The following is a 133,773-nucleotide window of genomic DNA, read 5'->3' as shown; positions in this document are numbered from 1 at the left end:
TTGGGCTTTTAATGAATCATTTACTCATGGAGGATTTATTGGACATCAGCTGATAGTAGGACCCAGTGATGGGCCTTGTTATTGTGGGAATTCACAGTTTAATAGGAGGGCTGGGCTGGTGGGAAAAGTGGAATGTGTGCAGAGACCCTTAAACTCTCGGGCCTCGCTTCCTGGAAGGAGCATTATTCATTCAGCAGATATACTCAGAGCCTACTGTGATGAGACCTCTGGGAGCTTCACATTTTTAACTCTGTCCCAAGTTTATGATACTTGTGATGCCGGAGGTGGCACAGGATACCATAAAAACCCCCAAGGAGGGACTTCCCTGGCAATACAGGTTATAACTCCGTGCTTCTAGTGCAGGGGGTACAGGTTCAACCCCTGGTTGGGGGCAGATCCCACGTGCTGAAAGGTGCAGAAACTTTTGTGTGCAGAGTTGTAAGCTGAACTCAGGCACTAACAAATGAGTTGAAGAAGAAATGGAGATGGTGGGGATTATATTTGGAAAATTACTACTGAGGCTTGCATGGGGGCGGTCAGAAGGACTCTGAACCCCCATTGTGTGAAGGGTCCTGGGTTGGGTTGAACCCACACCAATAGAGGGAGATAGGAGGCACATAGAGGGAAGTTCAGAAGTTAAAATCCCTGCACTTGATCAGTGGTTTTGTTGATGACAGCAGCCCCTACAGTGAATCACATCTGCCTTGCCAGCCTTCTCAGCTTGATGAGTTTATCTCAAGTCCATGATATTTGCTATGGTGGAGGTGGCACAGAATACTATAAGAAACCCAAGGAGGGACTTCCCTGGTGGTCCAATGGTTATAAGTGCAGGGGGCACAGGTTCAACCCCTGGTCAGGGCAGATCCCACATGTTGAGAGATGCAGCAAAAAAAAAAAAAAAAGAAGAAGAAGAAGAACCCCAAGGAGGAGGGAGTGACCACCACCTTGTGGATATAGATATGTTATTTAAAGAGACTTCACAAAAGGAAATGCCAGGTGGGAGTTTGTTAGACAAAAAGAGAAAACTTTCTTGCCAGAAAGAATAGCAGCATCAAAGACTTAGGATAGAAAAACATTTCTGGAGAATTACAAGTAATGATTCTATCTAACCTTGATCAAGCACTAGGGACTTTGTGGTCATTACTACTTTTAGCCCATTTCACAGGTGAGAAGACCGTCTCAGAGAGACAAAGTTAAGTGGAGGAGCTCAGATTCAAGCCAAGGGCAGTGTGGTTCCAGAGCCTGTGCTCTTAAACTTTGCTGTATCCCTGTGTGTACACATAGATGGAAGAAAGATGCTGCACAGAGAGGAAATGCACAGGCAAAGGCCAAGAGGCCCCCAAAGATACATTATGTTCTTGGAAAGGGTGTGACTAGCCCTCTGGGTAAGGAGGGTGGCATCAGAGGCCACACTGAGGAGGGCTGTCTCTCTCTTGCAGATGACTGGCCGCCATGGGATGCAATTCAGCTACAGAGTCATGGGCCCACTGAAGACTGAGGTTTAAACATTGAATCCAGACTTGCTAGTTGGTAGAGACTGGTGAGTGATGACATGGGCAAGGGAACTCCTGAAACATCCCCCCTCCCCTTGAGTTCCTGGTGTCTCATTAGGCCCCCCTCTTTTCTCCAGGCGCTGCCTTCCGCACAATGGCAGAGATGGTGGCTGAAGTGGCTGAGGTAGCTGAGATGCCTACACAAATGTCGCCAAGGGTAGTGGAGATGTCAGCACCGATATTAGGGGAGAAGATGGAGATGTCAACGGAGCTGACTGAGATGACACCTGGGGAGGCCCTTGCCTCCTCCCTCTTCTTCCAGTTCATGTGCTCTGAATGTGGCAACCTCTACAACACACTAGAAGACGTCCTCTCACACCAGGAGCAGCATGTGCCCACTGTCACAGAGGAGGAGGCACTGACCACCCAAGACACTGGCCTGGAGCCAGAGCTGGTGCCAGGCATTGAGGAAGGGCCTTTCCAGTGCTGCGAGTGCAGCCAGCTCATCCTCTCCCCCAGGGAGCTCCTTGCTCACCAAGACGCCCACCTGCGGGAGTCTGCAAGCCAGATCCAGTATCAATGTGGAGACTGCCAGGAGCTGTTTCCCTCACCTGAGCTGTGGGTGGCTCACCGCAAGGCCCAGCACCTTTCTACTGCAGCAGCTAAACCTCTGGTGACACCGCCTCTGCCTCCCGTCACACCACCACCTCCACCCCCTGCTCCACCGGAAGTCAAGATGGAGCCCTACGAATGCCCCGAGTGTTCTACCCTCTGTACCACCCCCGAGGAGTTCTTGGAGCATCAAGGCACCCACTTTGACTCTCTAGAGAAAGAAGAGCACAATGGGCTAGAGGAGGAGGAGGAAGATGATGAAGATGACAATGAAGAGACAGAGGAAGAGGAGGCAGCAGCCGAGGTTGGTGACAATGCAAAGGGAGGTGACAAGTCTGCAGCTGGCCAGGCCCAGGGCAGTGGGGATGGTCCCCCACACTGTACCTCAGCAGGGACACGCCGGCGACATCGGCAGGCATCCCACAGCCCGGCCTCAGCAGCTCACCCCTTCTACTGCAGCCAGTGCCAGCGCAGCTTCAGCTCTGCAAACCGGCTTCTGGCTCATGGGCGGGCGCACGTGGGTGGTACCCATGAGTGTACGACCTGCTCCAAGGTCTTCAAGAAAGCAGCCTCCTTGGAGCAGCACCTGCGACTGCACCGCGGTGAAGCCCGCTACCTCTGCGTGGACTGCGGCCGTGGCTTCGGCACCGAGCTCACTTTGGTGGCCCATCGGCGGGCCCATACTGCCAACCCACTGCATCGCTGCCGCTGTGGCAAAACATTCAGCAACATGACCAAGTTTCTCTACCATCGGCGCACGCACGCCGGCAAGAGTGGGGCACCCCCCTCCGCAGCACCACCCACGGTAGCATCTGCGGTGGCCTCCCTGGCTCCAGCCGAGCCCACACCTCCCCCCCCGGCCCCTCCCACCCCGCCCGCCCAGCTGCCCTGCCCGCAGTGCCCCAAGTCCTTTGCCTCAGCCTCCCGGCTCTCCCGGCACCGGCGCGCCGTGCACGGGCCCCCTGAGCGGCGGCACCGTTGTGGCGTCTGTGGCAAGGGCTTTAAGAAGCTGGTCCACGTGCGCAACCATCTCCGGACGCACACAGGCGAGAGGCCCTTCCAGTGCCATGCCTGTGGCAAGACTTTTGCTTCTCTGGCCAACCTCAGTCGCCACCAGCTGACCCACACAGGCGTGCGTCCCTACCAGTGCCTGGATTGTGGCAAGCGCTTCACACAGAGCTCCAACCTGCAGCAGCACAGGAGACTGCACCTGCGGCCGGTGGCGTTTGCCCGCGCACCTCGCCTTCCCATCACTGGACTCTACAACAAGAGCCCCTACTATTGTGGGACCTGTGGCCGCTGGTTCCGCGCCATGGCGGGCCTGCGACTGCATCAGCGGGTCCACGCCCAGGCACGGACCCTGACACTGCAGCCTCCCCGGTCGCCCCCTCCTGCCCCGCCCCCACCCCCCGAGCCTCAGCAGACTATCATGTGCACCGAGCTCGGGGAGACCATTGCCATCATCGAGACATCCCAGCCACTGGCCCTTGCAGACACACTGCAGTTGTGCCAGGCGGCCCTGGGGGCTTCTGAAGCGAGCGGGCTGTTGCAGTTGGACACAGCCTTCATGTGACAGTTAAAGAGCAACAATAAAAAAAATTTGGTTGCAAAACAAGTGTGGGCACCTCTGGGGAGAAGGGGACCACCCCCTGACAAGCCACTTTGGCGCCCACTGGGTGCCAGGATTCACCCTGGCCTCTTCCCTACTGACTCCTCAGAACGGCCCCACCAGGTGTCACTTTTCTCTGCCTGAGGGGACACTGAAGCTCTTGAGACACCAATGTGTCCCAAGTCACCCCACTGCGTTGCAAAGTGGGGTTCTCCAAGACTCTGCTCCGCGTCACCCTGGTGCCTAGCAACATCAGGTAACCTTTCCTGAGCCCTGAACATGTGCCAGGTCTCTGCTGGGCACCATCACATACCTCTTCAGGTCCTCTGCTTGTTCTCCACCACCTGCCCCTACCCTCGCCTTCCCTGGACTCCCGGCTCCTTGCATTTGGCTCTGCCTGGTGGAAGAAGGTACTTGACTTTTCTGGGCTTCTTTCATCTCACTTCCAGCTGAAAGATGGGTATTCAGCTGCAGATGGGTGATAACTGGGGACCCAGGCATGAGTCAGACAGGGGCTGTGCCCCAAGAGCCACGCAGAGGGATTGGAGGAACACACCCAAGTACAGATGGCCTTGTTCTCTGAGTGTCTTGTTGATTTATTCAGCCTGCGTGTCCTAAGGCCACCCTCCGTGTGCTGGGGCCCAAAGAGTCAGGCCTCTGTGGTGCCTGAGGCGGGGCAGGCACACCTCAGCCCCAGGGTCCTCGGCGGCAGTGGGGAGGTGTAGGGACAGTAGGAGCCCAGAGCAGGAAACAAACTTCATGGTAGATCAGGGGTCAGAGACTTGTAGAGAAGGTAATCCTTGAAAAGATAAACATCTGCTAGTAGAAGAGGAAGGAAATATTACAGGCGGACAACACCACAAGGGCATTGAATTCTTGGTACAGTCGGAGGTGGTCCAGTTATTGACAACAGTGACAGCAGACATTTGGCTACCCAGCCATGGCAGGCACTACAGTTGGCACTGTGCATGTATTGTGATCCCAGCAGGCCTGTGAGGCCATCTCAATATTATCCCAAGAAAACAGGGACAGACTCATCCAAGGTCTCATAGCTGGGCAGAGGTGTCAGCCGGGATTTGAATCCAGGTGGTCCTTTTGGCTCACATCTGTAACCAGTGCTGTTGAGTGACTGTGACCTGAAACCAGTGCAGGGGGCGGCAGTTCAGAGGAGTCATTGTAACTGGAGGAAAAATAACAGCTTAAGGGGCCTCGAGAGATAAAAAGGTCTTGGGAGCAGGAAGGAATCCCCAGCGTTTTCAGAGGTTATGTGGGGCTGACAGTCCTTCGCTCTCCAAATGAAAGCAGATCACTTATGGCAGGCCTATGGGGCAGGCTCCTCTCAGGCCGCTACAGACCGAGGTGCTCGGACAGGTGCAGTAGGACAGGCTGTGGCTGAGGTGTCTGGGAGGGAGGCCGGGCAAAGGAGGGGTGATGAGGTGGGGGTCCGGGCAAGTCTAGACCTGGGAAGGCCTTGAAAGCCAGCCTCAGAAGTTAGGGAAGTGCAAGGGATGGGATGGGGTAAGGGTTCTTGGTGGGGTTAGGGCTCTTTGGCATCCATCAGGGTGGGGCAAGGAGGAAGCTGAAGATGGGCGGGGAAGGAGAGGATGGGACCAGACCTGGACAGAGGCCATCGAGGTGGGCAGAGGGTGTAGGGACACCCTTGGGAACCTCATGGCCCACTGGTGTGAGCACCAGGCAGGGGTCCCCAGGAACCCAAGGTCAGCCCCTTGTCCAGACCCCTCCTTCCCTCATCCAGTCCACCTGCTCTCTGTGTTCATCCTACGAACAAGGTGACAGCTGATGGTGCTGAGCAGGGAGGGGCAGGGTTTGCTCTGGGCCGTCAGTATACAGATGCCCCTGGGGCTCACCTCACGAGATAGCAGAGCCCAGATACCACAGGAACAGTCCCTGAACACCCTCGGGGGTGTGTTCAGAACTCTCCCGTTTCACAAACGGAGTCCAGTACTGGACAGTTCAGTTGGCTCCTCTCCAGGCCCCCTTTTACTTCTAGAGCCTCCTGCCTTCGCTACCATTGGCACCATGTGGAGGAGATGCCATTTCACTCTGCCACAGCCCCAACATCTGGCCCCAGCATGTTCACAAAGCAAGGAGAAAAGTCAGGCCCTCTGCAACAACCTCCCCAGAGTTGTCACTTCCCACCATCCCTAGAGGCGGGCACAGGAGGGCCCTGTTTAAGACAGCTTGGGGCCCTCTGCTAGGGTTTGGAAACGGTCCCTCTGCCCTCATCCATGCCCACCGAGTCTGTATCAAGGTTGTTTTGGCCCAAGTGACCCCCCACATCATCTTGTGTCCCCCTTAAGCGGCATGTAGCTCAGGCTATGATATAGGGAGCCCTTTATTCAAACTTTGACTTTGCCACTTACATCCTGTAGCCCTGACCTGCCTGGTGGCCAGCTCTCTCACCAGTCACCTGGGAATGACGGTGCTTCCCTCCCTGAGTGGAAGCAGATGATATGTGCTGCGGTGGATGAGCCAGACGCAGCTCACCACGTGCACAGAGCTGAGGCACAGGAGGCCTGGGCCAGCCTGGATTCACTCCACCCTGCTACCCTGCCTGAGACCACAGCCCACTCTGTCCAACGGCCGCCCCCCAAGCTCCTCCCTCACCTCTGTGAAAACAGGTGTCTAGACAGGAAGCAGGTTTTCATGCCAATAATTTATTGAACGGAGGTCTGTACACAGGCAAACCTTACTGTGAAAACTAAGACATCAGGAGCCCCCCCACTGCCCCTGCCCTCCAGGGTGGGGAGAGGAGGGAGGAGGCCTTAGGGGCAGAGGGCAGGGGCAGGGACACGGCTGTAGGAGGGGAAGGGGCCAGGCTGGACGGTGCGAATCGACATTTTCTTTAAGAAAAAAATTATAACAATCTATTTACACCCGGGGGCCAGGGGAGGGAAGAGGAGGAGAGGGGCTGGTCAGTTCTATTTACAAGGGACGCAGTAGGGGAGGGGGTTGGAGGAGGTGGAGACCTGGGGGGAGGGGGAGGGGCTGAGGGGGTGGAAGGTCCTCATGCCCCCCATCCCCTGTCCTTCCTTCTCTTCCCTCCCCACAACCAGTTAAAATCCTCTTAAAAAGCCCACCGCAGGGGTGAGGCTGGTGAGGGAGGGACTGGAGGGGGGGGGTGGGGACTCATTTACCTCTGCCCTCTAGTCTAGGGGCCCAGTCAGGGCAGGAGCTTGGTGGGCTATGGCCCCCCCTTCCCAGCCCCACACAGAGCTCCCAGATGGAAGGGTAGTTGGTGGTGCCCTCAGGAAGAGTTAGTGAGGGCGGCTGTGGTATCGGTCGACTGCCAGTCCGAGCTGGTCTGAGCCTCACTTAAAGCTGAGGGGGGGAAGGAGCAGATGGTTAACCTGGGCCTGTTGGCCCCCCACCCCCACCCCGCCACCCCAAGGCAGGAAGCTGGTGTGAGATGCTACGTTAGAAACCGAAACCTGTCACTTTAGGTCGAGGATTTCAAACTCAGACGCCAAAGGGCCAGGTTGGTCACTAAGTGACTCACAAGGGAGCGAAGCCCCCCTAGCACGAGGGGACAGCCGGACCTCAGCTCCAGCTGGCAGGACCGCCCTGAGCAGAGGCAGGCCCACTGCTGCCCAGTCTGATTTGCTTCCCCAAGAGAAACAGGGAATCTGGATTTAAACATAAAATAGCCCTCATTTTTAAATGGGAGGAACAAATTTAACTGTTTGTTTGTGCAGGCCAAATGTATGTCTTTGGTTTTCCAGTTTGCATCTAAACACAAAATACAGGCAATAATGCCTTACAAAGGTGGCCGTTCACGCGGGAAACATGCTTTCTGCCAACAATTTCTGCATGCTTGCAGTAAACTCAGGGGCTGTGAGAACAACTCCCTCCACCCCCCATACACTGAGAAATGCACTTCACTGCACAGGAGATGGCCCCCAACTTACCTTGTGAGGATGGGGTAAGGGAGGCAGTGCCCGCCGGGGACCTCAAGTGAGGAGGGATGAGGATGGCGTTGAGAGATGGTTGGATGGTGAGTTCTAGAGACAGGAATGGACATGTCTAGTCAGGGGAGAGGGCACCTGGAGACCCAGTCCTGGTTAGAAAGGGGCACCAGATAGGGACAGGTGTAGCCACTGAACCCTTTAAATAAAAAACTGGAAGGAGCATAACACGGGAGATTGCAGAGTGCAGAAGAGGTGGGTTGGGGTCTCCCTGCATCAAGGAGGGGTGTATTTCCTGAGCCCCAGGACTGCCTTGCAGCCCACCCTCAGCTCTCTACTCCTGTCTTCCACACCAAGCTCTTCGCTGTCTCTGGCTGCCCCCCCAGCACCCCAGATCCCAGGCTGAGTTCTCACCGCCAGGACTGAAATTGAAGAGGGGGGGAAGCGGGCGGTTGTTGGGGAGCTGGGTTCCAGGACATCGCAGTTCATCGAAGAAGCTGTGGGCGCAGGCTTCCAGCGGGGAGAGCCTCGAGGACGGGGTGTACTCCAGCAGGCTAGAGCAGAGCGCGATGGCCTCGGGCGGTGTTCGGGATTTGAACACCTGGGGGGTGGGGAGGGGGTAGAGGTGACAATGGGTGAGGCCCTGAGCCTCCTGCTTGCCTCCCACAACCCTACTTGCCAGATGGGGAAACTGAGGCACAGCCTCTTGAGGGGAGGTGAGTTTGTATCGGATGAGCAACCTGCTCGGGCCCCATGACTGTTTGGGCCCTGCTTGCTGTGAGCCGTTTCCCCATCAGAAAGTAGGCCTCTGGGATTTACTGGGAGTCCTCAGCTTTAAACTTTGCCATGTGGTCAAAGTTAACTGACCGAGCCATGACTGTAGCCAGGTCCCAGACCAGTTGGCCTCCAGTGGGGACCTCAGCCACGCTGCCTGAACCCCTAGCCCTGCCCCACCTTTGTCCAGGGGTGAGCTTTAATCTGGGGGAACTTGAACTCCGTGTAGTTGGGGTTCATCTCGCGAATCTGTTCCCGGCTTGGTGTTCCCAGCACCTGTAGGGAAAGGGAGGGGTCTGAGCCAAGGTCCTTGGCCCTGAGCCCAGTCCCTGCCCACCTTGGCCCTGCCCTCACCTTGATGATCTCCACCAGCTGGTCCACCCCACTGTCCCCAGGGAAGATGGGCTGGCCCAGGAGGAGCTCAGCCAGTACGCAGCCAGCCGACCACACATCTGAGGAGGAACAGGGGAGGGTCAGAGCTACCATGCCCATCCCCGGGCAGGCATTTCTGTCCTTCATGATCACCCTGAGAAATGCCAAGAGCCCCATTTTCTTGGCTCAGCGAGAAAGGGCCTTGCACAAGGTCACACAGCATAGGAACACAGTAGCCTGACTCTGAACCTCCAAGTCTGCCTGACTGCGCTGTACTCTCCAATCTAGAGGCTTCCATCGCCTCTCCACTCTGATCCCAGTAAGCCTTTTCTCTGCAGCCTCAGAGGACACATCAACAAGCCCAGAACAGACACCTGTGTTCTCCGGGCATCAAGAAGGGAGAGCATTAAATGAGTTGCCTTACTCACTTCTGGCCTCTTTTCTGCTCTTGGAAATAGCTGTGGCCTGGTTAGTCACCCCTGCCAGTCCTGTACCTTGGCCCCCACAGCACAAGTTCACACCTAGGGACCATGAAGTTTCCTCGCAAAGCTGAACTTTCTCTTCCAAACGCTTTCACACCCTCCTCATGCCTGGAAGTTGGCACTCTCACCCCAGCAACAGGGAAGGACATCGGGGCCCTGAGAACCGGCCACACCCTCCCGATTCCCCCGAGGTCACTGCCAGCCCTCCTGCTGACTGCGGAGAAAGGACTTCCCGGGAGGTTTCAGGGCTGTATGGACTCTGGAGTCAGGTCCGCTTTCAAAGCCCAGCCCTGCCCTGTCCCACCTGACTGTGGGCAGGTGACCTCACCACTCTAAGCTTTAGACTGTAAAACACACCTATGACAGCATCACCTTCCTGAATTTGTGAGGACCAGTTAAAGGAACAGATGTTAAGCTTTTATCACTGGGCCTGGCAGACACACAGAAAGACCTGAAAAACTGCCATGACTGCTACTCCCACCCCCGACCCTCCCTCAAGTCTGACCAATGGATGAGGTGTAGTCGGTGGCTCCGAAGATCAGCTCTGGGGCCCGGTAGTAGCGAGAACAGATGTAGGAGACATTGGGCTCCCCGCGGACCAACTGTTTTGCACTGTGGGAAGATATGGGCAGGAGTCAACACAGGCCAAGGGTCGGGACCCCTCCTCGCCCCTTCAGCCACCCAGCCCACCCCAGGTGAGGCCCACCTGCCAAAATCACAGAGCTTGAGGACAGCAGTGTCAGGGTCCACCAGCAGGTTCTGGGGCTTGATGTCGCGGTGACACACACCCTGGGAGTGGATGTAGGCCAAGCTCCGGAAGAGCTGGTACATGTACACCTGGGGTGGGTAGGGGACAGCAGAACTCCAGCCCAGTTCTCCCCGCAGAGCACACCCCTGCTCCACCATCTCGGCCTGCAGAGCCCTTCTAGGCCCACTCTCCCTGTCTTGAAAACACTTCTGCTGCCCCTTGGTTCTCAAGCTTTGGTGAGCACCAGAATCACATGGAGGCCGTGTTAAAACAAGGACTGCGGGGCCCACTCCCAGAGGTTCTGATTCGGTAGATCAGGATGAGGCTCTGCAACCAGCCCCCTAGTGCTGGTGCCGGTCCACACTTTGGAAACCACTGCTTCAAACACACACTTCAGCAGAAGCCTGATGGACAAGACAGATACATCAGGAAGGCCTTGTTTTAAAGCAGGCTGGGGAGCCTCACCAAGAAAACCACTGGCTGTAGGAAGGGTTCAGTCTCCACTCAGCAGTCAAAACCACCCTCAGGCCAGCCCCTTTCCACCTGGATTTTTCTGCTATTCTCTTTCCTACTGACTAGGATGTTAAGTGCCAAAGAGCAGGGATCTCTGTGTTTCCGTCACTGCTGCAGCCCCAGGGCTTCGTCCAGTGCCAGCATGTGTAACTGCTCAGGCCTGCCTCCTGGGCACCGCCTCCTCGGTTCCCAGTGCCTGTGGCCAGAGATGCCCACTTCTTGCCCTGTGCCCAGTCTCCTCCCAGAAGCCTTCCTCGATCCTTCTCACTCCCAAAGCAGGCGGGGCCAGGGGCCTCTTGTTTGCAGAAGCCCTGTGCTTCTTCCGGTTCGGCCATTGTTGGTAGTTTTATAGTTCTCTGTGATGATGCCTGTCTACCCTGCTAAACTGAGAGCTCTTCAGGAGCAGTCTGGGTCTCAGTCAGTGGGGCCTCTAGAGCTGCTCAGTGCTGGGTCCAGGACACAGTTCACAAACCAGACCACCACCACCCACCCCCACAGAAGGTAAGGTCCCACAGCACCAACCTAGGCCTGGGATACGTAAAGCCAGCGGGAGGAAAAACTGGGCCCATGCAACCTCTGCAAACGTGAACCCACCCTCCTCCCGCCATGTAGCTGGCTGCTCCGGTCCCGTTCTCCACAGCATCCCTAAGGCCGCCCGCCCACCTACCCACTCACTCACATACATCCTTAGGGACAGTAACACACGGGGCTCAGCACCAGGCCACGAATGAAGACGCCGGAGTCCCTGGTTCCATGGATACTAAGTTTCCTCCAACCCTGCCTCCTCCCGCCCCCCTCTGCCAGGGCTCCACAGGCCAGGACTCTGACCTCATGTGCCTCTGCATTCTAAGTCTCTACCTCGATTCTGAGCTGACCGCACCAACACTAATGGTGCCGGTGGGCTCCTGGTGTAGATCTGAGCCGGTAATGTGCAGCCTCCCCAGCCCTGGTCAGCCTACCTCCCTGATTGAATCAGGCCTCGGGCCGGGCTGCCCTGCCTTTAGGGAGCTCCATCTCTGGGGATGTAGGGACAAGGGCAAGGCACGTGAGGCCTCTAGAGACCAACATAAACTTGGAAATGACGGGAGAGTCTGTCTGGAGCCCCTGACTTGGTCAGCCAGGACCCCTGCAGCCCACCAGCCTGCCTACCTTGACATAGATGATAGGGATGCTCAACTTGGCCTTGGTAAAATGGCGGGCCACCCGGTACACTGTCTCGGGCACGTATTCCAGCACCAGGTTTAGGTAAAGCTCGTCTTTCTGCAGAGAGCAAAGGAGAGGTGTGAGGCGGCGTGAGAAATGAGCAAGGAAGAGGGGGAGGAAGGTCTGTGGGGAATAACGCGGGAAGGATGAGCAGCCATGAGAAAGGCAGGCAGACAGGTGGAGCCCAAGCGGAGGAGGAATCCCCACACCCAGGTCTCACCTTCTCCCCACTGGAGTAGAAAAAGTATCTCAGTCTCACGATATTGCAGTGATCCAGCTTACGCATAATCTGCAGCTCTCGGTTCTTGGGGGGGCAAGGGAAGAGAGCCTCAGAAGACAAGCCACTCTCCCTGCCTCCCCGCCCGAGCACCCCTCACCACAGCTCTACTCCCCCATTCCTGCCGGCAGGGTCAAGTAGCCACTCCGTGAGTTCCAGCTCCAAGGCCCCATATGAAGCAGCCCCTAATTCCTCAGCCCAACTCCCCTCACTCACAACTAACTCAGACCACTTACATGTGCTTCCTGCAGTCTGCTTCTTAAAAATGTTTGATTTTTCGCTCAGATTTACAAAACAAATGGCTTCACATGTAAATCTAAGTTTTTCAGCTTCTCCTGAAAATCACATGATGTGGCCACATGAGGCCCACCTCCCTGCCTGGCACCAGCAACACTAGACAGGGAGAGGTCATCCAGGTGCCCCTAGGCCCCAGGCCGCTCCACTGCTTTCACGGGAGGCATCTGAGCACTTGGATCCTGAGTCCGGGACTCCAGGCTTCTCATCCTTACCTTCCCAGTAGAGATCCAGCCTCAACCTCTTCCCAGAAGACCTGTCTTAGCACTCTTCCCTCTCCTCTGTTCCCCCTGGGGCCTCAGAGGCCCCTATCCTCAGATTCTTCTCACTTCGGTACTCACCTATAATCAAATTCTGACCAGCGCCCTGGAGGAAGACCTGCCCCTGAGAGTCCTCACTGCCTGAGACCTAAACTCTGACCTGGTTTCTTCAGCCCAGGCTCAGTTTCTCCTACACCCCGACTCCATAGGATCCAAAGGGCCTCTACCAGCTCACAGGTGAATGAGGAAAGAGGACCCCTTCCTCAGGGGTGACCGGGCCCCACACCCAGGCATCTGCAGCACAGGCAGGGTTTCTCCCAGTACGTGCCAGACCCTGGGGGCAGAATCGGATCTTCGCAGACAGAATCATCAGCCCCACCAGCTTCCTTTCTCTTCTGGATAGCAGAGTAACTCAGTGGTTAAGGTGAAGCGCTTGGGAATCAGATTCTAGCCTTGACCTTGTGCAATTCTCTTATCTGAGTCTAGTTTCCAGTTTCTGCTTACTTAGAATGGGAGTAACAACAGTACCTACCCTCAGAGAATCTTTGCATAAGTTAAACTCACCTACAAAGCACTTACAAAGAACAAGAGCCCAATAAAAGTCAGCTCTGGTTTCTCTTGGAATCCACATCCCCACACAGCTCACTCTCTTCTCCTCTGGCCCATGCTTGGTCCCTCTGTACAAACCCAAGGCCAGCACTCTTGCTGGGGTGCCCCCACCAGTCATGTGCAGTCAAACCTCCTGATCCCCGTTCCCCGCAAGCTACCTTGAACCTCTTGTCCTGGAGAACTTTCTTGATGGCCACCAATTCCCTGGTGTCTGCCAGCCGTGCCTGGTACACGACCCCAAACGAGCCACTGCCAATCACTTTGATGTCTGTGTAAGCCACCTCCTGGGAGCGCTCCGGGCCTTGGCCTAGAGTGGCTACCACTGTGGTCACCTTCCCACTGTCACCTGGGGAGCAAAGGGAACACACAGTCTACTGACCTTTTCCCTCGGGCCACCACCCCATCCTGGGGCTGGGAGAGGGCGGGGAGTGTCTACAGGAAGCTCATGGGGTGGGGGATGGTCTTTGTCCCTCCCCCATCTTCAAAGGTGGCTCCTAGATCCCTCCTTTTCCCCTCTTCCCTCAGGGAACCCCAAATCCTGACTCCTCCCATAGAGGAGAATACTGACACATAAAACCTCCTGCTGTACCAGGGTTGGTAACCCCTAATTTCCATTTCTGGTGAGCAGCCAATTACTGGTCCCTCCTGATGTGAGGAGGCACCACCGTTCCCAGATGTTCACTCCATCCATGACGAGAGTTAACTGCCTTCTGCTCCCTCCTCACTAGGGAGAGCCTGACCTAACCTCTTCCACTTGAGAGCAGGAACCCTGAGGTAATTCTATGTTAGGAAAGCCCTAACCTTTCCCACAACTCGGGGGACAGTGATCTCTAAGTCCTCCCTAAGTGCAGCTGGTAACTTCACCACTGGTTTCTGGTGACAGAAAAGAATGACTCCTCTCGTAGGGAGTGCCAGCACCCTAACTCTCACTTTTAGGAGACAATTAGCTCTTACCCAAATACTCTGGGGCTAGAAAAAGGCATTGGCCTGACCTCACCTGTGAGGTTCGAAGCCCCAGACCCCATCCTGTATGTAACTTGATAGTGAGAATGGTGAACCTGATCTCTATCATCAAGGGTTTATCCTGGCCTCAGTCCTTTAAAGGAAATTCTCAAAACATTCTGTGAATGGCAGCAAAAGTTGGTGGTATTCTTGGAGGACAGGGATCCCTCTTCTCGGGGTAACTGGTGAAAGGTCCCCCAAAGAAAAGAAGTCAGTGATGAATCAGATCCATTCAGAGGGCCAGTGAGGGAGAGGATCCTATATAGCTATTTATCCAGCCAATGACATCATACATCAGAATAATGAAATGGGTATAACTTCACATCCTTATTCTAGGGGACGGACTGGTAACCTCCCCTGCCCCCATTCCATTTTCTGTGAAAGGAAACCCTTCAAGAAAGACATCTTTTCTTGAATATTAGTGACTATGAACTTGGTCTGAAAGGTATGCTAACTTCCAATCTGCCCTCAAGAAGCAGCAATCATTAATTTCCACCATTGGAGATACAATTCTACATATTATGGACAGATAGTGTTTTAAAAGGGAAGATGACTGGGTATAAGATTTGGAAAGCCCTGGCCCTGTTCTTTGGGGCCACAGCAAACCCAAATCCCTGCTTCTAAGTGATACTCACTCCAAATCCCCATGCTCTAAAAGGGAGCAAATTCAGATCCCTTCTCTGGGTGGTGGTGATCTTATTCGTGTTCTCTTGAGAAACAATAACCCTTGAGCCCCATTTGCAAGCGACAATGACCCCTGATCCGTTCTCGAATGGATGGCAACATCAGATTCCTGTTTTTAAGGCTCACGGACCCAAGACTTCGAGACTGGAAGAGCAGAAACCTGTGACCCTGTCTTTTGGAGGATTACTAATTCTAATTCTAAACTCCAAGTGATGGTAACCCCCCCAAATCCCTCTCTCCGGGAGGGGTTAGATCTCAGATCCCAGTTTGGGAAGGCACAGTGACCTCGAGCTCTTCCCTGAGCATAAAGAAGAACCTGATCGACGTCTGAGTGGCTTCAGGGATCCGATCTCCACCCGCCACGGGCGCCGCTAGTACTCACGGCCCAGCTTCACTCCGGGCGGCGGGAAGCTGGTGCCCGCGCCGGGGCCGCCGCTGCCTCCTCCGCCGCTGCCGCTGGGGCCACCCCCGGAGCCCGAGGCCCCCACGCCCCCGCCCATGGCTCCGACTGACGTCTTCCCGCCGCCGCTGCCTCCTGGGCCAGAGGCCGAACCCCCCGGGCCGCCGCCGCCGCCGCCGCCGCCGCCGCCTGGCTCCGCGAACGAGCTGGTCCGCGCCCGGCCCGAGCCCCCAGGGCCGCCCCCCGAAGGCGCGCCACCGCTCATGGCGCCGAGCGCAGGCCCAGGCCGCGGGGCTCGGGCTGCCCGGGCTGCCCCCGCCGCTGCCGCCGCCGCCGCCTCCCCCGGGCTCCGGCCTCTTCCAGGCCGCGCCGCTCGGGCTCCGGCTCCGGCCCAGCGCCCGCCGCGGGGCACGCTGGGAGATGCAGTCCGCCGGCCCTCCGCGACGCCGTCGCCGCTCTAGGCCCTCACAGAGAGCCGCGTGGCACTTCGGGAAATGGAGTCCACAGACCTCAGAGAGGGTCTGCACCCGCTGCACCTCGGGAAACAGAATCCCGGGCAATAAGTTGGACAACTGTGCCCACAGCGGACTCTGAAGCACTTTCTGAAGTAGAGTCAGAGTCGCACACACTCCATTGCGGCAACCGCGTGCCCCTAGGTGTGCCTCAGAAATGTAGTCTCAGGCAACTCCATCAGGGAGCTGTATAGGCCCGATGCACTCCGGGAAACGGAGTCCAATCGTTCACTTAGTTTATTGGTTGTATGCCGACTGGCGCCAAGTGCACCCTGGGAAATTGAGTCGGAGCCGGTGGATCCGCCGCTATCTGGCTGTGAGGCAAGCCGGGAAATGTAGTCGTCGCCACGCCCTCACCGCATTGCAGGTATAAAGCTACTTCCAAAGCACGCCGGGAAATGGAGTCCCATGTGATTCCTAAGCCCCAAGTGGATATTGCAGTTCCGGAGATAGGCTAGGAAATGGAAAGGCAGAGTATTCCTCCACCCTCGTTCGCTAGGCCGCAATCCCTGCTGGGAAATGTAGTCAACACCGAGGCTTCAGAGTAGTTGCTACACCGAGTCTTGTGTCTTCTGGGAAATGGAGTTCAAGGCGGCCTTACCATTGACTGAGGGGGCGGAGTCTACCATAATCCTGAAGCATGCTGGGGAATACTCCAGACCGGATCCCGACACTTTGTGAGAAGATAGCTGAGGCTTGCCGGAAAGAGCGAAAGGGGAAAGACAGTCGCCTAAGAGAAACTGCAGAAAGTTTCAACGCCTCCTCTCCTGACGCCAGGTCCCAAGAAAGAGCCGAAGTCGATCAGGGACTACTGGAAAATGGAGTGCAAACACTCCCAAGTTTCCACAAATCCGGAAGGAAAACCCTCCCCGCCAACGATTTAGGAAACAAAGTTTCCGGTGGATTTTCAAGACAATACAGTCTTCGGATGTTGTCTAGCTTTTCCTAACAATGTAGGTTGCACCAGGAGGCTGAACTGAAAGTGGAAAGAAATGAAAACACAATTTATCTTGAACATCCCATTAAGCTTTTTGAATCCTCAGCCTTCCTAAATTACAGGATCCTGGAAAGCCCAAAAGAAGGAAGCCAACTGCTAGGAGTAGCCTCGCGTTTTGTGCTCGCATTATTTTGCCCCCACTTATCCATTAATACCCGGAAGGACGGTAGTCCAAAGCGCGCTGGGAAAGGGAGTTCGTTTGAGAGTGTGTGTGTGTACAGAGCTCGTGTAAGTGTGTGCTGGGAAATAAGAGTTCATGTGAATGTGTGTCTATGTGTTCCGGAAGTATTTGTAACTGAAATGAAGTCACCCTCCTCCTCTCCTGCCTCGTGGAATGACGGGAAATGGAGTTCTAGGCTTCACTTTAATCAGATCCTGTGATCACTCTAATTGCCTTGCCCTTTGAAAAAAGTGTCGTCCACGCTGTAGCTGAGTGCAATTCCCAGCGGACACAAACTCCTGGGGCAGGACGGATAGTAACTCTGAAGCCTTTCGTACTACATTAACCAGAAGGCAAAGCACAGTCACACTTCCACTCTCTTAATGAACGTGGCTACATCACGCACGGTCTAGAGCGGGTGCTTCTGGAAGTTGTAGTAGTTCCTCAGTCAAACAATTCCTGCTGCCCTCTGACGGCGGCTCGGAGTCCAAAAGCAAAAATCTGACTCAAACCCCAAGTCCTGGGGAATCCTAACCTGGACCAAGAAGGCTTACAAGGGCAGGAGTACAGGGCGGAATAGCGGCGGTTACTTAACCGCCAGAACCCGTGGGACGTGCGGAGTGGACCGCGCGTGGGCAACCGCCAGAGGATATTGGGGTCCGTGGGAGTCTGAGGGAGTCAGTCTGAAGGAATCTTATCCGAATGTCTGTACGAGATGAGAGCATTTGCTGAGGGGTGCTAGAGCGGGTTGTAAGTGGCTACGAGGGGCCTCTAGGTGTCTAGAGGTGCTCAGAGGAGTGAAGAGGTAAAATGATCTTCCTGGAGAGAAGTGAAGTCAGAAAGGACTTGAGGTGTCTGTAAAAGGTCTATGGGAGACTGTGAGAAACTGGTGGTGACTGAGGGTATTTCTGAGGGACCTGAAGAAGTGAGGGATGGTTGAGAAGCCTAAGAAAGGAATTTCTGGGGACTGAGGGAGTGCTGGGGATTATAGGTAAGGAGAGGGTCTCTGATGTTATGAATTAATTGATGGAAGTGTCTTGAGATCTATAAAGAGCTCTTACTTGGTATCAGAGATCCTGGAGGATGTGGAAGGGAGCAGGGGTATGACCTTGCAGAAACTGAATAGGTTTAGATGGGCCACTTTAAAGATGAGAGTAGCTGCTGGAGTTTTCAAGACCAGAGGCCACCTGTGACATCCCACTCAGCCAGAATTCAGGGGGAAGAAACCTGGTTGGGCTGTGGTCTGACCTGGAGAGGGTTTCTGGGGCTGAGCGCCTTTGACTCCATGTTAGATCCGGTTTAGATATGCTTTGAAGGCACTGGAATCAGGTGCTGAGACTACTAGTCAGGGTCCTCCCTCCCACCTCAGTGATGACATCCCCCTTTCTCCATCACACCACCACCAACTTAGCTGCATCTTTGTTGCCAGGAGACATGCCTCATCCCTACTTCCAGAAATAGCCCAGTGGCCCCCACCCCAAGGGAGTGACTTACATCACCCAGGAGAGGGAGCAGTTGTCTGCGGGCCTCCACAGGAGCCTCACAGTACCCCAGCCCTGGATCCTTTCTTCATTACCAACGGTCATCATCAGGGACCACCCACCTGGGGCTGACTTGAAATGAGGATGAAATGAGAGTGGGTAGGAGTTTCCAGTTCCTTCCCCGAGTTGCACAGGGTGGGGTTTCATGGTGAAGCCATGCAAGCCCAGAGCCCTCAATTCTTTTAGCAGCTGTGTGGCCTCTAGAAAACGCCTTTCCCTCTCTGGGCCTCAGGCACCTCACCTGCACTGGATGGGTTGTGCTGTCTAAAAGAACCTCCAGGAAAAAAAACAAAAAAACAAAAAACTAAAAGAACCTCCAGCTTGGATACCTCCTCCTGATTCTTTCATCTCTGATTCAAGCTCTCCAACTTGGGCTTCTGGCTTTACGACCTCTCCTGTCAGATCTTAGGAACTTGAGATCCTGGTCTAGATCCAACCATCCTGGCTTTAGGAGAATTGAGTTGTTGAAAGAATATGTATTTCAGAGACAGACTTCATTAAAGTCCCAGTTGGGCTTAAGGCCTTGGGCAAGTCATTAAAGTGAGCCGCTTGCTCCCACCTTGCTGAATGTTGGAGATAAAGAACTCCAGCTCCTAAGTACCTGGCACACAGTAGGTGAACAGCAACTGCAATTAAGCCAGTCTCTCCTTAATTTACAAGTGGAGTGCTCCATGGGTTGATGGGAAGATCACCAAAGTGCCTTGAAAGATCTACATTGCAAGACACTGCAGGCCTGTCACCAAAGGACTCCCAGATAACTCAAGCACCTCTAAGAGCTGACATGTGAGAGAACACCAGAGGTAGTGCAGGAGTGCCAGGACTTCACCAGAGCCTGGAGGAATGAACAGGGATTCACAGAGAAGAGAGGCATTTCAGGCAGAATAAGGGCCACAGCCTGGTGTTCAAGAGCCGAAAAGTGCTCCCAAGAAGAGTGGAGCCCCACCAAAGAGGGAGACAGTCAGAGGGCCAGAGAATGCCCGAGACCTTCATCACCAGGCCCAGAGGTTTAGTGGCCCCAAAGGTCAAGAGTTCATTTTCCAGACCTGGACTTGACCCTCTCAGATGGGGTTAGGCCCTCTGGCCATGGATCCACTCAGGGCCCTGGTCCAAGAACCAAAGGATGTGGCCTTGAGATGGCTGCATGCAACACTCAGATCACTGCATCCAAAGGTCCAAAGTTTTTATTGTTTTGAATACATTCTCCAGCAGCCCCCGACTTCCCTCCCCACCCACCCTCCATCCCCAATACAGAATAAGGCTTGACCACAGACCCCCACCCCAGGGGCCCCAGCTGGGAGGCAGAGGGGGCTTCCAGTTTGGTTTCAGGGCACCCCCTTCCCCACCTGCCTGCCTATGGGGCAAGTCCTAGGAGCAGCTGGGGGGTGAAGGGGTTGGACTGGCACTGGGGTGGGGACCAGGAGAGGGGTAGCAGGCACTTTGTAGAGATTTGTGGCCTATGGGCGGCACCCCTCACCCTCCTCTGCCCCCACCCCCCCCAATACGGAATTTTTGGTTCATCATAAAATGTCCCTCCCTCCTCTGCTGCAACCCTGTGGGGCTATGAGAAACCCAGGCACTCACGGCCCCTGGAGGGGCGGGGAAGGCAGGATTGGGGCTGAGGACGGCCGGGGATGGATAGGGAGACAGGTACAGGAGGCAAAGGACAGGGAGGGACAAGGCTTTACTTCCTAAACGATTGTAATAAAAAAAGTTCCTGGGCTTTGAGGCCAGAGCCTCAGTTCAAATATAAATTCCCCAGAATGGAGGTGGCCCCCTTAACTCCCCCCTCCCTCCCACCCCCACCACTTTGCCCGGAGCTTAGAAACCCACAGAGACAGGGGATGGCCCCCTACCCTGGGCACCCACCCACCCTCACCATTTAAAAAAAAAAAAAGAAATTAAAAGTTTTATACAAAACATGGGGGAGGGGAGAGGCGGTGGCGGAGCAAGACTAAAAAGCTGCCCTCACCTCTGGGAAATAGGGGGGGTTAAGGCAGCAAAAGAGGCATGGGGGTGGGGGAAACAGGGGTCCCCTGCCCACAGCCCTCAGGAATCTCGATGCTCCAGAGAGAGCTGGGCTGTAGCGTGCTGGAGGTCAGAGCTCACCCGCCTTGGGGTGAGGGGCCCCCCAGCCTCCCCAGGCCCCTCCCCACGCACCTTCTTGTCCTCACCCTCATCCTCAAGGCCCCCAGCAGGGCCCCCACCCCCTTCGAGGCGACAGTCTTCACTCCAGCGGCGTTTAAAGCGCAGCTTGAGAGGCATGCACTGGGCGACCCCGGGCGCCTCGCCCGGATCGGGCTTTGGGGGTGCAGGCGGCACACGAGGTGTCTTGAACACCTCCCCGTCTTCTTCGTCCTCGTCGCTGATGTCAGTCACCTCCACCTCCTCCGACTCGCCTTCGGAGATCGGTTCCACCTTGATCTGCGGCGGCGGCGGTGGCGGGGCCAGAGCCCCGGCCCCCTCGGCCAGCCCGCCCGCACCGCTGCCGAGGGCCAGGCCGCCGCCCTTGTCAGCGCCTGTCGGGGCCTTCTCCCCAGCAGCCCGCTGCCGGCGTCCCAGGGGGGGTGGCTGGAGCTTAAACTTGAATGGAGAGGAGGAAGAGGAGGACGAGGCCGAGGAGGGGACCGGTGGGGTCTCGGGGGCCATGGGCGGCAGCGGGCACTTGTCGGGGCGCTGGGGCTGTGGCACCACCAGCCCGGGGTAGTGCAGGAAGGCGCGGGGGCTGAGGTGGTAGTTGTAGACGCTTTGGGTGTGGGCCTGCAGGTACCGTTTCATGTCCTCGGGGCTGAAGGAGAAGTGGGAGCCTCCCCCTGAGCCGCTGGGGCCCCCGCCACCACCGGGGTACATAGGGCTCAGCGTGGGGGACGGGGTGTAGGCCAGGTGGGTCGGGGTCATGGGCAGAGCCGGGGAGAGCTGCGGGGGCAGCAGAGAGCCAGGCCCGGCTAGAGGCGACACGGGGAAAGGGCTGAGGGGCTCAGGGCCACCCCGGGGCCGGGGGTAGACACGGAAGACACCAGGGTCGTGGGGCAGGCGGGCCAGCGGGGGCCCACGGAAGGCACCCAGCTCCGGGGGGCCGGGCGGTCGGGCCCGGGGGTCCTCTCCCAGGGGCTCTTCGAGCTCTGATGTGCCATCGCTACAGTCACTGACCGAGCCCCGGCCCAGGCGCCGGGCCACCACAGCCGAGAAGAGGGATGACGATGACGAAGAGCAGGCCGGCGGTGAGCGGGGATCCTCAGTGGGAGACAGCACCTCGGAGGGTGTCGAGGGAGGAAAGCGGAAGTGGCTGCCGCCTGTCGGCACTGGCGGGGCACTCTGGGGCACCGCACCCCCTGATGGGAGAGGGATGACATGATGTCAAGGCCCCTCCCCGCTCTGCTTCACCTGGACTTTCAGGTAGACCCTGCTCTCCCTCTGAGGCCGTACCCACCAGCCCTGGTACTCACCAGCCAAGCCCACGTCGATGAAAGGATAATTAACCAGCACCAGTTTGTTGAAGTTGAACTTGTAGGTGAACCGTTTCCCCTTGGTCTTGTGCAGAATGCGTTTGTTGTAGTAATAGCTGGGGGTACAGAAACACCGTTCATCAGAGGGTCAGTCACAGGGGACCCGAATCTAGAACCCAAACCTTGACCTGTATTAGTGCTGCTCGCAAAGGGTGACTGAAGAATGTGGGCCACACGAGTGGAATCAAGGTCCAGAGTGGGGACCAGTTCTCCCCTTAGTTCTGGGGTCAGACTACAGACGACATCCATGACCACGTTCTCGACTCGGTGTGACACGTGGGCTCAGGGGGGTTAGGACTTGGTCCGAGGTCACACAGCTACCATGTGGCACAGCCAGAAGTCAAACCCAATGCCTATTCCCACGGGCCAGGGGGCTCCCAACCAGTGTGTGTGGGGGAGCTGTCCACGTCTGCCCTGGGGCCTCTGCCCTCCTCACCGCAGAGCCCGGCTCAGCTTGTCATAGTTCATCTGGGGCTTGCACTTGCGGACCCCCCAGAGCCGAGCCACCTCATCGGGGTCCTTGATGACAAACTCTCCGTAGTCCCCCTGCCAGGCGATGACACCCTGGTACTCCTCCTTCCGCAGCAGCTCCAGGATAAAGTGCCACAGCTGGATCTGCCTGGAGCCGGGGGATGACTCTGGCTTGTAGGCCCAATCCGGGAAGGCAAAGCCTGGGGACGGGAGGCAGGGGAGCGGCCCTGGGTCAGGGCGCCAAGTCCGGGGCCCTGGGGCCCATCCCAGGGTCCACCTCCCTAGCCCCGCCCTTACCATGGGGAAACCCGTCTCCCCTTGCCAAGCCAAGACCTGGTTAGAGGGAGACAGTGTGTGTCTGTGTGTGTGAGGGGGGCTAGACAGGAGCTGGGGGGAGGGGAAGCTGGAGCCTGCTCCAGCAACACCGGGAGAAACAGGAAACCGTCGGCGGCGGGTCCCGGGGCCAGTGCCAGGGGGCCAGGCACCAAGCCAGGCCGGCGGGCAGGGCTGCCAGTGGGGGAGGAGCAGGAAGGGGCACACGTGGCCAGACGGGTTGGGGCTAGCCACCCCCAGCCCACCCTCACTCCCATTCAGGGTCAGTCATTACCACACCCCTGCCCCCACCACCTCTCTGTTCCCCTCCTAGGAACATACACTGTCTCCCTCCCAAGACCTACCGGAGCCCCTTACTCCCACCCTAGGCCCCCAAGAGAAGGCTTTTTTTTTTTTTTTTCTTAAAAGGACCAGGAGGGGTGGGGTGGCTGGTTGACGATGAGGTCAGCGCTTGCACACACAGAGGCTTCTGTCTTCCCTGGAGAGTGAAACCCAGACTGTCTGAGAGAGCGCCCCCCCATCAAGCCCAGGACCCTCTGTGCTGCACTGCCCTACCCAGACCCGGGCACATGGACCCAACCTGGCTGGAGGGCCTCAACACTGAACAGGCATCGCTCGCTGCAACCCGTTCCCCCTTCTGCCTTCTCATCTTTAGAGTCTTCCCTGCCCACCTATCTACCCGCCCCCAGCATTAACCTTGGGTAGAGGTTGGTGGTGGGCTGGTTGGTCCCTAGAGGGGGTGGGCAGCCTGATGGGGGGGGAGTTGGGGGGGCTGCGGTTGTTGTCATTTCCCAAACCCCCGGGTAATCAGGGGCCATCAATAATTCAGCACTAGGCAGCCGGTAATGGAGGGGTGGGAGGAGGGAAAAAGGAGGAAGAGAAGAAGGGGGGGAGGCAGGACAGGAGCCCTGGTGCCACTAGAGGGAGAAGACCAAGGTGGACAGCTAAGGATGGGCGGGTCCCAAGTCCCAGTCAGGCTGCAAGGGTCAGCCTTCTTCCCATGGTCCTGGCTCAAACCCCAGCTGAAGCAGGTACCAACCCAACCTGAGGCAACATGGAACCTCCCTGAAAGTCCCCACCCAAGTCTGGAATCCAACAGGGGAGCCTTCCCCATGGGGACGCCGGGGATCAGCAGCTCCTGGTGCCAAAGGGACCACTCCCTCTAAATCAGAGCTGACTCTAATCCCTGACCCCTGGCCTTGGGCAGACTGGGATGGCCAGCATTCCCCACCTGGTCCCTGCCCCATTCAGAAATCCCAGCCTCCAGTCAGTCCCTCCGGGCTCCAGGGATATGACCATATGACCTCAGGGTGTCACAGACTCAGGGTCCTGTACCAGCAGTTCCTAATCCATTCACAAGTGACAGGCCCTGACAGCACCTTCCACGGACCCCAGCATCCACAGCCCCGTCCCTCTCTTGGGAATCCAGGTGTTCACCCCTTGATCCTCACCCTGCTAGAGAACCCAGGTCTGATGGTCTTGTTCAGGGCCCAGAGGCTCTTGGGAACCCGCCCGCTTCATGTACCCGCCAACCTTCTCCAAAAAACTCCTGTCTCCCTTCATGGCACCAAGCTTCACACCCCCGCCCCCACCCCCAACAAGCCCCAATTTGGCTCTTGGACTCGGGGTGGGGGCCGAAACCCCTGAGACATCAGTCTAGGGTTGGGAGGGTGTACTGATTTCCATCCTCCCCCCAAAATTAAAGCCACCCTTCCCAGCCCACCCGCCCCAGCCTCCTTGTCCCGGTAACCAGGCAACGTGTGTGCAGCGACAGTCCTGGGAGCGGGGGAGCAGGAGGCTAAAAATAAACTTTGCAGAAGAGAAGGAGTGAGAGAGACTACATGCAACACAAAGGGAACTCAGAAGGGAGGTGGGGGGCTCTGGAAAGGCCTCAAGCTGCATTCCGGGGGCTGACCCAGGCCCCCTTAGTTAAGCCCCCTCCCTGAACAACCTCGCTCCCGGACCAGGACTCTGGCTCCCACTCATGGCAGCGACCCTCCCCATTCCCAGGCCAACCCCAAAGCCAGCTTTCCTCATCGGACACGGCATACATGAGGGCCTGTTCCCAGCTTTGGGGGGAGAAAGAAGATGGGGGGTGACGTCAGGGTGTCTCAATGGGGCTCTGTTCCCCAGGCTTTGGAGCCAGGAGCCAGGCACGGGCAAGGGGAGCATGTGTGAGTGTGTGTTGTGTATGAGTCCACGTGCTTAAAACAGGGAACCACCCGGCCTACACCAAGAAAGCCTGGGGATGCAGGACCTCTAGAGCACGGGGCGGGGGACAGTGAGGCAGAGACAGAGCAGCTGACACTGAGAGAAGAGCTGAGGACGTTGGCAGACAGGGTGGAGAAGAGGCAGCAGACAGGAAGGGCTGGGATGGCGGGGTCCCAGAAGACACACCTGGATCCCACATAGGCGGGGTAGGGAATCTCCCAGACAGACTGTGGAAACCTGCGGGGGGGAGGGGGGTGCAGAATTCTCGAGTACCCCTCAAATTCACCTTAACTGCCCAAACTTTTTTCAAAAGGGCTATGGGGGTCGGAAGGGAGGGGCAGTGGTAGAGGAAGAACACGCAGGCCTCCTGGGGGGCCCCACCACCTCCCCCACTCCAGGCAGCCCTCGGTGGCGCCAGGGCCGGGAAGAAAACAGGAAGTGGGAAACAGCCGCGGCAGAGGAGAGAGGGGCCGGGATGGAGGATCGGATGGAGGGGCGCGCAGCGGCCAGCCAGGAGTCAGATGGACCCATGGACCCATCGGGAGGCCAGAAAAGGCTCCCGCCCCTTCCCCCAGGCAGAGAACCCACACACGGCGCGGCCCCAAGACTGGGATGGGGGAGCGGCCCAGCCGGTCCCACCAGGCGAAGGCCCGTAGCAGGGAGCGAAGACGAGGCGGGGTTGTCTGGGTCCCTCGGCCCCCTCCTCCGGCGAGGGGAGGCTCCGGCTGCCCCCGAGGCCCAGCGGCCCTGGAGCCTTCGGGAGCCAGAGAGTATGTGGGACGCACGTGACTGACCCTACTGCACTCCGAGCCCCTGCCTACACCCAGCCCCCTCCCTCGGCCCCCAATCCCCAGGCGCCGGAGCCCGGCTCGGAGCCCTTTAAGAGCCGCCCCCACCCGCCCAGCGAGGGGGGGCGGGGTGGGTGGGCCGGTCGGGGCACACACCCGCACACAGGAGCCCTAGCCGCGGCCGCCGCCGGGGGAAGGAAACAAGTTTGAACAGCGGCGCCCGGCCCCCTTCCCCCTCCCCCGTCCCCGCCCCGGGCCGGATTCCGACGGGGTAGACGGGCAGGGGGCGGCTGGGACCCCTCCCCCAGCGCGCCCGGGCGCAAAGTCCAGCCTGCGAGAGCCCGGGGGCGGCGGGGGAGGGGAAGGGGGGAAAGTCCGAGTGGGAGTGGGGGTTAATCCTGCTGCCCCCCGCCCGCCGACCGAGGGGGGGGAGGGGAACCTTGGTCCCTTAAGGAGGAGCAAGTTGGCGGGGAAGAGGGGGGCGGAGGGAAGAGACGGCCGGTTGAAAGAGAAGGGCTGGATGAGGGAGGGGGGAGGAGGGGGGGAGCCTCCGCGTCCCCCCCACCTTTCCCACCCTCCTCAACCCCAGGTCCCCGGCGGCGAGGGAGGAGGGTTCCCAGGTCTCTCCGGAGCGACCTTAAAGCCGCGCGTTCTAAGGTCGGAAACAAAAAGTTCCTTTTTCGAACGTTCGGGCTGCGCTTTGGAACTTTGCGACTCGGCGCGGGCGGGGGAGCGAGGAGCCGGCGGAGACGGGCGGGGGAGGGGCGGCGCAGCCTGGACCCCGAGTCCCGGGCTCCCCACTCACGCCCTCCTCCTAGAAGCCATCCCGTATCCCCCTCTAAGCCGGTGCGGGACACGCATCGCGGTGAAGGTCACGGGCTGGACCGTGCAGCGCCGAACCGGGAATAGCGGGCCCTGTGGACAGCGCCCCCCCACACACACACCCCGCACACGTCCCGGCCCCCAGAGTGCAACGTGACAGAGCGGCTGGGAGGAACCCAGCCACCCCCGTGATCCCGGGTGTCAGGGAGAGCCCAGGTTTTGGGGTCCAGGCAAGGAAAGAACCAGGACTCGCAGCACCCAACCACTGCGTCCAGAACCAGGAATTGGGGGCCCGGTGCACACCCCCGCTCGCACCGCAAGAAGCAACAGGTCTCGAGTGCTTGGGGGTCCCCCGCAACTGGGGATCACTCGGGCTCCCCCAGAACCCTTCAGCCCCCCCAAAGTTTCTCCGCCTGGTTTCCCGGGGCAACAAGTCTCCCCCACACGTGCTGCCCCCGCCCCCACCTGTGTCCGCCGGGGTCTTCATGCTGGGGGGCCCGGGGCGAGGCGCCCCGACTCCGGGCCGCAGCTCCCGGCGCCCGCGCTGCCCCGTCCCGTCCCGAGCACGTCGGGCCGCCCTCGCCGATTCACCCGGCCTCGCCTCTCAGAGCCTCTCCCCTCCCCGCCGCCGCCTCCCGGGTTAATATCGCACTCTGGGGCCGGGACGCCCACGCCCCCCGGCCGGCGACGTCACCGCCGCGTCGCCATGGAGACACTGTGCCCGCCCCCTCCCCGCGCACTCACACACAGACACACACAGGCACACATACATACACACGCGCGCGCGCGCGCACACACACACACACACACACACACACGCCGGCGCGCTGCCACTGAGGACTGGCCGGCTCTAGGCTTAAAGGGGCCGCGCGACGGGGGAGGAGAGAAGGAGGGGCTAGGATAGGATGGGGTCCTGGGGGTCATGACCTTTCTCTGAGGCGCCGAGTCTGAAGATAGCTTTAAGTCCTCAGGATCCGCGACCTGCTGCGCCTCCTCCTCCTCTCCTGCCCACTGCGGGGTCCACATTTTCTTTGGAAGCCTGTAAGAGGGGTTTGGGGGTACCTTATGGTAAGTGTCAGAAACTTTTGTGAGGAGTATGGACCTTTTCGGAAGAGGCAGAACTTTCTCTGCGGGGGGTGAGGGGGGTCGGGTCAAGACCTGAGAGGATGATCCAGACCACAACATTTCCCAGGCTGACCTTACCATGCGCCCCCCCCAACCCTGAGCCTGACTGGGGGCAGCTGTCCAGGGGTGGGGTGGAATGGGTGGGAAGCATTTCCCAGCGTCGGAAATGAGGAGGCGGTTGCCTCCTCCGCTCCTCCAGGGATAGGGTCTTGGCCTTCCAGATAGCCCCAGTCCCATCTGGGGAGGAAGTGACCAGAGAGAAAGCACGCAAAGCCGCCCCCCCATCCCCAGACTGCAGCTGTCTTGGGAACACGGCTGGCGCCGGAGGTACCCCCACTTGCACCTCCTGGGCAGGGGGGTTCCGGGGGTGGAGCCAGGATGCGAGGGGGTGACCAAAGTCTGAACAAATGTGTTCCCAAGGGACACTAGGGGGTCGCCAGGAGAGAGGAAGGCAGGGCTTAAGGATGAAGGCCAGTGCGTAGGGATGTGTTAAGTCTGTTCTCTGCAGCTGGGACGAATGGATGGAGCCTGAGGCTTCGGGAAACAGGAAATCAGCAATGATCAGATGGCCAACAGCAGAGGGCAAATAGCAGTTATATTCACAGGCTGATCCTGGAAACAATCTCAGAGAAGACTCTTGAGGTACCAAAGGAGAGGAAGGGGGGTGGGGAGGAGATGCTCAGAGAGAGTGAAACCAAGAAGATAGGGAGCAGTGAACAGGCTACAGAGAGGGAAGGCCTGAAGGGTTAGGCTCTGGGTGCTTAGGGCTTCAAGCCCACCCTTTGTTGGTGGGTTCCTAGAGGCCTTAGAGTAGTCCCTAAGTCCCTCAGAGGTCTCAGGCCTCTTCCTTGGGGAGACCAAGGCTTCCTAGGAAGCATCACCCCCTTGGGGAATTATGTAACCTTGCCTACGGACAGTGCAGCTCCCCCACGGATATTGTAACCCTCTGGGAGCAGTGTGGTCCAGCAATAATAACCATCATCATTGTTATCATAACAGCTCCTGAATTGCTAGTGCTCATGATGTGCCAGGCGCTGGGCCAAGCGTTGTCAGGACATCTCCAATCATTGAAGCCTCACAAAACCCCAAAGAAGGGAATTCCTATTGTTAGCCCCATTTACAGATTAATAAAGCAAGGCTCAGAAACGGTCAGAAACAGGGTTCAAATCCAATCTATCCAATTCAAAATCACCACCCTTAACCAGTATAGTTTATTATGTCTTTTACTGCCCCACCCCTCAGAAAAATATGATGCCAAGTTTAAAAGGTAATAGATCCATACTACAACCTCAGTGACCTCTATACTCCCACCAGAAGACAGAGACCAGGGTGGTAACCCAAACTGCAATTTCCTGTATGTGAGTGAGATTGTACAGAGCAAGTGAATTGATCTTTTTAAGCCTCAGCTTCATCATCTGTAAAATGGGGATATTAATGATTAAGTTGTTATGAGAAATCAGAGATTTGAGATAAGTAGGCAATAAATACTGGTGATTATTAGCAGAAGTGAGCAGCATAACCTATGGACAATGTAAGCCTAGAGATTCCAACTGTAGGCAGCAAACACGAAAGCATGGACAGTGAAAAATTGCCTATTAATGGCAGAATTCTACCCTGACTCAGCTGGATAATTCAATCCCACAGTTTCTGTGAAACACAGTCATGGATGGTGGGCGTGCCTCAGGGGAGACTTTCAACCATCCACAGAGAATGGGAACCGCTGGTGAAAATGATGTGTCCACAGATATTATAACATGACTGTACCATGGAAGTGTGGACCGTGTTGGATAGTTCAGTTGCCTTGTGAACACTGGAAACCACCCCCAGGAATGGTGAACCCCACAATGACTGTGTAAACACCCAGAGGTTGTGAACTTGTGATGAGAACTCTCACCACTGGTCAATCCTTGAAGACATACTATGCAACCAAGACCATGTGAACTCCAGTGGGCAAGAATCCAACCCGCCCCCACTCTCCCCAGAAAGCCTTCACAAATGCTCCTGAGGCTGGTAAAAAGCACAGCCTCTCCCAGACCTCAGAGGTGCCTGGGATGAACAGTGTAATACTCCGTGGAGAAAACACCTGTCTGGACAGTGAGGAGAGCCCCCCCTCATTGCCGTGGACTTAGTTGTTCTTGTTCCAGTTTACTGTCCTGACACAGATAAAACAGTTATCCTATTGTTGTCAGGCAAAGGCATGGACAGAACCTACCCCTATAGAAGTCACAACTCGTCACAGAGTCATGCCTAGAAAGGAAACCATGTGGATGGTAAAAATAATCATCACCCGCCCATCACCTATATGAACAGCGATGAACCACTACTACTCTATGAACACTTTCGTTCCCTTAGAAATAGTGGGATCCACCCACACTGTTTAGAGCAGCGGTCCCCAACCTTTTTGGCACCAGGGACGGGTTTCATGGAAGACAATTTTTTTCCATGGATGGGGGAGAGGAGGGTGGTTTCAGAATGATTCAAGCGCATTACACGGAGAAGGAAATGGCAACCCACTGCAGTATTCTTGCCTGGAAAAGTTCATGGACAGAGGAGCCTGGCGGGCTGCAGACCATGGGGGTACATGACTGAGCATGTGTGCACGAGGGTGGAGGGAGATGGGTTGGTAGCAATAAAGTGGTAGAACTAAAAAAATAAAAAGCGCATTACATTTATTGGGCACTTTATTTCTGTAATTATTACATCAGCTCCTAGATCATCAGGCATTAGACAGATCCCAGAGGTAGGAGACCCCTGATTTAGACAGTGAAGCCACTTAAACTGTGTAACCATTGCCAAACAGAAAATGTAACCCCGTTAGATTATCACCCTTGCTGGTCTCTCTGATTTGAAATGCTGAAGGACTCGAGGACTCAGTCTTAGGTCCTCTTCTCTTCTCCATCTACACACATTCCTTTGACAATCTCCACCAGGCCCATGGTTTTATACACCATATACTATGCTGATTACACCCAAATTTCTGTCTCCATCTCAGGACTCTACCCCAAACTCCAATCTCACACATTGAACCACCTCACCGGTGTCTCCATTTAGATTTCTCAAGTTTTCCAAGTCTCTTAGAGCTCCCCCAAAGTGACCCCGCCCCCAGTCTTCCCCATCTCTGGAAATTGCATCTCCATTTTCCTGGTTGCACAGGTAGAATACCTCGGAGTCACCCTTTACTCCTTTCTCTTCTCTGACATCCAGTCTGAAGGGAACTCCTCCCATCAGGTCTTCCTTCAGCTTTTTCAGACTCAGTCACCCTCCCGACACACACATCCCCCACCATCGCCCTGGTCTGGTGACTCTTCACTGGTCTCCCTGCGGCCTCATCGCCATAGTCTGTGCTTCACTGGCATAGAAGTGCTCCAGTCAACCAAATGACATCCCTTCATTGCCCCAAACCCTCCATCAGGCCCTCCACTCCCTGGGGGGCTTTAACAACTCCTTGCTTGCGATGCCCTTTTTCCCTCCTGACCTCACTTCCCACCTTCCCCCCTTCATTTTTCCTCCAAGTGCACTCCAGCCTCTTTGCTATTTCTTGAATTTGCCAGACATATTCCTCCCTCAGGGATTTTGCCCATGCTGTTCTATCTGCCTTGAAGTCTTTTCCACCAGAAGTCTGCATAGCTCTGTCCCTCATTTGTTTCAGGTTTCTACGCCAAAACCACCTTCTCAAGAGTTCCCTGGTGGTCCAGTGTTTAGGACTCTGAGCTTTCACTGCTGAGGGCGAGTCAGGGAACTAAGATCCTACAAGTCACGCAGCATGGCCAAAAATTTTAAAATAAAACTAAAAATATTAAAAAACAAACACCATCTTCCCAGTACTATGCCTGACCACTATGTAGATATAGATACATAATTACCTGTGTGTACTCAGTTGTGTCCCACTTTGTGACCCCAGGGACTGTGGCCCATCGGGTTTTTCTGTCCATGGGATTTTTCCAGGCAAGATTACTGAAGTGGGTTGCTACTTCCTACTCCAGAGGATCTTCCTGACCCAAGGATTGAATCTGCGCCTCTTGTGTCTCCTGCATTGGCAGACAGATTCTTTACCACTAGCGCCACCTGGGAAGCCCAGATATATACCTATATGTATGTCTATATACTTTGGCCACACTGTGCGGCATGCAAGATCCCAGTTCTCCCACAAGGGATTGAACCCACTCCCCCTGCAGTGGAAGTACGGATTCTCAACCACTAGACTGCCAGGGAAGTCCCTGACCACTATTATATTAGAAGCCCCTTTCTAGATCCCGTGGATTCCTTTTATTTTTTGCTGTGCCATACAGCATGTGAGATCTTATTTCCCCCACCAGGGATCAACGTGCACACCCCTCTGCATGGGAAGCACGAAATCTTAACCCAGTGCCTAGACCAGGGTCTGTCATAGAGCTGTTATTAAGTCGCCAAGTCATGTCTAACTCTTTGCGACCTCATAGACTATAGCAGGTCCAGCTTCAGCATCAGTCCTTCCAATGAGTATTCAGAGTTGATTTCCTTTAGAAAGGACTGCTTTGATCTAGCTGTCCAAGGGACTCTCAGGAGTCTTCTCCAACACCACAATTCAAAAGCATCAAATCTTCGGCACTCAGCCTTCTTTATGATCCAACGCTCACATCTGTACATGACTACTGGAAAAACCATAGCTTTAACTATACAGACCTTTGTCGGCAAAGTGATGTCTCTGCTTTTTAACACACTGTCTCGGCTTGTCATAGCTTTCCTTCCAAGGAGCGAGCGTCTGTTAATTTCATGGCTGTGGTCACTGTTAAAGAGTAGGCTGTAGCCATAGATGGCATAGGCTGTAGTATAGAGTAGGCTGGTAATATGTACTTGCTGAAGTGAATTGAGTTTGAAAACAGCTGGGATAAGGCGACAGTCAGAACCCATACAGAGTGTCTGTGATGGATGTAAAACCCATATACAGTATGACTCTTTCGTGGACAGTATAGAGCCCCAATAAACATTGTAATGCTCAAACACAGTATGATTTCCAGTTTAAATAGCATGGCCCTTATTAGCCTTGTCCAGATATGCTCACCTTCATAAAGTGATCTGAGCACCATTCAAACTTTGTAAACCGGGTGGACCCATATAGCAGGGCAACCCACGTAAATGGTATAAACCCCACAGAGACAGTGTAACCCTTATAAACACTATGAACCCCATACAGATGGTGAGAAAGCAAATAAACCAGGTGCACTCTGTACAAATGACTTGTTCCCTCTTTAGTGTGCGCTGCCACAGAGGCAGCATAACTTGCTTAACATTGTGTGAATTCCTCTAGCAGTAGGGTCAGTTCCCAGCCCGGGGTAAACCTCACATCTATGGTGCAGGTAAGCATGTAAACAGGGTCACCTCAAGCAGCAGTGGGAGTCTTACGTGAACAGCGCCATGGCTCAGGCGAACCACTCTGTGGACAGTATAGCCTCGGCCCTGGTGGCTCAGATGGTAAAGAATGTGCCTGCAATGCAGGAGACCCGGGTTCAATCTCTGGGTCGGGAAGATCCCCTGGAGAAGGGAATGGCTGCCCATTCTAGTATTCTTGCCTGAAAAATCGCAAGGACAGAGGAGCCTGGCGGGCTGCAGTCCGTGGGGTGGCAAAGAGTCAGACATGACTGAGTGCCTGACACACACAACCAATAGGTGCAGTAAACACCAATGTCACTATCAGGTTTTTAAAACATATTTATGTAAAAAAATAAATAAATGACATATTTATGTATTTGGCTCTGCGGGGTCTTAGTTGTAGCATGTGGAATCTTTGATTTTCATTGGGGTATGTGAGATTTTTAGTTGCAGCATGCAGGATCTAGTTCCCCAGCCAGGGATTGAATATGGTCCCCTGCATTGGGAGCACCAAATCTTAGCCACTGAAGCACCAGGGAAATCCCATCACTGTTGGTCTTACCAAATCATGGATAATGTAACCCTTTCCCACAGACAGATAGAAACTCCCTATTCCATTCAAACCCTCTGGGCTCAGATAGAGGTGGCCGAATACATCTGGCAAATAAGATATAATACATATGGATAGAGTGGGGCTTCCACAAAAGCTGTTAAAAGACTCAGTGTCAACCCCCTACATCCCATATCCCTGCTTGGAACTTGGAGCCAATGGCAAGAGCTTCAGCAGCCACTGAGGTACAAGAACTAAGTGTGACTGAAAAGACAACAAGGTGATTCAGTCTCTTCAGAGGGAAGAGAAAAACACCTCTCTATTTTGTGTAAGTCACTGTTGTTTGGATTTCTATTGCTTGTGTCTGAACTTAAATCTAGCTGATAATAGTTCTTTAAAAAAATTCAATGAAGTTGAAAGACTATTAACATTTAAAAAACCCTCTGAAAAAAAAATTAAAAAAATAAAAACCCCTCTGGGCTTTTGTAATTTTCATGCATGTGCACATGTGTTCAGTTGCTCGGTTGTGTTTGACTCTTTGCGACTCCAGTGGACTATAGCCGCCAGGTTCCTCTGTCCATGGGATTCTCCAGGCAAGGATATTGAAGTTGCCATGTCCTCTTCCAGGGGATCTTCCCAACCCAGGGATCAAACCCATGTCTCTTGCGTCTCCTGCATTAGCAGGTGGAGTCTTTACACCTGCGCCCCCTTGGAAGCTCTTGTCATTTTCATACAATTTCACATATCCTCCCAAGCCTGAAAGTCTTAACTCTCCAATAAAATTTACCCAACTCCCCTTCAACACAAGGTGTTATGACTTGTGTTGACAGTATGACTCCCTAAGGTGTGGTGTAACTCATCACCGAGAACAGGCCCCAAATAAAGGCCAAGAAATGATGAATTCTTTAAAAAAAAATTTATTTGGCTGCACCAGTCTCAGTTGCAGCATGTGGGATCTTTTTTTAGTTATGGCACGTGGAATCTTTAGTTGCAGGATGCACATGTGGGATCTAGTTCCCTGATCAGGGATTGAACCCTGGGCCCCCTGCATTGGGAGCATGGAGTCTTAGTCACTGAACCACCAGGGAAGTCCCCAGTGAATTCCTGAAAAGCCGGGATTCCCAGGGTCTAGTGCAGCACAGAGCACATAAAAATCACCGCTCCCATTTACTGAGCACTTACTATACGCAAGGCCCTAGACTCACCATCTTGTTTCATCCTCAGCTCAACTCAATGAGATAGATACTTGAATGATTCCCATTTTTTCAGATTAAGAGAGTGAGACTTGAGAGAGGTTCCAGGCCCAAGGCTACACAGCTAAAAATCGTTACAAAGGGACCTCAAGCACTAGACCATAATGCCTCCTGATGGATTGATAAATGCCCCACAGATATGCTGCACTCTGGAATTCTTTCAAAAAGCACTACCACAGCACCACCACAACACGTATCAGCTATGGACAAGGTTACCAGTAAGGCTGTGACAGCATAAACTCTTCAGGTAGTGATAAATTCCTTCTGAATAATAATAATCACCACAGTAGTTAGCATGGTTAAAATTAATTAATTAATGTTTGGTTGGGCTGGGTCTTCATTGCTGTGCACAGGCTTTCTTCAGTTGCTGTGAGCAGGGCCCACTCTTCCATGTGAAGTACAGGCTTCTCATTGCGGTGGCTTCTCTTGTGGCATTGGAGCACAGGTTCCAAGCCCACAGGCTTCAGGAGATGCAGCACGTGGTTCAGTAGCTGTGGCACTCCACAGCCTGCGGAATCTTCCAACATATGAAATCTTCCCGGACCAGGGATTGATTCCACGTCCTCTGTATTGGCAGGTGGATTCTTAGCCACTGCACCACCAGGGAAGTCCAATACTTGACATTTCTGAGGAGTTACCCTCAAAAGACACGAGGAGACAAAAAAATGCTTTGCACATCCCTTTTTTTTTTTTTTTTAATATTTACTTGGTTGCACTAGGTTTTAGTTTCAGCTTTGCACATCTGAATTCTTTACATTTTTGTAACAACCCTATGCCATAGGATTGAATAAAAAATATCCCATTACAGATGTAGACAGTGACGCACAAAGGGATTCATGACTTGCCCAAGGTCATACAGGTGGGAAGAAGCCCAACTCGGTCCCACCCTGAGCAACCTGGCTAAGCCTGTGTTATCCCACTTCCTGTAGCACCACTCCCCCCAGCTCCACATGACAGTGGAATTTTGATGAACTGTGTAACTAAGTTAACTACATTTTATGTAATTCTTCCGGGGACATTTGAAATAGGCCTTGGACTGTGTGAACTGCCACAGACAGGTCTCCTCTATGTGTGGTGTAACTAGAATAAGCAGTGGGGGTTCCTCTGTGGACATTAAAAACACACCACATTCAGAGACCATCTTGCACAGACAGTTGATGTTGTTATGTAGATGCTGAGTCCTTTCCAACTCTTTGTGGCCCCATGGACTGTAGCCCACCAGGCTCCTCCGTCCATGGAATTTTCCCAGCAAGAATACTGGAGTGGATTTTCATTTCCTTCTTCTTTCCAGGGTATCTTCCTGACCCAGGGATGGAACATACATCTCCTGCAAGTGGGTTCTTCACCACTGAGCCACCTGGGAAGCCTGGGCAGGAGAGAACCCCTGTCACTGTAGCATTGTGCTCCCTAGGCAGGGTGAATTTCTTTGTGGAGACTGCATATCTCATTGAGTCTAATTCTCCCTTACACCTGATGCAAACTGACTGTGGAGCATGAAATACCGTCCCAATCAATGGAAATCCTCTCCTCCCCAACACCATTTAAGTTCCCATGGGCTATGTGAACTTTGGCCCAATATGCACCTCCCCATGGACAGTATACTTAATCTCTTTCATATCTGTGACAAAGTTAACACAGACAGTGAACATCAGTAAGCATGGGGAACTTTCTGTGGCTGCTGTGAACCCCTGTGGGACAGCATGAACCATTTTCCAAGGGTCTGCCTAAATGGGCTGTGGGAACTCTGATGAATTTAAACTTTGTTCAGACCCACCATACTCAGATATGTAGATGACACCACCCTTATGGCAGAAAGTGAAGAAAAACTAAAGAGCCTCTTGATGAAAGTGAAAGAGGAGAATGAAAGAGTTGGCTTAAAGTTCAACATTCAGAAAACTAAGATCATGGCATCTGGTCCCACCACTTCATGGCAAATAGATGGGGAAACAGTGGAAACAGTGGCTGACTTTATTTTTTCGGCTCCAAAATCCCTGCAGATGGTGATTGCAGCCATGAAATTAAAAGATATTTACTCCTTGGACGAAAGTTATGACCAACCTAGACAGCATATTAAAAAACAGAGACATTACTTTGTCAACAAAGGTCCACCTAGTCAAGGCTATGGTTTTTCCAGTGGTCATGTATGGATGTGAGAGTTAGACTATAAACAAAGCTGAGCACCAAAGAATTTATGCTTTTGAACTGTGGTGTTGGAGAAGACTCTTGAGAGTCCCTTGGACTGCAAAGAGATCCAACCACTCCATCCTAAAGGAGATCAGTCCTGGGTGTTCATTGGAAGGACTGATGTTGAAGCTGAAACTCCAATACTTTGGCCACCTCATGCAAAGAGCTGACTCATTTGAAAAGACCCTGATGCTGGGAAAGATTGAGGGCAGGAGGAGAAGGGGACGACAGAGGATGAGATGGTTGGATGGCCTCACCAACTCAATGGACATGAGTTTGGGTGGACTCCGGGAGTTGGTGATGGACAGGGAGGCCTGGTGTGCTGTGGTTCATGGGGTCGCAAAGAGTCAGACACAATTGAGCTATTGAACTGAACTAATGTCTATCCTATGGGCATAGTATAAACAACTCTGTAAAATTTCTAACTCAGGGCCCACTCAATATGGGCCCACTCAATATGGAAGTGCAAACTCTCTTTTAGAATGATATTAAAATTGCAGTAATAATATGACGGTATAAAGTAGTATAAGTCATAATATAGTGTGCTCAGTTACTAAGCTGCCTCTGACTCTTTTACGCCCCATGGACTGTAGCCCGCCAGGCTCCTCTGTTCATGGGATATTCCAAGAATACTGGAGTGGGTTGCCATTCCCTTCTCCAGGGGATCTTCCTGACCCAGGGACTGAACTCGTATCTCCTGCATTGGCAGGCGGATCCTTTACCACGGAGCCACCTGGGAAGCCCTGTAGTATAATAGCATAAGAAATAGTATAAGATTCTTTCCCAGTGTGAACTTCTTGCAGACAGTGAAATTACTGCCACTCTCAAGGCAAATCTGTGGGCAGTTGATAATGTGAACCTCATGGATAATGTCAATCCCCTTCATACTCAGTGAATCCCATTGGACAACTGATATTTCCTTATAGCTCAAAGTGAACTGACCATGTCACAATATACTCTCTCACTTGTAGTGTGAATGTTACAGGCATATGGCCCTGCAATAGTCTGGGTGTATTAGCTTCACACCTGGTGTGAACTCCGTATCTGGGCAGCAGGAATCTACCACCAACAGGGCATATCCCTCTCCTCCCAACCCCAGTGTGATCCGCTCCCCGCCACCAGGTGTGAACACCTACAAAGTGTAAGCTCTTCACAGAATACAGTGTGATGCTCCATGAAGTGCTGTATTTCCCCATCTCAAGCCCTCCTCTCACCCCACGCCCAGGGGGGGCTATCAGAAAACTGAGCCGCCCTAAATGTCAAAGTCTTGGGGAAGGTGGCCTGTCCCCAGGGTCACCAAGCCCCAGGCCACGCGCGGAGACAACTCCGCAGCGCGCGCTACCACACAAGTGCTAGTTCTCTACCCTCCCGATGGCAACAGGGCTTTCCGCGGGGCCGCGCCAGACTTTCTGAGACTGTTGATTGGTTGTAGTTGCGGCCACTCGGCAGCCAATCAAACGGGGGAAAGGTGACATCACTTATTCTCCTCCCCTCCCCCTCCAAACTTCCCTACTCCCAGCTACCGGCAGCAACAACCACGTGGGGGAGGGGTAAGAGAGTAGAACCCGGTGAGGTCATTGCACCGCCCCGACTGCTGCTGATTGGTTACGGGACTCGAGGGTGGCGGTTGGCTGCTCCTCGTACCTCCCCCTTGTGCCTCTACCGCCGCCACTGAGAGGAGCCAGCAGCGACGCCAGAGCCGGGAATCCGGGTGAGTCGGGGCCCTGGGTCTAACATGCTCCTGGCGTCCAGTGAGACTCACGAGGAACTGCCCTTTCGACTTTTTCTCCTCGCACGGGTTCTTCAGAGCTCCAGGCACTCTGTCACATGGGAGTTGTAGTCTGCCATGTACTGTCGACTATGGGCCAGAGACGTAAGAAGACTACCATTCCCAGCAGGAATTGCGACAAGCCGGTCAACAAACGCTCAGGCCACGCCTTCTAAGTCTGCTCATTGGAGAGCCTGTCCCTTAGCCCCGCCTTCTTGCATTTCACTGGCTACTGTCCTACATAGAGGCTGGGTTCCGGCATAGAGTGCAAGACGACTGGGTACTGTATTCGTCATTCTAAACTAAGACGGACTACGATTGGTCAACGTTGATGTCCATCACTTGTTGTAGGGCAGGACCCTAGACTGATCGGGCGGTCGTAGGCTCAGGTTGGTGTCGGTCCCAGAGGGAGGCCGATCTTGGACTTTGGCCCCTCCCCCTCGCGCTGCCGGGTGGGCACGATTGGCTGTGGCAAGCGTCGCTCGTCATTGAGAGGCGGAGCCGACCAGGCTCTGAGTATCTATTGGCCTAGAACGGCGCCGGTCAGCGGGGTTGTGGCCGCTGATTGGCTGACTGCTCCAGCTGTTGCAGGTCCATTCACCATTTTGTGTGTTGGAGTAAAAAAAAAAAGGGAGAATCGAGAGGGAGAGCCGGAGGGGGGGCGGGGAGGGACCGGACCGGACCGAGCCGGGGCCACGGCCCCCCGCCCCGAAACCCCGCTGAGCCCGAGGTGAGGGGCGGGGCCAGGGCTGACACAGGCAGGGGGGTTTTGGGGTGCTGGGGGCCGAGAGGGGACAGGTGGCAGGGACGGGGAAGGGGTACAGGGGAAAAGGGGTGAGTGGGATGGTGGGAAGGTGGGACAGAGTAGAGGAAGTGGTGGGGAGAAGGAGTGACAGAAAAAGGGTGACAAGGAGCGGGTGGTGGGCAGAGAATTGGTAACAGGAATGGAGGGGTGACAGGACTAGATCAGGGTGACAGGGAGAGAGAGGGGACAGAGTTGGAGGGGGTGACAAGGAGAGGTGATGGGGAGAGAAGGTGACAGGTCCAGAGATGGCTGACATGAGAGTGACTGGGAGGAGGGGGTGACAGAGAGAGATGAGGGTGACAAGGAGGGAGTGACAGAGGAGGGGGCCTAGGGCCTGCGAAGAGAGAGGTGGAGATAGAGATGGTGACAGGATGGGAAAGAGAGTGGCAGAGACGCTGGTGTCAGGAGGCCTGATGGGAGCAGAGGACATGAGACCCTGAGAAGCCTGGGCCAGCCTGGGCTTCAGGAGTTACTGCTTAGATTCTGAGGGAGGTGAGGGCCCAAGAGGGCCTTGGGTGGGAGTTATCCTGAGAGGGTGGACAGGAAGAGAGTAGGCCCCAGGGGAAGGAAAGAGGCTTGGTTTCTGGTGTGAAGAATCTGGACCAGACAGTAGGGTCCAGGGGTGCCAGGCAGTGTGGTTGTAGGCCCTGGGTGGGGTATGCAAAGGTTTGTGTTGGACCCGGTCTCAGTGCCCAGGATGGTGGTCTAGCAGGTCAGTGGGAGAAGGTGGTGGTGGCTGTCCAACTCCTGGGTACTTGGGTGCCTGCCCCAGTGTGAGAAGCCCCGGGCCCCCCAGCCTCTGCCCGAGAGGACCCCAGGATGGGCTCAGAGAAGGGGCAGCCTGGGACTGCAGGCTCCTAAGCAGTAGCAGGCCCCAAGTGGGAGAGCATGAGGTCGGGGTCCCGTGGGAGCCTGAAGGCTGAGTCAGGGGTGCCTCGGATCTTCTTTGGCTTATGGTCCTGGGTCCCCGAACCCTCCCAGGGGCCCCATTTTTGGCCTCTCAGGTTCTTTTAGTCACTTCAGAGTAAAGTTTTTTCCCTTCTCTTTTCTCAGGGCAGCCTGAAAGGGGGCGGGCAGTAATGACTGTTCAGGAAGTGGGTGAGGTTGGCCTGTTGGGCTTGTCCTGCTGTCTTTGACCTTCTCCCACTTACCCCCACCTGGAGTCCGAGGGCATATTTGGGGACCAGGGGGGCCTAGTCGGCTCAGCCACCCTGCCAGAGCCAGCCCAGGCAGGGCGGGGATGCAAGCAGGCCAGAAGGGGGGTGGCTGGGCTTTCGGGTATCACGCTGGGTGCTGTTGGGGGAGGGGTAGGCTCCCATCCAGAGGGACCGTGAAACCCTGGGGTGTAGCCCTGTGTCCCACTGTGGTGTGTGTGTGTGTGTGTGTGTGTGTGTGTGTGTGTGTGTGTGTGCGTGCGTGCACGCTTAACGTTCAGCCCTGTGGTAGCACTGGGTATGAGCTCTTGCCCCAGACGTGCCCCTGCCTGTTCTCCGCCAGGATCTGGGGAGATGGTTGTACCTGGCAGGCCTAGTGTGCAGAACAGAGTGGGCAGCTGTCCCTTGGGACTCGCAGCTGCCCACTCCTTCCCACAATGCCCGGCCATGCCAGGCTGCCCAGGGCCAGGGTGGGGGTGGTAGAGAGAGGCTCACATCGCAGCCCAGTCACCTCCCTTTCTGTGACTGTGTGCTTGTACATTTGTGTGTGTGAGTGTGTGTGTTCTCTGGGCAGTGACAGTGCAAGGCAGCGTGCCCTCTGGATCATGTGACAGCACACTGAAATGGTTAGGAGCACAGACTCGGGGGCCAGATTACCTGGGTCCAGATCTCAGCTCTGCCATGTCCCAGCCGGAGGGATGTGGACGAGTGGCTTGATCTCTCTGTGCCCCAATTTCCTCCCGTGTAAATGCGGCTGATGGTAGCATCCGCCTCTTAGGGCTGTGGTGAGGATGCAATGGGTTAATAAAGGCAAGTTTAGCCCAGGGCTCGGCAAGTGCTCCATAGGTGTGAACTGTTACTTTTAGTCGTGGTTCCCTTGGGGCAGTCAGAGTGTGTGCCTGCACCTACTGTCCTCTGCAGAGAAAGCAGAATATGTGAGGGTTCCCAAGGAACCAGAGTGTATAGCTCAGGGCATATGGGTGCCAGTCTGTGTCTGGGTGCCGGCCAGGGGTCCAAAGGAGTTGAACATAGCCAGGCAGGAGATCTTGAGGATCATGGAGTTGAGGCAGTAGCCCCAGCAAGTGGGAAGTCTTGGGGGACACTGGGTCTGGAGGGGGGTTCCTGAGGTTGCTTCCAATGATCCCTGTCTATCCTCTCACCCGGCAGGTGGACAAAAGATGAAGCCCATGAAAAAGGCATGCACCAGCCTTCCGGGTTCTGGCAGCGGTGGCAAGTCCCCACCAGCCACCAGGGCCAAGGCCCTGAGGCGGCGAGGGGCTGGGGAGGGGGACAAGCCAGAGGAGGAAGACGATGAGGCGCAGCAGCAACAGCCAGGGCCCGAAGAGGCTGAGGAGGGCGAGGAGGAGGAAGCCGAGCGGGGCCCGGGGGCCGAGGGGCTGCCCCCGGAGCTGCACTCCGACGACCCGGCCCCAGGACCCGCCGAAGAACCCAAGGTGGAGGGGGAGGCGGGCCGCTGGGAGCCCTCACTCAGCCGGAAGACGGCCACATTCAAGTCACGCGCGCCCAAGAAGAAGTATGTGGAGGAGCACGGCACCGGCAGTGGCAGCAGTGGGGCGGTGGGTGCCCCTGAAGAGCGGGCTCGGACCCCTGAGGAAGCTGGCGCTCTGGGGGTGCCTCCACGGCCACCCACCTCCACGCGCTCCTCCTCCACCGACACAGCCAGTGAGCACTCAGCCGACCTGGAGGATGAGCCAGCCGAAGCCTGTGGTCTGGGCCCCTGGCCCCCCGGCAGCACCAGCGGGGGCTATGACTTGCGGCAGCTGCGGTCCCAGCGAGTCTTGGCTCGGCGCGGGGACGGTCTCTTCCTGCCGGCTGTGGTGCGCCAGGTGCGCCGAAGCCAGGACCTGGGTGTGCAGTTCCACGGGGACCGGGCCCTGACTTTCTATGAGGGGGTGCCTGGCGGGGGTGTGGATGTGGTTCTGGATGCCACGCCCCCGCCAGGGGCGCTGGCGGTGGGCACAGCGGTCTGTACCTGCGTGGAGCCCGGCGTGGCGGCCTACCGGGAGGGTGTGGTGGTGGAGGTGGCCACTAAGCCCGCCGCCTACAAGGTCCGCTTCGGCCCTGGCCCCAGCTCCCAGCTGGGCCCAGCCGCCCTGCCGCAGCCGCCTCAGCCGCCACACCGGGAGCCCGAGGAGGCGGTGTGGGTGGCCCGCTCCAGCCTCCGCCTGCTGCGGCCCCCCTGGGAGCCCGAAGCCCTGCCAAGGAAGCCCCCAGCGGGCCCTGAGGAGGAGCAGGCCGAGCCCGGGGCCACGCTTACCCCCTGCCCTGCTGCCCTGGACCCCAAGCAGCCTGAGGACGCCGAGGTCTCCAAGATCAGCTTCGGTGGCAACCTTGGGACTTGTGAGGAGAGTGAGGAGAAGCACCCGCCCGCCCTGGGCACCCCGGCTCTGCTCCCACTGCCGCCCCAGCTCCTGTCACCACCGCCCAAGTCCCCGGCCTTTGCAGGCCCAGGCCGCCCTGGTGAGCAGCCCTCCCCGTGCCAAGAAGGGAGCCAGGGTGGCAGCCGGAGCAGCAGCGTGGCCTCACTGGAGAAGGGGGCTGCGCCGGCCGCCCGGGCCCGCACGCCCCTGACGGCGGCCCAGCAGAAGTACAAAAAGGGCGACGTGGTCTGCACGCCCAATGGAATCCGAAAGAAGTTCAACGGCAAGCAGTGGCGACGGCTGTGCTCGAGAGACGGCTGCATGAAGGAGTCCCAGCGGCGGGGCTACTGCTCCCGTCACCTGTCCATGCGAACCAAGGAGATGGAGGGCCTGGCGGACAGCGGTCCGGGTGGGGCCGGGCGGCCGGCGGGCGTGGCGGCCCGTGAGGGCAGCACCGAGTTCGACTGGGGGGACGAGACGTCGCGGGACAGCGAGGCCAGCAGCGTGGCGGCCCGCGGAGACTCCCGTCCACGCCTGGTGGCCCCCGCCGACCTGTCTCGCTTTGAGTTTGACGAGTGTGAAGCGGCGGTGATGCTGGTGTCCCTGGGCAGCTCTCGCTCGGGCACACCCTCCTTCTCCCCCGTGTCTACACAGTCACCCTTCTCGCCAGCCCCGTCGCCCTCGCCCTCACCGCTCTTCGGCTTCCGCCCTGCCAACTTCAGCCCCATCAACGCCTCGCCCGTCATCCAGCGCACCGCTGTCCGCAGCCGCCACCTGAGCGCCAGCACGCCTAAGGCAGGTGTGCTGACGCCACCAGACCTGGGCCCCCACCCGCCGCCACCTGCCCCCCGAGAGCGCCATTCCTCTGGCATCCTCCCCACCTTCCAGACCAACCTGACCTTTACTGTGCCCATCAGTCCTGGGCGACGGAAGACAGAGCTGCTGCCCCACCCGGGGGCGTTGGGGGCCCCCGGCGCAGCGGGTGGAGGAGCCGCCCCGGACTTCCCCAAGAGCGACAGCTTAGACTCTGGCGTGGACTCGGTGTCCCACACACCTACACCCTCCACGCCAGCCGGCTTCCGAGCTGTGTCGCCCGCTGTGCCCTTCTCCCGCTCCCGCCAGCCCTCACCGTTGCTGCTGTTGCCCCCACCTGCCGGCCTGACCTCGGACCCTGGGCCCTCTGTGCGCCGGGTGCCTGCCGTGCAGCGGGACTCGCCCGTCATCGTCCGCAACCCGGACGTGCCGTTGCCCTCCAAGTTCCCCGGGGAGGTGGGCACTGGCAGTGAGGCCCGGGCCGGGGGACCCGGGCGGGGCTGCCGAGAGACCCCAGTGCCCCCCGGGGTGGCCAGCGGGAAGCCTGGCCTGCCCCCACCTCTGCCGGCCCCCGTACCCATCACTGTGCCTCCAGCTGCGCCGACTGCCGTGGCCCAGCCGATGCCCACCTTTGGCCTGGCCTCCTCACCCTTTCAGCCGGTGGCCTTCCACCCCTCACCCGCTGCCCTGTTGCCTGTCCTGGTGCCCAGCAGCTATACCAGCCATCCTGCCCCCAAAAAGGAAGTCATCATGGGCCGGCCTGGGACAGGTAAGAGGTTCTGCTGGAGGGGCTGGGTGAGGGCTCATTTTGTACCGGTCGACTGGCAAAGTGGCTCTCGAGAGAGGTGAGCTCCCCTCCCCGGGGAGCATTCAAGGGGGAAGGCTGGTCTCCCCTCTGCACAGAAGTTCCCATGGAATTCCTGTGTCAGACTGAGCATGTGGACTTTGAAGGCTCAATCCTGTGTTTCCAGAGGCCTCCTGGTTGGGGTCCACCAATCAGCAGACCTTTTCTGAGAGTGCAGGCTCAAAGCCAGCCCCCCCCCCCAGAGCTGATGGGGTAACAGAGATGGTAATCATGATGACAACTCCCATGGCCTGAGGACTGACAGGGGCATCACTGTGATAAGCACTGTGAGTGGGTTATCTCTCCTAACCTCACACCCACCCCTTAACGTAGCACTCACAGCATACTGATCCTTGCTGTGAGTAGGCTCCTATAGAGGAAACTGGAAGTTTCTTGATGATCCAGTAGTTGGGAATCCACGCTTCCACTACAGGGGCCCCCGGTCTGATCTCTGATCAGGGAGCTAAGATCCTGTAAGCTGCTGCATGGTGCAGCCAAAAAAAAAAAAAAAGAGGAAACTGAGGTCGGGTTAGTTACTTGCCCAGGGTCACGTGGCTAGTAAATCCCGGAGCCAGCCTTCAAACCCAGGCTAGCTGGCTCGTGACCACTTGGCCACAGTCCTGGGTTACAGATAGGAAGACTGAGGCTCCAGTGGGTCCTTCTGCCAGGTGGTAGCAGGCCCAGGCCTGGAGACCTCATCTTCGCTGCTGTACCTGGTAAATAGCACAGGTGTGGTCAGTGCCCTGGCGGGGAGCCAGGGGCGTGCCGGGCATGCCTCCAGAGGTGAACCTAGTCTGGCTGCCCTCGGGACAGGGCGTGTAAGCCAGGGGTTGGAGGAGAAGTTGGAACCTGCAACCCTGGGACAGAAGAACCTCCTGGGAGGCTCATGGGAAGGCTCCGAGGTCAGAAGAAGCACAGCTGAGGACAGCTGGTGTGACTAGAGGGCTGAGGCCAGGGGTGGGGGCGAGGCATTTCTGAGATGGGGCTGCAGAGCCATCTGGCTTGGGCCTTGTCAGAGCAACTTTCATGGAGGGTGACAAACCCGTCACTCACCCCTTCCCGAGCATCTTTTTCTTATTTACCTATTCATTCACTGTTGACTGATGGCCCCCTCTATGCCTGGCCCTGTGCTGGCTGATGCTAAGGACACAGCCCCATCCTCACAGGGCTCATGGTTCCTAGAGTAGACAGACCTGTCCCCAGATAGTGGCTGTCCAGCGTGGTTAGGGCTGGGGTGGTCAGGGAGGACTTCTTGGAGAAGGGGCCGTGAATGCATGCTCATTCGCTTAGTTATGTCTGACTCTTTGCGACCCTGTGGACTGTAGCCCGCCAGGCTCCGCTCTGTCCATGGGATTCTCCAGGCAAGAATACTGGAGTGGGTAGCCATTCTCTTCTCCAGGGGATTTTCCCAACCCAGGGATCGAACCTCCAGATCTCCTGCATTGCAGGTGGATTCTTAACCGTCTGAGCCATCAGGGAAGCCCTCTAAAGTGAGGCCTGAAGGGTGTGCAGAAGGGAGCCTGGCAAGGCCAGGAGGGCCGTCAGGCAGAGGGAAGGATTTGTGTAAAGGCCTTGAGGCAAGGGCCAAAGTTTAAAGGAAGTTGAATCTGCAAAGTCAAGGGCTCTAGACGGTGGGTGAGTGTTGGGATGTGTAGCTTCATAGGTGAGCAGCACATCAAAGTCAGCTCATAGAAGGTCCTTCTAAGACTTGGGAACTTTATCCTGAGGGCATTAGGGAACTAGTTGTACTATGGGTTGTACTATGTACTAGTAGTTGTACTACTAGTTGTACCATATAGGGTGAGTTCCAGCCCCTGAGACCAGGGAAGGAGGTGTACGTGTGATCTTGGTAGGAGCTGCTGGTGTCTTGGGCTGGAACAAAGACTAGTGGATGAAGGAGTCCAGGCCTTGCCCTCACTCAGTTCCAGCCCAGACTCAGGGCAGAGGACACAGAGATGGCACTTGCCTATTATGCTCATATACTGAGGTGTTTTTTGCTCCACCCCTAACATTTGTTACATTTGTTATTTTGTAGCTGATATGAGCAAAATTCTACAAAGTGGGCACAGCAGGGATTCCTGTCCTTAGGCAGGTGAAGACACTGAAGCAGAAGGACTCTATAACCATCCCCTTCAGCCTCCCACCCCCCACATGCCTGCAGCCCCCTGACACTGCCCTCATATATAGCACCGCTGGGTCATGACCCTCACTGCTGCTGCGTGGGGAGGGTGACCTGATGCCTACCAGGGTGGTCTGGCAGGGTTCCTGCCACCTTTTTCCAGATGAGGAAAAGTGAGGCCCTGACAGAAACATGAGTCCTGATGGAGGTCACCCAGCCAGGGAGGGGCAGGACTGTGTCTTGAATCGGATCTCTCAATCTAGATCACAGGACCCTTCCTACCAGAAGTAAGAGTAATAATTTATTGAGTACCACCCAAGCATGTGCCTGGCACACTGCTCAGTAAGTGCTTAGGACAGCTTTACTCACTGAATCGTGATTAGACCCCAGGAGCTCCGCAGGACCATTAGTTCCACTGGACAGAGGAGGAAACTGCAGTCCTAGAGGCAGAGTGACTTGCCTGTGGTCACCCAGCTAGGAACAGGGAGAGCAAGGATTTGAACCCAGACTGGCACCAGAGCCCAGGCTCTTGGGCACTCTCAGTAATGATAACAATAACAGTAATAGTAGCCCGCTTCATTGAGCATATACCACATGCCCAGCCTCAGGGATGAGGCTGTCTCATTGAAACTTCCTGACGCTATGAAACAGGGATTACCAGTGACCAGCCCTGTTGTCGGTCGCGGGAGGGGGACTGAGGTTCAGGGAGGGGAGGCCCCTTGCTGGAAGCCACCGGGTCGTCAGAACTTGTCCAGTGCCTGTCCCGGCGGTTCTGAGCCGCGCCTCCCTGACTACACCCATGCTGAGGTATCCAGGCTGCCCTCAGGTTCCCAGCCAGTGGGCCCTTTTGTTCTCTGAGAGGCCTCCTAAAGCCTTGGGAAGTAGGCACCTTGGGGCCTTCTCTGTCTTGAAGCCCAGACAGGGCAGACCGTGCCCAGGGGCACAGTGAAGCTATCACCCTGGCCCCTTTGGACCGCCCATGCCAGGGCCTGACCCTCCATCAGGGCAGCAGGTGTGAGGGGGTGGCCCAGGGCAGCCTGCCTGCTTCTGCCCCCCGCCAGGCATTTGCTTCCGCTGGGGGACTTGCTGGAGCAGGCGGGCCGGCATTCTCCGCATTCTGTGCATGGCCGGGCCAGCCAGCTGCCATCGCCACCTCCCTCTGACTCTTCCCGCCTGCTCCCCCGGAGAGGAAGCCGCCCCAGGGCCTACAGCCCTGGCCTAGGAGGCCAGATGTCTCAGCCTCGTGCTTGGCATGGCCTGCCTTCCAACTCCCGGCTTCTGCCTGGGTTCCCCGTATTGACAGGCAGTGCCCCTTCTCCTGGGCCTGTCCGCCCATCTGCCTGTTTGAGCCATTGCGTATCTCTCTCTCCCTTGGGTGCCTATGTCTGTCTCTGCCCAGGTCTCTATTTCTGCACCTGAGTCTCCCTCTCTGGACTTCTGTCTGGCTTTCCCTGAGTCTGGCTCTCAATGGCTTTCCTGGTTTGTACCTCCTTAGATACCAGTCCTTGTTGGAACTTTCATTCCACCCTCTTTCTCTTTTGCTCCCTCCTCCCCACTCCCCGCCCCGATCTGGGATTCTGTCTCTGGTCCAGCCTTGGCCTACCCTCTGGTCCTCCTCCTTCCATTCTTTAGACAGACCTGCTTCCCCTGTCCTAGGCCTCATTCCCACTCTGTGCACATCAGGAACTCTGTTCCTCTAAGTCACTGGAGAGTTGCTAAGCACCAGGTCTCTTGCTCCCTCTTAGGGGAGTGTTGGGGTAATGTCTAGGCCTGAAGGCCCCTTCTTGGTCCTTGACAAATTAAATGTTCGCTACTGTCCTGAAAGCTGCTGAGAGTTGTCGGGAGCTATCCTACAGACCCATCAACACCCAAGCACCTGTTCCCAAGACAGGCAGGAAGGCGGGGGCTTTGGGGGCCAAGCTAGGAGATCCGGCTGTGGGGGAGCAGCAGGAAAGCTGTTCCTCTGCCCACCCACCTGCTCGAGGGCATGACCCGGATCACCCCTACCACCCCCACCCCCATCACCTTTCAGAAGACACTTTGGTGCCAGCTCCATTTAACTGAGTCCCACGAGTAGTCTGTCCCAACAGGCAGGATCTCAGAGACCAAGCAGTATCCACCCACTGTGCTTGGGTGCGTTGGGAAAATGAGGCCCCAAGAGGAGCCAGGGGGGCGGTGGTGGGGGTGGGGGGTAATCATCCTGACTCGCAGATCCAGACTCTGCCCAACCAGAATTTCTGTTTTGTCTCAAACAATAACCCCTGCCTCTCCCACCAGAAGTCCCTCCTCACCCCTCTCCCTGGCCCAGGCTGAGCAGCCCTGGGGTAAAGTGGGTGGGAAAGGCATATGTGGACACAGGCACAGGCAAGGATGAGCAGAGAGAGCCAGAGCCAGGGGAGGGCAGAGGAGAGAGGCAACTCTGGCTGAATGAATGAGGTGATGAGGGAGGTTCAGGTAGGCTTCTCACTGGAGGTGACATTGGAGCTGAAGCAGGAAGAGAGTGGATTTCAGGGTAGTAGAAGAGAAGGGTCATCCAGGCATAGGCAGCCACAGGAGTAAAGGACAGGAGGGGTGAAAGTGCATGGCCTTGGAGTGGCCAGTTGAGGCTGGAGCCGATACGGGGCCTAGGCTTGGCAGAAGGGTGCCAAGGAAGACAGGTACAGCAGGGCCACGCTTGAGTGTCAGTCCCGTGAAGAGCCTAGAAACGGTTCAGAGCAGAGGAAAAGGGTTGGATCAGGCTGTCAAAGACCCCTGGATAGGAAGGAGACCTAGCTTGGGAAGAAGAGGGTGAATTACAGGAGAGAGGAGCGAATAGGCTCTTTTGAGGTAGCAGGAGTGAGTCTTGGAGATTTCTTGGAAGAGCCCCGAGCGCTAGGCACTGCAAGGGGTCAGGCTGCCTCCTGGTGGCGGCGGGTGGCTGAGGGGGGGGCGGGTTGCCGGCCTGCGCATGCGCAACGCCGCGGTGGTGTGTGTGGCCCGCAGCCCCCGGCGCCCGGGCGTTAATGGCTCCATTAGTGGCAGGGAGGGAGGCGCATTAGCGGCGACGACGGCGTCTGGCTCCCATTACCACCGGCGGCAGCGGCTGCACCGCAGGCGGCTGGACCCTAGCCTGCCGCGCCGCCGCCTCCGCCCGCACCCGGTTCCCTGTTCCCGCTCCGCTTGGGGGCCTGGGCCAGGGAACCCCCGTCTCCCCACTTCGGTGGAAAAGCTAATCGTGAAGCCAGGCAAACCGGGACTCAAATCTTGATCATGCCACCTCCTGACTGCAAGATCCTACCCCCTTCTGTGCCTGTTTCATACGAAGCAGCCAGGGAAAGAGGGTGCATCGGGGGCTTTGTGGATCCAGACCTGCACCCAGTGAGGGCCGCGCCCATTCCCGCGCCCTGGAGGGTAGGCCCGGGGCGGCTGGCCTCGGGTCTTCCCATTGGCTGCTGTCACTCCCGCCGACGCCAATTGGTCGAGACCTGCTCCCCCCGCCCTTGCGCCTTTAACCCTTGCGCGGCCGCGTTCTCGGGCTGGGTGGGGGACCTGCCCCCCCCAGCAGACAGTTCGGGTGCCAGCTGGCCCGCGGCCCGCGTGGGTGTCAGGCCGGCCGGGCGCGCGCCCGCCCGCCCTCCCAGCACAAAGCGGCTTTGTGGGGCCCGCCAAGGGCTGGCTGTGGGCCAGGCGGCGAGTGGAAAATCTCGTGAGCGCGGGGTTGGGGAGGAGAACGCAGGGCGGCGCCCCCTCCTCCGCCCAGGCAGTGGCGCCTCCCTCAGCCCGCGCGGACCAGCCCTTTCAGCCCCGGCGTTTGTACACTCCCCCTCGACTCCCTTTTCTACCCCCAAATCCACATCCTTCCCTCCATCCTATCCCGCCCATCTCCCAATCCCTGGGGAGCCTCCCCCACACCTCTCGCTTGCCTCTCTTTCCCTTCTGGTACCCCTGCCTACCCCAGCCCCACTCACACTGACTCACCCCGGCGCTATTTTTAGGCCCCCATCCCTCCGAGCAGCACCAGCCCAATCCTGGGCTCGTTCCCCAGGCAACCCTGGCCGTCGCCGACTCCGCCCGGGGTGGGTGGGTGGGTGTGTATGTGGAGAGCGGGTGAGGGGAGCTGGGGACACCGGGGTGGTGAGCCGAGGCGGGGACCCGGGCCTGGAGAGCAGGGTGGGGAGCCGCAGGCGGCAGGGCGCGGTGCCTCTCGGGCTCAGTAAACGGGGGCCCGCGAGTTCAGGGCATGTCTGCCTGTCCCTCAGTCTGTCAGCATCCCTGGCTGTGCGCCCCAAGGCTCTGGGCAGGCCTCAGCCTGTGCCACCCTGGGTGGCAGTTGCTGTCTCTGTCTGGGCTCCCTGTCCCCAGGCTGGGGTGGGGTGGGGCCCTGGGGATTGTTTGGGGCCGAACCTTTTGTGGAGTTGGTTATGGGGTAGTGCAGGGGTGAGCTGCACTGTAGTTCTGCCTAGTACCTGCTCTGAGTGAAGGGTGGTGGAGCACTCCCTCTCAGATGGGGCTGAGGCCCTGGTTTGGGGAACCTCCTCAGCATTTTCCAACCAGGGAGGCCCCAGTTAGAGTTGGGGATGGCTGAAGACATGGAACTGCTCCCTCTTCTCTACTCCTAATCACCCCCACCCAGTGTTCCTCCATTCCAAACAATGGAAACTAAGTATAGGGCTGGCCCAGTGCCCAGGGCAGGGGGGCCCTTCCCACCCGGATTCCGGCCCCTCCCTGCTAGGCTGGGCCCCCACTTGGCTGTCCCCTACCCTGTAAGGGGCCTCTTCCCATCCCTCCTCTGTGGGCACTGCCTTCTACCAGATGTGCAACCCTCCCAGATGTCTGGGGCCCTCTTTCCCTCCTGTGCCAGGCTTAGCTCCTTTTCTCACGCAGCAGAAGTGGGGGTACTGGGGGCAGGGTTCCTCTGAGCTCAGTCCCTGAGCTGCATTGCAGTGGGGAAGGGGTTAACTTGCCAGGAGGTGACTCACCGGTGGGGAGAGGAGGGGGCAGCCATGGGGAGATAGAGCAGGCCACATTGATTTCAGTCTTGATTTCTGCTTCACATTGCAGTCCCTGGGGCAGTGAGGTAATGGAGGGTCTGAGTCTGGGGCTGCATAGGGAGGAGGGGGTGGTCACCTAATAGTCCCTCAGTTGATCTCTCCAGGCTCACAGCCAAGAGTCTGGCCCTGCAGTCGCTGGAGGTCAGAGGGCTACAGACCTTCCCTTTCCCTCTGAGCTCAGGTTACCTGGTTTTTGCCCCTTCTCCATGCCTTCATGTCTGTAGGTGCAGAAGGCTGGGAAAAGTGTTTGTGCCTGTCACTGACCCCACCTGTGTAGGAGCTCAGTCTTGGTCCATCTGAGCCTGTGCAGTCTTGACCTGCTCAGCTGTGACCCCAGGCCTCTGCCTTCACAGGATGTGACCTCAGGGCCCCTCTTGCGTGATCCAGGGCCACTGCCTCTCTGCCTGGTGGGCCCCAGACTTTGTGACTCTTTGTGTGCCCTCTGACTTTTCTATAGTTCATCAGTCTCTCTGAATCTTTGAACATATTCCCACACCTTTGGGTTGGGAGTCTCTGCCTATGTCCACCCTGAGGTTGAATTTTCATTAGCGGAAAGAGCACTTGAGTTGGAGTGCTGGGCTGTTATGTCCCAGCTGCATGATTTTGCACCGTTTATTCAATTTCTCTGAGCCTCACTTTCTCATCTGAACAATGGGCATAATAAAGTGTACTTTCCTAGTGGTTGTGAGGATTCAACGCACAGGGTCATACATACAAGCTCCCCAAACGAAGCAGCCCGTGTTAGTTTCCCTTCTTCCTTCTTCTGAAAACAGTGACTCCCAATAGAGTGGTGGCCTCCTGCCTTACACTGTGAGGTGGAGGGTCCCAGGTGGCTGCTAAGTGTCAGGTGGGGTTGCTCAATGATGGTGAACAGCCATGGCACTTTGTATACCTGATGAGCCAGGGTACTGAAGTAGTGCTCACTGGGGTAAGTGTATATAGTGTGTGGGGTCAGTATGATGGCACTTGTGAGAGTTACCTGTGTTGGGGTTGGGAGTGCCAGGAAGGCCACGAATGTTGGTTGTGTTAGAGGGACATAGGGTGTGTGCAGTGGACAAACAGTGGCTGTGATGAGGTGTAGGAGATGATTCTGCCTGTTTAATATATCGTGTGTTTGTATGATGATGCACAGGGATGTGTGACGAGGATATGCTTTGATGAAGCATGTATGACAGGGCATGTATGATAGGGGTGATGTGAAGAGGATGGGTGAGAACGAGTATGTGTGACTGTGGGCGGGGCGTGATGGACGGTTAGTGTGGGAGGTAGTACATTTATGTGAGGAAGTGTTCTAGGTGTGTGACTTCGTGTGAGAGTGTAAGAGGGAGGGTCCATGTGACCCTGGGTGTGGATAAGGTAATGGGTGTGGTAGGAAAGTCTGTCTAGGAGTGTGTGTGTGTGAGTTTGTGGCTGCTGTTGTGAGAGTTGGTGAGGGCTCAGGGGTGGCTGGCCCAACCCTACACGCAGTTCGTCTGCCCAGTGGGGCCGTGCGCGCCCCAGGTGGGCGTGAGGGAGGTGGGCCGAGCCGCGCGTGAGCGTGTTCCTCGCGCGGACTGGACACACACAAGTACCACCCACAGCCCCGGGCCTCTGCAGCACGGCGCCCCGAACCGCCCCCCTGGCTCGGTGCCTTTACTGCAGTGCGCCCTCCCTGCCGCCCTCCTCCCGCGGTCCCGCCCCGGGCCGGCTTGGGTCCAACCGGAGCCCGCCCCGCCCTGCCCTTATTTGCATATGACTGACGTTCCCCCGGGGCGGCCAATGGGGGCGGGCGCGGTGGGGCCTGACCCGCGCGCGGCGGCGGCAGCCAATGGATTCGCGCGCGGTGGGCCGGGCTTGCGCGGAAGGCCGCGGGGGAAGCGGGGAAGGGGCGGGGGGAGGTGCGGCGGGGGGAGGGGAGCGCGTAGTAGTGGCGGGGCGGGGAGGCGGCGGTGGTTCGGCGCGGGGCTCGCTCGGAGCGCACAGACGCACGCACGCTCGTCCGGCTGCCCGCCCGGGGCCGGAGGCCGACCCCGCGCTGAGCCGCGGGCCCCAGGCCCGGAAAGGCGGGGCGCGGTGCCGGCAGCCGGGGCGCGCGGGGCCAGAGCCGTTACCCGCCGGAGCTGCGAGGGAGGGAGGGAGCGAGCCAGCGAACGGGGAAGGGAGGGGGCCGCCCCCGCGCACGCGCGCCGCGCCCCGCCCCACCTGCCCCGCCCGCCCGGCTCCGCGCGGGAGGAGGGAGAAGGAGGGGGCGGCGCCGATGGCCCCCGTGCCGCGCGCCCCGTGACGGCCCCCGCGCGCGCCGGGGGGCGGGGCGGGGCCGGCGCGCTCTGACCTCCCCCCGCCCCCCGGGCGGCGGGAGGCAGGCGGCGTTGTGCGCAGGCGCGCCCGGCAGAGACCCCCGCGTGGGGCGGCCGGAGGGGGGCGGCGTGCGGGGGGGGGGGGGCATGTGGCAACGGCCTCCAGCTCCCCCCGGGCCCGAGCGGCGGCGGCCGAGGAGCCGGCGGCGGGCGGAACGGCGGCGGCCGCTGAGGAGGCGCGAGCCCCGGCCGGGCCCCCCCGCGCCGGACCATGTACTCAGCCCACAGGCCCTTGGTGCCCGCGTCCGGCGCGGCCTCCCGTGGCCTCGGCATGTTCGGTCAGTAGCGCCTGGGCCCTGGGACTGCAGGGGTCAAGATGTCGGGGTGCTGAGTGCAGAGTAATGGTGATGGGGTTACAGTAAGAGAACGGTGGCGGCAGAGTAGAGGGGAAAGTTACAGAGCTCGGCTGGGCCGAGTGGTTAGTGACGGCAGGTGGGAGTGTAGCAGAGTGATAAGAGTGCAGAGTGGGGCGTAGCTGGGGACAGCTGTGGGGTTTAGGTGCGGGGTGGAACAGGTATGTTGTCATAGGAGGTGAAGGGTGCAGAGTACCTGGTTCTGGAGCATGGGTTAGAATCGTAGCAGCGTGAGACCTGGTCCCAGGTGTGAAATAGTGGGGAGGCGCTGGGGGCTGTGATTGAGAAGTGGGTCTAAGGACAGGTCTTGGGACTGTGAGTGAGGCACTGTCTGCTCAAGAGTAGTGTGTTTGTGGTGTGCTCTTCAGGGAGAGAGAGGGCGAGACCCAGGAACCTGGAGGGTAGTGTGCTGGGGAGGAGTTCAGGAGGGACAGGACCAAAGGACGGTCCTCCCATTGTCTGCTGGGCGCCTTCTTTCTCACCCAGCAGAAGATCAGGAGGCAAGATCTTTCTGAAGAGAGGGACCTGTCCAGGTCTTTATCTAAAGGCACTTGTGGGTTTGAGGGTCCAGCAGACTTGTGGGGCTCCAGTGCCCCAGTGGTAGGGATGGGATTTTCATAGTATCTAGAGTCCTCTCCAGTGGTGGCTTCTTTGTCCCTCTCCTGTTGCCTTGATGTCTACTTCTTGTTTTGGCAGCATCTCACAGAAGCAGGTCTTGAGGCCAGTGCCTCCCATAGGGGCTCCACCAGGCCTGCTTTCCGAAGGGATTGCTGGGGGGGCGGGGTCAGATGAGGTCAAATTGGTCTAGATCAGGGGGAGCCTGGAGTGATGGGGACCGGGGCTAGGGCGTTTTCCTCCTGTCTTCATGGTCTTCCCCTAGCAGGGGCCTTTTCTGTGGGTTCCACTTCCCCCAGGGAGCTGGCAGTGAGAAGGAGACCCACTCCCAGCCTGGGCCAGCCCCAGGAGTCCAGCCAGGGTGGGCCGCAGCCTCAGGCTGGCTCTCTTACCACCCAGCTCCTGGAACAGAAGGTTGGCCCCTGGTGCGGGAGGTACCTTCCTCTGCATATTCTCAAGGAAACACCTGGCGCTGTTGCCTTGCCTGGGCAGGGTCTCGTAACAATTCTCTTGTCTGCTCTATTGTCCCTGCCTTTTCTTCTGAGGAGCTTACCACACCCTCCCATCTTTCTGGGCAAGAGGGCTGGCCACTATACTGGAGGGAAGTGCAGGAGTGTCAAGTGAGGGAAGGCGGAGAGGCCCCTTCACAATTAGTAGACTTCTCTCTGAGGAGAGAAGAGAAGGATGCTGGAGCCACCAGTGCCCAGCCCAGGAAGGGCAGGTCTGGGTCCCTGCAGTCTGTGGTAGGGGGAGGGAGGCAAGGAGAAAGGCCTGAGATCCCGTGCCCTGTGGGTAGTGGGGAGAGGAGGGAAGGAGAAGAGTGGGAGTGGAGGTTGGGCCATCTGCCTCAAGAAAAGAGAAAGGGAATGTGAGGCCAAGGTGAGGGGCTCTGTCGGATGAGGCGTGGTGATGGGAATGGGGCACGCCTGGGGGAGGGTCTCCAGCCCCGCCAAGGTCTTCCGAGAGTGAGATGGCAAGCAGTCATGGCCTGGTTTGCGACAGGAGCCAGTTGTTCCTCTGGCCTGGTCCCTGGTGGCAAGGCTGGTGGAGGTGGAGGTGGGGGAGGGCGTGGGGTGTAAGGACTCCTTCCCTGCTTCTGTTTTTGTTCTTATAAATCTAAAAATCTGTCAGTGAGGAGTTCTTCCTGAGTGATGTCGCACGCCTGAGCCCAGGGCGCTCTGGGATGGGGGAAGAGGGTGTAAAGAAGAGGGGGCGGCGCCTTGTCCAGGGTGGAAGAGAGCGTGTGTTGGGGTGGGGGGGTCCGGCCCGGCTCTCCTGCCGCCCCGCTCAGCTGACTCCCTCCCACAGTGTGGACAAATGTGGAGCCTCGCTCTGTGGCCGTGTTCCCCTGGCACTCCTTAGTCCCCTTCCTGGCCCCCAGCCAGCCTGACCCCTCTGTCCAGCCAAGTGAGGCCCAGCAACCTGCCAGCCACCCCGTGGCCTCCAACCAGAGCAAAGGTGAGGGGCGGGGGGCCGTGGGGAGGCCCGGGGATGGGGTCGGGATGGCCCTGGAGCCCTCTGACCTGCCTGCTGCTCTGCCCCCAGAACCTGCTGAGTCGGCGGCCGTTGCTCACGAGCAGCCACTGGGCGGGACAGGGAATGCTGACCCGGGGCGGCCCCCTGGAGCCACATGCCCTGAGAGCCCAGGGCCCGGACCCCCCCACACTTTGGGGGTGGTGGAACCTGGGAAAGGCCCCCCTCCCACCACGGAGGAGGAGGCCCCTGGACCGCCAGGAGAGCCGCGGCTGGACAGCGAGACAGAGAGTGACCACGACGATGCGTGTGTACCCTGATGCCTGGGACCAGGGAGGAGGGGGCGTGGCCGGAGACTCAGCTCTCCCTGTCCCTGCTGCTCTGTCTCCATCACATCTCATTCCCCACAGCTTCCTCTCCATCATGTCTCCTGAGATCCAGTTGCCCCTGCCGCCCGGGAAACGCCGGACCCAGTCCCTCAGCGCCCTGCCCAAGGAACGAGACTCATCTTCAGAGAAGGATGGACGCAGCCCCAACAAGGTGCCTCATCTCCTCCCATCCCTAGCTCACCCCGAAGCCACCCAACCCATCCCCCAGGTTCTAACAATCCCACGCGGGCCGCTGTCTTCTGCAGCGGGAGAAGGACCATATCCGGCGGCCTATGAATGCCTTCATGATCTTCAGCAAGCGGCACCGGGCGCTGGTCCACCAGCGCCACCCCAACCAGGACAACCGAACTGTCAGTAAGATCCTGGGCGAGTGGTGGTATGCCCTGGGGCCCAAGGAGAAGCAGAAGTACCACGACCTGGCCTTCCAGGTAATGCCGCTACCTCTCGGCTCCTCAGCTTCCTCCGGTCGGGCGGATGAGTGAAGGGTCTCCCTGCCCTTTCCTGCTAGGTGAAAGAGGCTCACTTTAAGGCCCACCCAGATTGGAAGTGGTGCAACAAGGACCGGAAGAAGTCCAGCTCAGAGGCCAAGCCCACGAGCCTGGGGCTGGCAGGAGGGCACAAGGAGCCGAGGGAGCGGAGCATGTCGGAGACAGGCACTGCCGCTGCCCCCGGAGGTCAGTGAGCCCCTCTGCCCGCTTCCCTCCAGTGGGTCACCAGTCTCCCCTTCGCTTGCTCAGCCCGCTTTCCCAGAAGCTCCTCTCGGCTTCATTTCTTTTGAGCCCCTCACCGCAAAGGCCTTGACACTGAGCTGTGGTGAAGGAGTCAGGGAGGTCCAGGAAGGTCACACATCCGAACAGGAGTCTCATCATCAAGTGCCATTTACTGAGCGTTTACTACGTGACAGGCACTTCTTAGAGCATAATGTCTAGCATTCAAAACCAAAGCCCATTTTCTAGATGAGGAAACTGAGGCTCAGAGAAGCAGAATCAGTTCCTTGAAGTCACAAAATACTAGGAAGTGGCCGAGTCTGAATTTAAACCACAGCTTGTTGGCTCTCGAGGCCGCAGTCAGAAGGCCCTTATCGGCTACTGCTGCTGACTGAGGGTGTCTATGAAGTGCACCACCCTGAGGCGCTTTTCTGGAGATCCCATGGGTTCTGGCCCACAGCCCTGCGAGGGATGTTCCTTTTGCTCTGAGACGAGGGAACAGAGGCTCAGATAGTCCAGTGGCTGTAGGTTAAGCAGTGCCGCACGTACCTGTCTCCAGGCTTTTCTCCCCTCAGAAAGGCCGCTTCCCAGGGAGCAGTGGGCTCACTCCTCGAAACCCCAGAGGACAGGAAGTTGTGGGAAATGCTGGGGTGGTGGGTGGTGTCTGTTTTCTGCCTGGTGGCCCAAGAAATCCAACCTGCTTCCACCCGGTATCTAGAAGTGTCTGTGGACATTTTGGCCAGCCTAGGCGCTGGTAGCAGGCTTCCTGCCTGTAACCTTGTCTCTCCCGCCCTGCAGTGTCTTCGGAGCTCCTGTCTGTCACGGCCCAGACACTCTTGAGCTCGGATACCAAGGCTCCAGGGAGCGGCTCCTGTGGGGCAGAGCGTCTGCACGCCGTCGGGGGACCTGGCTCGGCCCGGCCCCGCGCCTTCTCCCACAGCGGGGTCCACAGCCTGGACGGCGGAGAGGTAGACAGCCAGGCGTTGCAGGAACTGACTCAGGTCTGGAGGGCAGGCCGCAGGGGTAGGGGCGACGGGCAGGGAGGGAGGTGACTGCCCTGGCTGAATTCTTCCTGCACTTGCCCTGCAGATGGTGTCTGGCCCCACATCCTACGCTGGTCCAAAGCCCTCCACCCAGTATGGGGCTCCAGGCCCCTTTGCGGCGCCCGGGGAGGGAGGTACCCTGGCAGCCAGTGGACGGCCCCCACTGCTCCCCACCCGGGCTTCCCGCTCCCAGCGTGCAGCCAGTGAGGACATGACCAGTGATGAGGAACGCATGGTCATCTGTGAGGAGGAGGGGGACGATGATGTCATTGGTAAGCTGTCTCAGGACCCAGAGTCCTAGCCGGGGAGCAGCAGGCTCAGGTTGGGAAAGTTAGGTGGAGATTTGGCCCAGGTCCTTCGGCCCCTTTTTCTTCCCTTCCCCGTTTGTGATCCTGGGCCTGTTTAGTACAGGCCCTACCGAGGTAGTCCAGCCCTGCCCTTGAGAAGCCCCAGGTCAGGGACTTCCCTGGTGGTCCAGTGGTTAAGACTCCATGCCACTAATGCAGGGGGTCCAGGTTTGATCCTTGGTTGGGGAACTAGATCCCAGGTGTTGTGACTAAGACACAGTGCAGCCAAATGAATAAATGTTAAAAAAAAAACAAAAAAACGAAAAGAAGAAGCTGAAGGCCAGACAGGAATCCTGAGGACACCAGCATGGCCGGGCCAGTGGGGCGTAGGGTCAGGTGCCATTTCCTGTTGCTCTCAGGGTCTGGTGGCCGGCAGGTGGGCACACCTGGTCTGAGGAACAGCATTCCTGGACAACACTTAGCCAGCACGGGGCAGAGCTGAGGCCAGAGCCAGGCTCCAGACTCTCCGTTCTGGGCAGCCCTGCACCCAGCCCTTTGCCAACAGTGTTGCATCTGCTCCCTCAGCTGACGACGGCTTCGGCACCACTGACATCGATCTCAAGTGCAAGGAGCGGGTGACTGACAGCGAGAGTGGAGACAGCTCTGGGGAGGACCCGGAGGGCAGCAAGGTGAGTGCTTGGGAATTGCTGTTGTCTGGTCCACGTGTCCTGGGAGGAGGACTGTTCCTTTGCCTTGTGTCAAGAGAGGCGGAGATGAAGGCTCAGAGAAGGTGAGCTATTTGCCCCATGGGCGTCTCAGCCTGGATGAGTGGAGGCCTTCAACTGGCCTGGCTGCCAGGCAGGACGCGGAATCAGGGATGGCAGGGTGGCAGGCTCCCCTGACATGCTTGTGTCTCCCTTTTCTCTCCACTCAGGGCTTCGGCCGGAAGGTGTTCTCACCTGTGATCCGTTCCTCCTTTACTCACTGCCGTCCGTCGCTGGACCCTGAGCCTCCAGGGCCCCCAGATCCACCTGCAGGCTTCGGCAAAGGCTACGGGCCCACCTCCTCTGCGTCCTCGCCTGCTGCCTCCTCCTCCTCAGCCGCCACCTCCTTCCCACTGGGCTCAGGGACCTTCAAGGCCCAGGAGTCAGGTCAGGGCAGCACCACAGGCCCTCTCCGTCCCCCACCCGCTGGAACTGGGGGCCCAGCAACACCTTCTAAGGCCACCCGGTTTCTCCCCACGGATCCTGCCACCTTCCGTCGCAAGAGACCTGAAAGCGTGGGCGGCCTGGAGCCACCGGGCCCCTCAGTCATCGCGGCGCCTCCCAGCGGCGGAGGAGGCGTCCTGCAGACACTGGTCCTGCCCTCTAACAAGGAGGAGCGGGAGGGCAGCGGCACGCGTGTGCCCTCAGCCCCGGCGCCCTCGCTGGCCTACGGGGCCCCGGCAACCCCCCTGTCCCGCCCGGCTGCCACCATGGTCACCAACGTGGTGCGGCCCGTCAGCAGCACTCCTGTGCCCATTGCCTCCAAGCCTTTCCCCGCTCCCGGCCGGGCCGAAGCGTCTCCTGGTGACACAGCTGGCGCCAGGACTGAGGCGGTCACTGGGTCCCGGGCACCGGGGGGATCCCCACTGGGTGTCAGCTTAGTGTATTCGGACAAGAAGTCAGGAGCGGCCGCCTCCACGCCCCCACACCTGGTGGCTGGGCCCCTCCTGGGCACGGTGGGGAAGGCGCCAGCCACCGTCACCAACTTGCTGGTGGGCACCCCAGGCTACGGGGCCCCAGCGCCACCTGCTGTCCAGTTTATTGCCCAGGGGGGCCCTGGCAGTGGGGCAGCTGCGGGCTCGGGGGCCGGTGCTGGGAGTGGCCCCAATGGGCCAATGCCCCTGGGCATCCTGCAGCCGGGTCCCCTGGGCAAGGCTGGGGGCATCACCCAGGTGCAGTACATTCTGCCCACGCTGCCCCAGCAACTGCAAGTGGCACCGGCCCCTGGGACCAAGGCAGCGGCGCCCGGCGGCCCTGCCCCCACCACCAGCATCCGTTTCACCCTCCCACCGGGCACCTCCACCAACGGCAAAGTCCTGGCTGCCACCGCACCCACTCCTGGCATCCCCATCCTGCAGTCCGTGCCCTCTGCCCCGCCCCCCAAAGGTGAGGCCCGGGCGGGCAGCGCGAGGAGCGGGCCCGGCTGCCTCCGCTCCCGTGTGACCACCTGCCCTCCCGTCTCTCACTTCGCAGCCCAGTCCGTGTCTCCTGTGCAGGCCCCGCCCCCAGGTGGCTCAGCCCAGCTGCTGCCCGGGAAGGTACTCGTGCCCTTGGCCACCCCCAGCATGTCCATGCGGGGAGGAGGGGCCGGCCAGCCGCTGCCGCTGGTCAGCCCACCCTTCTCAGTACCTGTGCAGAACGGCGCTCAGCCACCCAGCAAGGTGAGCGCACCTCGGTGCGGGCCCCACCTGCCCCTTGCTCCTCCCTTCTGGGCGTCGGTCTCTGCGTCCCGTGGTTTCTGTGCCTGCCTATCGTTCAGTCTCTTCCTTTTCTTCCCTTTGGTGTCTCGGCTCCTGTCTCACTGCCTGGCTTGATGTCCCTGAGTATCTTGATTCTGCCCTCATCATTCGCCCCTTGTCCCTTTTCTGTGTTTCCAGCCTCTCGCTGTCTTCTTTCCCTTGGTTTCACCCTCCCCAGCCCCAGCCTAATGTCTCCCTTCTGAGTCTCTGCTGAGATCCAGCCTCCAAGGTCTTAGGCCTCCCCTGCCTCGCTGTGGGGCCCCAGCTCAGCCCCACCCATGGTTCCCTTGCCCGCAGATCATCCAGCTGACTCCGGTGCCTGTGAGCACACCCAGCGGCCTGGTGCCGCCCCTCAGCCCGGCCCCGCTCCCCGGCCCTGCCTCGCAGCCTCAGAAGGTCCTGCTGCCCTCCTCCACGCGGTATGGCAGTTGAGCCCGCACCTGGGAGTCAGCGCAGGGGAGGGTTTTGGGGGAGCCAGCTCTCCTCACACCTTCCCCTTTCCTCTCCCTGTGGCAGGATCACCTACGTGCAGTCGGCAGGTGGGCACGCGCTGCCCCTGGGCACCAGTCCTGCTTCTAGTCAGCCTGGAACAGTCACCTCGTATGGACCCACGAGCTCAGTCGCCCTCGGCTTCACCTCGCTGGGGCCCAGCGGCCCCGCCTTCGTGCAGCCCCTGCTTTCAGGTGAGGGGTGGGCCTGGCTGGCAGCTGGGGACCACGGGTGGGGCTGAGGCAGCCCAGGCCCTCACTTGGTCCCCTGCCTCTGCCATCTCTCTCTCCACAGGCCAAGCCCCACTGCTGGCTCCTGGCCAGGTGGGCGTGTCGCCCGTGCCCAGCCCCCAGCTGCCTCCCACCTGCGCAGCCGCCAGTGGTCCCGTCATCACAGCGTTTTACCCCGGCAGCCCCGTACCCACCTCCTCAGCACCCCTGGCCCAGCCATCCCAGGCCCCCCCAGGCCTGGTCTACACTGTGGCCACCAGCACCACCCCACCTGCTGCCCCCATCCTGCCCAAGGGCCCACCGGCACCCACTGCTGCCACCCCGGCCCCTGCCAGCCCTTTCCCTAGCGCCACAGGTGGGTGTCAGGCCAGGTGAGGGCGGGCTGAGTCGGTGGACCCAGGGCATGGGTTCCTGTCAAGCCTGGCTCAGCAAATATTCTCTCCACCTGCAGGCTCCATGACATACAGTTTAGTGGCCCCCAAGGCCCAGCGGCCCACCCCTAAGGCCCCCCAGAAAGTGAAGGCGGCCATCGCCAGCATTCCCGTGGGCTCCTTCGAGGCTGGTGCCCCTGGGAGGCCAGGCCCCGCACCCCGGCAACCCTTGGAGCCTGGCCCAGCTCGTGAGCCCCCAGCGTCCGAGTCAGAGCTTGAGGGGCGGCCAGCAACACCAGCCCCTCCACTGCCCCCCGAGACTTGGACTCCCACAGCCCGGAGCAGTCCCCCGCTGCCCCCACCTGCTGAGGAGCAGACCAGCACCAAGGGCCCGGAGACCATGGTGAGTGCCCAGCGGGCCCGGGGGTGGCCAACGCAGCTTGGTTCTGCTCCTGTCCCCTGTCCCCTCTTCTGTCCCACCCCTCTTCCCTCTTCCTGTCTGATCCGCGCCCTTGTGGGCTCTCCTCGGGCTTGTCTGTCTGCACGGCTGGGTCCTGCATCTCAGGAGGTACAGTTCTATGTCTCAGCGGTCAGTGTCCATCTCTGTGATCCCTCTGTTTCTGGGTCTTGCCCTGGTGAGTCTGACCCGTGTTCTCCATCTCCTTCCTCACCCACCCCCCAGGCCAGCAAATTCCCCAGCTCGTCTTCAGACTGGCGTGTCCCCGGGCTGGGCCTGGAGAGCCGAGGGGAGCCCCCCACTCCTCCCAGCCCGGCCCTGGCTCCAGCCCCAGCTCCTGGTAGCAGCAGCGGCAGCAGTGAGGGCGGCAGTGGGAGGGCGGCCGGGGACACCCCTGAGCGCAAGGAGGCGGCTAGTGCCGGCAAGAAGGTGAAGGTGCGGCCCCCGCCCCTGAAGAAGACCTTTGACTCTGTGGACAAGTGAGCATGGGCTGGGGGACCGGGCGGAGCGTGCGGGTTGCTGGGAGAGGGGGCAGCTGCAGGCGGGGGCAGAGGAAGTGACCCTGCCTGCTCTCCAGCAGGGTCCTGTCGGAGGTGGACTTCGAGGAGCGCTTTGCCGAGCTGCCTGAGTTCCGGCCTGAGGAGGTGCTGCCCTCTCCCACCTTGCAGTCTCTGGCCACCTCGCCCCGGGCCATCCTGGGCTCCTACCGCAAGAAGAGGAAGAATTCCACTGGTAGGCAAGCGCCAGGTGCCCGGGGGAGGTGGAGGACAGACGGGGGCCATGGCCACTGAGCCTGCTTCTGTCTGAACAGATCTGGACTCAGCCCCCGAGGACCCCACCTCGCCCAAGCGCAAGATGAGGAGGCGCTCCAGCTGCAGCTCGGAGCCCAACACCCCCAAGAGTGCCAAGTGCGAGGGCGACATCTTCACCTTTGAACGCACAGGTGCTGGCGTGGTGACCGGCAGAGCTGTGAGGGACCCAGGGCCTCCAAGAGGGGTGGGGTCTCAGGAACAGGGTTAAAGGTGGGAGAGTGGGCCAGGTGTCGCTGAGAGGAAGGACAGCAGGCCAAGGGTGGGTTCTGGAGGTGTTGTGTTTTGTTGGCTGTGCTGGGTCTCCATTGCCGCGCGGCCTTTGTCTGGTTGTGGCGGGCGGGGTCTGCTGTCTAGTTGAGGTGCTCGTGCTTCTCACTGCGGTGGCGGCTTCGCTTGCAGCAGAGGACAGACTCTAGGATGCAACGGCTTCAGTAGTTGTGGCTTGAGGGCTTAGTTGCTTCACACGGGGCTTGTGGGATCTTCCCTGATCAGGGTTCGAACCCATGTCCCCTGCGTTGGCAGGTGGATTCTTTACTGCTGAGCCACCAGGGAAGCCTGGTTCTGGAGTCTCACAGGCCCCTAAGTTGCCATATGACCTTGGGGAGGTTCCCTCTCTGAACCCCAGTGTGAAACAGGATTCAGTGAGGGCTGAGTGGACCCTTGCACGGTGGCGGGAGGCTTGACCGGGCTCCTTGCGCTGCTTACAGGCACAGAAGCTGAGGACGTGCTCGGGGAGCTGGAGTACGAGAAGGTGCCCTACTCGTCGCTGCGGCGCACCCTGGACCAGCGCCGGGCCCTGGTCATGCAGCTCTTCCAGGACCACGGCTTCTTCCCGTCAGGTGAGCACAGCTGGCCGTCTCGGGGCGGGGGACTTGGAGGGGGCCTACCCACTCATCTCACCCTGCCCTTCTTCCCCTCCCTGCCTGCCCCTGCTGCCCACAGCCCAGGCCACAGCAGCCTTCCAGGCCCGCTACGCGGACATCTTCCCCTCCAAGGTCTGTCTGCAGCTGAAGATCCGTGAGGTGCGCCAGAAGATCATGCAGGCGGCCACTCCCTCAGAACAGCCCCCAGGAGCCGAGGCCCCCCTCCCCGGACCGCCCCCCACTGGCACTGCTGCTGCCCCTGTCCCCACTCCTAGCCCCGCGGGGGGCCCTGACCCCACCTCACCTGGCTCGGACTCTGGCACAGCCCCAGCTGCCCCGCCACTGCCTCCACCCCCAGAGCCGGGGCCTGGACAGCCTGGCTGGGAGGGGCCCCCCCAACCCTCACCACCCCCCTCTGGTCCCTCCACAGCTGCCACAGGCAGGTGAGGGGCTCCTGAGAAGACCCCAGACCCACAGTACCCCCCTCAGGACATGGACAGTATGTTAGGTGGCAGGAATGGGGGGGGGCAGGATGGTTGCTTCCTCCCCAGTAAAGCCGTTTCGTCCTTTCCAGTTGGGGGCGAAATGAGGCCTGCTCCCTTGTCTACCCCCTCCCCCCACAGCTCCCTCCCTGTGATGGGGGGGGCGGCTGAGGGGAAGCGGGGCACAGTCTCCCTCCACCGAGCCCCTGTACATAACCTGGAGTGTGTTACCTTCAGACCTTTTCACTTGTACTTTATGCAAAATGGCTCGTGTGAGGGCTGCCAGCTGGAGGGTAGTATGGGCCTCGGGCCACAGGGAGGTGCCTGTGGAGTAGGGGGAGTTCATGTACCCCTTTTTTCCCCAGAGGGGCTGGACTCAGGTTAGCTTGGGGGTGGGGGCTCCTGCACTTTGCCACAGGCATGGGGAGGGTTCTCTCCCCACCCCCTCTGCCCTCCCAACTTGGGTTGTACTTTCTAAGAAGGTGATTCCCCCACCCTTGTCCCCATCCCCAGAACAAAACATGTTGATCATGTGCAATATTTCTTACTGTGCTGAGAAGACGCAATGATGAGATTAAAGCTGTTTAACACACCTGTGTGGCTGCCAGCTCTCAAGGGAGAAGGGATGTGGGTCATACCAGTCTGGCCCCCAGATGGCCATGGGTTTACAGGCTTTGCCCCTAACCACTGTGAGGAGCGGGTTGCCATCCCAGGACCATCCCCTACATCAGTGGGACCTGGTGGGCAGAGTCATGCCTACTCAGCCATTCGGCAGGCATGGTTGGGGAAGGCGTGTGACGTGGTGCTGTGAGAAGGACAGTTCACCCTTCATATTCCAGTTGAACTCGAGGTCTGAACCAGGGCAGGCACTGGGTGGGGAGGCCAGTGGGACCAGAGCACCGCCCTGTCCCAGTGACCCCTGCTGCCCCCGTGTGGCCTGAGCCAGCACTGCAGCCGAGGCAGAGGAATCCTCTCCCGGTTTCCGACTCTATCACACAGCCTTGGACAGTGCTTCTCTGGGGAGATAAAAACCCATACACTGTGTACAGGGCTGACTGCCAGGGGTGGGAAGGTCAGAAAGCTTTCACAGAAGTTACAGGTAAGCTCAGACAGATTGGAGTGCAGCAGTGGGTGGGCTTTGCTGGGTCACCCAGAATTCTCGCTTGACCTTGATGCTAGAGGGTCATGTTAGCAAACCAGTTTCACCTAGTGGGTTGACTGGCAGTGCCTGCTTGGAGCACTACTGTGATGGCAGAAATCTGCCTGACTACACGAACCAGAATATCTTGATGGATTAGTGAGGCCTCCCTTGGGCAGAGCTGCAGGGTCATAGACGTCGGAGTTAGATACCCACATGGGCTTGGCCATAAAGCAGAAAACGGGAGACTGAAAAATGAAAATTTAATGTTGTAGGAAGGCAGATGCTTAGGGGCTGGGTTCCGGCAGGGGGGCACCACCCTGTCCCTGGTCTTGGGTTAGCAGACGCAGAAGCAAGGAGTGCAAGGCCCGGCAAACAGGTGTGTACCCCAGACGGCTCAGGTGCAGGTAATCGTACATGTCATGGTGGCTGATGGTACCATCTGAGTGCACAAAGCCAGGGTCTGCGTCCAGGAAGTGGGCCCGAGGGTGGCCGGCCAGTGCTGCCCGTACCAGCTCATTCACCCGTCGGTTTTTCTCTCGAAGTGGGTTGGGGTGCTGGCCCCGAGGAAGCAGGCCCTGAGGAAGGCACAAGGAGTTGTGAGGAGGCGCCCTACCAGCATCTGGGTGTCCTGTTTCCCTGTGCCAGACTTCTCTGTCCCCCATCAGGAAGTCCTAAGCTCCAGAATACACTAGGGATGGGAAAATGGGGGTTTTGGAAACATAGATTCCAAACTATCGTCCTGACACCTCATTCTAGAAGTGAAACCTTCTAGAAGTAATGGAAGCTAGCTTCACCTTGGGAGTGTCTGACCACTCTTGGCTATTTAAGTGTTTTGAGTTTTTCAACACCCTGACAGCTCAGTTGGTAAAGAATACTCCTGCAATGCAGGAGACCCTGGTTCAATTTCTGGGTTGGGAAGATCCCTTGGAGAAGGGAAAGGCTACCCACTCCAGTATTCTGGCCTGGAGAATTCCACAGACTGTATAGTCCATGGGGTCGCAAAGAGTTAGGCACAACTGAGCGACTTTCACTTTCAAAGTGTCCAACAGTCCCTTGGGCAAAAGGGGCTATTTGCTCCCAAATATGTCCTTCACCACAGCCCTTCTGATGGGTACAGCAAGCTTCAACATGAGATTTTGCCTGAAAGCCACTGCTCTGAGCTGAACTGCCCAGAACCGTGCAGCTGTGGCTACACCCGAAGGGGTCCCAGACCACTGCCGTTCTTCCTCCCGCTGCCCTCCCCACTCTCTCACCAGCACCACGACCCGCGCCTGGGGCTGCCGCTCGTTCACCAGTTGCACTATGGCCTTGATGCCCCCAGTCACCTGCTCTGCGGTGTGCCCGTGGTTGTTGGTACCCACCCAGACCACCACAATCTGTGGAAAGAGAGGATGGAGCAGTGGTGAGGGGGGGCAGGCTGAGGGGGCTCTGGCTGCCCACCCAAGCCCTGCTCACCTTGGGCCGGATGTGTTCCAGCTCCCCATTCTCCAGACGCCACAGTACATGCTGTGTGCTGTCACCACCAATGCCAAAGTTAAGTGCGTGCAGAGGGGAAAAGAGCTCCCGCCAGATCTGTGGGCAAGAAGTGGTGTGGGCACAGGGGCATCGTCAGCATGGACCACTGCTCTCTATCCAAAGGTTAACCAAATGTCGTCATGTTAGAGCTTTGCTTTATGAAAGCAGTCTGGTTAAATATCACCTTAAGCAAACCCCAATATGGTCAAACCTCACTTTACGCAAACCCATCATAGTCTCACTTTCATGAATCCCCATAGAAACAAGACTCCTTTTAAGAAAACTCATTCTGCTTGAGCCAGGCATCAAACCAACAGCATTCCAGTTGAGCCTCACTTTGAGGAAAGCCATGGTTTAACATCTCTTAGTGAATAGGTAGCATAATTGAGCTCCCTTAGCAGAGACCTACTGACCTTCACTTTGTGGAAACAACTATAGCTTTGTGGAAATCCACTAGGGCTGTGCGCTGATTTAAGCAAACAAAGAGCCTAATGGTAGGCAAACTTCTTGCAAGAAGCCTCATTTTAAGTCTCGCTATACACAAACCCAATATTGACAAAAAGCCAGGACACTTCCTTCTCAGTAGAACGTGGCACATTATACAGAAATTCTGGGTGCCTGGTGCTACCTGAGGGTATTTTGAGTACCCCACACACCGTCGGGCCCAGGCTCTGGTCCAGGAGAGTCAGTGAGGGCACAGGCCTGGGTGGGGCAGGAGGAGAGGACGGGCCTCACCTCGCACTGGTGCATCAGCTGGACCAAGGAGTCACCGATGAAGACGACTTCGGGTTCCTTATCTTTACTGTCGGCTACGAACCGATGGTGCTTTGGGGACGCAAAGGAGGGGAGTCAATGGCATGCACGCTGCGGGGCCCGCCCCACCCCGCTTCCTTAGGCAGCACCACCCGAACCGCTCTCAGTTTCCCAATGTCTTAGCGAGAGCGGCGCGAACCAGCAGCTCTCCCAAGAGCCCCCCCCTCCCCGTTTTCAGCCCCGGACTCCGGAGTATCGCGGGCGGGGTCGCTCACCAGGGACATCCAGCGCCCGTCGCCCTGCACGTCCTGTACCGGCGTGGGCTTGCTGGCTGGGTTCTCGTCTCCACTCATCTTGGCGCCTCCGCTCCTGCAGGACGAGCGAGCGCGGTCTGCGGGAGAGTGTTCCGGGAGGAGGAGGCGCCGCCACGCCCACCCCTACCCCTCAGGCAACAATGGACGGTCCGAAGCCCGCACTCCCGCGGAGGGCGCGACGGATTCCCGGGCACCGCCCCCTCTCCCGGGGCGGAAACCTTCATTTAGGAGGGGAGATGGAATTGGGAACCCTCGCTTCCCCCACGGCGGCCGCGCAGTGGGCTCGCCCGGCGCTTCCTGCTCCGGCCGCTCACTCGGACCGCAGCGGCTGCGGCTGGCGCACCCGGGCACGGGGGGGGGGGGGGGGGCGCGTGGGGGCAGGCGAGACCATCCAGCATATCGTGGGGGGGAGGAGAAACCACCCTACCGGCGTCACGGGGAGGAGCGAAATACCTGAAAGGCCGAGAGTAGGCGGGGAAAATCTAGCGCCAGTCCTGGGGGAAGAAACCATTTGCTGTAGAGCGAGAAGTGTAGGGAGGAGCCGGGGTGGGGGTGGGGATGTATGTGTGTCCCTCATTCACGTGGTGGAGGGGGAGTGAGTGGACGAGTCCATTCCTGGATCCCTTGAGGGGGTGGCTCGTACGCACCTGGCTAGGAAGGGACGCACCCATTTTCTTCAGACGTAGGGGAGAGAAAAGGAGGATGGCAAAATGTGAAAATTAGAGGCTCAGCTGTAAGGCGACACTTTAAGACAGTGCCGGGACTTCAGTGAGCCTCTGTGCTCATGGCCCTCCCCTGCTCAAAACCACCAGTTTTTGTGACATAATAGCTAAACTATATGTCTTAGCATTATAGACATCACTGACCCTGCAGAGAGGGTAGTAGAAGATGCAGAAAGATAAGGGAAATTAGAGATGCTGCAAGGGCCAAGTCTAGCCCGGCGCCCCTCCCGCGCAGCTCACCTTACAGATCTGTGGCCTCCGCTCCCCTCCCTAAACCTATGGCTGACCGACTTCAGTTGGGTGTGTCTGGTCTCTGAAACCTATATCTATAGCCAATGTCGCCTAAAGTCGCTGCCCCCATCTCCTGCCCCAAATTAATCTCAGACCTCAAGTCTTACCAGATCTCCTTGTTCTGGGGGACCAGGTGGTGGGGTTCCACCCCCTAAAAATCCTGAGCATGTTTCTGTAGCTCCACTCCCAAATGAGAGCTTCATAGTTATTCATTTCTTCGAGGAAGGTTGATGCTGAGATACAGAGATGCATTTTATTTTATTATCTTTATGTTTTGCCTCAATTCACTTGCCTGGAACAGGGCCTGACTCAGAGTACCAAGTACTGACTCAGAGTACCAAGTACTATCTGTGGCTGTTCACAAGTACTTGCTGAATGAGTATTAATTGAATGGGTCTGATTCTGACCTTCTTCTAGCCATGTTGGAGGAGGCAGACTCCAGACACACAACTGAGGGAAGGATCAAGGTTGTGATTAAGAAATGTATAGGGGACCTTTGTAGAAGAAGAAAGAGATGGACTCTGAGGGTGAAGGATTTCTTAGAAGTAGTACCTAAGGCTTTTGGCTTTGTAAGATTGTGAAGGTTGGACAAGCAATATTACCAGGCAATACACAATATAGCTTATTAGGGTATGGGGAAAACCCTAGTATAGCTCGATTTGAGAGTCTGAGGGGGGAAGTTCCCTGGTAGACTAGTGGTTAGGACTCCAGGCTTTCACAACCGGGGCTGGGGTTCAGTCTCTGGTCAGGGAACTGAGATCCCGCAAGCCGCGGGGCAGCGTGCGGGGTGTGGGGGGAAGCTGTTGCGGGGAGGGGAGGGGAGGGTGGGTACTGAGGGGGATAACTGTAGTGGGAAAGTTTAGAGGCATCCATTCAACAAGCGCTGTTTCAAATTGGATGCTGGCACACCTCATGCTTACAGCAGTATAAGGAGAAGATATCAACTCCACTTTACAGATTAGGAAACTGAAGCTCTGAGCAGTTGCATACTTTCCCAGGGTCACAAAGTTCAAATGTGCCAGTCTGGGCATAGGAACCTAGGTAGTGTGGCTCTGAAGCCTAGCTCCAAATGACGACACTATATTGATTCCCTAGGGATAAACCCTGTTGACTGCGTGAGGGCTGGCTGTATATACAGGCTGCTACGGCCCTTCTCCCTCTTGGCTTCGCCGCCCCTTGCCGCTCTATAGAGAAAGTCCGCCAACAGATGTCTAAACCAACCAGCATTGAGGAAGGGGGCGGGCCTAGTGGACCTAGGCCAATTGGTAGATAGAAGGTGGATAGAAGGTGCTTAGGACAAATGAATGACATTTCTGAAAGTGAGGCTGGGAGGGGCGCGACTATAACCGGCACCGCGGGCAGCTGGCACGTGCCTCTGGGCCTGTGACTCTGCGGAACTGGATGCCAAAGGGCGTGGGAGGGGCTCGCGCATGCGTGCCTGCGTGCGTGCAGGAGGCCTTGTGTGAGGCCCGGAAGAGCGTCAGGCGGGCGCATCGAGAGAGCTGGGGTCACCGCGGAAAAGAAGCCATTGTCCCCTACAGCCACGTGGAGTGGACAGGGCGGGGTGGGGTTCGTTGGGGATAGGAGACGGTAAGCTGCCCTTCCTCCGCCCCTCACCAACTCTACCCCCGTCCCTACCTCACCTGCCTCACCCAGCCTTGAGGTCTACGCCCCTTCCTTGACCAGGCCCCGGGCCCTGATGGCTCCTCTGCTGCCCTTTCTGTCCTTCCGATTTGCTGTCTCTCCAACTTCTGTCCTCTTTCCTGCCTTTCTCTTGCTACCATCTCTCTCCACTTTATGCGTCCTCTCCTCCTGGATTTCTCCTCTGTCCAAAGTCCCTCTCTGGTTCACAAGATCCCTCTGGTATCATGATCCCTTTCCCATCCCTCATTTTTAAGGATTTCCTCACATTCTCGTTCCATTTCATCCTTTATCTTCTGACAAATCTTCCCATTCAGCGTGACTCCCTTGACCCCATCCTGCCCCTATGCCTCTGCCTTTTCCCTCATCTTTCCCTGACCAGACCTTTTCCAGTTGCTCTCTACCAATCCATTGCTCTCATTTTGAGTCTGTAAAGAGTACTCCAACTTCACCCCAAACCATCTCTTCTCATATGACTACTCTGTCTTTATCTTCCAGGGCACCATGGATCCCGGGGAGCCAGCCCCCAAGCCTTTCCAGCAGCCTGAGAAGCCTGGTCGTGTCCGCCGTCGGAAGACCAGGCGGGAGCGTAACGAGGCCCTGGTGGGCAGTCGGCGGCCATTGGCCTATCAGCATCCTCCCGTGGCCGGTCGGGATCTACATATGGTATTGCGGAATTCTGTGGCCCCTACTGCTGCCAAGCTCGTAGTCATAACCCAGGGCCGCCTGAGCCGGGACCACCGGGGTCTCTTCAACCATGAGGTGAAATCTCTGGATGTGGCCCGGCTGCTTAGCAGTGGGTCTCTGGAGTCAGGCACCCCTGCACTCACCACCAAGTCCTCCCCAAGCCCAGGCAGGGGCCAAAAACCATCCCTACAGTCAAGGGGCAAGGAAAACCAGGTGCCTGGAGGCTCGGGCCCAGGCCCCCCCAGCCCCCCACCACTCCCTGACTTGGAGCAGCTGCTGGGGGAGCTGCAGTGCCAGCTGATTCTGCCACAAGCCTTCCCTAGAAGGAACCTAGTTCAAGAAGCCAGGGATGCCATCGTGGGCACTTTACAGGCCTGCCATGGCCGTGTGCCAGACCTTACCCTGGTGCTCCAGGGCTGCCAGCCACACTTGCCAGGTGAGCATACCTCCTGCCTCCTAAGCTCCCTTTTCCTTTGTCTGCTCTTGTTCAGCTGTCCCTCATGCTTCTTTCCTCTGTGCCAGGGACCAAGCCTGGGGCCCCTAAGAAACAAAGAATGACACCTTCCTGCATCAACAGTCCTGAGCAGGCCCCAAAGGAGGGGAGGCAGAGGAGACGGCAGGGGACAAAGGAGCTCACCTTTGCCGTGCCTCCTATCTCCAGCACTCCTGCTGCGCACCGAGTGAGCCTGGCACCACCGAAAGGTCCTTGGCCACCCCCATTATCCTCGTTGCCTTCACCATCTGGGGCAGCCTGGGGCCCCCCAACAGCCTTTGATCTACTGAAAAGCATCTGGCTGGTAGCCACACCTCCCCCTCCCCAGCCTTGGGGGGTTGGCCCACCACAACTCCTGCCCCAGCCACCATCCTCCTTGTTGCCCCGAAGTTCTGCCTTGGACTGGAGCCCCAGTCCCCCAGCCCCACTGCCCAGCCTCTCCTGGGTGGTGGCTCAGAGGAGCCCAGAGGCCTGGTCCTTTCCACCCATGAGACTGTACTAAGCAGGCTGAGGCTAGGTTGGGGGCAGGAATCTCCAACTCTGATCACCTCAATAAAGTGTCTTCTTCACAGTCCTCTTGAATTTTAGTGAGTGGCTGGCCCAGGGCAGCAGCTTTCCCTAGGTCTGAGTTCTGGGTCCAAAGTAGAAGGGAAGGTACTGTCATTTGTCACTGTCCTCGGCCCAGAGGCCTCCAGTCAGTCTAACAGATCCACCCACTAAGGCCAACTTTGTGCTTGACTCTGGTGATGCTGGGGCTCCAGAGTGAGTGAGACTGAGGTTGTGTCTCCAGGGGACTCCCAGTACAGTGGTGAACACAGTTTCAGCCCTTGTGGCATCTGAAAGAGAAAGACGTTCAGGGACTGGGGAGTCCAAGGAAGGAGGGATGACTCTGCTCTGCTGACAAGGAGTTGACAAAAGACCCTTGTATTTTTCAAGTTTGGTAGAAATTTGCTAGTAGAGGAGAAAAAGAACATTCCAGGCAATCTAGAAATGCTCCTCTATGGAACAGCACGTGTAAGGCCCATTCAGCCTGTATCCCTAGACCATGCTGGGACTTAGCATGAGTCAGATCTGGGCTCTGCTTATGAGAGGCTTCTGGTCTGGTGGGCACAAGAACAGTGTGTGGGCAGGATCAGGGCAGGAATGGCAGATGAAGCCTGGATATAGTGACAGACTTTTTTTTTTTGGTCTACAATATATTTAACATTTTTGAATCAATTATCTACTGTTACAAATCAGTTTGCTTTTTCTAAAAAAAATTTCTGGCATCTCTCAAAAAAAAAAAAAAAAAAAAACGGAAAGAAGGAAAGCAGAGAAACTGGCATATCAGACTTACCCTCCTTCCTGTCAAAAACTGGCTGAAGCTAAGTTGCAGAGGCTCCTTTTTTGTGGGGTCAACACTCTCCATTTCACCCGCTTATGTTTCCTGCTTGGCCTCTTGACTTGGAAAGTTTTTTAAAATGATAGTTTGAGGAGCAGCAAATTTTCTGCAGTGGAGGCGGAGGGATGAAGCTAAACATGTGTTGGAATCTGATTGGGAAAATGAAGCGGAGGGGCTTGGACTGTACTCTAAAGCTTTTCCAGGGCTCCCTATTGCCCACAGGGAAACTGTAAAGTCAGTAGCAGGGTGTAGGGGACTGGCTGGGAGATCACACAGGTGTGACTCAGCTGAGGTCTTTTAGGAAGGTTATGGCAATGCTGGGATTTGAACCCAAGCAATTGATTTCAGAGTCTGTTTGTGGGTTTCTTGTAACACCACCCCTTCTGCCTCAGGGCAACTGATTTTCACACCCTGGTAAGCAGTGACAGAACAGGGTCAGGCAGCAGGGTGTAGCGGTTGTGGCTGAGGGCTCTCTACCACCCTAGAGTTGTGTGACCCAGAACAGGTGGTTTACCCACTCTGCCTCTGTGTTTCTGTAGGAACTTCACAGGGTGCATGGGATCTGGAGTGGCCACAGCTGGTGATGGCTGTCATGGGGGCGGGGATGGGTAATCAAAGAGTAATTTGGGAGCCAAACTGAGGGGAGGTCAGAACAGAGCTGGGGCCAGGGGGTTGTGGGTCATCCTGAGATGGCAGCCTGGAGGAGGATGCTCCAACTGGGGGAATGCATTGGAGTTCATTTTAGGACACCGGGAGCCTGAGGTATCAAGGAGACACCCCAAGGGGAGTACTGGGGCTGGAGAGGGGTGGTGCGGATGGGAAAGGGGCGGCCCCTCCCACGGCGATTGGGAAGGGACCTGGCCGGGTCATCCCGGAGGAGAAGGCAAGGAGCGCGGTGCCCAGCGGCCCCTTTAATCGGGGCCGCGCGCCAGCCGGCCCGCGCGCTCTCGCCGCCGTCGCCGGGCCGGAGTGGGAGCGGGAGCGGAACCCGGGCCGGGGCCGGGGCCGGAGCGGGTGGAATGGAGCCCCCGCGCGCGCCCGCTCTGCGCCGCCTGCTGCCGCCGCTGCTGCTCCTGCTGCTGCCGCTGCCCCCCCGCGCCCGGGCCAAGTACGTGCGGGGCAACCTCAGCTCCAAGGAGGTGAGCGCGCCCGGCCCTCCCCTGCCACCCGCCGGGCCCCCGAGGGACCGGAGGGAGAGGAGGGGGAGGTGCCGCCCCGCCCCCTGCCGCCCCTCCCGGCAGGTTCCTGAGAGCCTGGGGGCGTGGGGCCAGGGGTGTTGAGGGCCTGGGTCTGGGTTGAGGCTGCGGGGGCCCCGGGGGTAGAGAGGAGCCTCAGGAATTGTAGGAGGGACATTGAGGTCAGAGTTGGGCAAGGAGGGGGGCGGGGTTCGGAGAGTCCGAGTTTGGGGTGGGGGTGGGGGACGCCGAGGTGGTGCTGAAGGGACAGCACTTTTCACTGCAGGAGAGCCTTAGTTCACATTCCTGCTCAGGACCCGGAGGGGGCCGTTTGGAATACTCCCCAGCATCTGATGGGCTCTGGGACCACTGTGTGTGTGTGTGTGTGTCTTTGTGTGTCTGTGACAAAAGAGGTCCAGTGTGTGTGTGTCTGTGTGTATGTATGTATGTCTGTCTGTGACAAAAGATGTCCAGGATGGGGATCTGGCCCTCCAGGCTTTCTCTGGCACCTGGGAAATGGGAGAAGTGTTTGAAAGTAGGGGAAGAAACTTGGGGGACATCCAAAGCAGGAATCCTAGAACCAAGGTGAAAGGATAACAGAAGAATTTTGGAGGTGACCTGGTCCCCTTTATGCTTCTTAGGAAACCAGGAACTCCAGGGTAGGGAGAAAAAGTTGAGGGGGGGGACTATGGAATCAAGGAGAGTTCTCAAGGGGCTCAGAAGAAGGTCTGAGTGGGCCCCTTTTCCAGGACTGGGTGTTCCTCACGAGATTTTGCTTCCTCTCGGATTACGGCCGACTAGACTTCCGTTTCCGATACCCTGAGGTGAGCCTTCCCCAACCACTCACCATGCTGAGGCTGGACACCCCCTTGGCCTCCCAAGGCAAGGGCTACCCCAGCTCCCCAACCCCCCCCCCCCATCTCTGGGTCTGCAGGCCAAGTGCTGTCAAAACATCCTCCTCTATTTCGATGACCCATCCCAGTGGCCAGCCGTGTACAAGGCAGGGGACAAGGTGAAGTCTGTGAGGAAGGTGGAGGGTAGGGGGGAGAAGGTTGAAGCTGGCCAAGGAGTGACCGCATCCCTGCCCTCGCCTAGGACTGCCTGGCCAAGGAGTCAGTGATCAGGCCAGAGAACAACCAGGTCATCAACCTCACTACCCAGTATGCCTGGTCAGGCTGTCAGGTATGGGCCTGGCCTGGGGGAATGGGCAGGTGCTGAAGGTCAAGGTCCAGGCAGGCTTCAGCCTTTGCGTTTCTCCTCAGGTGGTGTCAGAGGAGGGAACTCGCTACCTGAGCTGCTCCAGTGGCCGCAGCTTCCGCTCGGTGCGTGAAAGGTGGTGGTACATTGCGCTCAGCAAGTGTGGCGTAAGTGACTGGGGCCTTCTCCTCCTTGCCTTCCTGCCAACCCCCTCCCTGCCCAGGGCTGCGCCCGCCCCCTTCCTCAGGCCTCCACACTCCCCATAGGGAGATGGGCTGCAGCTGGAGTATGAGATGGTCCTCACCAACGGCAAGTCCTTCTGGACACGGCATTTCTCTGCTGATGAGTTTGGTGAGCCCGCGGGGACCCAGTATCTCGGTGGGAACCTAGAACTGGGAGCCTGTTGAGGGAAGACCCCTCCTAAATGCAGGATTTCCTCCTTCTGCCAAATTGGCAGGGATCCTGGAGACCGATGTGACTTTCCTCCTCATCTTCATCCTCATCTTCCTCCTCTCCTGTTACTTTGGATGTGAGTCTGGCCCATGGTGGGGGCGGAGCGAGGGGGGAGAGGGAAGATGGGGGAGGGGGGACAGGGTGGAGGACAGCCAACCTGTCTGTGTACAGCCTTCCTTTACCTTCCTCCTAGATTTGCTGAAAGGTCGTCAGCTGCTTCACACGACTTATAAAATGTTCATGGCTGCAGCAGGAGTGGAGGGTGAGGTTTAGAGTATCTTAACTGTTAAGTTCTATGAGAGGAGGAGCTTAGGGCTCAGATACCTAGGCCTAAGAAAGGAAGGGCTGGGGCTTGGATTCTTAGGTCTGGGGGAGGAGGAGCTGAGGACTGGACTCCTGGGTCTCAGAGAGGAGGGTCTGGGGGTCTGGATTCCTGGGTCTGAGGGAGGAGGGGCTGGGGGCCTGGACTCCTGGGTCTGAGGGAGGAGGGGCTGGGGGTTGGATCCCTGGGTCTGAGGGAGGAGGGGCTGGGGGCCTGGACTTCAGAGTATCCCAGGAGGTTAGCAGGAGTAGAAACTCTAAATCCTGATGGAGATGAGCGAAGGGCTCTGGTCATCTGGATCACAGTGCTGGGGAAGAGTGATGCTCTAAAGCCGGTGTCTATCCTTTCCTCTCGCTGCCTGTCCTCTCCTCAGTCCTGAGCCTCCTATTTTTCTGCATCTACTGGGGCCAGTATGCCACGGATGGCATTGGCAACGAGAGTCTGAAGATCCTGGGTGAGGAAAAAGTGGGCCCGGGAGAGTGTGGGACTCCTACCCCGGCCCGAACCCTGCATCTGAGCTGCCCTCTCCTCCTTCTACCAGCCAAGCTGCTCTTCTCCTCCAGCTTCCTCATCTTCCTGCTGATGCTGATCCTTCTGGGGAAGGGATTCACGGTGACACGGTGCCCACGCTGGGGCGGGAGGGAGCACGGCGGGGATGGGGTGGCTGGGCAGGGGGGCAGGCCAGAGATTGGGTTGGGGGAGGGGGTGGCTACCCCCTCCTCTCTGACGGCCCCCACCCCTGCTGTCTCCCCTCATGGCCTGCCGCCAGGGGCCGCATCAGCCACTCGGGCTCGGTGAAGTTGTCTGTCTACATGACCCTGTACACCCTCACCCACGTGGCGCTGCTCATCTACGAGGCCGAGGTGCGTCCCCCTAAAAGCTCAGGCTTTGCTCCGTCCTCCCCATGCCCCAAAGCTTTTAGTGGCCTCTTCCACCTGTCTGCTAGTCTTCTTCCTGGCTCTCTCTCCCCCACTCTGTGGTTTTCCGCCTTCCCATCTGTCTCCCTAAGTACATTCCCGTCTTTCTACGTGGCTCTCTTCCTCCTCCTTCTGTCTCTCGCTGTCTGTCACATTTCATGCTCAGTGTCATGACTAAGTTCAGGAGTCACACAGATCTGGAGTCTACTCTGGCTTTCCCATTTCCCAGCTGGTTGACCTTGACTGATGCCCACCCCACCCCCAGATCTGCTGCTGCTTCTGTAAAATGAGGAGGGTCTTACCTACCCTAGGGAACTTCTCTAAGGCTTTATATATCACCTTGACTTTAGCCGAAAGGCTTCCTGCTTAGCCTCAGTTTTCCCCTTCTGTAAAATGGGGTGAAAATAAGACCTGCTTCATCAACTTGGTGCAAACAGAAAAACTTACACTTTGTGGTGTTCAGCTCTGTGCTGAGCTATGGTAGCAGAGATAGTTTCTATCTTTTCACTTTCTCTGCATCTATCCTTTCATCTCCATCTCTCATTCTCCTACTGCTTCTGTCCTGATCAAGTACCTCTGTGCCCTTAAGGGTGTTTGAGGGTGGGTTCTGGGGTCCCTGTGAGGAGGGCCAAAGGCCAGGGCTGTGACTGACCCTCTCCCTTGGGTCCAGTTCTTTGACCCGGGCCAGGTCCTGTACACCTATGAGTCGCCAGCGGGCTACGGGCTCATTGGGCTGCAGGTGGCGGCCTACGTGTGGTTCTCCTATGCTGTGCTCGTCTCCTTACGCCACTTCCCGGAGAAGCAGCCCTTTTACGTGCCCTTCTTTGCTGCCTACACCCTCTGGTGAGATGTGCTGGGCCCCCAACCTGTCCATGCCTTCCCTGGCTCCCCAGAAATGGCTGTCTTCAACTCAGACCCTCTTCTGGGAGGCAGATGGACTTTAAGTTAGGCAGCTGTCACCAGAGTCTGCCAGTTACTCACTGTGTAACCTGGAAACGATTCCTTTCCCAAAATGAAAAAAATATAAAAGCCTCAGGTTGCCTACTCAGAAAGAGGGATTGTCCAGAGTATCTCCTGCAAATGGGTGTCTTGAGAGTGCGTAGAACAACAGATGAGGGTTTTGAGTGTGGCACAAAGTAAATGTCCAACAAAAAGTAGTTGTGATTCTTTTCATTTAATATAGCGTAGCAGTAAAGTTAAGGGCTTCCCAGGTGGCGCAAGTGGTAAAGAACCCTCCTGCCAGCGCAGGAGATGTAAGAGACACGGGTGTGATCCCTGGGTCGGGAAGATCCCCTGGAGGAGGAAATGGCAGCCCACTCCAGGATTCTTGCCTGGAGAATCCCATGGACGGAGGAGCCTGATGGGCTACACAGTCCAGAAGGTCGCGGAGTCAGACGCGATTGAAACAACTTAGCACACACACAAAGCAGTAAAGTATGTGGATTCTTTTAAATGACTTATTTTCTCATATATGCATTTTAAATATTTGTTTACTTATTTGGTTGCACTGGGTCTTAGTTTAGGCATGTGGGATCATTGTTGCAGCATGTGAACTCTTAATTGCAGCATGTGGGACCTAGTTCCCTGACCAGGGATCAAACTCAGGATTGGGAGTGTGGAGTCTTAGCCACCAGACCACCAGGGAAGTCCCAAGTAGGTGGATTCCAAGCCAGATTACCTGGATTTAGATCCCAGTTCTAAAGCTTGTGGGGCTTCCCTGGTGGGTCAGATGGTAAAGAATCTGCCTGCAATGCAGCAGGAGACCTGGGTTTGATCCCTGGTTTGGGAAGATTCCCCCGGAGAAGGGAATGGAAACCCACTCCAATATTCTATTTTTTTTTTCCACTCCAGTATTCTTGCCTGGCAGGCTACAGTCCATGGGGTTGCAAAGAGTCGGACATGACTGAGCAACTAACAGTTTTACTTCACTTTCTAAAGCTTGTAAACTGTGTGACATTACACACATCAATTAAATTCTCTCTGCCTCAGTTTCCGCACCTGTTTAATAGGGACAGAAATCGTACTTGCCTCATAGAGTCAGTGTGAGAGTTATATGAGTGTGTATTCATGAAATGCTTAGTAACTGGTCTGGCATGCAATAAGTCCTTAATTGTTATTATCATATGTTAATTCAGTCATCAAACATCTGTTGATTTCCTCTCAGGTGCCAGAATTTGTGGTGGGGGTAGAACTGAGTTAAATTCAACCTACTGCTTTCCCACCCCCCTCACATTTCCCAGGCCAGTGGGATTCCTGTCTCCTTTTAAGCTCTGACTTCTGAAGGTCACGCTGGCTTCCCTCCAGTTTGGGACCCACTTGGGGCCTGTGTGTGTGTGTGTGTGTGTGTGTGTGTGTGTGTGTGCATTGCAGGGGATTGGGGGCCATGGGGTGGGGTGGAAGGCAGGGATGGTGTCTCTACAGACCCACTGCCTCCCCTTCAGGTTCTTTGCAGTTCCGGTCATGGCCCTGATCGCCAACTTCGGGATCCCCAAGTGGGCCCGGGAGAAGATTGTCAATGGAATCCAGTTGGGGATCCATCTGTATGCCCACGGCGTGTTCCTGGTGAGGCTGGGCCTCCGGGGTGGGAGGGGGTGGGAAACCAGTGGGTGGAGGATGCTTGAGGCTGTCCATCCCTGAGCTGCCTGAGTTTCTGTTCTGAGCGCTTGATCCATTTCCTTCAATTCATCCTTTAGGCATTCAACACAAGCTTACTGAGAGCCTGCTGGGTCCTTGCAGGCTGTTCCACTGTATCCCCCAGAGGCCACCCTCTTCTATTCCTCTCTCCTACTTTTGTGTCCTGGGCTCTTCCCCCAGCCCTACTCTATTTGCCCCATCCCCATTTCCATCCTGACCCCGGGTTCCCAGACTCTCACTTTTCCCTTCTGTATCCCCAGTGCCTTCCCTAAGCCCCTTGGTCTCTACTCCCCCACGGCCCCCTCACATTCTTCCATCTCTGCCACTCCATCACGGGAAGAAGCCACTGGGTTGGGTCAAGCTGGGGCTCCAGGGGGCCTAGATCTGAATGGCAGCAGGGGTTACCAGCACCAAATCTCTTCTTTCCGCTGGTTTACATCCTATCTGGCTTTCTGGGAGACAGTTCAGTCCGTCTGTTCATTCATTCTTCCATCCATCCATCAACCATTCAGTGGGCACCTTTGTCAAACCAGCCTCTGTTTCATGCTGGGAACACCTATAAGCCTTTATATCTGCTGTCTTGTTTACTTGGCAGAGCAACCCCAGCGCAGGATGGATAATAGTCATTGAAACCACTATACAGAGAGGGGAAGCTAAAGCTCAGAGAGGGGAGGTGACCTGCCAGGCTCCGTGGCCATTGGTGGGAGTGGTGGGGTTCTCTAGTAGACTGAAGATCTGGCATAAGTGGGAACCAGACAGGGAAATAGGCATTGCTGAGGGTCCCAACTCCTGACTTGAGGGTCCACCATGTATTCTTTGTTGGGAATATACTCAGCCACTGAGGGAGGGGGCCAGGTTCCCCATGGTCTACCCTGGAACCTGACTTAGTTACAGACTCACTTTCCTGGGATGGTTCCTCTTGAGGTTCTGCAGGAAGTCACAGAGGGACAGAGAGAGGTGAAATGCTGAGAACCCACCATGTGCCAGGGCTTCCCAGGTGGTGCTGGCAGTAAAGAGCCTGCCTGCCAATGCAGGAAACCTAAGAGATGCAGGTTTGATCCCTGGGTTGGGAAGATCCCCTGGGGGAGGACATGGCAACCCACTCCAGTACTCTTGCCTGGAGAATCCCATGGATAGAGACTGGCAGGCTTCAGTTCATAGAGTCGCACAGAGTCAGACACGACTGAAGCGATTTAGTGCACACGCACACACCATGTGCTAGGGTCTGTGCCAGCGGTTTTCATTTCCACCCTCTCTTCATCTTTTCATGTAGGCACTGCAACTCCTTTTGTACAGTGAGGTTCTGGGAGTTTATTTATTTATTTTTTTGGTTCTGGGAGTTTCATCAGCGTGCTCCAAAACCCATACTCAGTGAACTGTGGGGCCAGGAGGTGGGGTGTGGGCTCAGAACACCGGACACGGTGCCCTTTCTGCTATATTTCACTTTCGACCCGTTTCCTTCCTAAAAATGCTCACATTAGCTCAGCACAGCTCTGCCACGGGCAGGCATTCCACTGCTCTGGTTTCAGCTCCTTGTTCACTTACTCAGCAACAACCTTGGAGGGCCTGAACTGGGCTCCCGCGTGCAGTGCTAGGGTCACCCCAGTCCCTGCCCTTGTGGCCTGCCAGCTAATTCCGGAGACATCTCTACATTCAACCATTATGTATTGAGAGCTGTAAGCTATGTGTCAGGCACTGTTCGAGAAGATGTTGGGGATTCAGCAGGGAAAAGAGCCATCAAGTACCTGCCCTCAAGGAGTTAATGATGTTCTAGAGTCTGTCAGTTGCTCTTCAATTAAATTTTCTGTTTATGAAAATATTCTACCACCTGTACTGTCTCATACAATAGCTACTAACCCCGTGTGGCTACTGAACACTTAATGTGGCCAGTGTGACTGAGAAATAAAAGTTTTAGTTTAATTTTGGTTATTTTAAATTAGCCACATATAGCTAGTAACTATTGTACTAGATGGGCTTCCTAGGTGGTACTAGTGGTAAAGAACCTGCCTGCCAGTGCAGGAGACCTAAGAGATCCAGGTTCAATTCTCTGAGTGGGGAAGATTGCCTGGAGGAGGTCACAGCAACACACTCCAGTAGTCTTGCCTGGAGAATCCCATGGAGAGAGGGGCCTGGCCGGCTAAGTCCATGGGGTCGAAAAGAGTTGGACACGACTGAAGCGATTTAGCACACCCACATGCTGCTAGATATCATAGGATGCTGCAGCTTAACCATTCAGTGATAACTGGGAGCGCAGGGCTTTGACTGAGGAAGAGCCTGCAGAGTAGTAAAGAGTGGTGACGGACTGAAAGTTAGAGCCCGGGGCATTGTGAGAGCCCAGAGGAGGTGCCAAATCCAGTTCAAGGGTTCAGAGAAGCCGGGATATCAAGTGAACGGGGAAGCCCTTAGGGCTCCTGTTTATGAAGGCAGCCTGGGGCTTGGACAGCCCTTCTCCAACCTGCGCCTGCCCTTCGTCCCAGATCATGACACGCCCTTCGGCGGCCAACAAGAACTTCCCATACCACGTACGCACGTCGCAGATCGCCTCGGCCGGAGCCCCGGGCCCTGGAGGTAGCCAATCCGCAGACAAGGCCTTCCCGCAGCACGTCTATGGGAACGTGACGTTCATCAGCGACTCGGTGCCCAACTTCACGGAGCTCTTCTCCATACCCCCGCCCGCCTCCTGCGTAAGCCCCGCGCCCCCGGCGCCCGAGGAGCTGCTGGCGCCGCCCCTGGAGTACCTGACCCCGCTCCCTGCCCCTCCACCGCCCTCCACGCCCAGGCGCCTGAGCCCACCCCCTGCCTTTCGCAACCCCCGCGCCCCCACGCCGCGCCGCGACCGTCCCCCGGCGCCCGCGCCCACCTTGCCAGACTGGGTCCTGGCGCTGTTGCGTACGCCCCCTCAGACACCGCGCGCGGTGCCCCCGCCGCCGCTGGCCTTCCGCGGTTCTCCCCCACCTCCCCGGCCACCGCCGGAGTTCGCCCGGCGCACCCCGACGCCCCCGCTTGAGTACCTGGCCCCACTGCCCAGGCGCCCCTAACTGATCCCTGAGCCCACACCTCGGGAGGGGGGAATCATCGCGGGGAGGGGGACGGGCCTTCGCGGCCGCATTTGCCCCTCCTTGGGTTCAGGACGGCCTCTGATCCTGACCCCCCTCCCAGGCCGGGAAGCAGGTGGAGGAGACAGCGGTGGCGGCGGCGGCGGCCCCGAGGGGCCGCGTGGTGACCGTGGCCGAGCCGGGCGCGGCCTCCCCGCCCCCTTCCTCTCGGTTCCCCAAGGCGGCCGACCCAAGCTGGGATGGCCCGACGCCGCCCTACCAGCCGCTCGTGCCCCAGACAGCGGCGCCGCACACCGGCTTCACCGAGTACTTCAGCATGCACACGGCCGGGGGCACCGCACCCCCGGTCTGAGCACCCCTGCCCGCCCCTGCCCCATGGGCCGCGCGCCGGGCCCCAGCCGGGCTCCAGATCCCCTCTCTAACCCGGCCCCAGGGCTCTGTCATCCCCGGCCTTGCCAAACCTCCCCACCCCGCGCGCCCAGGTAGGGGTGCGTAGTGTCCCGCTCCAACCCAGTCCCCCTTTGACTCGTGCCAAACGGTCCCGCGGGAGCCGCTCTCCCCGTCCCCTCCCTCAGCCCCTGCCCCGAGCGGCACCGGATTCTGGGCTCCCGCTGTTCCGTGACCTCCGGCCCCCTGGCCCCCTCCGAGACCTCTGACCCCGCCGGACCCCGGAACACCAGTGACGATCACCGGGACCCTGCCTGAGGCTCTCCAGGAATCCGCGACCCCGAGCCACTCCCTGCTCCCAGGAGAGATATTGTGAAGCTACTCTCGACTCTGAAACCTTCCCCTGGATCTCTGTGACCTCGGACCCGTACTCTGCCCCCCCATCTCCATCCCGGAGGCCCTCCCTCAGGTCCTTGGCAGAAAGACTTTTTCCCCTTCTTGCCAAAATAAAGAGGATTCGTTGAGTTTTTATCTTTAAGATGGGCTCTTTTACATCTTGATAGTGCTCAAGAGACCGGGCTGAACACGAGCCATTCCAGGCTCGGGACCTCAGTGTGCCCAACTGTGAAATGGTATCTTGTGAGGGACCTGCATAACCTGACCTTTTGTTGACCCATAATCTGAGAGCCCTGAAGGTATGAATCATCATCTAGCAGAGTCCTCTTACTGTACAGCTTTATTTTTACCTTCTCTGCCCCAGTTATAGGTAGAAGCGCCCTCCAGTGGCCGTTGCTTTGCTCAGCCACCTGCACCGGGAGTTCGGGTTAAGATTTTAGTACCGCGCATGTGTAATTCTCACTTCCCCGGCCAAGGCGGTCACTGCTGCGCCTGCGTCTAGGAACAAATGGGCGGGGAAGTTTCCGGAAATCTCCCTTTGTGGAGGGGTGGGGTTGGGTGCTCTGCAGTCCTCCCAGGGCCGCTCTGACCTGCGTCTCTGCAACTTCTCGCCTCCTCTTTATTTTCCCTTCCACAGCGGCCTCTAGGCCCCCGCCCTCTCGCCCTCCCAGCGGGTCTTCCCTTGGCCGCTCTGGCCCTAGCGTCCCCTCGTCTCTCTGATCTGGCTCATCCGGCTCGGACGGGAGTCGCGGGTGGGTGAGCAAGCGAGTTCGTTTGTGGGGTCCAGGCCTGAGCCCCTGAAGACTGATTCTGCCCCGGGCACCCGCTCGCGCCCAGCCCCTGACTGGAGGGTTCTCTCCCGGAGGACCCTCCGGTCCAGGACGTGCCCGCATCCTTGATGTAGGCCCCCGCCGAACTGTACACCCCTTCGCCCACTGGGGACCCTAGTGGTCTATAAGGTCCGTTTCGGCCTGCAGCGGCCCTCGACTGTAACTGCTGGACATCGTTTATGGGGTCAGCTAGCCTATGGGGGCCCCTGTCTACAAGGGACTCCCATGGCCCCTAAGGGTCCGCCCCGTCCATAACGACCCCCATTACAGGGTTTTCCATGGGTCTGTAAGGCCCACCCCTCCATCTCCAGAGCCCGGCGACAGCGGCTGTCCCAGCGGCTCCTGGGCCCCGCTGGTCTACAAGGCCATGTCCCATCCATAGAGGTCTGCAGGGCTTCAAACGGGGTGGAAGGCCCTCTCCGGGGCTTTACGACCCGTCAGTACGGGAGGAGGCGGCGATGGCCCTGGGCCGGGCTCTGGCTGCGGCGCTGGCTATATCATTGGCCGTGCTGGGGCCACTGTCCCCTGGAGCCCAGGCAGGGGACTGCAAGGGCCAGCGGCAAGTGCTGCGGGAGGCTCCAGGCTTCGTGACAGATGGTGCGGGCAACTACAGCGTCAATGGCAATTGCGAATGGCTCATCGAGGGTGAGTGGGGCCGCGTGGGTCACACACCCGCTGGTGCGCTAATTCATTCATTTGTGCCCTCATTCATCCACTGACCACGTTCCCAGAACCCATTCTGGTCCAGGCCCTTTGCTCTGAAATGCATCCAACCTGGACCCTGCCTTGGAAGGCCTTGAAGTCTGGTCTGGGAATTGCACCCAGACCAGATGGACAATTACAAGACACAGCATTAGTGCGGACTGTTCAGAGTAATCCTTAGATACTTCGGGACTACTCTGGCGGTCCAGCAATTAAGACTCAGTGCTTCAACTGCAGGGGACGTGAGTTCCATCTCTGGTGGTGACTAGGATCCTGCATGCCGCTTGATGTGATCAAAAAAGTAAAAATAAATTAAAAAAAAACTTTTTAAAGCTTCGTTTAAAAAGAAGTTGTTGGAAACTCAGGCTTTGAGCCCAGCCACCTGGCTTCAAATTTGGGTTCCGCGTCTTCCTAGCTTTGTGAATTTGGGCAGGTGGCTTCCTTTCTCTAAGATTTGGCTTTCCCTCCCTGCTTGTGGTGATAGTAATAGTACTCACCTCATAGGGCTATTGCAATTAAATGAGAATAGGTATACTGTGCCTGGTACATAGTAAATACCCAATAAATGGTCTTAGGATTATTAGTGTTGTTCTTTTTAAAGTACTTCAATGAAAGCAGTTTTTCAGTCATTCATGTACCAGGTATTGTCTTTGCCACTGGGATTCAGCAGAGAGACCCACAAGCCTCAACACTCTGTGATGACTTGGGGCTTGGAATCTAGTGGGGGAGACAAACACGTTAATAGTCCATCCTGGTGTGGTCGGGGCTGTGATGGAGGAACCCCACGGACCTGGGGGTGCCCAGAGGAGGTAACTGATTCTGTGGGGTGAGTAGGAGCAGAGAAGACTTCCTGGAGGAGACGTCTGAGCTGAGGACTAAAGACCTATGGGAATCAGCCAGGAGGAGGAGAAAAGCATTCAGGAAGAGGAAATAGCCTGTGCAAAGGCCCCATCTTTACTGTTCTGGGCTCCCAGTCTAGTAGGGGAAACAAACCCACTCCTAGGGAGTGAGAACCTCAGAGATGGCATCTGACTTAGCCTGGGCTATGCCTGAGACCAGAGGTGTATGTAGGAGAGAGCAAAAGGGCATTCCAGGTAAGGAGAATAGCCCCTGCAAAGCCTCGGAAATAAGAGTGTGTGATGCTTTTGCGTGTGTGAGTCCCACTCTTTGGGACCCCATGAACTGTAGCCCGCCAGGCTCCTCTGTCTGTGGAATTCTCCAGACAAGACTACTGCAGTGGGTATTCCCTTCTCCAGGGGAATCTTCCCGACCCAGGGATTGAACCTAGGTCTCCTGCTTTGCAGGCAGATTCTTTAAGATATCTGTGTGTTAGGACACAGAATCCAAGAAGACAGTGAGCCAGAAGCTGGAGGGTTGGGAGGAACCAGAAGCTGGAGGGTTGGGAGGAACCAGAAGGTGTAGGATGTGGTGATTTTGAGCTGTGCCCTGAGGACAATGAGGAGGTGGAGGAGCAATCTAAGGCAGTGGCTAGAGAAGTCCAGGAAGGCCTCCCTTGGCAGCAAATGAGGAGCTGGCCTCCACGGAGAGGTGGGAGTCCCCCAGAGGAGATCCTGGGCAAAGACTAGAGGTGTGACAGGGCCTGGGTCATGCCAGACCTCCTTTTGCAGGCTTTGGAGCTTGATCTTTATCTGGGGACACAGGGCATCCATGGAAGGTTTTGAACAGGGAAAGTCATGATCCAGTTTATGGTTTAGAAGATCTCTGGCTGTTGTGTGGGGTATGGGTGAAGCATGTTTCTTGGGGTTGAGTGTGTCTGTCCATAATGTGGGGGCCGTCCTCATCTAGGGGTTGAGAAGAGAATGGGAAGTGTGTGTATGCATTGGGGATGTAAATTGTTCTCTGGCCTTGAAGAGCTCCAGCCTGCTTGGGGATGGTAAGGCTAGACACAGACATTTAGCCTCCAGTGTGCCCAGGGCAGAGACAGAAAGAGGTGCCTGGCTGTGTAGACAGGCCTGGAGGAGTGAGAAGACCCTGCTGGGAGTCACAGAGGGGCAGCCACTGAGCAGGGCTCTGAAACATGCACTGGAGTGTTGTTCAATCGCTAAGTCTGGTCTGACTCTCTGCGACCCATGGACTGCAGCACACCAGGCTTCCCTGTCTTTCACTATCTCCTGGAGCTTGCTCAAACTCATGTCCATGTAGTCGGTGATGCCATCCAACCACCTCATCCTCTGTCACCCCCGTCTCCTCCTGCCCTGAAGCTTTCCCAGCATCATCAGGGTCTTTTTCAGTGAGTCAGCTCTTTGGACTCGGTGGCCAAAGTATTGGAGCTTCAACTTCAGCATCAATCCTTCCAACGAATATTCAGGGTTAGGAGTGTACCGGGTGAGAAAAGGGAATAGCCCTGTGAAGACAAAAGAGGGGCTGGTGGGGCTTCCCTTGTGGTCCAGCTGTTAAGTCTCCATTGCAGGGGACATGGGTTTGATCCCTAGTTGGGAAACTAAGATCCCATGTGCCGCCAGCAAAATAAAAGGGAGGACTGGTGGGTCTCAGAACCCTGTCTCAGCTCATCTGATCTGGCCGAACTGTTGGCTGGGAAGAGCAAAGCAGGCCAGAAACAGGGAAGGAAAGGCCCTGAATGTCACACTGAACGGCTTGACTTTTCTCTGGGGATTGGTGGGGAGCCAGAGGGGGATTTTGAGCAGGAGTGGGGTGTCGCTGTCAGGCTGGGTAAGGGGCAGACTGGAGACTTGGTGTGCTTGTCTTGTGGGAAAGGATGAGTTCTGAATTGGGGTAGGAACTAAGTGGGTGGAGAGGCACGGAGAATACTGAAAGACGTGTGACGTTTCACACATGAGACCTGGGGACCAGTTGGCTGGATGTTGGGGTAAGGAGGTGTCTGGGAGACTTCTGGATTCCTCCTTGAGGTCCTATCCTTCCCAGTGTCTGTCACCTCTAAGAACCAACATGTTCCCCCATCTATTAAAAAATAAGCAAATGACGCACTTACTTTTTTTTTTTTAAACCATGTTCACACTTCATTGGGCCCAGTGCTCATAAGGATTCATAACATCCTTATGAATAAGAGGCATTAAGCCTTTGAAAAGCAGGGGCATTTGGGCTCAGATCTCTGTCCAGCATGGTCTGGGGATTAGGACCCTGTTGGGCGGAAACAGAAGGACTTGGACTGGGAGAAACTTCAGGAAGGCAGATGGTGAGCCGGCCGCCTCTGGCAGACACTTGACAAAGATGTGTTTGTTGTGATTCTAGGGACAGAGTTTTAAAGTGTGGTTGAGGCTGGTAAGATTCTGGGAGGTCTGGTTGCCCGGCCTGGCTGAATGGCTCTTCTGCACTCTCCAGACCACAGCTCGAGGTCTCTGTGTGGTGTTCTTGGGGGCTCTGGCCAGAGCCAGAAGGGGAGGTGCCAGCTTCAGTATCCTGTCTGGTGCATTTCTTCCTTCCTTCACCCAGTGTTTCCTGAGCCTTTACTCAGCACCAGGCCCTGTGCTGGGCAGAATCGGGGAGGGACCCACAAGATGAGTAGGCCCAGGCCCTGTCCTGTGGGCCGCCTCGGTTGCAGGGGAGACAGACGTGGACACAGATGGTCCTGGCCCAGAGAAATGGAGGTTGTATTGGAAAGAGAACCTGGAGGGACCCCTCACCCGGCCAGGGGGCATCAGGGAAGGCTTCCTGGAGAAGGTGGGGCAGTGTGCTGGCAGGAAGGGAGAACATGCTCAAGACAGAGGAGCTTGTGCAAAGGCCCAGCTCCTGATTGAGCTGTAAGCCATGGGGAGATGTGGGGCAGGTTGAGACTCCAAACCCCCAGTTAGGGAGCTGAACTTTTTCCTGGAGATGGTGGGGAATCATTGAGGGCTTTTGAGCAGGGGAGGGCAAGGACCAGAGGTCGAGCCAGGGGGATCCTTCAGGGAGCCATGTCAGGGGAAGACAGGAGGCCAGCAAGGAGGCCTGCGCTGACATGTTGGAGTCACCGTCTGGGATCGTCACACCACCCTTGGGGGGTGAGAGTCATCCCCAAATTACATCAAGGAAACTGAGGCCCTGAGAGCCCCAGGAACTAGTGAAGAGTGGATGAGCACCTCCAGCGCACAGACAGGTGTAGTGAGGAGCATGGGAAAGGGGCCGGTCCTCCAGCAGCTCCGAGCAGAGCTGGAACCTAGGTTTCCTAGTTGCCCCAGCCCACAAGACCTCCCTGAGCCCCTAGTGAGAGACATGGGGTGAGAGAACCTTCTGGAACCAAACAGAGAGCAAGAATGGTGACAGTGCCAGGAGTAGTGGCATTATGAAGTGTGAGTCCCCATCATAAGTCAGCACTTAAAGTGCCTTATCCGTTATGGCCTCCCGTGTGGTCAGTCATCTGAACAGTCTGGGCCAGGCACCCAGGGTGCTCCCTCACAGGTGGGCAGTTGATGGCAGCTGGCAGCTCAGCTGGGACTGACAGCTGGGATACCCACACATGGCCCCTCCACGTGATGCTGGCTTTTCATAGCATGACAGCTGGGTTCTGAGAAGGCGTAGTCTACGAGGCCCAGGTAAAAGTGGCAGGCTTCCTCTGGTCTCGCCTTGAAAGTCCCAGAGGCTCACATCTGCTGTTGTGTATTGGCCAAGCTAGTCTCTTCCCAGATACAAGGGGTCAGGAATCAGCCCTTATCTCTCTCTCTTTTTTTTAATTTTTAAAAATTTACTTATTTATTGGTTGCACTGGGTGTTCGTTGCTGTGCATGGGCTTTCTCTAGTTGTGGCAAGTGGTGCTCCTCTAGTTATGACGTGTGGGCTTCTCATTCCGGTGACTTTGTTGTGGAGCTTGGGCTCCGTAGCGCAGGCTCAGTTGCTCCGCAGCATGTGGAATCTTCCCAGACCAGGGATTGAACTTGTGTCCCCTGCATTGGCAGGTGGATATGTATCCACTGTACCACTGGCGAAGTCCAGCCCTCATCCCTTAATGGGAGGAGTGAGCAAGAAGTTTGCATCGACCACAGTGATTATATTCCCGTTTTACGGATTAGGAAACAGATCTCGAGAGGTCTGGTGACTTGCCCGATGTCGCACAACTTACTAGTGGCTAGTAAGTGGCAGAACCAAGATTTGAGCCCAGGCAGCCTGGCTCCAGAAGCTGTGCCCTTAGCTAGTACAGTACACAGAGAGAAGAGACCCTGGGTCAGGGCGGAGAGGAGCTGTGGTGCTCCAGGGTTTGGTCTTTGCCCAGGGGGAAGAAACAGGCCTCTTCCTTTAGAGCTCCTTGAGCCTGGAACTCAGGACGCCCACAGAGGCCCTTTTCCATCTGGGAGTTTGCCTTCTGCTCAGGCATGAACCCTGACCTTCAGGCTTAGGCATGGCCAAGACTCAAGAATAAATGGGAACAGTTCTTTGTGACCACTGGGATGGGGTTCCTCTCTGCACTCCAGTTTTCCCATCTGAATGATAGTGGGTGTTCGGCCTGATGTCAGGAGCCCTTTCCAGGGCTGATACTGTCCTTTCTTTGAGCTTCTGTCCCTCTTGCTATTGCAGTCCCATCCTCCCTGGGCTGGGAGCCTGGGAGTCCCTTGAAGGCAAAGCCCAGGCCTGACTCATCTTTGGGCCCGGCATTGTGAGGAGCAGGGCTTGGTGTTTGTGGGTGGGCTGCATGGAGGCAGGGAGGGGAGGGTCCATGTCTGAGCCCGGCCTCCCTGTTCTCGCCGCTCAGCCCCGAGCTCCCAGCACCGGATCCTACTGGACTTCCTTTTCCTGGACACAGAATGCACTTACGACTACCTGTTCGTCTATGACGGTGACTCCCCCCGCGGGCCCCTGCTGGCCAGTCTGAGTGGGAGCACACGGCCTCCGCCCATCGAGGCTTCCTCGGGCAAGGTTGGTGGGGCTGGGCTGCGGGGCCGTGGCTGGAGGAGCCAAGCGAAGTGTGTAGGGCATGGGGGTAGACACACAGAGGGAAACACGAGGCCAGGGCACTCGGCACCCATCGGAAGGATACAGGGGCAAAGAAAGGTGGAGAGAGACAAAGACAGGAGATGGGGCGCCCCAGGGTGGGGGGTGCAGGCGCAGACCCCCGTCCGTGCCGCCCCAGAGCCCTGTACCCCATGCCTGCAGATGCTGCTGCACCTCTTCAGTGATGCCAACTACAACCTGCTGGGCTTCAACGCCTCCTTCCGCTTCTCTTTGTGCCCGGGCGGCTGCCGCAGCCACGGGCAGTGCCAGCCTCCAGGGGTGTGTGTCTGTGAGCCGGGCTGGGGGGGCCCCGACTGCGGCCTGCAGGAGTGCTCAGCCTACTGCGGCAGCCACGGCACCTGCGCCTCGGTGAGCCTGTCCCCCTGGACCCCGGCCTGTGGCCACACCTTCCACCCCCACCTCCTGTCTCTGACTCTGCTCCTGCCTGAGACAGCCCCTGCCAGCCTGCCCTCTCCCACGATGCTGACCCCACCCCGGGACCCTGCTCCCTCCTACAGAACTCCCCACTCCCCCACCTATGACTCCATCCCACTCCACCGGGGGCCCCTCCTTGGCCTGAACCCACTCCCAGCCTCGCCTGTAACCCACCTGTCACATGTGAACTCGCCTTCCTTCCTCTTGCCTGGCCCGACTCCACCCTCCCACTCTCACCCCTCCTCTCTGTCTGGCTTGGGCCCCCAGCTGTGACTTCTGACTTTTTTTTTTTCCCCAGTCTTTATTGAATTTGTTACAATATTGCTTGTTTCATGTTTTGGTTTTTTGGCTGGGAGGCATCCCTGCATTGGAAGGTGAAATCTTAACCACTAGGCTGCCAGGGAAATCCCATGACTTCTTTGACCACTGACCCAGGGCCTGAGCCATGCATGTCCAGCTCTGGGACTGGATCAGCTTCGAGCCCTCCCTGCCTTGACCTCCCCGGACCTGAGTTCTTGCAGCCCAGGCCGACCCTGACCTCACCACTGTTTTTTTTTCTCCAACCTATCTCTCTGTCTGTCCTCGTTTTTCTTTCCGAGTCTTTTTCCTTTTCCTTTCTCTGCTGGTCTGGCTTCTTTTCTCCATTGCTCCGCCTCCCTCTGGGTGTGTCTCTGTGTCCATCTCTTTCTCCGTCTCCTTCCCGTCTCTCTCCTTGCCTCTCTGTTTTTCCATCTTCTCCTTTCGTGTTCATCTCTCTCCTCACTTTCTGCTCCACCTGTCTCACTCTGGCTGTTGTCTCTGGTGCCTGTCTCTGTCTGTGTGTCCCTGCCTCTGTGTCCCCTTTCCCCCAGCCCCTGGGACCGTGCCGCTGTGAGCCTGGTTTCCTGGGACGCGCCTGTGACCTGCACCTGTGGGAGAACCAGGGGGCTGGCTGGTGGCACAACGTGAGTGCCGGGGACCCCGCCTTCTCTGCCCGTATCGGGGCAGCCGGGGCCTTCCTGTCCCCACCGGGGCTGCTGGCTGTTTTTGGAGGTGAGCAGATGGCATATGATCTGAGTCTGGGGTCTGGAGGCCTGGCAGCCTGGGCCAGGGCCTGACACTGTCCTCCTCTCCACAGGCCAGGACCTCAACCGTGCCCTGGGTGACCTCGTCCTGTACAACTTCTCTGCCAACACCTGGGAGCGCTGGGACCTGAGCCCTGCCCCGGTATGGCCCCCACCTCTGCCCCGCCTGGGGGAGCCTGTCCACTCTGTCAGAGCCAGCCAGGGCATCCCAGTTGCTGTTCAGTCGCTCGGTCGTGTCTGACTCTTTGCGACCCCATGGACTGCAGCACGCCAGGCTTCCCCGTCCTTCATTATCTCCCCAGATTTGCTCAAACTTATGTCCACTGAGTCGATGCGGCCCCAGAGTGACCCTGTTACCCCGCACACCCCCAGCCCCTGCAGCTTTATGCAGGGTCACCGACCCCTCCCACCCGTGCTTTGCTTTCTTCTTCCTTTGTCTTCCTTTCTGCATCTTCCCCTTCTGTTTTTGTCTCTGACTCTGCATCTCTGCTGTTTGGGTCTCTGCGCCTCCTGCTCTCTGTGTTGCATCTGACTCTCCTGGTCTCTGTCGTTTCTCGCTGATAGTTCCTCCTCTTCCTGCGTTTCTCTGCCACCCCTTCTTTGTACTCGCATGTGTCTGTCTCTCGGGGTCTCTCTTCTTTTCTCCCCTGGTGTGTGTCTGTCTGTCTCTCCGTCCCGCCCTGTCTCGGCATCTCCGTCTGGCTGGCTGTCCCTGTCCTTCTGGGTGGCACCGCCTGTTTCCCTCTCCATCTCTGCATCCTGGTCTCTTCCTCACAGGCTGCCCGTCACTCCCACGTGGCTGTGGCCTGGGCCGGCTCCCTGGTGCTGATGGGCGGTGAGCTGGCTGATGGCACCCTCACCAGCGACATCTGGGCCTTTAACCCGATGGGCGGTGGCCGCTGGGAGCTTCTGGCACCACCTGCCTCCAGTCCCTCAGGGCCGCCCGGCCTGGCAGGTCACGCGGCAGCCCTCGTGGACAACACCTGGCTCTATGTGTCTGGTGGCCGCACCCAGCATGACCTCTTCTCCTCCGGCCTCTTCCGTTTCCGCCTCGACGGCACCAGTGGGGGCCATTGGGAGCAGGTGATGCCAGCAGGTGGGCGGCCCCCTGCCGCCACCGGTCATTCCATGGTGTTCCACGCCCCCTCCCGTGCCCTGCTGGTTCACGGTGGACACCGGCCCTCCACTGCCCGGTGAGTGACCTGCCCTCCACCCCCGCCTTGCAGAGCCGGGCCTGGCCCAACTCCCTGGGCCTTTAGACTTTAGCAGTCTTCGCCCACTGATAGACTCCTGCGGTCACTCAGCCACCCCTTCTTCCTTCACTCATTCATTTGCTCACCCACTCACCCATTCTCTACTCTGTCATCCAATCTCTTGGTCACATGCTTCCCCACGCACACCCACTCGCCGATCCATCCCCCTCACCTCTGCTTGGTGTCCAGCCCTGGCTAGATTATGCAGGGAACCCAGAGATGTGTCGGACTTGGGTCCTGCCCGTGAGTTGTTGCTAGTTCCAAGAGGATAGATATCTAGTAAAGCCAGTCTCAACCCTGGGGGATCACGACTCCTAAGAGCCCAGAGGAGGGAGAGAGTCCCTTCCTGCCCTGAGCCCCTCTCCCACCCCTCCCCGGCAGATTCTCTGTGCGGGTGAACTCCACTGAGCTCTTCCACGTGGATCGGCGCGTGTGGACCACCCTGAAGGGCCGGGATGGACTTCAGGGCCCACGGGAGCGAGCCTTTCACACGGCCAGTGTCCTGGGCAACTACATGGTGGTCTATGGTGAGGAGGCTACCCGTGCCCACCTGCCCGCCTGCCTGCCTGCCAGGGGCCCACGTCTGAGCTGAGACCCCCTGCATGGATGCCCTCACCTCCCCCAGGCTGGCCAGCTGTGCCCCTCTCCTCCTTCCCCAGGGGGCAATGTGCATACCCACTACCAGGAGGAAAAGTGCTATGAAGATGGCATCTTCTTCTACCACCTGGGCTGCCATCAGTGGGTGTCAGGGGCCGAGCTGGCCCCTCCAGGAACTCCTGAGGGTGAGTGGCCCCTCTGTTTCTGTCAGGGGCTCCTGAGGGTCACATGTGCCCCCATAGTGATGTGGGGCTTTGGGCAGAAACCACCCGGTCCTGTTTGGAGCTGGCCTCAGGACGCATGGCTGCACTGGAGGCAGGACCAGGGCATTGTTGCTGTGCAGATGGGAGACACGTTCAGTAGCATCAGGTCTGGGTTGCAGTTGAGGTTTTGCCAGTTTTCAGCCGTCCCAGGGAACTGCCTCCAAGGAAGCGCCTTTCTCAAGGTCAGACAGTGGGCAGATGCTGAAGCGGAATGGCCGTTCCTCAACAACCTTTTGTGTAAAAGCCATCATTTAATCTCTCTCTACCTCAGCTTCCCCCTCTGAAAACTGTAATAACACTTAAACCTCTGGGCTGTGGTGAGAATAAATTGATAAAGTGAAGAACAAGTGAGCATTGTCCAGGAGGGGCCCAACACACCGTCCTAAGAGCGCAGGGCCAGAGGGCTCACCTGGAGGGCGCGTGGAGAAGCCTTTCAAGCTCAGGAGATCAGGGACAGCTTTGCAAGTGGGAAGAAAATCATAGGCCCTTTTCTCAGAAAGATACTTGTGTGCACAAGCCGGGCATATCCTTTCAGCGGGCTCTGGACTTCCCAGAGGCCCATCTGTTCTTCCCACCCTACTGAATAGAAGGGTGAGGACAAAGGACAAGCGTAAGAGAAGGGACAGTAACATCTAACACCCGGGCAGGAGGAGGGATCCGTAAGGAACTCTGTTTGACCGTCAGAAATAAAGTCTTGGCCTAGCATTGGAGGCCTCCGATCCCAGCCCACCTTTAGGCTCCCTCACTGGGTAGACCAGAGTGTGAGGCTTCTGGAGGCCTCTTCTTTCTTTGTAGAAAGAAGTCCCAGGGGACCCTGGGCCAGGTCCCCTGCACTTACAGAGCATATAGGTACTTATCAGTCAGGACTCTTGGTTGTAAGTGACCGAAAGCCTACTGCTTAAGCAAAAAGAAGAATGTCTTGAGTCCCTTGAGTGAAAAGTGGCTGCAGGCTGGCCTGGATCCAGGTGCTCATGTGATGGCCTCGGCCATGTCTCTCTCCAGTTCTCAGGCTGGTTTCCTTCAGTCTCTGGCAGGTTTGCTTTTGTAGATGGTCACCAGCAGCTCTGAGATTATATTCACCCCTTTTAAAATGCCTGGAGATGGAGAAGGAAATGACAACCCACTCCAGTATTCTTGCCTAGAGAACCCCATGGACAAAAGGGCCTGGGGGTCTGTGATCCATGGTGTCACAACTTAGTGACTACACCACAACAACCATAACAACAAACACACAATCAGGCAGATTATGATTCAGGGAAATACCTTTTCATGAAAATGTGGCATAAAATGGAGAATGAAGAGACCTAGCAATGTGGAATGTACAGTTTTGTAAGAAATTAAAATGTGACTATAGAATAATAGTTGTTAATATTCAAACAATAAAGTCCATGACTAAAAGAAAAAAAAAAAAAAATGCCCGAAGAGGGGACAGATATATACCTATGACTGATTCATATTGATTTATGGCAGAAACCAACATAATATTGTAAAGCAATTATCCTTTAATTTAAAATAAATTTTTTTAAATGCCTGGGAAGAAGACCGTATCTTTCCCCCAAGAATAGTAGAAATTACATTCTCTCCCTGAACTAGTCACTGACTCTGATCAGCCTGGGCTCAAGCCCCACTGCTGCCAGAGTCCCGGCCAGCTCGACTTGAGCCTTGGGGAGTGTGAGTGGGAGGGGTGGTTTCCCAGAGGAAACGCAGAGGCTGTCCCTGGAGGAAGGTGGGTGTCGGGCAGATGAGAGCCAGGTAGCCCACCTCAGCTCCGCAAAGGCAAGGTTCCATTTACAGAGGAGGAAAGCAGGACTCAGAGAAATCCAGTCTCTCGCCCAGGGTCACACAACTAGTCAGCAGTTGATCTGTGATTTGAAAGCAAGGAAGTAGTTCAGTTCAGTTCAGTTCAGTCGCTCAGTCATGTCTGACTCTTTGCGACCCCATGAACCGCAGCTCACCAGGCCTCCCTGTCCATCACCAACTCCCGGAGTCCACCCAAACCCATGTGAGGAAGTGGTAGACCCAGGATTTGAACCCAAGTCCTTCTGATCCCAGAGAGCATGCTCTGTCTGAAAGATGACTTGGGCAGTGGTGTGGGAGCTCCAGGAGATGAGAGAACTAGGGCTGGAGCAGGGCCAGGCAGGCTGGGAGCGCCTCGTTGGACCAGTGGGGTTGAAGCATGGGGGGCTCAGGGGTGGTCCTCTATGTGGGTAACAATGAAGGTGAGGGGGAGTTGTGGGGTGGCCTCATGTCCTTGAGGGGTCTATATTCTCCTAGGCCGAGCAGCGCCTCCCAGTGGCCGGTACTCACACGTGGCGGCTGTGCTTGGTGGCAGCGTCCTGTTGGTGGCCGGGGGGTACAGTGGCCGGCCCCGTGGGGACTTGATGGCCTACAAGGTGCCCCCGTTTGTGTTCCAGGCGCCTGCTCCAGACGTGAGTACTGGGGTGACAGGGAGGGGGTGGCTGGGGAGGAGGTGACCTGGTTCCCATGGTTAAGGGGGCGGGTCCCTGGGAGAAGGGGAAGAGATCCCGAGGGCTGTAATAGGAGGGGAGGTCAGACCCCAGGTCCGGGGGAGGAGGAGTGGTGGTCCCTGGGGCTGAGGGCAGAGGGGCTGGGGCGAAGTGGACAGGGGTCCTCAATGGTCTGAGCACTTGGGGTCCCCTGGGACCATCAAGGTGAGCGGGGGTGTGGGAGGAGGTGCTAGGTCTGAGTGCCCCCTCCTCTCTACCCACCTCTCTGCAGTACCACTTGGACTATTGCTCCATGTACACGGACCACAGCGTCTGCTCCCGAGACCCCGAATGCAGTTGGTGTCAGGGGGCCTGCCAAGCCGCCCCGCCTCCTGGGACTCCCTCGGGGGCTGTGAGTGACTGTCCTCGTCCTCTGTCCCCAGCACAAGACCTGGTCCTCAGTGTCTTTTTCTGCCTAAACCAAGTCGAGACAGACTTTGCTGTGCGTGGGAGACTCATTTTCACACTTGAGATGGGCGTTCCTGACCCTTGACCCTTTGACCCTCTTCGCCATCCTTTTGTGCTTCTGACTCTGTCCCTAGATTCCCCACCTGTGTCCTCTTGATCTTTCTGGTTCCAACTCGGTTCTCAGTTCCTTTCTTCAATTTCCTGACCTTTTTCTGCCCCAAGACTCCTGAATCCCAGGTTCCTTAAGCTCCTGTGGGTGGTGACTGCCATGTATCCCTTCTCTGCAGTGTCCGGCTGCCAGCTGCCTGGGCCTGGGCCGTCTCCTGGGTGACTGCCAGGCCTGCCTGGCGTTCAGCAGCAGCGCGGCTCCCCCCCGGGGGCCCGGCGCCCTGGGCTGGTGCGTGCACAATGAGAGCTGCCTCCCTCGGCCTGGTGAGTGTCCAGTGGCAGCGTGGGGAGGGTGGTGGGGGGGCGGCCCAGCACCGCACACCGACTCCCCTCTCCCGACCCTCCTGTCCCCACAGAGCAGGCCCGTTGCCGCGGGGAGCAGATCTCCGGCACCGTGGGCTGGTGGGGGCCCGCTCCTGTCTTTGTGACTTCCCTGGAGGCCTGTGTCACCCAGAGCTTCCTGCCTGGCCTGCACCTGCTCACCTTCCAGCAGCCACCCAACGCCTCCCAGCCTGACAAGGTGGGGAAGCCGGGGTGAGGAGCCCAGCATGGAGTGTCAAAGGGCCTGGTCTTAAAAATGGATCTTTTTTAAAAAATTGTTTTTATTTGTTTATTTATCTTTGGCTGTGCTGGGTCTTCACTGCTGTGTAGGCTTTTCTCTAGTTGCGGAGGGCAGAGGCTGCTCTCGAGTTATGGTGCACAGGCTTCTCACTGTGCTGGCTTCTCTTGTTGAGGAGCACGGGCTCTAGGGTGCATGGGCTTCAGTAGTCGCAGCATGCAGGCTCAATAATTGCAACTCTCAGGGTCTAGAGCACAAGCTCAATAGTTGTGGCACAGGGGCTTATTTGCTCCATGGAATGTGGGGTCTTCCCGGACCAGGGATTGAACCTGTGTCTCCTGCATTGGCAGGTGGATTCTTTACCACTGAGCCACCAGGGAAGCCCTCAAATGGACCTTTATCACTCTTGTGTTTACCCCTTAAGTCTTCACAGTCAAGGATCTGATTTTCCTTATTGACTTAACTTTTTTTTTTTTTTTTCAAAAACCTGTGGTGAGATAACACACAACATAAAATTTGCCATTAGTGATATTTAGCACATGCACGATATTGTGCAACTGTCACCACTCTCTAGTTCGAAAATATTTTTATAACCCCTAGGGGAAGCCCCAGATCCATTAAGGCATCACTCTCCACTCTTCCCTCCCTTTGGGCTCTGGCAACCACTAACCGTTTTCTGTATCTGGATTTGTTAACCCTGGATAGATCGTACAATGGAAGCATATAATACATGGCCTTTTGTGTGTGACTTCATCCACTCAACAAACGTTTTCAAGGCTCATCCGTGTTGTGGCACGTGTCAGACCTTTATTCCTTTTCTGAAAAATTGTTTGTTTAGTTTTGGTTGTGCTGGGTCTTTGTTGCTGTGGGCGGGCTTTCTCTAGTTGCAGTGAGGGGGATAGTCTTTATTGCAGTGAGTGGGCGTCTCATTGCAGCGCCTTCTTGTTGCAGAGCGCAGGCTCGAGGTGCATGGGCCTCAGTAGTTGCCTCATGCAGGCTCAGCAGTTTTGGCACATTTGTATTTCTTATCTATCCTTCCACAGTTTATCTATTCAAATATGAGTAAATTGATATTTAATTATTTTTTGTTTCTTGTGGAAAAAGTAACATGTCGTCTACACTGTACTGCCACTTTCCTTTTTTTCTTGGTGTATCCTGGCAAGTGTCCCATAGCAGAAGTTAGGAAACACTGTCTCTCTTTTTAACAGCTTCATAATATTCCATTTACATTCTAATGCCGTAGTGTTCTAGTTTATTTAAACAGTCTCCCATCGGCTTCCCAGGTGACCTAGTGATAAAGAATCTGCTTGCCAGTGCAGGAGACATAAGAGATACTGGTTTGATCTCTGGATTGGGAAGATCCCCTGGAGGAGGGCATGGCAACCACTCCAGTATCCTTGCCTAAAGAATCCCATGGACAGAAGAGCCTGTTGGGCTATAGTTCATAGGGTTGCAAAGAGTCAGGCACGACGGAAGCAACTTAGCATGCATGTACCCATGATGAACACTTGGGTTGTTCCCCCCTTTCACAGTTATAAAAACACATACTAGCAATAAATCATGTAATATGTCCATTGCTTTGAATGTTGGATCTGGACTCCTTTTTTTATCTTTTTAACTTATAACTTACATACTGGTTCATTTTACAACAAAGAACAGGATACATAGGGTGAGGTCCTGAAGGGTTCTGATCTTCTGTCCCCACGGAGTTGGGATGAGACATCTTCCTGGAACATGAATGTGTTCACTAACCTGTAACCTGGAAGTTCTCCAAACCCCCTAGTTAAGGGAGCTGGACTCTGAAGGGCTTCAGTGGAACGATAGGATGTTGAGGAAGAAGCTGCTGAAAGGTCCAGGGCCCTGGAGCTTAATGAGAGGTGGAGATGAGCAGGGGCTAGGAGCCCGCTGTCTGCTGTCTGAGTTGGAGCCCAGCTCCCTTCCTAGAGTAATGGTGGGTGAGCTGTCTGTCTCCCCTGCACCCCTGATCCTGGCCTCAGTCTCCCATTAAGTAAAACAGAAGAGGAGATTGGGTTGCCTGGTCTCTCCAGCTCAGATGTGGCTGGAGAGGCCTGAGGCTCCTGGGCCCGGGCAGAGAGGCCCTCATGCTCGCCTCCCGCCTCCACCGGCACAGGTCTTGATCGTCCGCAGCACGACCATCACCCTGACGCCGAGCTCAGAGACCGACGTGTCCCTGGTCTACCGTGGCTTCATCCATCCTCTGCTGCCGGGAGGCCCTGGGGGCTCTGGGGCTGAGGATGTGGCCGTGTGGGCCCGGGCCCAGCGCCTGCATGTGCTGGCCCGGATGGCCCGGGGCCCGGACACAGAAAACATGGTGAGAATGCCTGGGATACTCAGCGGGCTCTTTATGGTAAACACAGGGGGTGTAGGTGTATGGGAGTAGGACTGGGGAGAAGCTGGAGGCCTGGGATATATCCTTAGTGGAGGGAGGGCTGGAGAGGGGGTCTTCATTTGAACAGAATTGGAGGGGAATTTTAAAAAAGTGGAAGCTCTCAGTTACTGAGTCAGACTCCCCTGAGGAGAAGGTGGGTCGCTGGGAAGTTTGGGGATGCTGGGAGGTTCTTAGGGTCTAAGGAACTCTGAGGCCCTCCTCTTCCCTGGAAGGAGTGGGTGCTCGGTGGCTTTGGGGCTCTTGGGGTTTTCAGGAGCCAGAGTGTGGGTGGCACATTCAGGGGCCCCGTCTGTCCCCCAGGAGGAGGTGGGGCGCTGGGTGGCACAGCAGGAGAAGGAGACGAGGCGGCTGCAGCGCCCAGGGTCAGCTCGCCTCTTCCCACTGCCTGGCCGGGGCCACAAGTACGCAGTAGAGATCCGGGGCCAGCTCAATGGCTCAGCAGGCCCTGGGCACAGCGAGCTCACCCTGCTGTGGGACCGGACTGGCGTGCCAGGTGGCAGCGTGAGTACCCAGAGGCCCTGGACTTTCTGAACCCAGGGCCACGAACTAGTTCCCTTGACCCTGACCGCTTACTTGTTGACTCCTGAACTCTGGGTCTTACCTTGGACCTCCCAGACCCCAGCATCTGACCTCCGGAGTCTGATCTGGTCTCATATTCTGACCCCCGTCCACGTCTCTGACACCTCCCACCCCGACCTCACTGACCCTGACTTCTGCCCTCCCTACTTTGACCTCTGATCTCTAGATTCTCTCAAACCCCAACCCCATTTTGTCTGCCAGTGTCCTAGATCCTGACTTTCTGCATGCCCAAAGTGTCAACCTTGTCTCTGAACCCTTAAGTCTTTAGCTTCAAACACTGATCCCTATCCCAAACCTTGACCTGGAGCATGGAGCCCTGACCTTCCTCTGACACCCCCACCCCCCAGGAGATCTCCTTCTTCTTCCTGGAGCCCTACCGCTCGTCGGCCTGCGCCTCCTACTCCTCTTGCCTGGGCTGCCTGGCAGACCAGGGCTGCGGCTGGTGCCTGGCCAGCTCCACCTGCCACCTGCGCCAGAGCGGGGCCCACTGCGGGGACGCTGGGGCCGGCGGGGCCCTGCTCGTGCTGGTGCCTGCCCTCTGCCCACTCTGCGAGGAGCATCGTGACTGCCACGCCTGCACCCAGGTGCTCACCAGGCCGCAGTGGGGAGGTCTCGGCATGGTCAGCCAGAGCAGGCGACTCAGCCTCCGGGGGAGGGACCCCAGGGCTGGCCAAGGGACCCTGTGGGTAGTGGTAAGGGTAGACAGCTGGGGCCCTTGTTAGGAGGTGAGAGTCAGGTGGGAGGGGCTGGAGAGTGGGCTTGACATAGTCATGACTCTGCATGTGGCAGGGGCCAGAGAACCCAGCTTGACATCTCTGCACCAGAGGGGCCTTATCCGCTTGGACGCCAGAGCCCAAGAGCAGGTCTTCAGGCCTGCTGGCTCCAGAAGTTTAAGCCATATAGTCAGCCATTCACCTCCTTCCATCCCCCATCCTCGTTTTCCCTGGAAGTTCATTCCTTGGGAGGGTCAAGGGAGCCTCAAGGGCTCCAGACTTTCATCCCCCACCCCTACCCTGGGCACTCAAGTCCCAAGAGGAAGAACACCTTCCTGTCCCCACCGCACCCTCACCCCTCAGCTCAACAGAGGTGACTGAAGGGCCTTTTCTGTGCTCTTCTGAGCTGGTGCCAGCTCCTGGACCAGTGAGACTGGGTGGAGGGAGGGTGACCCCCCCGCCCATCTCTGCATCCTGGAGATTGGGTCAGCCCCACCTGGACCACACAAAGTGGCACTACTGCCCCCAAAGCGAGCAGTGCGGGTGAGGCAGAGCCCGTGGTTCTCCCTGGCTGTGGGAGGGAGGCGGGCTTGGACCAGGGGTCTGTGAGCCGGTGCTGGGGGGCTGGCGCCAGGAGGCCCAGGGGAAGGTTCAGCTGGGCTCTTCTTCCTCCATCCTCCCAGGACCCCTTCTGTGAGTGGCATCAGAGCACCAGCCGCAAGGGGGACGCGGCGTGCAGCCGGCGCGGCCGGGGTCGGGGCGCCCTGAAGAGTCCGGAAGAGTGTCCCCCACTCTGCAGCCAGTGAGCCCTGCTGGGCCCAGGGAGAGGGCGTGTGAGGGTGTGTGTGGGGGCCGGGCAGCGCCCTGACCCGGTCCCCCCCATTCCCTGCCTGCCCCCAGGCGCCTGACCTGTGACGACTGCCTGGCCAACTCAAGCCAGTGTGCGTGGTGCCAGTCCACCCACACCTGCTTCATGTTCGCCGCCTACCTGGCCCGGTACCCGCACGGGGGCTGCCGAGGCTGGGACGACAGGTGCGGTCCGGGCGGCAGGGCTCCCGAAGGGGAGGGTGGAGGTGGGCGGGGTGGCGGTGGCTCGGGCAGCTTCACACCCGCCTCCCTGCAGCGTGCACTCAGAGCCTCGGTGCCGGAGCTGCGACCGCTTCCTAACCTGCCACGAGTGTCTGCAGAGCCACGAGTGTGGCTGGTGTGGAAACGAGGACAACCCCACACTGGGCCGGTGAGGGTCGGGGGCTGGGGGCGGGGCCGGTGGGGGGCTCTCTGCCCACCCTGATTCTAACGGCGTCTTTGTTTCTCTGCCCCTTGGCCTTTTTCTCTGTTCTTCTCCCCCCTTTTTTCCCCCTCATTCTCTCTTCTCCCTCCCAACTCTTTCCCTATTTCTGTGACTTGTTTTCTCTCATCTTCCCTTCTGTTTTCTTTCTTCTTATCTTTGTGTTTCTCTTCTGTCTCCCTTTGTCCTTATCCCCCTCTCTCTTTCCTGTCTTTAAAAATCATTTTTGCCTGGCTTTCCTGGCTTTTTCTCTGCCTCTCTTCCATTTTTCCTTCTGTCTCCATATTCATCTTTCTGTCTCTGATTTCTCTCCTCTCCCTGTCCCTGTTTCTCTGTCTTTCTCTCCTTACCACGCCCCTCCACCCCAACTGCCTTCTTCAATCCCCCTGTCCGCAGTTGCCTCCAGGGTGACTTCTCAGGGCCTCTGAGTGGGGGGAACTGCTCCCTGTGGGTCGGGGAGGGCCTGGGGCTGTCTGTGGCCCTCCCCGCCCGCTGGGCGTATGCCCGCTGCCCGGATGTGGACGAGTGTCGCCTGGGCCTGGCGCGGTGCCACCTGCGGGCGACCTGCCTGAACACACCGCTCAGCTACGAGTGTCACTGCCAGAGGGGCTACCAGGGCGATGGCGTCACTTACTGCAATCGCACGTGAGTGGGGCCTGGGTTTCCATGGAGATGTCGGCCCAGGGCGGGCACGGGCAGGGAGGCTGGGAGGAAGTGATCCTGGCGTCAGGCTGCCTTCCCTGGAGCCAGCCTCCCCAGTGAGCCTTGGGTTTTTACCTGGCAAAACAGGCCCTCATTAGAGCAACAGGGTCCTCACTGTTACACAGTTACTGTGGAGACGGGTCACCCTTGGACTGGAGGCCACAGTTGCCATAGAGACGGAGGAGGACCAAGTTGAAAGGGGTTTTCACAGAGAACAGATCACCAGTGGTGATATTTGGTTTCTATAGAGACAGGAGTTACTACACGTGATGGGGTTACCTTGGAGACAGGGCCACCCACGGAGTCCAGGATCCTGGAACAGGCAGTAGCTTCTGATGGTGTTGCCATGGAGAAACTGGGGTGGAACGGGGAGAGGGGTGGATGCCTTGGGGGCTCCAGGCCTGCCCATCCTTCCCCCACCCCCACCACACCCCCTCAGGTGCTTGGAGGACTGTGGCCATGGTGTGTGCAGCGGCCCCCCAGACTTCACCTGCGTGTGTGACCTGGGCTGGACGTCGGACCTGCCCCCTCCCACGCCTGCCCCCGGCCCCCCTGCACCCCGCTGTTCCCGGGACTGTGGCTGCAACTTCCACAGCCACTGCCACAAACGGGGGCCCGGCTTCTGCGACGAGTGCCAGGGTGAGCAGCCAGCAGCTAGCCTCAGGCGCCTCCCCGGGGTTCCTGAGTCCCCACCCCCAGCTCCAGGTCCCTCGGTCCCACTGCCTGTTCAGCGCCCGCCCTCCCTCCGGGATCTGCACTTCCTCCTCAGTCTGGGTACCAGTTGCCCCGCTTTGAGCCAGCTGGGGTCAGAGAGGGTCGGGCTCCTTCCTGCCTTGGCTCCTGACCCTGCCTCCTGCCCATGGGGCCCTCCACAGACTGGACGTGGGGGGAGCACTGTGAGCGGTGCCGGCCTGGCAGCTTCGGGAACGCCACGGGCTCCGGCGGCTGTCGGCCCTGCCAGTGCAATGGGCATGGGGACCCTCGCCGAGGCCACTGTGACAACCTCAGCGGGCTCTGCTTCTGCCAGGATCACACCGAGGGTGCCCACTGCCAGCTCTGCTCCCCTGGCTACTATGGGGACCCTCGGTGAGCCAGGGGCCAGCCAGGCCGGGGTGGGGGCCAGGGTGGGGTTAAGCATGTGGCGGGCCTGGGCGGGACTGATCTGACGCTGCCTCTCCTCTCTCCCCCCAGGGCAGGTGGCTCCTGCTTCCGGGAGTGTGGGGGTCGTGCCCTCCTCACCAACGTGTCCTCAGTGGCACTGGGCTCACGCCGGTTTGGGGGGCTCCTGCCTGCAGGTGGTGGGGCAGCAAGAGCGGGGCCAGGCCTGTCCTACTGTGTGTGGGTTGTCTCAGCCACCGAGGCGCTGCAGCCCTGTGTGCCCGGGACCCTCTGTCCCCCGCTTACCCTCACCTTCTCCCCCGACAGTAGCACCCCATGCACGGTGAGCACCAGGGGCGCCCATGCAGGCCCATGTTCCCCCACCCAGTGGGAATCTTCAGACAGACCCTGGCCCCCATGTCCCTGCTTTGTCATCCATCAAGCTCCCAACTCTATTTCTCAGGCCCCTAGCCCTCTGTTCCTCAGCCCACAGACCCTCCCACTTCCCAGGCTGCCTCCTGTTTCCTGGACCCCAGTTTTCCATTCCCCAGTTCAGGCATGGTAAACGTTTGTACCTTGAGTGCCAACTCTGATGGATTGGTAGTGGCTGCCAGGATCTGTGCATTGAGAAAGAGCCTCCATGCACGAGTGCCTGATTGATTAACCATGTCTGCTGTCGACACAGGCCTAGGAATGGTGGCCTCCATGCCACAGCGTGACAGTCAAACTAGGTGGTTCAAACAGCTTTTGCCCCCATCTCAGATTGCCCTCTCTTTTTGAGCTCCTCTCCTCCCAAACCCCAAGCATCGCTCTGTCTCTTCCCCATCATCCACTGATCCTCGACTCCTCACCTCTCCAGCTGAGCTACGTCCTGGCCTTTGATGGATTCCCACGCTTCCTGGACACCGGTGTCGTCCAGTCGGACCGTAGCCTCATCGCTGCATTCTGCGGCCAGCGGCGGGACCGGCCCCTCACTGTGCAGGCCCTGTCTGGTATGGGCACTGGGGGAATGGGACCGCTGTCCTGGACTGTCCTTTGTCCGTGTACCTTGCTGCCTGAGGTGGGCTCAGGACCCAGCCTGACTGTCCCAGCCACTGACTTGCTGGGTGACGCAATTCCTTGCCACCTCTGGGTTGCAGTTTCTTCAGCTGAAGATTGTACTGGCTGGGTTGTGTCTCTGGAAAGAAGGTCCAAGTGGGGGACACAGAATGTAGCTGGTGTGGGGGCCCCCGAGCATCTCTCTGCTCAGCCTAGTGGTTTTCAACCAGGAGTGACTTTGCCCCTTGGGGTATTTGGCTGTGTCTGGAGATGTTCTGAATGTCACGATTGGAGGTACTACTGGTTTCCCATGGGTAGGGGTATCCCATGGATGGGGGCTGGAGACCCTACTCTGCAGTGAAAGGGCCCGTGTTTGGAAATGCTTCTCCTCATATTGTAAAACCGAGTGGCTGCAAGGCTGTGAGAGGGCAGAGTTGGGAGTTGTTCCTGCTGGTGAAGGCACGCGAGCCCAGACCTGCACGGCGAGCTGCTAGAGCTGAGCAGTCGTCTCTGTCGTTTCACCCAGCGAGTGTTTACTGAGCACCCAGCTGTCAAGCTGGGCCTGCCTGGGCTCCGTGCTGGGCGTGTCGAAGGGGACCAGGGACACAGGCGCTGCCTTCATGGACTCACAGCAGAAGGGGACGTGACAAACAGCAGTGAACAAATTATAGTCAGAACAGTCACACTTTTTTGAGAAGGGACGAGAGGAAATGGAAAGGACTGGGGACCTGGCCTATCTGGGGAGGTGAGGAGGGATTCTTTGCAGAAGTGAAATTTCACTTGAGGCCTGAAGGGGGCAGTGTGGGCAAGGACGACTACTGAGGGAGGCATAGCAGATGCCCAGGCTCTGAGACTTGGTGGTAGAGAATCGGCCTGCCAATGCAGGAGGTGCGGGTTCGATCCCTGGGTCAGGAAGATCCCCTGGAGAAGGAAATGGCAACCCACTCCAGAATTCTTGCCTGGAAAATCCAGTGGACAGAGGAACCCTGCAGGCTACAGTCCATGGGATCGCAGAGTCGACACGACTTAGCGACTAAACAACAGCGACAAAAAACAACTTCCTATTCTGAGAATAAGAAGCTGGTCAGTGGTGCTGGAGTGCAAAGAGCTGGGAGGGTGGGAGGTGATGAGGTCAGAGAGCCTGTAGGCCTACTGACTCTCTTTATTTTTAAAAAATATTTATTTCTTTATTTGGCTGCACTGGGTCTTAGTTGTGGCGTGAGCTTAGTTGCAGCATGTGAGCTCTTAATTGGCAGCCTGCAGTTAGTTGCGGCATGTGGGATCTAGTTCCCTGATCAGGGATCGAACCCATGTCCCCTGCATGGGGAACGTGGAGTCTCAACCACTGGACCACCAGGGATGCCCCTGTCTCTTTAAATATCACTTTGTTACGACCTTGTGACAAGCCTCTGGACTCTCTCCTCCAACAGGGCTGCTGGTACTGCACTGGGAGGCCAATGGCTCCTCATCCTGGGGCTTCAATGCCTCCGTGGGCTCTGCCCGCTGTGGGTCAGGGGGCCCCGGGAGCTGCCCTGTCCCCCAGGAGTGTGTGCCCCAGGATGGGGTCCCAGGTGCTGGACTCTGCCGGTGTCCCCAGGGCTGGGCTGGCCCGCACTGCCGCATGGCTGTGTGTCCTGAGAACTGTAATGCCCACAACGGGGCGGGGACTTGTAACCAGGTATGGGTAGAAGAGAGCCAGCCAGGTGGGACAGGGCAGGGGTGGGGGTGGTAATTAGGGCAACCCCCCCCCAGCTGCTTCTGCTGCCCCCCAGAGCCTGGGCTTGTGCGTCTGTGCTGAAGGCTTCGGGGGTCCTGACTGTGCCACGAAGCTGGATGGCGGGCAGCTGGTCTGGGAGACCCTCATGGACAGCCGCCTCTCAGCCGTGAGTTATGGGCGCCACTCCCCAGGGGGGTGCCGTGCAGCCCGCCTCCTGGATCCTTCTCCCCGCTCCACTCCCCAGACTACACCCAGAGACCCTGAACCCAGCCTGTCACTTGGTAATGACCTCACCTGAGCCCTCCTGTGTGCACCCCACCCCCAGGACACCGCCAGCCGCTTCCTGCACCGCTTGGGGCACACGATGGTGGAGGGACCTGATGCCACCTTGTGGATGTTTGGGGGCCTGGGCCTGCCCCAGGGGCTGCTGGGAAACCTGTATAGGTGAGGACGGCCCTGGGGAGGTGGGACACCTGAATGACAAAAGGTCACCTCAGGGGATGCTGTGATGCCTGTCCTATAAGAGTCCCGTGGGGGTGGGGAGGTGTGCAGAAAAATCTCCACAAGTGCAGGATACCCCAAAGGATGCTGGGACGCTTGTCACAGGCGGCTTACCTCAGGGACTGGGGTGCTTACTGGGGTGGTGATACCCCAGAGGATGGTACAGTGATTAGGGTACCTGCCAAGTGGGGGGTGATCCCAGGGGATGCTGGGGTACCAGTGGGGGGGGGCATCACCCCAGGGGGTTATGGACTGACTGCCACATAGTGAGGCTGCCTTTTTGCATCTTGGCCCCAGGTACTCAGCGAGTGAACGGCGGTGGACACAGATGTTGGCAGGAGCCGAGGATGGGGGCCCAGGCCCCTCCCCTCGCTCTTTCCACGCTGCTGCCTACGTGCCTGCTGGCCGTGGGGCCATGTACCTACTGGGGGGTCTCACAGCTGGGGGCGTCTCCCGGGACTTCTGGGTCCTCAACCTCACCACCCTGCAGTGGCGGCAGGAGAAGGTGAACATCTCAATCCCCAGGTCCCCACAGCCAGGCTCCAGCAGAGATAGCAAGAGCAGCTCCAGCCATCCTTGCCCCAAGAGGAGGACGCTTCCTCCTGGGGCCCCAGCACAAGTCCCAGAAGTTGAATTTCCTTTTCTGTCCTGGGTCACACTTAATTCCTGAGCCAGTCCCCAGCCTAGGGAATGTGACCCTCTGGGTGGCCAGGCCGGGACACAGTCCCCTTGTCGAGCTGGTACACTCAGCCCTATGCAGCCAGAGTAAGAGTCAGGGAGCAAAGGCATCCCGAAGGAACCCTGGGCTACTCCCACATGAAGAAGTGACACCAAGCAGGCTGAAATAGTGACAGGTCTGCTGCTCGCCTGCCGGGACCATGACTGGTGGGAAGGCCTGGGGTCTGACCCGTTCCCCCTTAGCAGCTCAAGGGGAGAATGGGGAACTCTGAGCCTTGCTTCTACCCACAAAATGATCCCTGACCTCTGCCCCTCTCCCTGGTGACCTCCACCCTTCATCCCTCAGGCCCCTCAGACTGTGGAGCTGCCAGCCGTTGCTGGTCACACGCTTACTGCCCGCCGAGGCCTATCTCTGCTCCTGGTGGGTGGTTATTCCCCGGAAAATGGCTTCAACCAGCAGCTGCTTGAGTACCAGCTGGCGACTGGCACCTGGGTGTCCGGGGCTCAGAGCGGGACGCCCCCCACAGGTGGGCCTGGGGACAGGGCTTGGCGTGGGGTCTGGGCACAGCGCTTTTGACTCTCGACCGTCCGCTCTACCCCCTCCTATACTGTGTGGTCACCGCCCCCTACACCTGTTGTCTCCCTATGTACCGTCACCCACCCCCCTTCTCAGGATGCTGTCTTTTGAGAAGTTCAGTTTCTCTACTTACCCCTCAGACTTCATGAGAAGCTGCCCACCTCCTGCCTAGTAGCAGTGGGACACTTTCCCTCTCCCAGGCCCTAGAACACTGCCCCTCAGGTATTTTCCTTCCTCTCCCTCTCCTCTTTCTTTCTTTCTTTGGCTACGCCGGATCTTAGTTGTAGCACGTGGGATCTTTCTATGTGGCGCACGGACTCCCTAATAGTGGCGCACAGGCTCAGTAGTTGCAGCTGAGGGCTCTAGTTCCATGGCCTGTGGGATCTTTGTTCCCCAGCCAGGGATCAAACTCTCATCCCCTGCTTTACAAGGTGGATTCCCAGCCACTGGACCAGCAGGGAAGTCCCTCTCCTTCTGCATTCTTTGATCTCTGTCCCCAAGATCCCTCCGGCCACCCTGGCTCCCTCTTCCCTTTCCCAGAGTCTCAATGGCTGTCCTTTAGCACTGAAGGGAGAGGGAGGGGGTTGAGAAAGGCTCCCCGGTCTCCGGCGTCAGGGCCTGGTTGGGTGGTGTCGTGGTCACGAGGAGGGGAGCCCGGGGGGGCCTTCTTGATCCCCAGGCTTTCCCCCAGCCTCTGTGCTCGCTCTCCCCGCGCCCCCAGGTCTCTACGGTCACTCCGCTGTGTATCACGAGGCCACCGACTCCCTCTACGTGTTCGGGGGTTTCCGCTTCCACGTGGAGTTGGCAGCCCCGTCCCCTGAACTCTACTCCCTGCACTGCCCTGACCGCACCTGGAGCCTGCTGGCCCCTTCTCAGGGAGCAAAGGTCAGAAAAAAGGGCCAGACAGATGAGTCAGCGGGGCCCCCCCCTCCCCCAAGTCTCCCCTTCTCTCTGACCTGGAGGTCAGAATCAACCTCCAGGAGGTCAGAGGCCTGGGTTCTGACCTGGTGCTCCCGCTTCTGGGTGTGGCCCAGACAGGCCCCTCACCTTCCTGGCGCCCCCAGCTATGAAACAGGAAGCTGAGGTTTCTTGTGCCTCTGCCTCCAAGGCCAAGGGAGTCAGTGTGAATGAGAGCAGGAAACCTGGGTGCCTAGAGACAGCTGCATTTTCCATCCATGAACAAGTTTCTAAGCCCTTCTTGGGGCTAGACTGCAAGGGAGATGGAAGTATGAGCCCCAGCAGGAGAACCCCAGTCCAGCTGGCGAGGTTACACAAGAAACCAGGGGTTCATCTCAAGTCATCCAGGCTGGGTTCCTGGGGAACAGCATGGAGCATGAGGGTTCTGGGGGTTCACGAAAAGGGGATGGCTCTAGAGGCGGCTCTGAGGAACAAGGACGATTTCCTGGAGGAAGGAGTGAAGTTTGAGGAAGGTTAGGGTTGGGTGGGCTGGCAGGGGTTGGGGCGTGGGGAGATTTGGGGTGGCGGGTGGGCTGAGAGGGAGCAGAGGACTGTGGGCCCTCACAGGCCACCCTGCCGCGTGTCCCCCCAACAGCCCCGGCCCCGACTCTTCCACGCCTCGGCCTTGCTAGGGGACACCATGGTGGTCCTCGGGGGGCGCTCTGAACCCGACGAGTTCAGCAGCGACGTGCTGCTTTACCTGGTCAACTGCAACACCTGGCTCCTGCCCGACCTCATCGGTGAGTCCGCCGCCCTCCAGGGAGGCCCGGGGACAACCAGGGGGCGCTCTGGCCTGGCCGGAGACCCCCACTCGTTGGCAGTCACGTGGACCCCTTCAGACCAACAGGCAAAGCTTCGGTCCTCTCCACATTATCTCAACACCCACGGAAGCACCCTCCTTCCCTTTTTTTTTTTTTTAGGAATGTTTTAAATTCTGATTATGAAGTTGTGGTAGATAATTCGTAAAATAGGAAGAAAAGCATCCCCCATAATCCCATTCTCTAGAGATGGCTTTCATGTGTGAGGGTGTTTCCTTTCAGTTCATAGGTTGGCAAGGGGCTGTATCTTGCCTTTGTATTTCATTTGACCATTGTAAGTGACTGACTGGGTTTCTGGGTCTGTCTCCTTTTCATTTTGTTTCTCTCTCTGTCCCTCTATCTGTAGTTCTCTTTTGCTTTTAATCTATCTTTTCCACCACTGTGACTGTTTTTTTTGTTTTTGTTTTTTTTTTTTAGGATTTAAAAAAATGTAGGTGCTCTGTGATGACCGAGATGGGTGGGAGGGAGGTGGGAGGGAGGTCCAAGAGGGAGGGGATGTCTGTATACGTGTAGCTGCTTCACTTCGTTGTACAGCAGAAACAAACACAGCATTGTAAAGCAGTTATACTCCAATAAAAATGCATTTAAAAAATAAAAATTTAGGGGAAATTCACGTAATGAAATTAGCCACTGTAAGATGAACCGTTAAGTGACATTCAGTACCTTCACAGTGTTGTTCACCTACCACTGTGGTCTGGTTCCAGAAAATTTGCCTGTTTTTATTCCACTCTCTCTGTTCCTTTTTCCTGTTGATGTGTCTCTCTCCCTCTTTCCGTCTTGCTGTGTGTGTCTGATTCTCTTTTTCCGTTTGGCCTTGTCTATCTTCTCCCTGCCTTTTCTTGTCCGTCTCTGCTCTTCTTAGACCATCTCTCTGCCCAGCATCCCTCTCTTGACTGGCTCCTGTGTGTGAATCTCTGCTTCCAGTCACCTGTTCTCTCTCTCTGAACTTTCTGTCTTTCCCCAGGCCCAGCCTCCGTGGGACCGCCAATGGAAGAGTCTGTGGCCCATGCTGTGGCTGCGGTAGGGGGTCGCCTGTATATCTCAGGAGGCTTTGGGGGAGTGGCCCTGGGCCGCCTGCTGGCCCTGACCCTGCCCCCTGACCCCTGCCGCCTGCTGCCCGCGCCCGAAGCTTGTAACCAGACTGGGGCCTGTGCCTGGTGCCATGGGGCCTGCCTGTCCGGGGACCAGGCCCACAGGTAACCATGGAGACTGACAGCACCTGGGTGGGTGGTACTGGTGCCGTCCAAAGGGGGTTCTGTGCCGGGCCAGGCTTGTTGGGGAGTCCTCAGTAAGGTACTGTCTGGTTGGGACACCAGCTGCCCTGGGAGAAGGGCCAGCTCATCATGGTGGGGCAGGCTTGGGGAGCGCCCGGTTGGGACCTGTTAGTGGGCTGGGACAGCTGAGTCTGAACTGGGCCCCAAATGACCAGTTTGGGGTCATTTAGACCACAAAGATTCGAAGTAGGGCTGTGTCTAGTGGCTTTTAGAAACACCTGAGTTGGGGAAGACTGAGACTGGAGAGGCGGGTGGGCCTGCTCAGCGAGGGCTCCCAGGGCTCGGCCGCCCTGGGTTCTGTCCAGCTCCGGAGACTCCTCATCTGTAGTTTGGGAATCCAGGCATCTCAGGAGGCTGAAAGTGCTTTGCTGTGTTTAGCACAAACTGTATTGGCCGCAGTGACCCTCTGCTGACCTGAGGCTACTAATGGGCTTCATTTTGTCCCATTACATGTGTCACCATGTTTACTACAGAATATTATAGGCTCTGATTTTTAGGGTGCTCCTCCAGACTTTGCTAGGGGTGTTACATAACAGTGGGTACACCCACTGCTTTTCTAAAACCTAGAAAATTCTGAAACATGTATGCCTTCAAGGATTTTGAGTCAGGGATTGCGAACCTCCATGTGGGTGAGGGGGAGTCACCGAAGGGGTGAGCAGGAGAGGGCAGGGGTGGGCTCGTGGAGGAGGGGATGGTGAGGGGAGGCTGCAGGTGTAGGCCTGAGAGGAGGAGCCTTGAGCTGGGCGGGGGGCTGCAGGGGTCGGTTAGGAGGGGGTGGTCAGGGAAGAATTTAGGAGGAAGAGGCCTCCATGGGTGGAGGGCCAGGAGGACATGGGGTGTTGTCTTGTGTCTCTGGCCTGGGATGACAGGTGGCCGTGGGATCATCACCAAGTGAGCTCAGGAGGGGCCGGTCTGGGAGGCCTGTGCTGAGACCAGTTGGAATGGACCTGCGGGGCCTTTAGACCAGTGTCCAGGAGGCACCAGGGAGGGGCGCTGGGTGCGGGGAGGATGGAACCTGGCTAAGCGTGATGGGCCAGGCCTCCCGCCTCCCCAGGCTGGGCTGTGGCGGCACCCCCTGCTCCCCTATGCCCCACTCCCCCGAGGAATGTCGGCGTCTGCGTACCTGCGGTGAGTGCCTGGCCCGCCACCCCCGGACCCTGCAGCCTGGAGATGGAGAGGTGAGTGATGGGGGAGGAGGGAAAGCGTTTCAGGCACCACGGGGCTCTTCACCTGGGATCAGGTGGCAGGAACTGAGACTGGAGGGGTGCCGGGGGCTCTGACGACCCCTCTGAGCCAGTACCTCCCCACCCCCCCAGGCCTCTGCCCCCCGCTGTAAGTGGTGTACCAACTGCCCCGAGGGTGCCTGCATTGGGCGCAACGGGTCCTGCACCTCAGAGAACGACTGTCGCATCAACCAGCGCGAGGTCTTCTGGGCCGGGAACTGCTCAGAGGCCGTGTGTGGGGCGGCCGACTGCGAGCAGTGCACCAGGGAGGGCAAGTGCATGTGGACGCGGCAGTTCAAGAGGACGGGTGAGTGCCGGGGCCTGGTCCCCGCGGGGAGAGCCCGGGGGGCCTGGACTCCTGCTCCAGGGATGCCAGGGGCTCAGGGGCCTGGTCTGAGGGAGGAGGTGGGGGGCGGGCAAGGGACCTGGACCCACTCCTTGATCCCTGCACCCCCCAACCTCAGGGGAGACCCGCCGCATCCTTTCGGTGCAGCCCACCTACGACTGGACGTGCTTCAGCCACTCGCTGCTGAACGTGTCCCCGATGCCGGTGGAGTCTTCACCCCCGCTGCCCTGCCCCACACCCTGCCATCTCCTGCCCAACTGCACCTCCTGCCTGGACTCCAAGGGTGCTGACGGGGGCTGGCAGCACTGTGTCTGGAGCAGCAGCCTCCAGCAGGTACCACAGCCGGGCAGGGTGTGCGGGTGGCCCTCCCCTCCCCCCGACATTCACCTTTCTCCCCATCGCCACCTCTGCCTCACATCCTCCTCCATCTCCTTAGGTCTGCTCCCACCATCACACTTCTTCTTCCTTCCCACTTTCTCTCCCCACATCGCTTTCTTCCTTCTTTGCCTTGTTTTTTTTTTTTTTCTTTTTTGGACATGCTACGTGGCTTGTGGGGTCTTAGTTTCCCGACTAGGGATTGAACTTGTGCCCACAGCCGTGAAAGCACAGAGTCCTAACCACTGGACCACCAGGGAAGTCCCTGAATCTCATTGTTCAAGTGTTTTTAGAGACCACAGTCTCTGCCCTGAATCCTGGTGACTGGTAATTCCCCTAAGTCACCCCATTAACATAAACTCAGGTGTAAAGAGGTTCCTTGTGAATAACAAAAGACGTCCCCATCACTCAGGAACCCCTGTGCATTTTAGTAGCTCAGTACCAGGGACCCGGACAAAGACCAAATATATCTGGTATCATACCACTCCATCCCATAGGAGGGTCATCCACATTAGAATATGTGCTGCCGAAGCAAGCACAAGGGTCATCCACATTAGATGGGAGAATTATTTAGAGCCTGGAGCAGTGCCTGCTCTTCAGTAGAAACTCAGTAATGCCCCCCTCATGCCCCACCCCCTGGGAAAATCTCCATTCTCTGCTGTCTGGGCCACAGGGAGGTCAGTGCAGCGGCTGGGGGTGGACGGTGCTCCCTCTGGGGGCGCTCCGTGTGGCTGCAGGGGCAGAGGCCCCCTGCGGTGCCTCCTCTGACAAACAGAGGCCTCTGTCATCCTCAAGCCTGGGTTCCTGCTGGTGATACAAGGTCTCCCTAAGTATTTTTGAGATTGGTATTATTTGTCTTTACTGGGATTCCAGGGACTGGAAGACAACACCAGAGAGCCCGCAGGCAGCTGAGGAGTTGAGAGGTGGGAGGGAGTGGTGGGGCAGCTGAGTGGATCCCATGGAGCTGGTGCCGCCTGGGAATGTCAGAGGGCCGCTGCCACATCTGAGTTCTGGGAAGATCAGTTAAAAACTAAAGTGTGTTGGCTCAGGGTTTTTTTTTAAAAACACAGGTCAAGGGGACTTCCCTGGCGATCCAGTGGTTGAGACTTCACCTTCCAGTGCTGGGCTGTGAGTTTGATCCCTAGTTGGGAACTAACATCCCACATGCCTCGTGGCCAAAAAAAAAACCAACTAAAAACATAAAAAAATGCCACTGCCCATCCCCCCACAACAGATCAAATGTAACAGGTTTGCAGACAAGACCTGTTGTGCTGTGGCTCAAGGGCAGCCATACTGTAATTGTCAGACTTTGTTCTTCTGAATGACTTTGGCCTCACCAACAGGGTGCTGTCTTCCCCACTGACTGACTGGCTTCTTCCTTCCTCCCCTTTCTCCTTTCACCAAATTCATCACCGAGCACCTTCTTCATGCTGGGCACTTTGCCAGGCGGTGGGCATAGGTCAGCAGACAAGCTGGGATCCTGCGTCTCTTCCAGGAAACGCAGTTAATGGTGTTGGGCAGCTTTGCATTGGGCCACTATAGTGGTCCCAGAAGAGAGTGCTTAGCCGACTGGAGCCTTGGGCTTCTCAGCCCCCTTCCCAATGGCCCTGCTGTTTGCCAAGGGGGGCACTAAATTTAGATCTGGAAGCCTGACCTGGAGGAGAATTTGGCTCCGGCTGTTCAGCCAGGCTCAGCTCATCACCGACGTAGCCTGCAGTGGGTTCAGAGCTCCGGCCACAGCAATCAGGGTTTTCTATTTCAGGATTGCACAATTGCTTTCTTTCTTCCTGAGTGCATCCAGACAGACAGCCTAGACTAATCCCTTTCCCCTTGTACTTTACTTAAGGCCAGAGCTGTAAATAAAATGTTCTCATACAGTGAGGTAAGTTCCTGACCTCACTGCATACCCTGTCTGAGTGCCCGGACACAATAAGTGATGGTGCGTGAGCTGCAGTGCAGCCCCTGACACAGGCCCCAAATCCTCCCAGCCAAGGCAGGAGGGCCCTGTTGCCCCAGTGGCAGGGCCCACGTTCTTTTTTTTTTTTTAATTAGAAGTTTAATTAAAAGTTTTTTTTGGACACTCTGTGCCTCATGAGGGATCTCAGTTCCCCAACCAGAGATTGAACCTGCAACCCCTGCAAAGGAAGTTCAAGGTGCTAACCACTGGACCGCCAGGGAAGTCCCTTCCATGTTCTTTCTAAGAGACTGTGGCTGGCCTCCCCCCTCCTGAATCTTGTTTCTGTGTCTACCTGGGACCATTGCCTTTCTCTGACTGTAAGAAACGGCTGTATCCCAAGCCAGGTGGTAGAGAGGGCTCACCATACCAACACAGTGGCGCCTCGGGTAAGGCGGGCGGACAGCTCAGCCAGGCACCCGAGCCGGAGCCGGAAGGCTGCCGCTCCGCTCGTCCTCAGCGCGTGTGGGTCTCATCTCTGCTGCCTTCTGCCCCGGCTCTTTCCCCGCCCCTCCCCACTCTCTTCCTTTGCTGTCACTTGTTCATCCTAACGGCCTGGCCAGCCCTGGTCCACACAGTCTAGTTTCAAGGCTGTCCCTAGCCTGACTTCCGATCTGTACTTCCAGTTACAAAGGCTGAGGAGGGAGGATGCAGTGGCCCCAGGTGCTGGCCGTTTTGGCCCACCTGGTTGTGGCCAGCAGGGGTGAGATCTCTGAGAAGAGGGTGCGGCCCAGGGAGCCCCCACGACATGTGTGTCTGATGGTCTTCCTCCTCCGTTTCCGCTCCCCGCAGTGTCTGAGCCCCTCCTACCTGCCCCTGCGGTGTATGGCCGGAGGCTGCGGGCGGCTGCTCCGCGGACCCGAGAGCTGCTCCCTGGGCTGTGCTCAGGCAACCCAGTGCGCCCTGTGCCTGCGGCGCCCCCACTGTGGCTGGTGTACCTGGGGGGGCCAGGATGGGGGCGGCCGCTGCCTGGAGGGTGGACTCAGTGGCCCCCGTGACGGTGAGACTGGCGGCTTTGCGGATGGGGTGCGGAGGGCCGGCCCCTGTCTGGGTTCCGACAAGGGGGTTGGTGTGGAGAATGAACGTGGGGGCCCTCACAGGTGGTGTTTGGGGAAACTAGGAGCAAGGGCCAGGGGGGCTGGGTGGGAGGTACAGAGGCCCGCCCTCCAGCAAAGCCTGGTATCCTCATGTCAGGGCTGACGTGTGGGCGACCTGGGGCCTCCTGGGCCTTCCTGTCCTGCCCCCCGGAGGACGAATGTGCCAATGGGCACCATGACTGCAACGAGACCCAGAACTGCCATGACCGGCCCCACGGTTACGAGTGCAGCTGCAAGGCGGGCTACACCATGGACAAGTGAGGCTCTGGCTGGACCAGGACTCTGGTGGGGTTGAGGGGAGTGGGCCAGACTGACCGTGGGGTGGAAGAGCCTGTGAGGAGCAGTAAAGGATGGGACGTGGACCCAAGCAGGATGCAAGGAAACACAGTCCAAGGTGTGGAGGAGGGTGTGAGGTAGGCGCTCGGTCCAGGGAGGGCAGGTTGGTGCATTGGTTTGATAGGGTGCCCTGGAGTGGGGGGTCATTGCTCCCGCAGGAGGTTCTGGGCTGGACCCAGGAGCGAGGCAGTGATGGAACAGACCTGGGGCAGGGTGGACTAGTGGAGAAGAGGGTGGGTGGTCGGGGGTGGGCTCTGAGAAGCTGTGAGGACCCTGACGCCAGCCAGGTCTGCCCTGGGGAGGGGGCGGCTGCTGCCCTGCCCTGACCCCCACCCCCTCCCTGCAGTGTGACGGGGCTGTGCCGCCCGGTGTGTGCCCAGGGTTGCGTGAACGGCTCGTGTGTGGAGCCCGACCACTGCCGCTGCCACTTCGGCTTCGTCGGCCGCAACTGCTCCACGGAGTGTCGCTGCAACCGCCACAGCGACTGCGCCGGCGTGGGGGCCCGCGACCACTGCCTGCTCTGCCACAACCACACCAAGGTGGCCGTCCGGGATCTCCAGGCTTGCCCCTGGGCCCTGCTGGCCTTCCGCCTGCAGTCAGGCATCTTGAGCCTCATCCCAAACCCCAATGAACTAGATGCAGGGAGGAGGTGGCATAGTCCCATCTCAGGGAGGATGAGAGGACAGTGGGGCCCCTTCTGGGGCTGTGTCACAGTGGGGTGTGCCTGGGAGTAGTGTGATAGAGTTAGTGCTGGGCCAGCGAGGGTGAGCACGTGGTACAGCATCTGGGATCAGGTAGGGAAGGGCTTTCCGAGCTCAGCACCCTGGACTGAAGGGGACTGAGACCCCTGCCACTGGAGGTGTGCAAGTGAAGGTGGAGGGCTAAATGGTAGAGGGGCTGGTGTAGTTAGCAGTAGTTAAGTCGCTAAGTTGTGTCTGACTTGTGACCCTATGGGACTATAGCCTGCCAGGCTCCTCTGTCCATGTGATTCTCCAGGCAAGAATACTGGAGTGGGTTGCCATTTCCTTTTCCAGGGGATCTTCCCGACCCAGGAATCAAACCCAAGTCTCCTGCATTGCAGGCAGGTTCTTTACCGACTGAGCTATGAGGGAAGCCCAAGAGGGGCCGGGGTGGCCCAAGCCAAATGCCGGAGCCACTGTTGCCTTCCCAGGGTGCTCTCAAAGTGAAAAGTGTTAGTCACTCAGTTGTGTCCGACTCTTTGCGACCCTATGGACTGTTGCCTGCCAGGCTCCTCTGGCCATGGAAATCTCTAGGCAAAAATACTGGAGTGGGTAGCCACTCTCTTCTCCAGGTCAGGGATCAAACCCGGGCCTCCTGCATTGCGGGCAGGTTCTTTACTATCTGAGCCATCCCACCAGGACCATTCACTGCCTTTGACCACTCTGTCCTTGGTTTCCAGGGCAGCCACTGTGAGCAGTGCCTCCCACTGTTTGTGGGTTCAGCCGTGGGGGGAGGGACCTGCCGGCCCTGCCACGCCTTTTGTCGCGGCAACAGCCACGTCTGCGTCTCCAGGAAGGAGCTTGAGATAGCCAGGAGGGAGCCGGAGAAGTACTCGCTGGATCCAGATGAGGTGAAAGGCTGGGGTCCTGAGCTCCTAGGTCTGAAGGAGAAGGGGTCTGGTCCGAGTCAGTTTGTGATCACCCTGTCCTCCCTTGGCCAGATTGAACACTGGGTGACAGAGGGTCCCAGTGAAGATGAGGCTGTGTGTGTGAACTGCCAAAATAACAGCTACGGGGATAAGTGTGAGAGCTGCCTCCATGGCTACTTCCTCCTCGACGGGAAATGCACCAAGTAAGTGGAGGGGGGCCAGGGACCTCCGCCGTGCCCAATAGAACAGCTCTGAGAGCCAGGCTCCTCTCCCCAGTCCTCAGCCCTCAGGCAATGGTGGGATCCCCTGAGGCAAGGGTTGGGGGCAATAAATAGACTCAGGTGGGAGGCCTTCCGCCTCAGAGGCTGGTGCTGAAATGCAGGCTATTGAGCAGCCCTGGTGGAGACTGTTGGGCAGAGAGACAGCCCTGGGATGTCTCTGGTGGGCCAGTGGTTAAGAATCCACCTTTCAATTCAGGGGACGTGGGTTCTATCCCTGGTCCAAGAACTAAGATCCCACATAGTGCACAGCTAAGCCTGTGCACTGCAACTTGAGAGCCCACATGCCACAACGAAGACCCAGCACAGCCAAAAGTTTAAAAAATGTTTTTAAAAATAAGAAAAAATAGAGAGGACCTTGAGGGGAAGCCTCAAGCCAGTCTCCCCATTCCATCCCCTTCCTTCTGACCCTGGAGTCCATCCAACCTGGGTTCGAATCCTAACTCGGCCACTGAACAGCTCTGTGGCCTTGGGGTAAACGGCTTGACCTCTGTGAGCCTCAGCTTCCTCTTCTGGCCTCACGGATTGGAGCCTGTGTTTACAGCATCCAGCCTGGCCCCTGTAGGTCATGGGAGCTCTATAACCCGCATTTTCCCTCTTCAGATGCCAGTGTAATGGCCACGCGGACACGTGTAACGAGCAGGATGGGACAGGCTGCCCATGTCAGAACAACACAGAGACAGGCACGTGCCAGGGCAGCTCCCCCAGTGACCGCCGAGACTGCTATAAATACCAGGTACGACTGGAAATGCAAGTTATGGGTCAAGGGCCCTGTGCCCAGAAGAGGTCCGAGCTGGGATGAGGTAGCCTGGCTCAGGCAGGACTGACAACATGGGTCCAGTATCTGTGGTCCTGGGGATCAAGGTCAGCTTGATAAACTGATCCCTAGTCAGTGTCAGGCCCTCAGCGTGATACTGGGAACCCAGAAATGAGCCTCTTGGGGGGGTTTCAGGGTGGTAAGGAGACAGACTCCATTACAAGTAGTCACAACTTAAAGATGGCAAATGCTGGAAAACTCATATCATAGTAGCTTGAGCAAAAAAGAAAATGTGGCTCTCAGAACTGAGTTCTGGAGTGGCCTTCAGGACTGGCCAGATCCAGGTGCTCACACTTGGGATTGACCAGGGTCAGTCCAAGCTCCAAACCCAACCAGCTGTTTGACCTGGGACAGGTGTCACCCAGGACCAGTTTTGCTTTCTTGATGTTTAATCAAAAGGCCTGTTGGTCCTTGTCTGAACAGACAGCTTTGGAGATGAGTTCAGACCTCCTCCAGCAACTCTGGGGGCTCTGATAAAGCAGTTTCTTTCACTTCTAATGATAGCAGTTGTTGCTGTTTAGTTGCTCAGTCATGTCTGACTCTTTGCCACCCCATGGACTGTAGCCCACCAGGCTCCTCTGTCCATGGGATTCTCTAGGCAAGAATACTAGAGTAAGTTGCCATTTCCTTCTTCAGGGGATCTTCCTGATCTAGGGATCAAATCTGTGTCTCCTGCATTGGTAGGCGGATTCTTTACCACTGAGCCACCTGGGAGACACCCAGTGATAGCAATGGTAGTTGCTGTATAGGGAGTGCTTGCCGCTGAGCTGGAGCTATGCCATAGATACAGTGGAGACAGCGCACACGTGGAAGGCTCAGGAAGGATGTGCTGGGGCCTCAGTGAGCTGTGGGCAGAAGAGGCTCAGAGACCTGTCCTGGGTCAAACAGCTGCTTGGGTTTGGAGCTTGGACTGGCCCTGGTCAACCTCAGAGATTGAGTGATTTCTACTGGACTGCAGGAATCAAGTGAGCTGTTATCCATCCACTCATTCATTCCGCACATATTTACTGAGCACCTAGTTATGCCAGGCACTATGAAGAGCACTGGGACACAGTAGGGAACAAAACAGGCAAAATGTTCTGTCCTTCCCTCCTGGCTCAGATGGTAGAGAATCTGCCTGCAGTGCCGGAGACCTGGGTTTGATCTCTGGGTCAGGAAGATCCCCTGGAGAAGGAAATGACAACCTACTCCAGTATTCTTGCCTGGAGAATTCCATGATCAGAGGAACCTGGTGGGCTTAAGGTCGTAAAGAGTCAAACATGACTGAGTGACTTAATGCTTTCACTTTCTGGGGAACTCGTGGAAAAGTACAGCAATAAACAGAAAAATAAGTCTGACACCCAGGGTGTTAGTGATGAGCAGTAAGGAGGAAAATGAAGCAGAGAGGAGGGCTCGGGGGGTGTGGGGGAGTGGAAATGGTAGATACAGTGGCCAAGAAAGGCTTGAGTGAGAAGGTGACACTTGAGTAAAGACCCAGTGGATGTGAGGACACTGGACATTCAGACTTGGGGGAGCAGGGAAGCGATCCAGGCAGTGGCTCAACCAGTACAAAGGCCCCAAGGCAGGACCTACCTACTATAGTCAGAAAGAGCAAGGCTAGCAGGCCAGGCAGGCCCACTCATGCAGGGCCTATGATTTCAGCAGTGTTTGCTACCAGGGTACAGAGGAAGAGTCTCCAGTTCAGCAAAGGTAGGTCACTAGTCCAAGGCCACACAGCTAGGGAGGTGGTCAAGCCAGGACTCAACAGAGCTCTGCATTGCTGTGTCTCAGAGTTCCAGAGGCCTCGCCATCAGGGTGCTGTGGTTGCTGGGGTGACACCAGGAACCGGATAGGGTGCTGTTAGTGTCCACACTGTGTCAGGGAAGTTTGGGGGAGGTGGTCACAGGGACGCTGCTGGGACATGGGGGCAACTAATCAGTAGGTACAAAGTAGAGGACCCACTATAGTGGCAGAGGCTACTTACCAGTAGGTACAAAATGCAGCCCGTCTCCTTGGAGGACTGGACACTGAACTGTCCACCCTGCCCCGCCCGCAGTGTGCCAAGTGCCGAGAGTCATTCCACGGGAGCCCGCTAGGGGGCCAGCAGTGCTACCGCCTCATCTCCGTGGAGCAGGAGTACTGCCTGGACCCCACGTCCCAGACCAACTGTTTCCACGAGCCCAAGCGCCGGGCCCTGGGTCCCGGCCGCACCGTCCTCTTCGGCGTGCAGCCCAAGTTCACCAACGTGGACATCCGCCTGACTCTGGACGTGACCTTTGGCGCCGTGGACCTCTACGTCTCCACCTCCTATGACACCTTCGTGGTCCGCGTGGCTCCCGACACTGGTGTCCACACTGTGCATATCCAGCCGCCACCGCCTCCCCCACCCCCCCCACCCCCTGCTGACGGCGGGCCCCGGGGACCTGGGGACCTGGGGGGACCTGGGGCTGGAGGTGGGCCGGTTACCCCAGCAGAGCCACGAGTGCGGGAGGTCTGGCCACGGGGCCTGATCACCTACGTGACAGTGACAGAGCCGTCGGCAGTGTTGGTGGTCCGTGGCGTGAGGGACCGGCTGGTCATCACCTACCCGCACGAGCACCACACCCTCAAGTCCAGCCGCTTCTACCTGCTCCTGCTGGGTGTGGGAGACCCAAGTGGGCCCAGTGCCAACGGCTCAGCTGACTCGCAGGGCTTGCTCTTCTTCCGGCAGGACCAGGCCCACATTGACCTGTTTGTCTTCTTCTCCGTCTTCTTCTCCTGCTTCTTCCTCTTCCTCTCGCTCTGTGTGCTCCTCTGGAAGGCCAAGCAGGCCCTGGACCACCGGCAGGAACAGCGCCGGCACCTGCAGGAGATGACCAAGATGGCCAGCCGCCCCTTCGCCAAGGTCACCGTCTGCTTCCCGCCAGACCCTGCTGCCCTAGCCCCCGCATGGAAGCCGGCCGGGCTCCCGCCACCCGCCTTCCGCCGCTCCGAGCCCTTCTTGGCACCGTTGCTGCTGACGGGGGCCGGCGGGCCCTGGGGACCTGTCGGAGGGGGCTGCTGCCCACCGGCCATCCCCACCACCACTGCCGGCCTGCGAGCCGGGCCTATCACCCTTGAGCCCACCGAGGATGGCATGGCCGGCGTGGCCACACTGCTGCTCCAACTGCCTGGCGGGCCCCACGCACCCAACGGTGCCTGCCTGGGGTCAGCGCTCGTCACGCTGCGGCACCGGCTACATGAGTACTGCGGCGGCGGTGGGGGCGCTGGGGGCAGTGGGCACGGGGCTGGTGCGGGCCGGAAGGGGCTGTTGAGCCAGGACAACCTCACCAGCATGTCCCTCTGACCCTCGGCGGGACCTTCGGCCACAGCAGTCGAGTCCCCTTAGGGTGGCCGCCCTGGACTTGGGTGCCCTTCCAACTGGGACACTTGTGTCCTCAGAGACTTCTGGTTTCTTTCCCCTGGGGGGAGGGTCCCCAGACAGAGCCTTCTTTGTTCTGTGTACTTACCGAATACCTACTATGCGCCAGGCACTGTTGAAGGCACTGGGTGTGAGTGGGAACCAAAACATTTAAGGTCCCTGTTCTCGCGGGATTTTAGGTCCCAGTGCCGGGACACTGTCGACATGCGCATGCGCGCACAGGTAGACGAGGAAAAGCATGTCTGAACCGGGCGAGTGGTGTGAGTTAGCACTGGGATGCGCCTGTGAGGGACCTCGGGGTCGTCAGTTGTTCACTGTGGGAAACTCGACTTTAAGAAGGAAACTGACTGTGGGAGGAGCTGTGGGGAGTGGGTACCAGGCAGAAGGAACCGCGAGGACAGAGGCGCAGAGGCCGGAAGTGGCTGATGTTACTGAAAAGGGTCGGAAAGCTGGCCAGTGTGGCCCTGACCAAGTGTGCAGAGGCGGTGGGGTCAGGGTCGGGCAGGGGGCGGGTCACCTAGGGCCCACCAACCCCGGATAGGGCTTGGGACTTTATTCTCAGGGCATTGGGAAGCCATTAGTCTTCTGAGGGAGAATGACAGGATCTGAGGTATTTAAGAGGTCACTCAGCTGTGTGGAGAATAGACTGGAGGTGCCGAGAGAAGCCGCAGGGGGACAGGACACGAGATGGGCCAGGTCAGGGGTAGAGGCCGTGAGAGGAGTCTGGAACAGAAGCAGGGGGTGAGTGGAAGGATATTATGATGGCATACATGGACATCGGAGTAGGGGAGGGAAGGAGGCCAGGTTGGCACCAGCTTTGTGGCCCAAACTGTGGGCCAAGGTGGGGTTGTTGGTGAAGGTGGGACAGACTGGGGCTGTGGGGGAAGATTAGGAGTCACGCTTTAGACCTGAGATGCCTTTCAGTGACATCTCCTCGGTCAGGTCCCACCAGGGACACAGCTGCTGCCCTGAGGATCTCAGCAGAGGGAGCTGAGTTCGGGGGTTGGCTCAGTGGTAAAGGAGGGGTGCTGCTGTGAGGAGACTGGAAGTGGGGCCACCCAGCGAGCCAGAGCAGGATGCTGTTTCTGCCACCACAGGCTGCAGGGACAAGATCAGGTTACGCCCAGGCCAGGGTCACTGTGGAGACCAGGCCAGGGTCACATGAGGAGACAAAGCCCCTGCCTGAGATGCCGGCCTGGGTGAGGTTGTGGGGGAGGGGAATACCCAGGTTGGGAATAGAAATGACAGTTTTCAACCTACAACTCTCTTCCCAGATGACACTGCCTTGAAGCAGCATCTGGCCTTTTCCCAGGGCCTCCCCTCACCCCTGCTGCCACCTTGGATTTCTGAGTCTTTCTGTCCCTTGAGGACTGCCCCACCTCCCTCAGTCCTAACCATCTTGAACTTCAGACTCCTTTCCCAAGACTCCACCCCCAGCTGTTTTTTGGACCTTGGGAAGCGGGGACCCTGTGTCTTCCTGTGTGCTGGGGGCCTTCGTCTAAGAGGCTGATCCTTGTGTGCCATCAGATGCTGCAGGGAAATTGGGGGGAGCAGTAAAAGCAACAAATAAAAGAGTGTGTGGAAGACCCGGTGTCCAGTGCTGTCTGTAGGAGATGGGCTGGCTTGGCCCGCTGACCCGGCACCTGAGAGCTGGTTATGTTGGATAAACATCCTTATCTTGATGCCCCCGCCCCCCAAGCCATGTGGCCAGGGCCTGAGTCCTCACCATCTCTTCTGGTGGGCATGGGGGTGTTAGCACCACAGAAGCTTGTTTCCCACATGGCATGAACTGAGGGGACCTGAGGTCAGTGAGACCTTGGACCCTTGCCCAGATCCCTGTCAAAAGGAGACCCCTACTCAGTTCAGGAAGGAAAACGGCCTGCCTTGGTCCCAAGTTTGGGTTTTATTCTGGCCCCTGACATTAGGAGAACTCAGGCAGCACAAAGACTGAAATGAGGCCTTGGCACATCGAGCGTTCTCCACTTAAGTAGATTCTCGCAACCCAAATGGAAAGCGTCATGGGAACTTCTGTTTGCCAGTCCCGTGGGTGAGCAAGAGCCCTCTTGTGAGGGAAGGTAGGGACAGGAGACCCCATCCCTTCAGTGTGGCTGGGAGTGTTCAACAGTGTACTTTTGGGGGGCATCCCTGGTGGCTCAGTGATAAAAAATCCACCTGCCAATGCAGGATAGAGGGGTTCGATCCCTGATCTCAGAAGATCCCACATGCCACGGAGCAACTAAGCCCTGGTGCCACAGCTACTGAGCCTGTGCTCTAACATCTGGGAGCCAAAACCTCTGAGGCCCGACAAGCCCATGCTCCCCAACAAGAGAAGCCACTGCAAAAACCTTCACCCTGCAGCTAGAGAGTGGCTTGGAGCAAGGAAGACCCAGCACAGCCAAAAATAAATAAAAATTTTTTTAAAAGTTACTTTCTGCAAACCCAGCCCCTAGGCACAGGCTGGCCACCTCTGATATTTAGCCAAGAACACAGCAATGTGTTGCATCAAGGGGGCCAGTGAGCCTTCAGTGCAGCCTGTGAGTATCACGATATTTTCAGACTTGGTGGGCAGTTTAAGGAATTTTTGGGGATTACTCTAGCCACACACATTTTGCCTTTATGAGATGATAGTTGCACCTAACCTCCAAGATGTGACTGTGAACTTCTATTGCTAAGTATCAATGCTAGATGGCTCGCTTGATCTTTTCATTTGATCTTTCCAACAACTAATTGTATGAGGTAGGTACCATGTAGTCTCCATCTTGCAGATGAAAAAACAGTACTTCATAGACATTATGGAGAAGGAAATGGCAACCCACTCCAGTACTTGTGCCTGGAAAATCCCATGGACCAAGGAGCCTGGTAGGTTAGAGTCCATGGGGTCACCAAGACTTGGACACAAGTGAGCGACTTCACTTTGTTTTTCTTTGAGTGACAGCTGCCATATGAACCCGAACCTTCTGACTCTCTCACCCACGTTCCTGACCACCAGGCTCTTCCACCTCCCAAGGAAGGACAGCATTACTCAGCCCAGATTGACCTCACTGAAAGCTCTCTCAGCACAAAGCAGATGCTAGGAGTCGGTGTTCAAAATGGTCAATTTGTGCTCAGGATAAGGCAGAATTGGCCAACTGGGGAGCTAAGTAGTAGTGGAACATGCTGCCTCACGAGTCCCAGAGCCAGTGGCCATCACGCATAACCAGAAAGGAGCTGAGGTTCTCCCAGACTCCTACATGTTGTGCTCAGACCCTCTGGTAAGGTCTCTGCCTAACACTCACGCTGTGACTTGGCCTTCCTAAGCAGAACGTTTGCTCTCAGACTGGACTTTCCCTCTGGGATAGAGCTACCCTCCCTCCAACCCCTGTCACTGCTATGTAGATGTCCCTGTACAGATGCCCCATGGCCTGTGTTTCTCCTTCCTCCGTGTCAGCCCCTTGCCTGGCACCTCTCCTGCTATCCACACATGTGAATGCAAGAGGCTCATAGTGAAGTGAGAGAAAGCCTGGACACGGGGCTAGGGACCTGGATTCTAGCCTGTGTGTGGCCACTGACATCCTCGGGACTTCAGGAGAAATTTTATTGAGGGCCTACAACACTCCAGCACTGCTCAGTGCTTGGCATGAGTCTTTATTTTATTTTTTTATTTATTTGGTGGTGCTGGGTCCTAGTTGTAGCATGTGGGATCCTTAGTTGTGGCATGCAGGATCTAGTTCCCCATCCAGGGATCAAACCTGGGCCCCCTACACTGGACCACCAGGGAAGTTCCAGGGAGAGCCTCGCTCTTAAGATGACATGTGAGCAGCAGTGAAGGAATCAGCCATAAGGACATCTGAGGAAAGAAGTCTGAGTTGCAGGAACAGCCAGCGCAAAGATCCTAACGTGGGAGCGCGCCTAACATTTCAGAGAAACAACAAAGAGCCTCCTGTAGAATAAAGAGAATAAAGAGGGAAGGTCACAGGGGGAATAAGAGGCAGATTGTGCAGGTCCCTGAGTTGCTGTGAGAACTTTTTTTTTTTTAATACTTATTTTTATCTGTGTCAGATCTTAGCTGTGGCTTGTTGTGGCTCACAGGCTTAGTCGCTCTCCAGCATGTTTGATCTTAGTTCCCCGACCAACGCTTGAACACATGTCCCTTGCATTGGAAGGCAGATTCTTACCACTGGACCACCAGGGAAGTCCAAAGACTGGCTTTTTCCTCCACGCAGGAGGTGCCATCAGGGAGTTCTGAGTCCAGGCATGTGATCTACTTCCACACATGTGTCTACAGAGCTCCTTTGTGGGGGAGAAACTAAAAACAGGCTGGAGGTAAGGCAGGAAGCTCAGTGGGGGAGCCACTGTGGTTGGAACAAGTCTTGCAGTAGAGTGGGGAGAAGGGAGACTCCGGATATGTTCTGAAAGTAGAACCAGCAGAATTTGTTGCGGCAAGAGGCTCAGAAAGGTTTATTAATTTACTAACATAACACAGCTAGGAAATGGCAAGAGTCAAGGCTGAGCTCCAGGCCTGTCCAGTTTTGAAACCTGAACAGTTTTTAATCTGCTAGTTGCTTTTGCAAGAAAGAGGGTGGATTGAATCAGATGATCCTTGAGTGTTCCTGTCAGCTCTAGAGTTTTAAACCTGACCATTCTGTGCTTTGAAGACAGAGCCCTCAAATCTGTTAGCATTGTATGTAGACCAAGAGTCCATAGGCAATGTATGAGTAAGGGGACTTCTAAATTTATTCTTTGAAGGGTTAGTGCCTGCATGATTCCCAGACAGCCTTTCTGGGTTTGCTTCTTTTCAGGATCTGGTCAAGAGCTTTAGGTTGGCAGCTAAGGAGTTAGTGGTTTTACTTTGTTAGCAAGGACTCCCTGACTGAGTGAGGGAAGAGAATTGCCAAGGTCGTACACAGCAGATGCAGGTCAGGCATCCGCCTCTGGAACTCCATCCACACCTAGGCATCTCCCCTGTGTCCCCGCCTCCCTCCTCAAACCTCCTTCTCCACCCAGATTCCTTCCCTGGGAGAAAAAGGAAGTAGGCGGAGTTGGTTTTCAGGTTTTTATTGTGGACGCATTTTTGGTGAGGGATGGGGCGGAGGTGCAGGCCTTCCCTGGAGAGGGCAGAGGAGGGCAGGCGTCACGGGGGGGCGGGGGCGCGGAGAGAAGGGTGGGGGAAACTTCTTTACTCTCGGATCTTCAGTTCCCGCGCCATCTGACAGAGGGCGCAGGGCAAACAAAAGGTGAGGGCTGCCCAGTCCTTCCCGACGGAGCCCTAGAGGGTGGGAGAGAGAGGTTAGCAGCCCTAACCTGGCATCTGAGGAGGCCAGTCCCCCAGCCCTCGGCTCCCACGGGCCCCGGGCGCGCACGCACCTGGATGCGGTAGCGCTCGCGCATGCCGGTGCGGAGGGAGTGCAGGCCTCCGGGCAGGTAGGGCGTGCAGCAGCACTCGCCGAAGTCGTCGGAGATGCGGCAGGCGAGGCACAGCGGGGCGAAGGTGCCGCACAGACCTGGGGCGTACACGGGGCGCTAAGGGCGGGGGCCTCCGGCCGGCTCCGCCTCGGGGAGGGGCGAGGCGGGGTCCGCGGGGCGCGGGGTGCGAGTCCCAGAGGCAACTGAGCGTTGGAAGAAGTGAATGTCCCAGAGGAAATGAGGGGTAGGAAGAGAGCGGGAAAGAGGGTTTAAAGAAGGAGTTGGAGCCACAAGGAAAACAGACGAGGGTGCAAGGGGGACGAGGAGGGTCCCCGTGAGAGTTGGAAGGTGTGATGAAGCCAGGATCCTAGGGAGTGTCGGGCGTCGGAGAAAGGCGGGAGGGTTAGAGACCGGGATTCAGGGCCCACGGAAGGGACCGGGGAGTGGGGTGAGGAGGGCGAGGAGGGCGAGGCTGAGGGTGGCCCTCCGTCCCCTCCCGCGCCTTCCCGGGTCTGGAGAGGGAGCGACAGGGCACTCACAGACGGGCATGTCGTTGCAGCAGTCCGTGAGGCCGGTGTGCCAGTCACTGAGCTGGGTCTGGTAGCAAGCGCTGGCGCTTTGGGGCTGACTGGTCACAGGGTAGGACATGGCTGCGGAGGGAGGGGGCGGGGGTCAGCGGGCAGCCCCGCAGCACCTCCCCGGCCCTGGCACCTCTGCCGCCCCTCACTCTGCCGGGCAGTCCGGGCAAGGCCACCAGGCCGCCCACCGAGGGGACACCACTGCGTCTTCCCCGTCCCTGCCGCCACTTTCGGGCATCGCCACCCCATTCTGTCCCCGGAGTTGCTGCCTCCTGCATGTCTGGTTCAGCTGGGCGTGGGGGGTGGGGGGGAATCCTGCAGGTCTAGGGGAGGTTGGCGCCACATGTGGGCGGGGCCGAGACGTGCCGCCGCCTCCTCCACGTCTGGGCTTGGGGTGCTGGGTTCCCGCGTTTCAGGGCTTCTGGGGTGCAAGCAGGCGCCGTCTGTCTTCGAAGCCAGAGTGCCCAGGGGAAGGAAGTGGCCATGTTCCAGGGACTGGAGGGTTTGGGGGTCCATCCAGCGCTCCCACCTTTGCCTTTCACGTTGTCGTGCATCTCAAACTGCATCTTGCTGGCCCTGAGGAGGTGGCGTTGGGGACGGCAGAGGTGGCGGTGGTGACAACGTCAGAGTCTGCCCAGGGGGTGCTGGATACTGAGGGAGGTCAGGGCAAGGGGCGGGGCACTGGGGGCTGAGTTCTCAGGGGTAAAGTGCTGGGGAGAAAGAGGCCAAGTCAGCTTGCCTGCTAGGAAAGAATGGGACAGGGATGTATGGGGTTGGGGGCGAGAGACTCGCCCATCTCTGTACAGCTGCCCGACAGACCCCAGAGGACCCTTTTATACCAGAGGCAGTTCTGGAGAGAATGACCAAGAGACAGACAGGCAGAGTCAGAGACAAGGGGAGAGAGAGATCAGAGCTGGGTGCCTATAGAGATGCCGCCAGTAGCACTCACATCTGCCCAGTGCCTTTTTTTTCCTGCAAGCCCCTTTCATGGACAGAACACTTGAGGCTCAGGGAGCTGAAGAAAAATACCTCACACCTGATGGCCCAGCCAAGAGGGTTAGCAGAGGCGGAAGCAGGTCCCAGAGCTTCCAAATTCAACCCAGTGTCAACAGGTTGAGAAGGGAGGAGGGTCACAGGGTGCAAGAGAAAGATAGGGATGTCCAGAGAGGTAAGCAGTCAGAGGAATGCAAGGAGACAGATGTGGAGTTGGCTGGAGGACGAAGAGAGCAGAGGCACCAACCTCTGAGCAGAGAGCTGTGGGCGGATGCGCCTACCTGCAGGACTGCTGCGGCGATGATGGAGACAGAGGTATGGGCGACACCTGGGCACTGAGCGGCTTATAAATGGGCGGGCTGTGTGGTGCTGGGCGGGGCTCTGACAAAGATGCCCAGGGAGCCAAGCCGGTCTGGCTGACCCTCTTCTCCCCACTGGGACTTCCCCTCCCTCCCTCTCCATCCTTCATCCCGCTTCTGCTCGGCCTCAGAGGACCTAGGAGATAGTGGGGGAGGGAGTCCAAGAGTGAGGAGCTGGGAGTAGAGGTCTAAAATGAAGGGGGCAGAAAGAGAGATGGAGACAGAGGGCAGAGGGGAGGTGCAAGGGGCATAGCTGCCCAGAGACCAAAGAGAGGGAAAGACACAGAGATGGGGAGGGACTGGGAGACAGAGAAGGAGAGGACCAGAGGGGAGAGAGAGACAAGGAGAGTCAGAGAGATGGAGAGAGACAAGAAGACAGACAGACAGACAGAGAGAGAGAGAGAGAGATGCTGAGACAGAGGGGCACAGACATCTGGGGAGAAATAACAAGAAAGGGGGAACCAGAGATTCAGAAAAGAGAAAAAAGCTCAGGTGAGTGGGGGTGCCAGCCACTGGCTGACCCACGCCCCACAGCTTCAGGGGAAGGGAAAGGGCGAGACTAGAAAGACTCATGGTGCTCCCACCACCCTTAGTGAGGCCCCAACTTCCCTGGGAGTGGGGGCTTCAGGTCCTCCCAATCAGGCCCACCAGGCACATGGGGGGACAGTGTGTTTGGGGGGTGACCCATGCTGGAACCAAAGTAAATAAACACACCTCACCCAACTCCAACTTGGGAAGGGAGGAGGCTGGGAACTGAGAAACCTGTGGTTCCTGAAGGAGGAAGATGTGGTCCAGGATGCTTGAGTCCAAGCAGAACAGAGGACTGGGGGCTGGGGCTCCCGGGTTTGAGGGCAGAGGGGGCTGAGAATTAGACTCTCAGGGGTAAGCTAGGCTGTGTCCCTGAGTTGGGTAGGGGTCCTGGGATACCCAGACTGCTGGCTTCCTGGGAAATGAAAGAGCTGGGGGCCTTGGGTGCCTGAGTCACCCAGAAGTCTCCCCTCAACAGGTCTGGCGGGGTTGGAGGTGACTCAGTGAAGGAAGCGGCATTAGAGCCAGGTGGGTGAGGTTCCCAGCACGGGTGTCACTCCAAAAATGTAGGAGGCACTGGAAAATCGGGGTGTTAGCTGCAGAGGGAGTGGTGTCGTCACGCGCTG

The 133,773-nt window shown here is 57.5% G+C and overlaps 9 protein-coding genes across 20 annotated transcripts in view; 5 read left to right on the top strand and 4 right to left on the bottom strand.

Annotated features, from left to right (window-relative positions):
• Window positions 1–4,298, top strand: part of ZNF526 (zinc finger protein 526) — a 5,038-nt gene extending 740 nt beyond the window's left edge. The window contains exons 2-3 of one of the 2 annotated variants that reach the window (XM_065926198.1): window positions 1,440–1,540; window positions 1,631–4,298. In XM_065926198.1, coding sequence (XP_065782270.1) covers window positions 1,648–3,678 — 2,031 coding nt within the window. In that variant the 5' untranslated portion in view covers window positions 1,440–1,540; window positions 1,631–1,647 and the 3' untranslated portion in view covers window positions 3,679–4,298. The remainder of the gene's footprint in view (window positions 1–1,439; window positions 1,541–1,630) is intronic. The other variant, XM_065926199.1, reaches the window with a different exon arrangement.
• Window positions 4,299–6,372: 2,074 nt separating this feature from the next.
• Window positions 6,373–15,658, bottom strand: GSK3A (glycogen synthase kinase 3 alpha). 2 transcript variants are annotated; one of them, XM_065926218.1, is made up of 12 exons: window positions 15,241–15,658; window positions 13,331–13,518; window positions 11,953–12,036; window positions 11,679–11,789; window positions 9,975–10,105; window positions 9,774–9,880; window positions 8,769–8,866; window positions 8,595–8,690; window positions 8,055–8,241; window positions 7,644–7,736; window positions 7,004–7,056; window positions 6,373–6,723 (listed from the first exon to the last, which is right to left on the bottom strand). In XM_065926218.1, the coding sequence occupies exons 1-12, from the start codon at window positions 15,521–15,523 to the stop codon at window positions 6,661–6,663; spliced, it is 1,494 nt and encodes a 497-aa protein (XP_065782290.1). In that variant the 5' UTR covers window positions 15,524–15,658; the 3' UTR covers window positions 6,373–6,660. The 2 variants fall into 2 exon arrangements, with proteins under 2 accessions (XP_065782290.1, XP_065782288.1); XM_065926216.1 differs by having other exon boundaries at window positions 6,716–7,056; window positions 15,241–15,653.
• Window positions 15,659–20,318: 4,660 nt separating this feature from the next.
• On the bottom strand, window positions 20,319–27,236 carry ERF (ETS2 repressor factor). 2 transcript variants are annotated; one of them, XM_065926203.1, is made up of 4 exons: window positions 27,062–27,236; window positions 22,408–22,642; window positions 21,912–22,027; window positions 20,319–21,797 (listed from the first exon to the last, which is right to left on the bottom strand). In XM_065926203.1, the coding sequence occupies exons 1-4, from the start codon at window positions 27,081–27,083 to the stop codon at window positions 20,515–20,517; spliced, it is 1,656 nt and encodes a 551-aa protein (XP_065782275.1). In that variant the 5' UTR covers window positions 27,084–27,236; the 3' UTR covers window positions 20,319–20,514. The 2 variants fall into 2 exon arrangements, with proteins under 2 accessions (XP_065782275.1, XP_065782276.1); XM_065926204.1 differs by lacking the exon at window positions 27,062–27,236 and adding an exon at window positions 25,173–25,798.
• Window positions 27,237–38,685: 11,449 nt separating this feature from the next.
• On the top strand, window positions 38,686–65,973 carry CIC (capicua transcriptional repressor). Of its 5 annotated transcripts, none has more exons than XM_065926180.1 (21): window positions 38,686–38,768; window positions 41,952–44,747; window positions 56,584–56,733; window positions 56,821–57,055; window positions 57,159–57,288; window positions 57,383–57,565; window positions 57,646–57,811; window positions 58,643–58,845; window positions 58,934–59,159; window positions 59,760–59,863; window positions 60,109–61,324; window positions 61,412–61,599; window positions 61,975–62,096; window positions 62,194–62,360; window positions 62,461–62,751; window positions 62,848–63,170; window positions 63,450–63,703; window positions 63,802–63,956; window positions 64,036–64,167; window positions 64,744–64,875; window positions 64,979–65,973. In XM_065926180.1, the coding sequence occupies exons 2-21, from the start codon at window positions 41,963–41,965 to the stop codon at window positions 65,344–65,346; spliced, it is 7,530 nt and encodes a 2,509-aa protein (XP_065782252.1). In that variant the 5' UTR covers window positions 38,686–38,768; window positions 41,952–41,962; the 3' UTR covers window positions 65,347–65,973. The 5 variants fall into 5 exon arrangements, with proteins under 5 accessions (XP_065782252.1, XP_065782253.1, XP_065782251.1 ...); XM_065926181.1 differs by lacking the exon at window positions 38,686–38,768 and adding an exon at window positions 39,436–39,555 and having other exon boundaries at window positions 63,805–63,956; XM_065926179.1 differs by lacking the exon at window positions 38,686–38,768 and adding an exon at window positions 39,436–39,555.
• A 792-nt stretch (window positions 65,974–66,765) lies between these two features.
• On the bottom strand, window positions 66,766–69,654 carry PAFAH1B3 (platelet activating factor acetylhydrolase 1b catalytic subunit 3). 3 transcript variants are annotated; one of them, XM_065926227.1, is made up of 6 exons: window positions 69,558–69,654; window positions 69,066–69,159; window positions 68,773–68,862; window positions 67,978–68,094; window positions 67,776–67,898; window positions 66,766–67,097 (listed from the first exon to the last, which is right to left on the bottom strand). In XM_065926227.1, exons 2-6 carry the CDS (start codon window positions 69,141–69,143, stop codon window positions 66,807–66,809), a joined length of 699 nt encoding a protein of 232 aa, XP_065782299.1. In that variant the 5' UTR covers window positions 69,144–69,159; window positions 69,558–69,654; the 3' UTR covers window positions 66,766–66,806. The 3 variants fall into 3 exon arrangements, with proteins under 3 accessions (XP_065782299.1, XP_065782298.1, XP_065782300.1); XM_065926226.1 differs by having other exon boundaries at window positions 69,066–69,181; window positions 69,558–69,641; XM_065926228.1 differs by lacking the exon at window positions 69,558–69,654 and adding an exon at window positions 69,323–69,453.
• Window positions 69,655–71,577: 1,923 nt separating this feature from the next.
• Window positions 71,578–73,498, top strand: PRR19 (proline rich 19). The gene is made up of 3 exons (XM_065926215.1): window positions 71,578–71,707; window positions 72,257–72,881; window positions 72,968–73,498. Exons 2-3 carry the CDS (start codon window positions 72,263–72,265, stop codon window positions 73,438–73,440), a joined length of 1,092 nt encoding a protein of 363 aa, XP_065782287.1. The 5' UTR covers window positions 71,578–71,707; window positions 72,257–72,262; the 3' UTR covers window positions 73,441–73,498.
• A 1,783-nt stretch (window positions 73,499–75,281) lies between these two features.
• Window positions 75,282–84,979, top strand: TMEM145 (transmembrane protein 145). Of its 3 annotated transcripts, none has more exons than XM_065926202.1 (15): window positions 75,282–75,458; window positions 76,244–76,318; window positions 76,429–76,506; window positions 76,590–76,676; window positions 76,757–76,858; window positions 76,958–77,042; window positions 77,149–77,220; window positions 77,338–77,406; window positions 77,840–77,920; window positions 78,008–78,086; window positions 78,236–78,329; window positions 79,054–79,226; window positions 80,825–80,945; window positions 83,495–83,701; window positions 84,649–84,979. In XM_065926202.1, the coding sequence occupies exons 1-15, from the start codon at window positions 75,339–75,341 to the stop codon at window positions 84,727–84,729; spliced, it is 1,524 nt and encodes a 507-aa protein (XP_065782274.1). In that variant the 5' UTR covers window positions 75,282–75,338; the 3' UTR covers window positions 84,730–84,979. The 3 variants fall into 3 exon arrangements, with proteins under 3 accessions (XP_065782274.1, XP_065782273.1, XP_065782272.1); XM_065926201.1 differs by having other exon boundaries at window positions 84,177–84,979; XM_065926200.1 differs by lacking the exon at window positions 84,649–84,979 and having other exon boundaries at window positions 83,495–84,319.
• Window positions 84,980–85,477: 498 nt separating this feature from the next.
• On the top strand, window positions 85,478–126,891 carry MEGF8 (multiple EGF like domains 8). Its single transcript, XM_065926178.1, has 41 exons — window positions 85,478–86,331; window positions 92,051–92,214; window positions 92,452–92,658; window positions 93,576–93,756; window positions 93,842–93,930; window positions 94,566–94,981; window positions 95,423–95,568; window positions 95,701–95,823; window positions 98,176–98,330; window positions 98,641–98,760; window positions 99,104–99,248; window positions 99,341–99,504; window positions 101,675–101,875; window positions 102,254–102,454; window positions 102,880–103,116; window positions 103,929–104,047; window positions 104,146–104,277; window positions 104,369–104,482; window positions 104,930–105,178; window positions 105,675–105,874; window positions 106,111–106,321; window positions 106,427–106,676; window positions 107,193–107,325; window positions 108,802–109,049; window positions 109,144–109,254; window positions 109,414–109,532; window positions 109,887–110,094; window positions 110,614–110,794; window positions 111,566–111,729; window positions 112,397–112,541; window positions 113,584–113,815; window positions 114,948–115,071; window positions 115,210–115,423; window positions 115,581–115,795; window positions 118,584–118,791; window positions 118,986–119,145; window positions 119,571–119,763; window positions 120,645–120,815; window positions 120,906–121,036; window positions 121,715–121,847; window positions 123,964–126,891. Exons 1-41 carry the CDS (start codon window positions 86,145–86,147, stop codon window positions 125,230–125,232), a joined length of 8,370 nt encoding a protein of 2,789 aa, XP_065782250.1. The 5' UTR covers window positions 85,478–86,144; the 3' UTR covers window positions 125,233–126,891.
• A 3,571-nt stretch (window positions 126,892–130,462) lies between these two features.
• CNFN (cornifelin) lies at window positions 130,463–131,515 on the bottom strand. Its single transcript, XM_065926236.1, has 4 exons — window positions 131,456–131,515; window positions 131,229–131,339; window positions 130,651–130,787; window positions 130,463–130,552 (listed from the first exon to the last, which is right to left on the bottom strand). Exons 2-4 carry the CDS (start codon window positions 131,335–131,337, stop codon window positions 130,463–130,465), a joined length of 336 nt encoding a protein of 111 aa, XP_065782308.1. The 5' UTR covers window positions 131,338–131,339; window positions 131,456–131,515.
• Between the last annotated feature and the right edge of the window lie 2,258 nt (window positions 131,516–133,773).

This window comes from Muntiacus reevesi, chromosome 2, assembly GCF_963930625.1.
Source record: "Muntiacus reevesi chromosome 2, mMunRee1.1, whole genome shotgun sequence".
NCBI lineage: Eukaryota > Metazoa > Chordata > Mammalia > Artiodactyla > Cervidae > Muntiacus > Muntiacus reevesi.
Note: the sequence above shows the minus strand (reverse complement) of the source record. Positions and strands in the feature narration are given on the sequence as shown.

Coding starts and splice junctions, on each gene's coding strand:
- GSK3A (XM_065926218.1), bottom strand. CDS start 15,523: ATGAGCGGTGGCGCGCCTTCGGGGGGCGGCCCTGGGGGCTCGGGCCGG. Junction 11,790..11,952: donor TCTACTCCAGTGGGGAGAAG/GTGAGACCTGGG, acceptor TGCTCTCTGCAG/AAAGACGAGCTTTACCTAAA. Junction 8,691..8,768: donor AGCTGGTGGAGATCATCAAG/GTGAGGGCAGGG, acceptor CTTTCCCTACAG/GTGCTGGGAACACCAAGCCG.
- ERF (XM_065926203.1), bottom strand. CDS start 27,083: ATGAAGACCCCGGCGGACACAG. Junction 22,643..27,061: donor GAAGACCCCGGCGGACACAG/GTGGGGGCGGGG, acceptor TCCCGTCCCCAG/GCTTTGCCTTCCCGGATTGG. Junction 22,028..22,407: donor AAGCTGAGCCGGGCTCTGCG/GTGAGGAGGGCA, acceptor CTGTACCCCCAG/CTATTACTACAACAAACGCA.
- CIC (XM_065926180.1), top strand. CDS start 41,963: ATGAAGCCCATGAAAAAGGCATGCACCAGCCTTCCGGGTTCTGGCAGC. Junction 57,056..57,158: donor GAGAGTGACCACGACGATGC/GTGTGTACCCTG, acceptor CATTCCCCACAG/CTTCCTCTCCATCATGTCTC. Junction 57,289..57,382: donor ATGGACGCAGCCCCAACAAG/GTGCCTCATCTC, acceptor TGTCTTCTGCAG/CGGGAGAAGGACCATATCCG.
- PAFAH1B3 (XM_065926226.1), bottom strand. CDS start 69,615: ATGGTTTCTTCCCCCAGGACTGGCGCTAGATTTTCCCCGCCTACTCTC. Junction 68,863..69,065: donor ACGGGCGCTGGATGTCCCTG/GTGAGCGACCCC, acceptor GCGTCCCCAAAG/CACCATCGGTTCGTAGCCGA. Junction 68,095..68,772: donor AGCTGATGCACCAGTGCGAG/GTGAGGCCCGTC, acceptor TCTTGCCCACAG/ATCTGGCGGGAGCTCTTTTC.
- PRR19 (XM_065926215.1), top strand. CDS start 72,263: ATGGATCCCGGGGAGCCAGCCCCCAAGCCTTTCCAGCAGCCTGAGAAG. Junction 72,882..72,967: donor CTGCCAGCCACACTTGCCAG/GTGAGCATACCT, acceptor CCTCTGTGCCAG/GGACCAAGCCTGGGGCCCCT.
- TMEM145 (XM_065926200.1), top strand. CDS start 75,339: ATGGAGCCCCCGCGCGCGCCCGCTCTGCGCCGCCTGCTGCCGCCGCTG. Junction 77,043..77,148: donor TTTCTCTGCTGATGAGTTTG/GTGAGCCCGCGG, acceptor CCAAATTGGCAG/GGATCCTGGAGACCGATGTG. Junction 77,921..78,007: donor CGAGAGTCTGAAGATCCTGG/GTGAGGAAAAAG, acceptor TCCTTCTACCAG/CCAAGCTGCTCTTCTCCTCC.
- MEGF8 (XM_065926178.1), top strand. CDS start 86,145: ATGGCCCTGGGCCGGGCTCTGGCTGCGGCGCTGGCTATATCATTGGCC. Junction 92,659..93,575: donor GCCACGGCACCTGCGCCTCG/GTGAGCCTGTCC, acceptor CCTTTCCCCCAG/CCCCTGGGACCGTGCCGCTG. Junction 104,483..104,929: donor GACAACCCCACACTGGGCCG/GTGAGGGTCGGG, acceptor CCCTGTCCGCAG/TTGCCTCCAGGGTGACTTCT.
- CNFN (XM_065926236.1), bottom strand. CDS start 131,337: ATGTCCTACCCTGTGACCAGTCAGCCCCAAAGCGCCAGCGCTTGCTAC. Junction 130,788..131,228: donor CTGCAACGACATGCCCGTCT/GTGAGTGCCCTG, acceptor TGTACGCCCCAG/GTCTGTGCGGCACCTTCGCC. Junction 130,553..130,650: donor GCGAGCGCTACCGCATCCAG/GTGCGTGCGCGC, acceptor CCCACCCTCTAG/GGCTCCGTCGGGAAGGACTG.